This window comes from Telopea speciosissima, chromosome 5, assembly GCF_018873765.1.
Source record: "Telopea speciosissima isolate NSW1024214 ecotype Mountain lineage chromosome 5, Tspe_v1, whole genome shotgun sequence".
Taxonomy (NCBI): Eukaryota; Viridiplantae; Streptophyta; class Magnoliopsida; order Proteales; family Proteaceae; genus Telopea; species Telopea speciosissima.
This window is the reverse complement of record NC_057920.1, coordinates 61947508-62091686: the sequence shown is the minus strand read 5'-3', so window position 1 is coordinate 62091686 and position 144179 is coordinate 61947508. Positions and strand designations below refer to the sequence as shown.

Below are 144179 nucleotides of genomic sequence, written 5' to 3'. Positions count from 1 at the left end.
GGAGATGGACGAATGGACTGACGCTGCTTCTTTCTCGGCGGAGTAACGGCTCTTTCGAGTGATTTGGAAAAGAGTAAACAGACAGAATAACGTCTGTAACAAGGGAGTTTTGATGGTTATCCGTGCACAGACGGGATACCAAAGCTAAGGAGCCAAAGCGCTCTATACTCAGAGGGACAATCGAAGGATCTGTCCACCCCAAGGAAACCTCACATACTCACACACTCATGAGAGAAGGAGGAGAAATGAGGGTGAAAAGGGGGAAAAGATGCAAGGAATCACTTGGGGAGGGTCTCTCTACCCAAAATTCCTTGGGAAATGTGGGAGGGGACCCTCCTATTTATAGGGAGGGACCTTTTCTCTCTCCTGGCCGAAAAGTCCTCCACGGCATCTCCACGGCGCCGTGGGGGGCTTTTCCACTGCGCCGTGGGTGATGTCAGCAGGATGATGTCACACCCCCTCATGGCACCGTGGAAATCTGGTACACCTCCCCACAGTGCCGTGGGAAGGTACCCACGGTGCCGTGGGAAGGCGTCCACGACGCCGTGGGAATAGTCCACGGCACCGTGGGCACGTAGTGCCATTTTTCCTTTTTTTTTGGGCCTAAAATGGGTCATTTTGTGCTCAGCATGATTCTTGGTCCTATAGGCCAGGTATCTTTGGGTCTGAAAAGAGGGGGGGGGTGAGTCGTCCATCGTCCATGTCCCGTTGTCATCATCGCCAATTAGGGGGTGACAAAAATTAGTGTCTACAGTTTGCCCCTCTTTGGCCGAGGCCTGTGCCAACAGCCGAAGGGTAAAGACAAAAGACCAACTAATTTTGTCACCAAGAGCATGTACTGTTGACGCTTTGCTCAAAGGCGGCAGAGTTGCTAAAAATAGGCGGTTAATCGCGATGAAATCTTTCGATAATCCTCAAAAGAAAAACTCGGAAGGACCAAATCTTTATTGCTTAAACAATTTTTGAGGGTGATAAAGCACCGCTCGACCAAAGACCTAGGTAAGGCACCACTCGGCCTACCGGATCGAATATGAGGGACTCCACTGGGATAGAATTTTGAGGGTGATAAGGCACCACTCAACCGACGATCTAAATAAGGCACCACTCGACCCGAAGATCCAATTTGAGGGTGATAAGGCACCACTCGACTGAAGATCTAGATAAGGCACCACTCGACCAAAAGTCAAACTTGGATGGTTATAAGGTTCCACTCGACCGAAACCATCAAGTCTGGAGGGTGATAAGGCACCACTCGACCGAAAATCTAGATAAGGCACCACTCGGCCCGAAGATCCAATTTGAGGGTGATAAGGCACCACTCGACCAAAAGTCAAACTTGGATGGTTATAAGGTTCCACTCGACCGAAACCATCAAGTCTGGAGGGTGATAAGACACCACTCGACCGAAAATCTAGATAAGGCACCACTCGGCCCGAAGATCCGATTTGAGGGTGATAAGGCACCACTCGACCAAAAGTCAAACTTGGATGGTTATAAGGTTCCACTCGATCGAAACCATCAAGTCTGGAGGGTGATAAGGCACCACTCAACCGAAAATCTAGATAAGGCACCACTCGGCCCGAAGGTCCAATTTGAGGGTGATAAGGCACCACTCGACCGAAGATCTAGATAAGGCACCACTCGGCCCGAAGATCCAATTTGAGGGTGATAAGGCACCACTCGACCAAAAGTCAAACTTGGATGGTTATAAGGTTCCACTCGACCGAAACCATCAAGTCGGAGGGTGATAAGGCACCACTCGACCAAAAATCTAGATAAGGCACCACTCGGCCCGAAGATCCAATTTGAGGGTGATAAGGCACCACTCGACCAAAAGTCAAACTTGGATGGTTATAAGGTTCCACTCGACCGAAACCATCAAGTCTGGAGGGTGATAAGGCACCACTCGATCGAAAATCTAGATAAGGCACCACTCGGCCCGAAGATCCAATTTGAGGGTGATAAGGCACCACTCGACCAAAAGTCAAACTTGGATGGTTATAAGGTTCCACTCGACCGAAACCATCAAGTCTGGAGGGTGATAATGCACCACTCGACCGAAAATCTAGATAAGGCACCACTCGGCCCGAAGATCCAATTTGAGGGTAATAAGGCACCACTCGACCAAAAGTCAAACTTGGATGGTTATAAGGTTCCACTCGACCGAAACCATCAAGTCTGGAGGGTGATAAGACACCACTCGACCGAAAATCTAGATAAGGCACCACTCGGCCCGAAGATCCGATTTGAGGGTGATAAGGCACCACTCGACCAAAAGTCAAACTTGGATGGTTATAAGGTTCCACTCGATCGAAACCATCAAGTCTGGAGGGTGATAAGGCACCACTCAACCGAAAATCTAGATAAGGCACCACTCGGCCCGAAGGTCCAATTTGAGGGTGATAAGGCACCACTCGACCGAAGATCTAGATAAGGCACCACTCGGCCCGAAGATCCAATTTGAGGGTGATAAGGCACCACTCGACCAAAAGTCAAACTTGGATGGTTATAAGGTTCCACTCGACCGAAACCATCAAGTCCGGAGGGTGATAAGGCACCACTCGATCGAAAATCTAGATAAGGCACCACTCGGCCCGAAGATCCAATTTGAGGGTGATAAGGCACCACTCGACCAAAAGTCAAACTTGGATGGTTATAAGGTTCCACTCGCCGAAACCATCAAGTCCGGAGGGTGATAAGGCACCACTCGACGAAAATCTAGATAGCACCCTCGCCGAAGATCCAATTTGAGGGTGATAAGGCACCAAATCATTTGAGGGTGATAAGGCACCACTCGACCAAAAGTCAAACTTGGATGGTTATAAGGTTCCACTCGCCAGAAACCATCAAGTCCGGAGGGTGATAAGGCACCACTCGACCGAAAATCTAGATAAGGCACCACTCGGCCGAAGATCCAATTTGAGGGTGATAAGGCACCACTCGACCAAAGTCAAACTTGGATGGTTATAAGGTTCCACTCGCCAAAACCATCAAGTCCGGAGGGTGATAAGGCACCACTCGACCAAAAGTTAGTATTGAGGATTTCAGCTGGGGGATATTTTATATATATATATATATATGTGTATATATATATATATTTTTTTTCTTTTTTTATTATTTTATTTTATTATTTTATTATATATATATATATATTTTTTTATTTATTTATTTATTTATTTATTTGGTTTTTGTTTTTGTTTTTGTTTTTTTTTTTTTTTTTTGGGGTCCACGGCGTGTGTGGGTCGTCCGCACGGCCCCGTGTACGGGTGGCACCGTGCTTGCACGGCCTCGTGTGCACGGCACCGTGCAGACTTCACGGCTCCGTGGGCAATCATCCACGGCGCCGTGTGAGCTTGTTCACAGGGACCGTGGAGAATTCCACGGCGCCGTGGGCGCGATAGAGAATTTATAAATAGAGGGTTCCCTCCCTCATTCCTTCACTCCCATTTCTGCTGCGAAGCTCTGCTGTTTTTTATTTTCGACTTCAAACCCTGTTTATTTGCTCACACCATGTCTTTCTGCCGACGAGGACGCCAGTCTCACTGGGAGCCACTACTCGGTACCACTGATCGCGATGCACGGGCTGCATGGTATCTTTCAGGGGTCACCCTGGCCGACACGGCCCGCCATGGTTGTCGCTCCATATGGGGCCAGGTCAGTATTCTTACTCTTTCCCTTTCAATTTATGCATTTATTTATATTAGCTTCATACTTCATCGCATAGATTAGAGGTAATGCCCCTAGATTCTGCCCCAATGCTCCTAATGGCACGCGAATGTAAATAATGCCCCCAGATATCATCTTAGGCACCTAGCAGCACACAAATTTAAGCGAGGCCATCAGACAAATATTCTAAGTGTCTTTTGGCACGCAAATCTAGGTAATGCCTCTAGATACCCTCCTAGGCACCTAGTGGCACGCAAATCAAAGCGAGGTCATCAGACACTACCTTAAGTGTCCTTTGGCACGTAAATCAAGGTAATGCCTCTAGATACCCTCCTAGGCACCTAGTGGCACGTAAATCAAAGCGAGGCCATCAGGTACCACCTTAAGTGTCCTTTGGCATGCAAATCAAGATAACGCCTCTAGATACCCTCCCAGGCACCTAGTGGCACACAAATCAAAGCGAGGCCATCAAACACTACCCTAAGTGTCCTTTGGTACCCAAATCTGGGTGACGCCCCCTTTTACAGCCTCTCCCTCTTTCTCACTTTTTTTTTTATTTTTTTTATTTAATTGTTTAATTGTTGTCCTCACTATCTCGGCTAACCATTTGCCTTATTTTTCTTTGCAGGGCAGCTCCCTTCCTTCGCCCAAGAAATATTGCGGGCTGGAGGCTGTTTTAGAGTGGTACCGCACACTTTGCCCAGCGGTACAGTCGCGGGTTGTTCGGACCGGGCTGGGGCACATCGCCTCGTCCCTGGCTCGCGAGTTGGACAGTCCGACTGTGAGAGCTCTGATAGAGAGGTGGTGGCCGAGCACCCATACATTTCACCTTCCCTTTGGTGAGGCGACGGTCACCCCCTTAGATTTCTACATGATCACGGGACTCCCCTTTGGTGGATTACCCGTGACACTGACTCCGGAGGAGAGGATTATAGCCTCGGTAGAGCCATCGAGCGCGCTGGAGTACTACGGGCGGCTGGTTGGGGATTGCCGTTACGAGGAGAGAGATCCCCACGTCGGTCCTGAGGGTAGGCTGGGATGAGAGGGTTGTTAAGACGATCCGGTCACGTCCGTCCTTCGAGATCGCAGGCTCGATGCTTCCTCCTATTCTTCTTGGCGGAGGTGATCTTCGGCGATATGACGGGTGCGGTGACAGCCGACGCCGCATATGTTCGCTTCTTCGAGCATTTTGATGTGGCCGCGGGCTACGATTGGGGGGGCTCGGCGTATGCCTACTTCCTGGATATGTTAGATTATCTGGTTGTGGGGTCACCGAACCTGATCGGATGCGGCTATGTCTTATGGGTGAGTTCTCTCAACTTTGCCTTTTTCTCTTTTCCCTCTCTTTTTTTTTGTTTTCATTTTATTCTTACTTTTTTGAGCTCATTTATGATTGCCTATTCCAGACGTGGAGCTATGAGATCCTTCGGTTTCGGGTCCCTACTTTCAGACCTGGGGATGACCCCGGGACCACCTTTCCTCGGACTACGTGATGGCGTAAGTCCCACTTGCTCAGGAGCGGTCGCCATAAGGACCTTGGGTCCATTCGCGGCCTCCTGAACGAGCTGCAGCCGACCGAGGTAAATTTAAAGTGATTGTTTATCTTATTTTCTCTTTTCTCCTCTTCCTTTTTATTTTTGCATTGATCTGATGTCTCTCTTGACAGGCTTCTCTCCGTCCTTATTTGGGGGAGGTGATTTTAGAGCCGGACATGTTTGACAGGGCCTCAGCTCTCTCCACTCGCAGGGTCCTTTTTGAGGGCCCATGGGGGTTGGCTTTTTACTTGGGAGAGCGAGTGTCCCTGCAGTGGTCTGAGGCTCGCTTGGTGCCCTGCCCTCCTCCTGCTCGGGTCCATCAGCCAGCCTTGATGGATCGAGATGAGATCAGGCACTGGAGGGTTGGTGAGCCCGCGATTGGGTTGGTGCTAGCCGGGACGGACTACACCGACTTCCTTCTTCGAGAGATAGTCTGCGTCCCCCTCACCCGCGAGGGTCCTCGAGTAAGATCTTCTCCATTTTCCCCTCTTCTTCTCGGTTGTTAATCTATCTTTTATTCGATGTGTTTTCTCCTCTTGACGGTTTCCAGTCGCCCCATGATTCCAGGGGTCTGTGGTGGTGGGAGCTCTTCTCGTGCCTCCAGAGTAGGGGAGGTGGAGTCAGGTGTTGGGCCTTCTGGAGAGGTTCCAGCCCTACGGATTGCTGGTCCAGACGACCACATTCCAGGGTATCGTTCGTGGTTCATTCGCCACCACGAGCCTGGGATGGTTGAGGTCATCTTACCACCCCCTCGGGCTGCGGATACGGACCTAGGCCTCCCTCTTCCTTATGACGGGGTAAGCACATCCGACTTTCCTAACTTCATCCATTATTTTTCAAACTCTTGATATCTTGGGTGGTTATCATGTTTAGGTGGATGCGAGCCGATACGCCGATATGAGGCGCATGATGGCGAGCATGGATGAGATGATCATCTCGCGTGTGGACGCAGGCCATAGTATGGTAATACTTTGTCTCTCCCCCCCCTTTCTTCTTTTCTTTTTTTTTCTTTCTTTTTTTTTTATTTCAATTTTTATTATTGTTATTTCTTGCTTATCTTTTGATTTTCCTCTCTCTCTCTTTCTCTCTCCTTTTTTAGAGGTTGAGCTCGACCATTGTCGGAGAGAGATTGAGAGACTCGAGCTTGCAAATGATCGGCTACGAGTTCAACCTTACGCGGGCTGAGGTCGAGAGGGATGCCTTGATAGCGTCCCAAAGCGGAGAGGGGGGAGGCTTGGACGTTGACGATTATTCCCCTGAGTCATGACTGCTCTTCTCTTTTTTTTTTTTTTTTTCTTTTATATTTTTTTTATTTGGAGATATTGTTACACTTATGTACATTTATTTTCCTTCCCTTCTCTTTTTGTTTATACACTTTGGTATGGATTCTGGTGTAATTTTTATGTATACTTTTCTTCTCTTTTTTTTTTTGTACACAAACGAATTGTCTATGAATTCATTGGATATTTCTTTCTTTGAAATGCACATGAGACTCCATCCCTTTCCTTAGAAGCACAAATTCCATTGGTAAATGGTTCCATTACATGAGCAAGGACAGAGAAATTGAGAAAAGAAAGACAGACAAGTAAAGATAGGAACATCCAATTGAAATCACTTATTTGTAACATTTTTCGGATAATAGCATCACCACTTCTTGTGTCACATCTCGAGGTTCGAAATTTTCCATCTTAGGTTGTTCCTGCCTTGGAGATACTAAGGAAGTGATATAAAAACTGATGTGAGTTAAACCCATGAATCTCACATAATTGTTCCCTGATGTTTCTGATTTTTCTCTCTCGGCCTTCATCCAAGGGCAGTTCCACTGGATTTCTTGGACATCTCTCTCCTCCAGATATTTCTTCCAGTCTTGGACCTTGTGGAATTCTGACTTTTCCCTTTGTATTTGATAATGCATAGGCCGGAGATGAGGACACGGAATTGGTGCGACCAATTTTAGTTTTTCCATCAACCACATTTGGAATACCTGGGAGATCCATGAAGGAAATGCATGCGTATTTACGAGGCCGACTCATGGTATCAAACCCTTTGAATGTTTCGCTAAAGCGGTAGGAGCGATGTCGCATCCTTCTTCAATTTGCCTCACCACTTCGCAATTATTGATGGCATGCCTTTTCCTGGAGATGCTAACAAGTACCTCCCAATCATACAGAATAAGTATGCCCACTTTCTGCGTCGGATCTGTCTTTCTTCTTCAAACCCATTGTTGTTGAAGATCTTCACAACTTTCAACGCATCCACCTTGTCATAATTGAGAACTTGCTTTAACTCCTTCTTATTCATGGCAAAGAAATCTCCCAAATTTTTGAAGAGCTGCTCTTTCTTCATAGTTGGGAGGAACGACTTTTCTCGAGGGGGTGACATCATGCAAGCCCGAAATTCTTCAATGGTCGGAGCCAGCCAGACTTTTCCGAAGTAAAACGCGGGCAATTGGGGGTTCCAGCACTTCGACACTTCCCTTAGTAAATCATGATGGAGCTTGAAACAACCGATCCTTCCCAATACTATCAAATGGTGATCCTCTAGGAGTGTAGGCTCGTCCACATTCATCCGGAGAGTCCACTGACGCAACCGTTCATCGAGTCCTTCTTTCTTTGATCCTCTCATGCTACCTGTATCAAGGATGGGGTTAGCATTTTGCGACACAGAATGAATAAATTCTTTGTTAATAACCAGCTCTAGATGACTTTTACTTCTAAGCTAGGTCAAGGAATGGAAGGCCAAATGGCAAGATTTACCCATATGTGCAAGGGACGCCGGCTGGCGGAATTTATGGGAGGAAACCGATACAATGCCTTCTTTTTTTTTTTTTTTTTTTTTTTTTTTTTTTTTTGAGACCGTACCCGAATACATCGAGTTGCCTACGTATCCCTTCGGAGGAATCAGGTCTAACGTAGTTCAAATTGCTTCACATATCTCAGACAAAATACTTCTTTAGTTGGTCCATATTGACCGGACCAGAAGATCTTCTCCGTCAAGATCGAGAGAGTTGGACCTTGTCCTGGCAATATGGTCTTGGCTTTGTAGGGTCCACTCCAATTGGGTCGAATTTTCCTCTTGGGTCGTGGATCGGAGCTCGCTTTGCTCTCTAAGGACCAAATCTCCTTCCTCAATGCTCCGAGTGCGGACACCTTTATTGAATGCCCTAGCCATTCTTTGCTGATATTTCTTGAGATTATCCATGGCCTTCATCCTTTTCTCATCCAGGAGATTGAGCTCTTCGTACCTGGCCCTTATCCATTCTCCTTCTGGCAATTGACTATCGAGTAAGACTCGAAGAGAAGGGACCTGAATTTCCACCGGTAATACGACTTCCATCCCATATACCAGGGAATACGGGGTAGCTCCGATAGAGGTTCGGATAGATGTCCGATATGCCCATAAAGCTAGTGGAAGTTTCTCTGTCCAGTTATTGTGTGTATCTGCCATCTTTTGCAATATGACCTTTATATTCTTGTTGGCTGCTTCTACTGCTCCATTAGTCTGTGGTAGGTAAGTAGTAGACTTATGCCTCTTAATGCCAAATTGGTTGCAGAGTTCTTCCACTTTTCCCCTGAAATGCAGGCCTTGATCTGAAATGAACTGTTGCGGCACCCCGTATCTGCAGATGAGATTCTCTTTTATGAACTTTGCCACCTTGGCAGAAGTTAGGACTGCATAAGATTGAGCCTCTACCCATTTTTTGAAATAGTCGATGGCGACTAACACGAATTGATGTCCATTTGAAGCCTTTGGAGTTATTTTTCCAACCACATCAATTCCCCAAGTAGAAAATGGCCAAGGGGCATTTAATGAGTGCAACTCTGTCGGAGGAATATGAATGATGTTGGCAAATATCTGGCATTTATGACATCGCCTTACGAAGGTAGCACATTCAGCTTCCATAGTGGCCCAATAGTATCCCATCCTGAGAATTTTCTTGGCCAGCATCCTTGCATTCATGTGTGGTCCACATATTCCTTGATGGATTTCTTCCATGATGATTTGAGCCTGATCCTCATCCACACATAATAGATGGATACCATCATAAGACCTTTTATACAACAAGTTTCCTTAGAGGATGAACGAGTGGCATATTTTCGTAAATGCCTCTTCTCTCTTTAAAAACTCTTGGGATATCTCCTTTCCTTGATGTAGTCGACCACGGAGCATACCAAGGTCTTCCATCCTCGGTGAGCATGTTGTGGTTCTCCATATCTTTGGGCAAGTCCTTCTTCCTATTAGGAAGGGCTGGACCTTGTCTTGAGTATCACATTCTACCATAGACGCTAAAGTGGCTAGAGCATCGGCGAACCGATTGCTATCCACGGCGGATACTCAAAAGAAACTTCCTTGAAGCATTGCGTCGATTGTTCCAGATAGACTTGGTAGGGCTTCAACTTCTCATCCTTAGTCTTTCACTTTCCTTGTGTTTGACGGATCACTCTGAGAGGAATCCCGTAAACTTTAATTTTGTCAACTCCTACGACAGAGCCATTTCTAACCCAATAGCACAAGCTTCATACTCTGCTATGTTATTGGTACAACTAAATTCAATCGAAGGCCATCGGCAAGTAAAAGTCTTAAGGGTTATCAATAACACCCCTGCGCCAAATCCTTTTTGATTGGCGGCTCCATCAAACTACAGTTGCCACCCCTTAGTTGGTCCGGCTTCCACGGAGTACAAATCTTCATCTAGGAAGAGGTCCTCTGTTGCTCGGGAATCATGCTGCGAGGAAATGCTGCTAGATGGTCGAGAGATTGCTCGCCCTTTCACGGACTTTTGGTGACATAGGTTATGTCGAATTCGATAATAGCAACAACCACCTAGCCATCCTTCTGTCAATCTGGTTTCTCGAAGAGGTACTTAATGGGATCCATACGAGAGATCAACCTGACGGGATGTGACACCATATAGTGCCTCAGGCGCTTAGTTACCCAAACCGAGAGATGTACATGTCTTTTCTCTTGGGGCATATCGAGTTTCATACTCGATGAATTTCCTGCTCACATAGTAGATTGCATGCTCTTCTCCATCCGCCTTGCCAACTTGGTCCATCATTGATCCAACATTGTTTCTCCTCTTGACAAATATAGGAGCAAGGTTCACCGAACACTTTGGAGGGACAAGTATAGGAGGAGAAAGTAGATACTCTTTGATTTTCATAAAGGCATCTTGACAATTCTCGTTCCATTCTTTCGGCTCTTTCTTCCTTAGGAGTTTGAAGATAGGTTCACAAGTGGATGTCAACCGAGATATGAATCTGCTGATGTACTGGATGTGGCCCAAAAACCCTCGTACCTCTTTTTCTGTCCGGGTGGCAACATTTCCGTGATGGCTTTTATCTTGTCGGGTCCACTTCTATCCCTCTTTCGTGACAAGAAATCCCGATAATTTTCTGCTTTGGCCCCAAACACACACTCGAGGGTTCAGCCTCGGCTTGTATTCTTTGATTCTTTCAAAGAACTTTACGAGAAGCGCAACATGGCCTTGTCGGTCAATAGATTTGACTATCATATCATCGACATATACCTCTACTTCTTTGTGTATCATGTCGTGTAGGATAGCCGTGGCCGCTCTTTGATATGTTGCCCCAGCATTTTTCAACCCAAAAGGCATTACTTTGTAACAAAACGTGCCCCAGGGTGTGGTGAAGGCAGTTTTCTCCCTGTCCTCCGGGCACATACTAATTTGGTTATATCCTGAGAAACCATCCATGAAGGACAGTAGAGCATGGCCTGCAGTGTTGTCTACCAAAATGTCAATGTGGGGTAACGGAAAATCATCCTTCGGGCTGACCCTGTTTAGGTCACGAAAATCCACACACATTCTGACCTTCCCATCTTTCTTAGGGTAGGGACAATATTGGACAACCATTGAGGGTCTGAGTTACTTGAAGAAATCCTGCATTCCATTGTTTGATTACTTCTTCCCTGATCTTCTCACTCCATTCCGGCCGCATCCTTCTTAACTTCTGCTTGACTGGGCGAGCCTCCGGATATGTTGGTAATTCGTGTTGCACAATCTTTGGATCGATGCCAGGCATATCCTTGTAGGACCAGGTGAAGACTTCCTCAAATTCCTTGAGGAGAGAGATCATTTGGGATGTTTCGTTATTGTTGAGAGAAGCACCAATTTTGATTATTCGAGGGCATTGATCGGTCCCTATATTTACGGGGTGGGTATCCTCTCGGACGGGTTGAGCTCTTCTTTGCTCCAATTGTTTTACATTACGATGTTCTAAGACATTATCATCATCGAGAAGAATAGGAAGAAGAAGAAGAAACATACTCGAGAATCGATAATTTCATTCATGTTAAAGGGAAGAGTACGACAGGCCCAATGGATGGACATTTCCACCGGACTCGAATCTGAGACTGGATCTGAGACTTAGATAGGACTATACTAGAGCTGGTTACAACTTGATTCATTAATATGGAAATCTTCCATCATTCTGGCCCAATTCGCTATGGATCCTTGGAGAGGTTGTATGAGAAGATGCGGTGTCGGTCCTTCTTCTTCTTCTTCAATGATCACTGCTACTTCGAACAGTTTGTCGATCCCTTGATCCCCTGTGACTTCCTTCTTGCTGGCTTGATCCAATTCCATGGCTATCCAGTCTACTTCGTTCTTAAAGAATATTTCAAGTCCTGGTAGACGTTCGCCCTGTTCTTGATTGAACCATGGTTACGGATTTCCACATAAGGGAAGTCTTCTCCCTCTTTCACGAAGTACCCGTTCGAGTCTTGAAATATGGCTCACCATTTGCCGTACTATTCTTCTATCCTGTGGTTTTCTTCCTTGGGTTCTTTGGGTTAAACCCTAATCCACAACGGTTGGCATTGGCTGGTATCTCCGAGAACGCCGGTACCCCTTGTTGGTTTTTACCCAATCCCAATCCAGGGAAATATTTCATCTTTCTCATAATCTTTACAGAGGCCTCGCTCCACATTGTCAGGATTTTCCCTAGACTCTGGTCTTCTTCTCTTACAGAGGTAGTACAAATGTGGCCGATTTCAAACCCACCTAGCTGCACTTCTTGCGAGGATGAACCACCTACTTCAATGTTGGCCAAAGTGTGTACCATTTCTGGGTCTCCAAAAATGGTAATCACTTTCTGATCATATATGAACTTCAGCTTTTGATGAAGACTTGATGCTAGGGCTCCAGTTGAATGTAACCATGGTCTTCCAAGCAACATATTGAAGGATGCTTGAATGTCGATGACTTGGAAGTCTATGGTAAAGCAGGCTGGTCCAATCTTGGCACTGGTGGTAAGAATCCCAATCACCTCCCTTCTGGAATTGTCGTATGCCCTGATGGTTTGACTGGACGACTTTATTTTGTCTAGAGATAAACCCATGCATCTGGCTACTTTGAGGGGCATCACATTGAGGGCGGACCCATTGTCTATCAGAACCTGGGGGACCTGATTCTTGTTACATTCCACCGTAATGTAAAGTGCCCGGTTGTGATTCTTTCCTCCTGGGGGTAAATCTTCTTCTGAGAAAAAGAGTGACTAAATGGCATAAGTGGCTCCCACTATGTGAGATAACTCTTCAGGCCCCATTTCTATGGGCACTTGAACCTTGGTAAGAGCTTTCAGAACAGCTTCTCGGTGGGTTGGTGACGCCATTAATAAACCCCAAATTGAGATGTTGGCTTGGGCTTTCTTCAATTGGTCTAGTACTCGGTTTTCTGGCTCAACAACTGCCGTGGACTGGCTAGACCGATATTTTTCCACTGTCAACTCTTTATTCTTGAAGTTTCGGCCACTCCTGGTTTCCGCCACCTCTGACTCTCTTTCTTTAGTGACCAACCGGACTGGGCAAAAGTCCCCATCTTCTTTGTCACTATTAGTGATGATAAGAGGACCCTTGGAACAAATTCGGGTTTTACCTCCTTCGTCAGACAAGGCCACGATAGACTTCCGGGCTTGATTTAGGATTCCTGACAGGGTTTCTCGCTTTTCAGCAACCTGTTGGACTGTATGGGGTTCTTCTGGTATCAATTGGCCAATGGCATGAAAGGCTTCCGAAGCCACTTGGTACATCTTCCTTGCTTCCGCCAATGACTTATAGAAGCTGTGATCCTTCTTTTCTCCTTGAGAAACTAAAATTTCGGACCTCTTTGTTGAAATAACTGGGTGGATATTCCCTGTTGGGTCATTTACCGCTTCTCCCTCATTGACATGACACATATAGAAATCATCATGTGCTCTTGCCCATGCGCGGTATTCTCTGTTACCCTGATACGGAGACGAGGGAGGAGTCCCACACAGGTCTTGTGTCAAGGCCAAAGTTAACTTTACAGAGTTTTCCAAATGGCAAAATTGCTTGAGGGAGCGCCCACTGTTCTCTAACAGATTCCAGCTGTTGAAGCTCCTCCTGGTACTTATCATCCAAGACCATCGTCCTCATGAGTGTTTCCTGGATTTTATCTACATCCCGGTGGATCTTGTTCACCCTGAATGATAATTCCCATGGTGCGGGTCCATAAGTGTTCTCATACTTCTCCATACGTGTCCTTGGTTGCCAAGGTTCCTCATCCTCCGTTTCTTCTTCCCCTTCGGACACTTCATCATTGGATTCCTCTGATGCGGATTCTTGCTCACTTTCATCTTCTTCAGATGATTGTTCTTCTTCCAACGGTTCTTCCCCTTCATCATCGATGTCCATAGGAAAGATACCTCTGGTGGGGTCATTCTGAAATTCCCTGAGGCTGATATCATTGATCCATGCGTCCCAGGTTTCACTTCTTCGGGGTGGATCGGGATAGGAAAATGAATATGAATACAAGACCAGGTCTTCTGGAGGAGTTCCGAATAGATCATAGGCCAAAGCATTGACTAACCAAGTTATATTTTTCAACTCATAGAGGGTGCGAGCGAGTTCATCGCTCTCATTTGGCATCACCAAGCTCTCACAACGTGCTGCGAAGTTACTACACACCAGATCTGGAAATAGAGAAGTAGCCTTATACAGGATCTCTTGAGTATGGGTGGAAACGTCGAGTATATCTCGCGACTGATAGAAGGCGCTCATGTTCCAACGCTCGAAATCTTCTCTGGACACCATCCAATCGCCTCTGGGAACCTCTGGAGATGATATCTCCTCATCATCTCTACTTTCATACTCATCTGATGATACAGGTTGAATAAGGCCGGTAGGGTCATTATTATCATCGTTTCCGATGTTATTTACCCAATCCATCTCTTCTACTCCTTCGTCCTCCATCGTCGGACTTTGCTCGGCATACTCTATCCATCCCTCGTGGATATCTTGGTCGTCTTCCTCATCTGAGCTGTTGTCAATATCCCCCCTTATATGGGCAAGAGAGACTTCTTTGGTCAGAGCTTGTCCAATAGCTAATGCTGAGACTGCTTTAAGGAGCTGAGATGTGACTCTGGTGATTTTAGTCCCTTCTTCTTCTTCAGGAACCAGGTGAGATATTTCGGATGAGGAGAAACCATACTTGCACAATGGTGTCATCATCTCAAGACCCTCTAATCCATACTCCAAGAAATCCAACTTTCGAAGCCGGTTGATGGATGCTATACCTCTACCTTGGTCACATGGTTGCCCGCCTGTTCGGATGTTCCCATCACAGTTAGTTCGGGCGCAATAAACACAAATCTGCATCCTTTCTGCCCATGCTTGCCGTGACCGCTTGTCTCTTCCTGAATACCACGGGATGGGCTGGATCGATGTGGTAGGATCTTGGAATGGTGTCTCTTCCTGCAGCATGTTCACTGATCCCGTAGACGACTCTGGGGAATAGGTCCCTTTCACCAATGGTTGTGAGATTTTCCATGCAGGTATCTGGTATTCTACCCATGTGGCACCTTCTGACTTTGGATGATAGAAAGGGGAATCGGGCCGATCCACTTCCTGAGACACCTCTTGTCGAATCTGTGGTTCTTTTTCCTCCTTGAGTTTCTTGGTCAACATCGCTATATAGACGTGTGCTTTCATTAGCTTCCTCTTCCCAACTGGATGAATCAAGGTAGTAGGATCTGCTTGCTCGGCACCCTCTTGAAGCATATTTACTCCATGGTTAGGTAGAGGATTTGTGGTGACATTTAGCGGCTGCTTCTTCTGAAGTTCAATTTTACCCTCGTCAATCAAGTCCTGGATCGCATGCTTAAGAGCTAGGCATCTATCCATATGATGGCCTTGTTGGTCGTGGTAATGACAGTACAGATTGGGCTTATACCAGGTAGGTGGATTGTTCAAATCCACAGGCTTAGGAGGGACGGAATTGATCATTCCCTATTTCTTGAGCTTGGTGAATAACAACAAGGGCATCATTCCTTCAAAGTTGAAATTCCTCCTGGGTGCTTCATATTCAGTTTGGATCACGAGAGGGGTGGATCCTGTGGCTACCACTTGGACTTCTGCCGCCTGGCTGCTTGTCCCTACAACATTTCCTCCTTTGGCTCTTGGGCTTTTCCTTGCCGAATAGCTTCCTGATGCTTCACGGGTCATACCCTGATTCTATCTTTCTTTGAAGATCTTATCTTCAATCTTCTTCCCGATTGTCATAAGAGCATCAAATGTTTTGATGTGCTAGTAGTATATCTTCTCACGGTACTCCCCATACAGATTTTCTAACAATATCTCGACCTGCTCCTCCTCAGTAGGGCAGTTCCACATTTTCGCGGCCTTCTCCCTAAACCGCATGATGTAGTTTGAGAACTCTTCACTTGGTTCTTGCCTCAAGGTTTCCAATTCTCTTCGAGTAATGTCCATCTCAGTGTTGTATGAATATTGCTTAGTGAAGGCTTTAACCACAGAGGCCCATGACTGGGTTTGGGTGTGATCAAGCTAGGTTAACCATCTCAAAGCAGATCCGGCCAAAGAATATAAGAACGCCTGTCCCATTTGGTTTTCAGAAAGTCCCCATGATCTGGCAATGGTGGCAAAAATCTTGAGATGAGCCCTAGGATCTCCCGATCCATCGAACTTATCCAATTTCCATTTGAAATCTTCGGGGATTTTCCCTTCGGGAAAGAACACCAGGTCTTCTTCATCTTTTTCTTTGACTTTGCCCTTGACAACCACTTCCAACTCAGCTACTTTTTCTCTCATTTTGTTCTCCCTTTCAGTCTCAGGGGGGTCCATAGGGTGGCTATCTTCCCCTTCTTCCACTGGTATGATGATTGGAGTCTTGAGGGTTGCGGGGTTAGTTTTCCGAACTTCTTGCTCTGCAGGTCCAGCTATGGATCCGCCCCTAGATAGTTCATTGACCGACTGAACTAGTCGTGCCATGAGTTGCCGCATTTCGGCCATGTCTACTTGCAGCCTATCCACTCGATCTTCGACGTGACTTTCAGACAAATGATCCTCCGGAGGATTCATGTTACTCACAAGTGATATCTCAGAAGATGAACTAGAAGAATGAGAAGGAATCAGGGATCTTGAGGAGAATGGTGGGTTGGCTCGAGTCAACCTTCCGTCGCGTCGGACCCAGATGGATAAGGACGGAATCGTGCTTCTACGAAAGAGAGAAGAATACCTAGTTTAGACCCTAAGAAGGCTAAAGAAGAATTTTATTTTATTTATCTTTTTTTTTTTTGTTTGTGATTTTTTTCGTATTTTATAATATTTGTTTCATTTTATTATTTTATTCGACTCAAGTAATCGGAGTGGTCATCGAGTTTCATGAGACTCATTCGAGACCGGACTTGAATGCCGTCATTGCCCAAGCATTTTCGAACACAACAAAAACAAACAAAAGAAAGATTCTAGTTACTGGGTCATTGATGATTATGTCTGGAGTCAAGATGAGATGCCTTCTTTTTTTTTCTCGAGGGACATGTAAGGTTCCATTATACAGAAGTGGATTTCCATTTTTCTTTGAGGGACCATCGTGGGACTATGGAATTCCTTATCTTTGGCGGTATCTCATATCAAAACTAGGTTAATCTTCAAATGACCCTAAACTCGGTCTTTCTTATAGCTAACAAAGGTTAGTTTGTGTCGTACCCTAATCATATGTGGTCTATTTTCCTACATGATGCATGTAATGGGTAGGCTTTCATAGGACAGAACAAGGCCACCCTTGACAGAACCGATATACCTATCGCTCGTGGTCGCGAATTGTAGGCACGTGGTTCTTTTGATATACCTGGAGAATATATCACACAAACTCAGAGTAATCGAGCTAGTGCCTTTTTTGAGTGGCGAGCACTCCACGATACACTAGTGAATACCCTCGTGGCGATTCTAAACTCGTACATAAATATCAAGGGTTGTAGCTTCGAATTACCCATGACTACTCATGGGGTCCAACGACTAACTACGAGGGTAAGAGGAGTTCCCATGCGGTGTATGTGTGCAAGAGAGTGGTACAGAGCGGCTATCATCCGATCTCGAGTACTTAGTATGACGTGCCTCACCTCCCCGGGGTAAAGGCACGACAGGGAGTACCCTCGCCGTTTGATTTCACTTCGAGCACTATGCATGATGCGGTTAGTACACACAAAGGTTAGCCAGACAAATATATTATGGTATTTATTTATTCATTTATTTATTTTTTTGTATTTTGTTTTGCATATTTTTTTTTTTTTTTTTTTATCTTTTTTTTCTTTTTATAAAAGTTTAGAGAGAACATTCTGTCATTTATTGATAGCACCTATTTAGAGAGTTTGACCTAGGGTGGACATTTGCCCACCATTCCCCAGTGAAGTCGCCACTGTAAGTACCGCGGTCCTCCGGGACGAAGGTTTCCTCAGCCCTTCTTTCTGGTGTCTTGGTGACATAGGATTTTGGGAGATACATGTGTGTGTGTATGGATGTGGATAACATTGTCAATATATGATAAATAGGGGATTGGGATCATGCATTAAAATATGTTAACCTAATGAGAAGTCGCCACCTAGGGTTAGGGCCTAGGACCCATTAAGTGTAGCCCTACCCGTGGTGAGCGGAATCGGGCTACGTGACTCCATATGGTCCAACCAAAGGTTCGGGTAAGGGGTCAGGTTACGAGTGTGGGAAGGTGTTAGGCACCCACCTCGCCCGCAGCGGTCTCTCTGTGTTAGATGCTACGTAAGAATGAATGTTGTTTCTCTCTTATTACGGGGATGGGGGGATATTATGAACTACATTCAGGTGCTATGAATTAAACTAAAGTACAATAAACTACATTATATATGTAAAAAGTGCAGATTAAAGCGGTAAAACATGAAAGGACTACATTGGATCGACAAAATGCAATAATTATACCTGTATGGTTGTATGCCCCTGGCTCAGGGGAGATGGACGAATGGACTGACGCTGCTTCTTTCTCGACGGAGTAACGACTCTTTCGAGTGATTTGGAAAAGAGTAAACAGACAGAATAACGTCTGTAACAAGGGGGTTTTGATGGTTATCCGTGCACAGACGGGATACCAAAGCTAAGGAGCCAAAGCGCTCTATACTCAAAGGGACAATCGAAGGATCTGTCCACCCCAGGGAAACCTCACATACTCACACACTCATGAGAGAAGGAGGAGAAATGAGGGTGAAAAGGGGGAAAAGATGCAAGGAATCACTTGGGGAGGGTCTCTCTACCCAAAATTCCTTGGGAAATGTGGGAGGGGACCCTCCTATTTATAGGGAGGGACCTTTTCTCTCTCCTGGCCGAAAAGTCCTCCACGGCGCCGTGGAGATGTCCACGGCACCGTGGGGGGCTTTTCCACGACGCCGTGGGTGACCTCAGCAGGCTGATGTCACACCCCCTCATGGCGCCGTGGAAATCCGGTACACCTCCCCACAGTGCCGTGGGAAGGTACCCAAGGTGCCGTGGGAAGGCGTCCATGGCTCCATGGGAATAGTCCACGGCGCCGTGGGCGTGCAGTGCCATTTTTCCTTTTCTTTTGGGCCTAAAATGGGTCATTTTGTGCTCAGCATGATTCTTGGTCCTATGGGCCAGGTATCTTTGGGTCTGAAAAGAGGGGGGGTGCGTCGTCCATTGTCCATGTCCCGTTGTCATCATCGCCAATTAGGGGGTGACAAAAATCAGTGTCTACAACAAGCCATTGGTTGATGATGATGATACATTTGTTGAGATTAGGGAGAACATAGAAAATTTCTCTCTAAGAGAACCCGAAGACCAACCAAAGGATCTACCCAAAGAGGTTAGACCTTGGAAAGACCATCCCTTGGATCATGTCATTGGAGACTCAGACAAAGGAATCCAAACTAGATCTAAAACTCAAGACATTTGCAACAATATTGCCTTCATATCCAAAATTGAACCTAAAAAGATAAAAGAAGCATTGGAAGATAGTGATTGGATAGTAGCTATGTAAGAAGAGCTCCATCAATTTGAAAGAAACAATGTTTGGGAGCTTGTCCCTAAACCCAAAAATCATTCTATTATAGGAGCCAAATGGGTGTTTAGAAACAAACTTGATGAAGATGAATCAATCATTAGAAACAAAGCTAGATTAGTTGCCAAATGATATAATCAACAAGAAGGGATAGATTTTGATGAAACCTATGAACCGGTAGCAAGACTGGAATCTATTAGAATGCTACTTGCTTTTGCATGTCATAAAAATTTTAAGCTGTACCAAATGGATGTCAAAAGTGCTTTTTTAAATGGCTTTATCATGGAGAAAGTATATGTTGCACAACCTCCCGGATTTGAGGATACAAAATATCCGGATCATGTCTTCAAACTTAACAAAGCTCTCTATGGACTCAAACAAGCTCCTAGAGCTTGGTATGAGAGATTGAGTGAATTCCTAATCTACAGTGGCTTTCAAATGGGTAAGGTTGATACAACTTTGTTTGTGAAACATAAAGAAAAAGACTCTATTATTGTGCAAATATATGTTGATGATATTATATTTGGATCCACCAATGAAAATCTTTGTGTTGAATTTAGCAAATGCATGAGTGATGAATTTGAAATGAGTTTGATGGATGAACTAAATTTTTTTCTAGGACGTCAAATTAAGCAAACCAAAAATAGAATCCTTATATGTCAAACTAAATACACTAAAGAACTTCTCAAGAAATTTGATTTTGATGGACAAAAGTCATCTAGCACCCCCATGAGTACCTCTCTAAAGCTATCTAAAGATGATGAAGGTACTCCCATAGACCCTACACGCTATAGAGGCATGATTGGCAGCCTTCTATATCTCACCGCTAGTAGGTCAGACATCATGTTTAGCGTGTGTGCTTGTGCTAGATTCCAAGCCAACCCAATGCAATCCCACGTTAGTGTCGTTAAAAGGATCTTTAAATATCTTAAAGGTACTACAAATGTAGGATTATGGTATCCAATGAACCAAAATTTTGATTTAATAAGCTTTTCGGATGCCGACTTTATAGGGTGCCATCTTGATCGCAAGAGTACAAGTGACACATGTCACTTCTTAGGATCTTGCTTGGTTTCATGGTTTAGCAAGAAACAAAACTCTGTTGCTCTTTCCACTACTGAAGTCGAGTACATTGCGGCCGGTAGGTGTTGTGCCCAAGTCCTTTGGATGAGGCAAACTCTCATGGACTATGGGATACATTTTGATTCATCTCCAATTAATTGCGACAATACAACTGCAATCAATTTAAGCAAAAATCCCATTCTCCATTCAAGAGCCAAACATATTGATATTAAGCATCACTTTCTTAGAGACACAGTTCAAAAAGGAGAAATTGTTCTAAAATACATTGAAATTGAAAAATAACTCGCAGACATCCTCACCAAGCCATTAAGTGAAGAGAGATTCTGCTATTTGAGGAGAGAACTCGGGATCTGCAACCCTTTTGAGTAAAGTGAAATCCTCAAAAAGCCCAAAAATTAGGCTGCTAGAGAATTCTGGGCTAAAATCCCTATTTTTGACCTGTCGGTCGATCGACACGGGAAAAATTCATTTTTAAACAAGAACCGAGAGGATTCTTTTCATTTTCCTCTTCTTTTGTTCGAGACCTCTCCTCTCTAAAACCCTTTTTCTCTGAACTCCAAGGCAAAACCCTGCAAAATTCCTTGAGATTTCACCAAATCCAAGCCCCAAATCACTCTTCCTACACAATCTACCCACTTCCAACCCAAAAATCTCTATTTCTCTCAAATCTCTAAAGCCCTAGGTTTCAAATGGCTCCAAAGCAAAGCAAGGGCAAGCAACCAAAGAAGAAAGCCAAAGTTGGAGAGAGCTCTGCAGCATATGACAAGTCTCTCTTCATCTCGGAAGAAGCCTCCATTCTCCGGGAAGATTTGAGAAGAGAAAGGTTGACAAGGAAAGAACTGTAAGAGTTTCTCAATTCCTTGACTATGACATTGAAGAATATTTTAAATATTTGGGTTGGGAAAATACCTTAGTTTATGTTGATCCCTGCTATCCTGACCTTGCTAGACACTTTTACTGTAATCTTTGAACCCAAATAGTGAATGATAGGCTTGCCATCACATCCCTAGTAAAGGGTGTTCCCATCATGTTCACTTATGAAGATCTAGGAGAGATCATGGGAATTCCCACCTTAGGAGATATGAGATATCTTCCTCCCAAAGGGGATGCCAAGACCTTTATGAATGTAGATAAAATTTATAGTGCCATCATGAAAGACTATGTTGGGTTTGAACCAACTGTTAAAGCTATCCAACTTCATGCACTACCTAGGATGATCAGTTTCATTGTAAGCTACAACATCTTGCCCAAAGGAGGCCAGAGAGACCAAGTCAATCCCTTTCAAGCCTACATTACTTGGTGTCTTGTCACTGCCAATCCTATCAATCTTTCATACTTGATTATGAAGACCATGGAACACTGTGCAGTACTTCATTATAGGGGAAACTTTTCATATGGCAGACTCATAACTGCCATCCTTAAGTTCCATGAGGTAGATCTCTCTGGGGAATTCATTGACCCCAAGATGCTTGACATTGACTCATCCACCATCAAGAAGATGAAGCTGGGTTTTGTTGCGGCTCCTCCTTCACACCAAGCCCGAAGGAAGCGAGCTACCCAACATGTCACAGGTGAAGAAGCAGAGTCACAAGAAGAGGACGACAGTGAGGATGAAGACTATGTTGGTGAACCCTCAGGAGACTATGTCACCAGAGGAGAATTTTCAAGTTTTAGCCAACAACTTGACACCTGCCTAAAGGGCTTTGATGATCACTTCACCTCTCTCCACCAAGATCAAGAAGAGATTCTTCGCATCCAAAAGGAGAACCAAGTGATCTTGCAGCGTCTCAATCTGCATTTCTTTCCTCCTCCTCCATAGTAGAGATAGTTGACATCACTGACTTTATATTAGAACTCTTGATATATACTTTTGTGGCATACTTTTAAAACATGGAACTTCTATTTTGAAGCATGTGATGCTTTTAAAATTAATACTTTATTGGGCTTCATATTATTTGCTCTCTGTTCTTCTAACCATGCAGGAAGTCATTTTCTTTGGGGGAGCCACCCTAAGATTGTTTTTGCTTGTTCTTGGTTACTAGCACTGGCTCAGGGGGAGCTACTCATGCTCTACACCTCATTTTTGCGTTGACAAAAGGGGGAGAAGTTATTATGATTCAAAAATATTCATATTATGTGATAATGCATATATGATATGCATATTTATCTTTACCTTGAATTATGATTCAAATAATCATATGATGTATGATAATGCATATTCATCTTGAGTTACATGCCTACATGAGTAATGCATATATTTATCTTGAATTACATGCATACATGAGTAATGCATATTTTGAATCACATGTTTGTCATCATCAAAAAGGGGGAGATTGTTGAAAAACACATTCCTCCATAAACTGATTTTGATGATAACAAATATTAAGATTAATACTAATATTCCAATCTTTAAGCAAGCTTCATAGTCAGATGTTGGAAGCATCAAGCATCCAGGAAAGACTTGATCAACAGAGCTCACAACAGAAGATTTAAGGAAAAGAAGAAATTTGAAGATTGAAGAACATCTTTTAAAGGAAGCCAAGAATTAACAAGACAAAGACTCTCCAAGAAGATTCAAGTGCATTAGAACACATTTCTTTACATGTGAATATCACATTGCACACACATTGCATTCACATGTAAGAGACCCTAGGAGGAACTCATTCCCATGCCCTAGACTCAAGAAACATGACCATTAAAGTGTTGGACAAAAACCTATGAAGTCCTAAGCAAGCTGGACCAAAAATCCCCTTGACAGACAATCAAAAACAGGACAACTGTCTGTCGGTCGACCTACAGAATATAAAAAACACACACCTGTTTCCAGTAGCCTGTCGGTTGCAACCGACAGAATTATAGGTCGACCGACACTTATAGGTCGATCCATAGGTCGACCGACAATCGACCGACAGCCCCAAACTTGGCCTTAACGACTAGTTTTTTATGGTCGGACCGACAACCTTTATAGGTTGACCGACAGTCTAAAAATATGACTGTTTTATATCCATTGGAGAACAAATAAACTCCAACTTTTGGCTTTATAAAATACATCCAAACAAGAAACAAAATACATCTTTTTGATAGAAAAAGTGCATAGTACATTTGTGAAAGTACAAAAGTGAAAATTTGTCATTGAGCTAAATTATTCAATTCAAGCTCTTCAAAGAGATCTTACCAAGCTCTTAACTCTCCACTATCTTCAACTCATGCCATTAAGGAGAATCATCTAGGAGACTCAAGGTGTATCACTCTCATTCATATCATTGAGCACTATCACTCAAAGGGTAAAAGTGTCACTACTCTTTGATAGGTATTTATACCAAACTTTTATTGTATTTACTTGTTTATGCTTTTGATTTGATAAAGCATTGTTGTATTAATCTAGACCGTACTTAGATTAGTACAAGGACCCTCTCATCCTTAAGAGATTGAAAGGATACTCTTGTCCTGGAACTAAGATTGTAAGGATCCTCTTATCCTGTTAAAAAGAGTTGTAAATGTGTCATTTTCCCACCTATTGTATTGAAAGGGAAATACTAGTGGAATTCTCTCAAGGTTGAGAGGAGTGGATGTAGGCTAAGTTAGCCGAACCACTATAAATCTTGTGCCTCATTTATTTTTACTTTTTATATTTAATATAAGTGTGCAACCAATCGAAAAAGAGGCAAAATCCACTAGTGGTAACCTATTCACCCCCCTCTAGGTTACCCAACATAGTTATCTTTGGCTCGATTGAGAGTACAAAGACATCTTCTCCTTCACCCTTTATTGAGCGGCCCCAAGGCATACATCTATGAATCACAAACATTAATTTCAGAAAATTTGATCGAATGATTAAATTATTTTATTTGAAGGCTCTCTCGAAGCTCATCTGCCTCTTATTAGGCCACCCCCTTGTTAATGAGAAAGGCAAATCAATTACTAGCTGCTGTTTTGTTGTCTGGCAGATAGCCATTAACATCTTCCCCTGTTTTCTCCTTTTCATCTATAAAAAATCCTTACCCGGCCTGGTTAGAACATTTCACGACATTACCGTGAAATGTTTTGTGTTTCTTTGTTCGGTTTGGTTGTTCGATTTGGTTTCAGGAACTCCGAACTCGCGACGCTACCATCTATTGCAAATCAATCTGTCGCTTGGATTTGCATGAGAGAGATACAAATAAGTGGGGTGGGAGGGGATGCAGAGGCACAGAGTGGGCAGGGAGGGGGTTTTGCAGGGTTCGTGGCGAAGGTAAGAGAGGGAGATGTAGAGAGTTGGGGCTGGGAATGGGGAGAGACAAAGAGAGAAGGGCGGGAGGAAGATGTAAATAGGTCGGCGGGGAGGGGAAGGATTGCAGAAGCAGAGAGAGAGAGAGAGAGAGAGAGAGAGCCGGTCATTGAGTCAACTTCATGAACGGTTGAGATCAACTTCATACCCAATCTATGATTACAGTATAAGGACGTAAGAATTAGTTGGCGGAGCGTACGTCTTGCCATCACTCACCCTTATAAATAGTTTATATAATCACATGGGATAATAATTACAAAAGTTTTTTTTTTAGGTTTGAAAATTTTTCCTTCCCTTCCTTTTAATTTCCTTTGCAACCAAATGGAGCCTTCAAATCAAATTAAGAACTGAAGTTTAACACTTCAAAACGAAACTAAGCATATATGACCCAAGGAGATAAAATTTTCATACTAATTAATGCATCGAGCTTCTCTTTAGGGAGCCTAGCACCAGGGAGTGCCCAGGGGCATGCATCCAACCGGGCAACTTTTTTTTTTCTTTCAAGTTGACAACGAAAATGTTCATGTCTCCATTGAAATTTCAAAGGGTCCATCATCCTCAAAGAAGAAGAGACATGGATTTACATGGTTGGAGCTTGAAGCCATCAATATTGATATCAAAAGTTAACAGAACTGAAACCATAAAATCAAAGAAGATTTCCGATACAATATAACAATGGATGTGGCCAATCAATGCCCATAAATTCCAAATATTCGATAGAAGAGAAGACAACGAAGTGTTTTGACTCATGGAGGGGTCTTTGCCTAACATATTGACTTACAATTCTGAACAATTTTGAGAAGAGGATGGAGAAAGTCCAAATTTTAAACTCTTTAACAATTGACCAAATGGGATGAATTCAAATTTGATTCGTTTAAATATTGAATTCCGATGAGATATTTCAGCGGTCATTGGTTTGTCATGTTACTCTATTACTCGAAAAACTAATTTAAGTTAAGAAATTTTACCAAATGTATTAAAGTACTACAACTTGAAATTATTTTTTGAATATATTTATTGTTAATTGGGGATCCCTTGGAGAAACATTAATTATATATAATCATTAGGTTAGGGAGAGGGTTTTTTGGGAAGTGGGGTAGCCTATATTCCTTCATACTGAATTTTTAATCATTGTTTTTCTCTCTCTATAAGAATTAATATAATAATTCATGGGAAAAAAGTTCTTTGTCCGGGAGTGTGACCTACACCAGCAATTCCATGAGTCTATCTCTGTCCTCCCCATGTGAAAAGACACCTCTGCCCCCTTGTTGTAAGGAGGAGAGAGATAGACACATGGGACTGCTGGCATAGGCCACACTCCCTTGCAAAAAACTACTTCCCTAATTCATGTGAAAGAGGCGAAGTTGGTCAGAGATACTTGCCATATAACCTTTGGACGAAGATTTTCCACACCCACGTACGTATTGTGTGGGATGACATTGAGAGAGGGGATAGGGGGGCAAACATTACAACTATTGATGGTTGCCCTTTTTCTGTTTTTCTGTCACCACGTGGTGAAGAAAACTTTTCCTATAATTTTTAGAAATAATAGAATTATTTATTGGAAGCACGTTCTTTGTCTGAGAGCATGGCTTCTGTGTTGATTGGGGCTAATGGGAGCGCACATAGAAGCATCAATAGGGACGAAATTTTCGCCTTTCATGGGGGTGGAGCAGTTGTTTCACCCCATCTTGTGTCTAGTCACAAGAGCCACACTCTTAGACAGACTTCTTTTTTCCCTTATTTATTAATATCTATCTTGCTTTTATAGCCGTTATTTTAGCTACGATCATCTACAAGTGAGATTCTTGACTAGGAATAACTTTTCATAATGTGGTGCCACTATACACACTACATTTTGAAACCTTGAGAGATCATCCCGATGTCCCGACGATGATGATCCATGACTAGCTAGCTCCCATGGCGAGCGAATAACATAAATTATTACTGTGGACAGATTTAAAATTAGGGAAAGCTTGGATGATCTATTCATCCCAAGCACTCTTTATTTATAAGAGTAATAAAACAGTAAACATCTGTATGGTAGCAATGTGGGACTAAACCACATAATACAAAACTAATAAAAAAACAAAGAAAAGAGGTCCAGAATACCCCCACGGTATTCTGGCCATATATCTAACACTCCCCCTCAAGTTGGAGCATATATATCATGCATGCCCAACTTGACTAAGATAGGATGAAACAGCTTGCTACTCAGTCCCTTAGTGAACACATCAGCCGGTTGATCGAGAGACTTCACAAAAGGAACACAAATGAGGTCGGCCTCAAGCTTCTCCTTGATGAAATGTCGGTCAACCTCCACGTGCTTAGTACGATCATGCTGGACACGGTTATGAGCAATGCTAATGGCTGCTTTATTGTCACAATAAAGCATCATGGGAAGATGGACAGCAACACCGATATCCCGTAATAATCCTCTAAGCCACGAAGTTCACAAATTCCTTGGGCCATCGCACGAAACTCGGCTTCAAGACTGGACCTGGCCACAACATTCGCTTCTTGCTACGCCATGTGACAAGGTTCCCACCAACAAAGGAACAAGAACGAGAGATAGATTTCTGTCAAGAGAACCAGCCCAATCGGCATTAGTATAGGCTTCAATCTTAAGGTGACCCGTGGGAGATAGAAGGATTCCCTTTCTGGAGCGGACTTCAAATACCTCAAAATACGACTGATCGCATCCATATGAGAGGAATAGGGATCATGCATGAACTGGCTCACCAAACTCACAAGAATCGCAATGTCAGTCGTGTGTGAGAAAGGTAGATTAACTTGCCCACTAACCGATAAACACCCTTGTCAACAAAGCTCACCTTCTTTCTCCTAAGTTTTGTAGTAGCTTCCATAGGAGTATCTCGAAGGATGACACCTAGCAGCCCTGTTTCACAATAGATCAAGGACATATTTCCTTTGAGAAAGAAAGATGCCCTTTGAAGAGCGAGCAACTTCTATCCCTAGAAAATATTTCAGAGGACCAAGATCTTTGACCTCAAACTCACGGCCAAGGAGGAGCTTGGGATCCCGATAGCATCACCATCATTACCAGTGACCACAATATCATCCACATAGACTATGAGAAGAGTTACCTTGTCACCGACTCCGATAAACAAAGTGTGATCGGCATTACTCTGCCTATAACTCCGGAATCATAGCCTTGTGAAATCGCCAAACCATGCCCTAGGTGACTGTTTCAGCCCATAAAGTGCACGCTTGACTCTGACCTTGCCCTTGGTCCGTCATCGAGAAGCCTGGTGGAATGTCCATATATACCTCCTCCTCAAGCTCCCCATGGAGGAATTCTTTACATCTAACTGTTGAAGATCCCACCCAAGATTTACAAACACGGGATAATAGCACCGGGACAGTGTTGAGCTTCGCCATCGGTGCAAAGGTCTCCGATAGTCAACTCCATAAGTTTGAGTGAACCCCTTTGCAACCGGCGTGCCTTATATCGATCCACGTAACCATCACCTTTCGTTTGACCACGAAGACCCATCTACATCCAACCTGGTTTCTTTCCCGGAGGAAGAGTCACAAGCTCCCATGTATTATTTTTATGTAGTGCTCTCATTTCTTCCAACATTGCTGCCTTCCACTTTCCATCTGTAGATGTTTCCTGCCAAGTTTTAGGAATCGAAACAGAAGAAAGAGAAGATACAAAAGCACGAAAAGATGGAGAAAGAGAACTATAAGAAACAACACGAGATATGGGATGTAAAGTACAAGTCCTAGTACCTTTGCGGTGAGCAATAGGTAGGTCGAAAGAAGAGGGATTACCGGAGATGGAGGATCTGGATCTGGAGCCGGCAATTGGATGGGTATTGGTGCTAAAGTGGATTGCAACGCCTCTGTTGGTTCTACCCCTTGTGTAGGTGAGTATGTTGGAATTGTCAATTCTTTTCCAAATTCACCAATAGTTCTCTAGATGAGTCGGCTCCCCGAATAGGAACATTAACAATACTATTTTCTAAGGTCTCCCCCTGTAAAGGATTCCCATTAGGTGAGGGAGGAACAGCCGGAGGAGGTTGGACATCATCCAAAGGAGGTTGGGCATCAGTCAAAGGAGGCTGGGCAGCAGCCGTGGGTGCCGACAAAGGAGGCGGACAGGCGAGAGGAACCTCTAGTGGAGGAATCTCAAAGGGCACATCTTCACTAGAACTCTCCCTTGAAGAGGTGGTGAAGAATAATAAGAAAGGGTCTCATGGAAAACAACATCCATACTCACCAAGGTATGACGGGAAGGGGATGGTAACACTTATAACCTTTCCGGGTTGGAGAATAACCTAAGAAAATACAACGGAGCCCACGAGGCTCAAGCTTGCTGGAGATCTGGTATCCCTAGCATAACACACACACCCAAATACTTTGGGAGGGACAATAAAGAAGGAATGGCCCAAGAAAACATCGGGGGGTACGGAATGAAGAACCCGAGAAGGGAGCCTATTGATGAGATAGGCGGCGGTGAGAACCGCATCCCCCAATATTGAGAAGGAACATTCCTCGCAAACATCAAAGCCGGGCCATTTCCAACAAATGGCGGTTTTTCTTTCTGCCACACCATTCGGGTAGGGGTATCAACACAACTAGTTTGGTGAATAATGCCATGATCAGCCAAATATTTTTGAAATTGTGATTCAAGAAATTCGGTTCCATTATCACTTCTCAATATTTTGAGAGTAGCTTGGAACCGAGTTTGAATCATCTTATAAAATGCTGAAAACATGAGAAAACCTGATTTTTAGTGTGCAAAAGATATACCCAAGTGTTTCGAGAATGACAATCAATAAAAGAGACAAACCAACATGACCGAGAAATAGAGGGCTTGCGACTAGGGCCCCAAACATCGAAATGTACCAAATTAAAACAAGAAGAACTCCTTTTATTTGAAATAGGATAAGTTGAACGTGTCTGTTTGGCGAACACAAGCCTCACAAAAAAGTCATCCTTAGTATGTAGGGTGACCAAACTAGGAAATAAATGAGCTAAAATTCCTAAAGGGGGTAACCTAACCGAGAGTGCCACTGGTAAAGTTCGAAGAGACCAAGGAGTTCGATGCAGGAGAAGGCAATGGTGGTGGAGAGAAGCGACCGTCATCAAGCGGTACAAGCCACCATGCACTTTACCCAATCCAATCGTCTTCCCGAGTCCGATCCGAAACACACAATGAGATGGAAAAAAATGACTTTGCAGATTAAGATCACGAGTAATACTACTAATGGAAAGAAGGTTAGTAGTAAAATTAGGAATATGTAAAACAGAAGACAAGGGAAGAGAGGAAGTGCGATTGATGAGTCCTTTTCCGATATTGAAGAAAGGGACCCATCACCACTTTGACCTTATCTTTCCCGAAGTGGGAGAATATCTGAAATGCAGACTAGAGGAACCGGTCATATGATGCGTGGCTCCAATCTATAATCCAAGGATGGGAAGCCACGAAGCACAATGACCTACAAATGAAATACCCGACCGGGCAAAGTGTGAACCGAAGGAGCCGAGGAATTGGCGTGAGCGATGTAGTAGAGGCAGCAGCGCGAAGTCCCGAGCATACGTAGGAGGGCCTGTAGATCATCCCGGGATAGACCAGTCGTAGTAGGGGTTGTAGTAATCTCGATCCGATGGGCCTTGGTCTTTGTCTTTATCTTTGTCTTGGCGCCCGTTTAGCTTCAAAATCAGCCGGTTTCCCATGAAGTTTCCAGCCTTCTCTTTGGTGTGATAGGGTTTGTGACGGTGCTCACAAACAACGATCCCTGTAGTAGAATCACCAAGAGAAGCAAGTGCCACTAGGTGCGAGAAGGGGTCGGGCAGCGACCTTGAGAGCGATCTATCGAGTAATAGGCAGTGCAACATGGCAGCCCTACGGTTCTCCTCGATGAAACCAATGCATAAGATTGTTCGAGTGTGGGAAAAGGCTTATGGCCCAACACTTGAACACGAATTGGATCATACTCCACATTCAAGCCAGCCAAAAATCATAGACCCCGATCTTGTCCACATGCTTCTTATAGGAAGCAATATCAAGAATCGCTAGACGGGTGGAAGTCGAGAAGTGGTCTAATTGTCGCCACAGATACGTAGAGTAGCATAGTACTTGAAACTAAAAGTTCACCTTGAGTGGTATGGAGGACCTTCGCCTAAGTTCATATACCGGGCAAGTGCCGTAGGTTTCCTTGCAAGCAGCCCAAATCGGGCAATGTGTCTAGAAGAAGAAAGTTATCTTGCAAATCAGTAGTCATTGAACCAATTAAGTAGGACATGAGAACACCATTATTAGCAAGCCACCTGTCCCGAGCGGGGCCTGGGGTAGTAGGTTGAACACTAATGCCATTAATATGGTCAGTGAGACCACGCAAGAATGGCAAAAGAGGCGACTGACCATAAAAGGTAATCGAGCCATCAAGTTTAACAGATTTGGTGTGAAGTCGTGGTAGTCGGTCTTGTGGTGACCATCGGTGAGGTGGCTGATCTGAAGTAGTGAAGAATCGAGAGAGTCACCCATCTTGCCAAGAAAGAAGTCCAATAATGTCTTCAAGTGAAGGTGAACTAACTCCGAAATCGAGACAGCAGCAGTGAAGAGTCCTATATCGATAATGGCGGGGTTTTTGATAAAACCTGAATTCTTGAAAAATCGTGAGGATAATAAGGAGTCCAAAAATCTGTAGAAAAATGGCTTCAATGAGGTCAATTAACCCTCTATCTTTGGAAGAAACAGCCTGCGAAAAATCGGAACACAGGCTGCAACAACTCCAAGATCGATAGGTGTCGGGTTTTGCAAAAAAACCCGTGATAGTAGGATCGATCTCAAGGAGGTCTTCAAATCAGTAGATAAGAACTGAACCAATAAAAAAGAAATCCTGCTTGCAGTTTGTGGTCTTCAAAGGAAGGAGTTAATGCCTTGTAGTTGTTGTAGAAGCAAGCTCCAAAAAAAGATCCAATATCGCAGACGGGCTTGGCGAGTCCTTATCGAGCGAATTATAGTGCATAAAAGAGGTAATGGGGGCAAGCAATCGGATCGTATGATCACCTCATCGATCTGCCCTATATGGGAATGGAGAACAAGGAGAAGAAGGAGAGAACTAGAAGAGAAGAAGATCGAAAGAGAGAGGAGAAGAAAAGCTGAAATTCGAAGGAGGGGTTTTGTCCCTAACTCGAAATCGCTCCGATACCATGTGACAGATTTAAAATTAGGAAAGCTTGGATGATCTATTCATCCCAAGCACTCTTTATTTATAAGAGTAATAAAACGAGAAACATCCGTATGGTAGCAATGTGGGACTAAACCACATAATACAAAACTAATAAAATAACAAAGAAAAGAGGTCCAGAATACCCCCACGGTATTCTGGCCATATATCTAACAATTACCTTTACCCTTACCCCTTTTTGAACCTAGACTATCCCAAATATAGACATGACCCCTAGGCTTCTATTCAACCATTTTAAGTTCCTATGTAAAATTTCACCAGAATCCAACATCTTTTGTAAAAATGATCATTTTACCCATTGTATTTTTCTTGATATCCGAACTATTTCGGTTTGATCCATACATTTTTATTTAATTTCGTATGACTATTTTTAGCATGCACATAAAATTTGATCAAATCCGAAGTCATTTGGTACTTCTGTAAACCAATAATCGTATCATTCAGACCTCCAACTGTACAAAACATCATTTATGTGGATTCTTGATCTTCTGAGCCAGTGTAAATCTAATTAGACCCATAAATCTTCAACCAAGATAATTTAAATATTTTAATAATTAGTTTACTAGGTGCATAATATATATAACCAATAAGTGTATAGCAAATAGTGTGACCTAGGAAGACTAGCCGTTGATTGGGTGTATGTTGGGTGCCCCAGCCTATAACCTGACACTTACACCAGAGATTTGGGGCAGACCAGCCAGTCTTGAAGTTAATTTATCACATCCTTTATGAAGGGGGGACCGTTTTAGGAGTCCTACACCTAAAATTTAGGTAGTGATTCCCGTTTTCCATCTCTACCCCCAAGATGTTCAAATCAGAGGATTTTTTTTTCTATCCCAAGCGTCCACAACCACCCAAATGTGTATCGTCCTCACACTCTAATCAATACATTGGACTAATTGGGCAATATTCACTTATAATTAGCTCAAGAAGAATTTAGCATTCTTTGTAAAGTGAAATTATATTTTAACAATTTTAGTAGGGAAAATATAAAAACAAGATTAGCAAAAGTTTTTCTAGGCTGACTAGTCTAGAGAGGTTATCCAGGTCTCTTAGAATAAAAGCTATCTAATTGATCTTATACCGTAGCTCATATAAATAAAACATAAAATTAGGGAGTAGATGTAGTGTTTGACATGGCCGTGAAAGAAGTATATTCCTACCTCCACTTGGCCAAAAAATGGGTAAGCAATAAGGGTGAAACATGGTCGGGTTGGGTCAGGTTTTTTAAAACTCTTACCCAACCCTGAGTCCTCTTAGCTCAACCCAAGCCCAACGTGGCCTTAGGTTGGGCTGAGATATCTCAGCCCAGGACCAACCTTGTCGGGCTCAACCCAATCCAGTCCATCCCTGATTGGGCCGAACTGGGCCGGGTTGGACCTGATTGACCCTGATTTTGCATGTGATTGGATATTGGTTTGTTTTATACTCAATTGACTATTATGGGGTTAAAAAACTTAGCCTAATCATAAAATTGTAAATATTTTAGTTCAATAGATAATTAGTCTTTTTTTGGCGGACCAATAGATAATTAGATACTAAACACAATTGTAAAATGTAAACAATAAATTGTAAAGTATTACCTAACACAGGACCGGGCCGGGCTGGGCTTAGCCCAAGGCCTCAACCCTGGCCCAGCCCGACCCTGACCCAAGGCCTGAAATTTTAAACCCTAACCCGCTCTCAGGATTGAAAAATCCAGCCCAAGCCCTGTTTGGGCTCAGAGCAGTCTAGTAAGCAAAATTTAGAGGGGGGCTTAGCTGCCCACTTGGCATGGACCCTTCCCCAACATATACACATAAGTAGTTTGAAAACTTCCCTCCTTAGCCCCTTCTAGCCCAAGCCCTGTTTGGGCTCAGAGCGGCCCAGTAAGCAAAATTTAGAGGGGGGGCTTTGCTGCCCACTTGGCAAGGACCCTTCCCCAACATATACACATAAGTAGTTTGAAAACTTCCCTCCTTAGCCCCTTCCAACCTTGCACGGATGATATATCCCTGTACACGCTCTTTGTAGTTCTTAAGCGAAGTTTTCATAAAAAAATCTTCATAATATGAATTATTAGTTACAAATAGGAGCAAACATAAACTGGTAGGAGAGAGAGAGAGTACATATGAGTCAATCAATTGTTCTTAGTTGTTTGATATTATACACCAACACAAGTCTAGAATATGAATCTTAATCATAAAAGAAGCCATTTTTATTTTTCATAAATGATAATTAGATAAATAATCAACGACCATTCTGTGATGATAGCATGACACTATCCCCCAACCTTCCTTGACAACTTGCATTGGTAGTAGAACTATCCCCCGGAGTCTCTTGAGCAGTTGCAATGATTGTAGAACTTATTAATGGTTCTTCCAATAAGTGTTCGGTTTCGTCATATTCATGCAGTGACCATGTGTGTTCATAGAACATTTTCAAAGATTCAAGCTCTATTGCAACTTCTTTCATCGTTGGCCTATCTTCCCCTTTAACATTAAGGTATTTTCTTGCAAGCTCAGCAACTACCAAAAGTTGCTCTCTATTTCTCCCATTTATCATTCGGACATCAAGAATATGAAAAAGTTTCTTCTTTTCCATTGAAGAAACAAAATGCATCGCTAGGCTTTTATGTTCCCCAAATCCTTCAGGTGGAAGTGGTTTTTGCCCAGTTAAGAGCTCCGCAAGAACAACCCCAAAGCTATAAACATCACTTTTATCAGTCAATTGACCTTTATGGAAGCATTCTGGGTCTAAGTACCCTAATGTCCCTTGAATTAGTGTCGTCATTTGAGTTTGATCTAAAGGAACAAATCTTGAAGCCCCAAAATCAGATACTTTGGCCGTGTGATTATCATCTAATAGTATATTGGAAGACTTGACATCCCTATGAAGGATGGGTACCGAGTGAGCAGAATGCTAATATGCTAATGCTCCAGCTGTTTCAGCAGCAATTCTTAAACGGTTTCCCCATGAAATAAAAGCTGCATGATTCCTGTTATGGATATGTTGGAAGAGGGTTCCATTGGAGAAGAACTCGTAAACTAACATTGGAACCTCTGTCTCTAAACAACGTCCCAAGAGCTTTACCACATTTCTATGATTAATTTGAGAAAGGATAATCACCTCATTTATGAACTCTATAATTTGCCCTTTGTCCATTTTTTTGAATTTCTTAACTGCTACTACTTTGCCTCCAGGTGATTTTCCTCTGAAAACCATACCTTGCCCTCCTTCGCCAAGTATTTGATTCTCATGGAAGTTGTTTGTTGCCTTTTCTTGCTCTTCTATGGTAAAAATCTTGGCAATTTCTTCAACACCTTTATGCAAAGCTATTTGTTGCTGCAATAACAGGCCCCCGTTTTGTTGGAAAATTTTTTGTCTGAGTTTGATAAGTCTTCTTCTCTTGATTGTCCAATATGAAAAAAATATACAGACAAGTAGAAATATAGTACTTAGACCGGTACCTGCACAAAAAACCAGAAGGTATATCTTTAATTTTACTTTTTTTTCATCTCATATATAGAATGTTGTTTTTAATCTAAAAACAGTTTCTTAACACTGAGGATTTTGGCTAGATATTTACAAGCCCACATGGATTCTGTTTTTCAATATATATCTCAAATTTGAGATTTTGGTGTCAAATACATTGCATCCGAAGACTTTGATAACAAGACATGAGAGCTGCTTAAACTCAATTTGAGAGGGTGTAGAGTACCCTGCTTGCTCAAAGAACCTTCTCCCTTGATTTATTTTACTACATAATATTATCATGCTTTTTCCAAAAAAAGTAAAAATAAAAATAAGAAAAGGGTCTATCAGTTTATAAAATGTAGCGCATCTCATTTGTCATGTGGAAAAGTACAAGATACCCTATTTGGCTATGTTATGACATATGAAGGTTCAAAATCGGTCCATGGTTATTAAGACCATGGAACTGTGGTACAAAGAGGAGCCATAATCCAAAAAAAGTCAATGCTGACTCATGGCCTATCCTCTGCCAATGCTCAGCTTGCACACAAAACACATGCCAATTTCCTAAATGAAAATAGTTCAAAATATCAGGGAAAGAGAGCAGTTATGTCTCCTATGTCTCCCCCTAATTATTAGCCCCTAAATCAAGGATTTTATTCTTATCTTTTCCTTAAGATAGATCCATCAATTATGGCAATGATGGATTTAAATATTGTAAGAATGAATGAAGAAAGGTAAATGAATACATTAATCTCTCTCAAAGAAGAGCACCCTTGGACGTAGGTGATTGACCACCGAACCAAGTAAAACATTGTGTCTTCCTTCTCTTGTCTCCTTACCTTTCTTCATGTCTTCTCTCAATCTTAATAGGCTGGGCGGAAAAACACCAAAATATAATAACTCTTTAGTTGGCTCTTTTCTCCCCAACCCCACTCCTCACAAAATGGGATAAAAATCTACCTACCCTACCCAACTGAAACTAGATTACTTCACCTATCAAATGGACCACACCCATGAACAAGACCAGATCATGTCTTGTACATGTACCGTCCAAGGCCCTCCAGGGCCACACACATAGAATCGACTCCTCTAGTGGGTCCTATAGTAGATTCCATGTGACTGGTCCTAGAGGGCCTTAGACGGTACTTGTACAGGGACATGATCCACACACAGGTTTTCTACCATATAGACAGTTGATCATTTGGCTGTTAGGATTTAAAATTGGCATGTTGGAAAGGTTTAGGATTCTAGCTCATGGACTGAAGAAATGGAAAAATAAATAATTTTTACCTGGAAAGTGAAAAAACATTCAACCCAAAAAAAAAAGGATTAAGAAAGAAAATTACCTAAAATAATGCCTATCAATGGAGGAGATTTCTCATCACGGGTACAACGGGTTCCATTTACCCAGCCATTGCCAAAGTAGCCTTGTGGACAAGAGCAGTTGTAACTCCCATAGGTGTTGGTGCAAATAACAATCGAGTAGCAAGAATTATTGTATCCCTTCTCACATTCATCAATGTCTTTGTCAATCCAGCACCGATGCACATGCAAGAACAATGAAATTTTTTAGCAATGACAAAGCTAAAATGTATTTTTTTGCTGAAGGTCAACAAATATAATTAATAAAAAAGAAAAATTTACAGCGTTATGGTTTCTTGGGGTCCAGCCCTTGCAGCTATGCTTTCTTGGCTGATCAAGACTGGTTCACCTTCAAATTATCAGATTTCTCGACTAATCGTTTAGCCAATTCGATTATTCCGGTGGTGATGGATTGGGCGATTGGGAATCAAACATGCGAAGAAGCAGTTCTAGATACACAATCGTATGCTTGTGGTCCAAATAGCTATTGCTCTAATTCCACTAATGGCCCTGGCTATCGATGTTACTGCAAAGATGGTTTCGAAGGGAACCCTTATCTCCCACAAGGATGCCAAGGTAAATTTTCTTAGCTTTTGCTGAATTCTGACTTCATGTTCATTATGATTTGTCTCAGTTACCTCCATGGTCAATTAGTAAAATGAATGGACTTACAGGTAGAATAGTAGAAACATTTGATCCAAACCACTTAATAGGATCTCCCCGTCTAGCGGAAAATTACCCATTGTTTTCGTGAGGCTAATCCGGTGGCTGATTTTCTTGCTAAATCAGCCGTCCAGTTTGAAACTTCAGCTCCTATTGATTCTTGGCCATCGCCAGGGAAGACCAAGATTCCGGTGGCATTAGCTTGGCTTTTGTGTTCTGTTATTTATCTTTAGTCTGCTTTTGATCCCATGCTAATGGCAATGCGTAGGGGGGGGGTTCTCATTTGGTAGTTCTTGTTTGGTGTTTCTGGTTTTTTTTTAGTTTTGATTGTACTCTATTTTTTCTCTTTTTAATATACATGATATTTTAACAAAAAAAAAAAAAAAAAAAACAAGGATCACCCCGCCTATTAAAAAATTAGTCCCACAACGGCTACTAACAAGCCTATAGCCCCCTTGTACACTTGGGAGTCCCTCCACCTAACAGTTTGAACTTTTCAGATGAAAACTTTACATGATATCAAAGTGAATTTCATCGTAGCTGTAGTACAAACTGCCACACGTGTGGGGGATTGTTGAGAGATTAGCTCCACATCAGCTACTAGCAAGCCTATACCACCCCTTATACATCTGGGAGTCCCTCCACCTAAACATTGTCTTAAATTATAGCTAATATATTAATGAGAAGTTATTGCATTGTGGGCTCATGGATTTATGAAATTAGTGTTTTCAAAACTATAAGGCATATGAAGTGTGAACTGTTGTCTTTGGTAAAGCTAATTAACAAATTTTTATTGTTCATGTATTGATGCTGGATTGACAAAGATATAAATGAATGTGAGAAAGGACGCAATAATTCTTGCTACCAAAGTGCTATTTGCACCAACACTTATGGGAGTTACAATTGCTCTTGTCCACAAGGCTACCATGGCGATGGCTGGGTAAATAAGACTCGTTGCACCCGCAATAAGAAATCTCTTTCATTGATAAGGATTATTGTAGGTAATTTTCTTCTTTAATCCTTAAGGCTCCATGTTTTTCCATTTTCCTGGTAAAATCTCTCTCTTTTTCCATTTTTTTTGAGAACATGATACCTACATACCCACGATGCAGAAACTTTTCCAATATTTCAATTCTAAATGCTAATAATTGCCAAATCGTGTGAATGAGATAAACAATTTTTGTGAATAAATTCCAAATAGATTTGTTATTTACTTATTTATTTTGGGTAAGTAATCCTTTATTAAAAAATGAAAGGAAAATAGAAAAAGAAGGGGAAGGGGAAGGGGAAGGGGAATGGGAAGGGGAAGGGGGTGGGGGAGGAAGGAAGAATATCCAAAAACAAAATTACACTATAAAGGGGAACACCAATTAGAGGAAGCTTCCACACACACATTCAATTCAGGGTCAATCCGGTCCAACAGGACCGTACCAAACTAGGAAATACTTTGGCAGGGTTGGGCTCGGGTCGAGTGGTTTTTAGGTCCTGGCAGGGTCGGGTTGGGCTTGGGCAGACTTTAAAAGCCTTAGAATTGGGCTGGTTTTAATATGCATGGCCTAGCCCGGCCCGTTAACAGCCCTACCATCTAGAAATCTAGAAATGAAGTCATCCCTTCCATCCTCAGTCTCAAACTCATAAGTCTGGACAGTTAGGCCTAAACCACTCTTTCAACTCTGTCAATGTTACCAAAGGAGTCTCCATTTCATCCCTTCTCAGTTAAAGTTTGTGTTTATGCAGGTATTGGTCTAGGCATTATATTTCTACTGGTCTGCATTTATTTTTCATGTTGGGCAATCAAGAGAAGAAGACTTATCAAACTCAGAGAAAAATACTTCCAACAAAATGGGGGTTTGCTATTGCAACAACAAATAGCTTTACATGAAGGTGTTGAAAAATTGCCAAGATTTTCACTGAAGAAGAGCTAAAAAAGGCTACCAACAACTTCCATGAGAGTCGAATACTTGGAGAAGGAGGGCATGGTACAGTTTTCAAAGGAATATTATTGAGTGGCAAAGAAGTGGCAATTAAGAAATCCAAAATAATGGATCAAGGTCAGATTATAGAGTTTATAAATGAGATAGATATACTTTCCCAAATCAATCATAGAAATGTGGTAAAGATCTTGGGATGTTGTTTAGAGACAGAGGTTCCATTGTTAGTTTATGAGTTCATCTCCCATGGAACCCTCTCTCAACATATCCATAACAGGAATATTGCAGCTTCTATTTCATGGGGAAACCGTCTAAGAATTGCTACTGAAACAGCTCGAGCACTAGCGTATTTGCATTCTGCTCATTCAATACCCATCCTTCATAGGGATGTCAAGTCTTGCAATGTACTACTAGATGATACTTACACAGCGAAAGTCTTTGATTTCGGGGCTTCAAGATTGGTTCCTTTGGATCAAACTCAAATGACGACATTAGTTCAAGGGACCTTAGGGTACTTAGACCCGGAATGCTTTCAAACAGGTCAACTGACTGACAAAAGTGATGTTTATAGCTTTGGTGTTGTTCTTGCAGAGCTCTTGACAGGGCAAAAGGCACTTCTACCTGAAGAATTTGGAGAACATAGAAGCCTAGCAATGTATTTTGTTACTTCAATGAAAGATAACAAACTTCTTCAGTTTCTTGATGCCCGAATGGTAAATGAGAGAAACAGAGAACAAATTTTGGAAGTTGCTGAGCTTGTAAGACGATGCTTAAATGTTAAAGGGGAAGATAGACCACCAATGAAAGAAGTTGCAACAGAGCTTGAATCTTTGAGAATGTTCTTTGAACATACCTCACCAAAACATTATTATGAGGAAACCGAACGCTTCACAGATGAACCATCAACAAGTTCTACCGTCAATGCAACTACTCAAGAAAATTTGGAGGACAATTCTCCTATTAATGCAAGTTGTCAAGGGAGGCTGGGAGATAGTGTTATGCTATCATTACATATCGGTCGTTGATTATTTAGTTGATTATCCTTGCAAAAATAATCAGTTAATTGAATCTTATTGTAGCTGGCATGAATATATATATCTACTCCTTTGTCCCACCACACACATAGAGTCTCTCTCTCTCTCTCTCATTTTTCCAGTTTATGTTTCTTACTATTTGGTAACTGTAAGGGTATTGTTGTAATGTCTCTTCATATATTCTTACATAATCCTATTTATATTAAAGCTCAGGCTGTGAGGGGCAATCTAATAATTAGTCCATCTGACCTAAACTCTAGTTTTCCTATAAATACTAGTTGGAGGCAACAGCCTAGGTATTCCAAACTCGATACTCAGGGTGTATTGCTTTAAGCAACCTTGTGCTTAAACCCTAAACCCTAACAGTAACAACATTAACTGTAGAACTATTTTTTATGGGAGGAATTCCCACATTAGTTATTTTTCACTCCATGGTAGACTGAGATTGAGTTGAGACTTTTAAGGTTAGATACCAAAAATATTATATCTTTATATCTCTAATAGGATTTGATATACTACATTGAATGAAGATATCAAAAACTTTAACCAATAAAGATGAGTCCATGTATGATCCTTCTAGTCCAACTAAAATATTGATTTTAGTTTAGAGTAGATACATTAAGCTGAATTTGATTTTGAGAGTCAAAATAACAGTTGGGACTCAGCACACAAATTAACAATTGAAGTTTAACGTTTCATGCACAATGGAAGTTCTAAATGCATTATAGAGATTCTCCACTAACAAGACTTTAATTGATCTTGGACAGGATTTTTTTGGAGTTGGTAGGGATCGACCATGTATGGGTTGGTTCTGGTCTTGACTAGGCCCTGTGCCTTGTGAACTTGATGGGCTTGGGCCTACATCACCTCCATAGTATGAAACATCGTTTATATGGATTCTTGATTTTTCAAGCTATTAAAACCTAATTAGACCCATAAATTAAACATTTCAATAATTAGTTTAACTAGGTTCATAATATATATAACCAACAAGTGTATAGCAAATAGTGTGGTCTAGGAAGACTGGCCATCGGTCGGGTGTATGTTGAGTACTTAACATCTTCCCATCTTATAAATTGACACTAACCCAGAGATTTGGGGCAGACCAATCATTGAATCTTGAAGTTGATTTAGTGTACCTTCTATGAAGGAGGGGCACTATTTATGAGTCCTACACCCAAAATTTAGGTAGCGATTTCCGTTTTTCCTCTCTCTTCTCCAAGGTGTGGAAACCAGAGGATTTTTTTCACTCCCAGACATCCACACCAACCACCCAAATGTGTATGGTCCTCACGCTATAAATATTACATTTGGATTAATTGTGCAATATTCACTTATAATTAGGTCATGAATAATTTAGCATCCTTTGTCAAGTGATGTTATATTTTAACAATTTTAATAGGGGAAAATAATAAAATAAGATTGGCAAAAGTTTTTCTACGCTGACTAGTCTAGAGAGGTTTCGTGTACACCCTTTTTGTTGCCCTTAATAGAATTTTTTTTTCATAAAAAAATCTGCATAACATACATTATTAGTTACAAATAGTAGCAAACATAAATTGGTAGGAGAGAGAGAGAGAGAACACATGATTCTATCAGTTGTTCACAAAAGATAACTAATCAACGACCATTCTGTAATGATAGCATGACACTATCCTCCAACCTTCCTTGACAACTTGCATAGATAGTAGAACTATCCCCTGGAGTCTCTTGAGCAGTCGCAATGCTTGTAGAACTTATTAATGGTTCATCCAATAAGTGTTCAGTTTCCTCATATTCATGCTGTGACCATGTGTGTTCATAGAACATTTTCAAAGATTCAAGCTCTATTGCAACTTCTTTCATCGTTGGCCTATCTTCTCCTTTAACATTTAAGCATTTTCTTGCAAGCTCAGCAACTACCAAAATTTGCTCTCTATTTCTCTCATTTAGCACTCTGGCATCAACAATATGAAGAAATTTCTTCTTTTCCATTGAAGAAACAAAATGCATCGCTAAGCTTTTATGTTCCCCAAATCCTTCAGGTGAAAGTGGTTTTTGCCCAGTTAAGAGCTCCGCAAGAACAACACCAAAGCTATAAACATCACTTTTATCAGTCAATTGACCTTTATGGAAGCATTCTGGGTCTAAGTAGCCTAAGGTCCCTTGAATTAGTGTTGTCATTTGAGTTTGATCTAAAGGAACAAATCTTGAAGCCCCAAAATCAGATACTTTGGCCGTGTGATTATCATCTAATAGTATATTAGAAGACTTGACATCCCTATGAAGGATTGGTACTGAATGAGCAGAGTGCAAATATGCTAATGCACCAGCTGTTTCAGCAGCAATTCTTAAACGGTTTCCCCATGAAATAAAAGCTGCATGATTCCTGTTATGGATATGTTGGAAGAGGGTTCCATTGGAGATGAACTCGTAAACTAACAATGGAACCTCTGTCTCTAAACAACATCCCAAGAGCTTTACCACATTTCTATGATAAATTTGAGAAAGGATATTCACCTCATTTATGAACTCTATAATTTGCCCTTTGTCCATTTTTTTGGATTTCTTAACTGCCACGACTTTGCCTCCAAATAAGTTTCCTCTGAAAACCGTACCTTGCCCTCCTTGGCCAAGTATTTGAATCTCATGGAAGTTGTTTGTTGCCTTTTCTAGCTCTTCTATGGTAAAAATCTTGGCAATTTCTTCAACACCTTTATGCAAAGCTATTTGTTGCTGCAATAACAAGCCTCCATTTTGTTGGAAAAATTTTTGTCTGAGTTTGATAAGCCTTCTTCTCTTGAATGTCCAATATGAAAAAAATATGCAGACAAGTAGAAATATAGTACCTAGACCGGTACCTGCACAAAAAACCAGAAGTTAGATTTTAATTTTACTTTTTGTCATTTCATATATAGAATGTTGTTTTTAATCTAAAAACAGTTTCTTAACAATGAGGATTTTGGCTAGATATTTACAAGCCCACAAGGATTCTATTTTCAATATATATCTCAAATTTGAGATTTTGGTGTCAAATACATTGCATCCGAAGACTTTGATAACAAGACATGAGAGCTGCTTAAACTCAATTTGAGAGGGTGTAAAGTACCCTGCTTGCTCAAAGAACTTTCTCCCTTGATTTATTTTACTGGATAATATTATCATGCTTTTTCCCAAAAAAATAAAAATAAAAATAAGAAAATAGTCTATCAGTTTATAAAATTTAGCGCATCTCATTTGTCATGTGGAAAAGTACAAGATATCCTATATGGCTGTGTTATGCCATATGAAGATTCAAAATCGGTCCATGGTCATTAAGACCATAGAACCGTGGTACAACGAGGAACCATAATCCCAAAAAAGTCAATGCCGACTCATGGCCTATCCTCTTCCAATGCTCAGCTTGCACACAAAACACATGCCAATTTCTTAAATGGAAATAAGCCAAAATATCAAGGAAAGAGAGCAGATATGTCTCCTATGTCTCCCCCTAATTATCAACGCTTAAATCAATGATTTTATTCATATCTTTTCCCTAAGATAGATCCATCGGTTATGGCAATGATAGATTTAAATATTGTAAGAATGAATGAAGAAAGGTAAATGAATACATTAATCTTTTTCAAAGAAAGGCACCCTTGGACGTAGGTGATTGACCACCGAACCAAGTAAAACAGTGTGTCTTCATTCTCTTGTCTCTTTACCTTTCTTCATGTCTTCTCTCAATCTTAACAGGCTGGGTGGAAAAACACCAAAATAGAATAACTCTTTAGTTGGCTCTTTTCTCCCCTACCCCACTCCTCACAACATGGGACAAAAATCTACCTACCCTACCCAACTGAAACTAGATTACTTTACCTATCAAATGGACCGCACCCATTAACAAGAGCAGATCATGTCTTGTACATGTACAGTACAGGGCCCCCAAGGCCACTCACATAGAATCGACTCCTCTAGTGGGTTCTACAGTGGATTCCATGTGATTGGCCTTGGAAGGCCTTGGATGATACTTGTACAAGGACATGATCCACACATGGATTTTCTACCATGTAGACAGTTGATCATTTGGCTGTTAAAATTTAAAATTGGCATGTAGGAAAGGTTTAGGGTTCTAGCTCATGGAATGACGATATGGAAAAATAAATAAATTTTACCTGGAAAGTGGAAAAACATTCAACCCAAAAAAAAAAAAAAAAAAAAAAAAAAAAAATAAGAAAGAAAATTACCTAAAATAATGCCTATCAATGGAGGAGATTTCTCATCACGGGTACAACGGGTCCCATTTACCCAGCCATTGCCAAAGTAGCCTTGTGGACAAGAGCAATTGTAACTCCCATAGGTGTTGGTGCAACTAGCAATCGAGTAGCAAGAATTATTGTATCCTTTGTCACATTCGTCAATGTCTTTGTCAATCCAGCACCGACGCACATGCAAGAACAATGAAATTTTTTAGCAATGACAAAGCCAAAATGTATTTTTTTTTGCTAAAGGTCACCAGATATAATTAATAAAAAAGAAAAATTACAGAGTTAATGTGTAGGCATATCCAAACGATTACTAGATATGAACACCTTAGAACTTTCACCTTCGGCATAATCCTCAATATAACCAAAGTCATCTAAACAAAAAAATAATAATATTACGAAAATCTATATCTTGGTCTACAGAGAGTGTTCCACTCAAGTTCGAACTAAACATGAAAACGATACACAATCTGAGTAAACAATACACCCTTTTTTGCCATATCCTTAGCCGGATAATATGCCATTGGGTTTGGTTCTCTAAAGTAACGAGTAATTTTTCATTAAATGGAGTCCAAATAATTTTTCACATATATCCGAAATTGCCTGACAAAGCCAAAATGTATAGGTCATACTAGACATGCATTTTTGTTTCGAAAATACTAGCCTCATATATTTATAAGGAAAATTTTGTAATCATGATCTATAATTTACCTAAATCAATTACCACAGTTGGTAATTTTACTTTTGAAATGTAATATTTATTTTATTTTCAAATCAAAGAAATTTATTAAAAAGTAAACTAAATTTAATAATGAAATAAATTACACTAATGATTAAAAAAAATTATACTAATAATTACAAAAATTTTCACTTTATGATTGATTTAATTTCATTTTACTTCAAACCAAACAAATCCTATTTAGTAGTCATGATGCTTGGTGATGTCAACATGAGTGCAAGGACAATTTTGTATTCTCTTAGCAGTTGTGCATCTTTAAAGAACATCGGACGGTGCACCTCACTTGTGCAACTTCAAAAATCTAATGCACAAATGAGGTGCACCGAGTGCACCACACTTGACAGAATGAAAATCCGTACAAGAATAACCTATAAGATTAAAAAGAACAATGGACCAGATAATAAAACTGCAAATAAATGATCATGAAATCAGAAATTATTCAGAAATAAAAAACAAAAAAAGCAAGTACGGTAATTAATTACCTTGGCATCCTCGAGGAAGATAAGGGTTGCCTTTGAAACCATTTTTGCAGAAACATTGATAGCCAGGGCCATTTGTGGCATTAGAGCAATAGCTATTTTGACCACAAGCATACGAATGTGAATCTCGAACTGCTACTTCACATGTTTGATTCCCAATAGCCCAATCCAACACCACCGGAATAGTCGAATTGGCAAAGTTATCAGCCGAGAGATCTGAGAATTTGAAGTCGAACCAGTCTTGATCAGCCAAGAAAGCATAGCTGCAAGGATTGGACCGCCAAATCCTTGTATGGTTATATAAACTCCCAAGAATCACACTGAAACGTTTGAGATTTAAAGGAATTGAAGTCTGGCAACAACCGATACCAGTGCAAGAACCATTCTTCACACTCTTCATGTCTCTGCACACGGACATGCACCCAAGTGTGAAGTAATTATCCACATAATCAGCTATGTTTGCAAGTGTGTCGCATCCGATACTTATAAACTTGTTTCGGGTGGCTGAGAAGGTGAAAGGCGTACCTCTCAAAGTCATCCAGTAGGTTTGCCCAATTGCTTTTCCAGTAGAATTGTAACACTGAAAAGCATAATAGCTGCTAACGCTTATCTCTGGGACTTCTAATGATATCTGGAGGACTTCAGTGTCCCCCCCTATGTAAGCTCTAAGGCTGCTGCTGCCGTTCCTGGCCTCGCATGTTATACGATAAAAACTATCATTAGAACCCCCCATGAAGCAACCTTCTCCAATTCCAAATGGGTAGGGAACGCTTACATTTCCACATTTTTCTTGGCAGCCAGGGAAGGTTAGAGGTGGAACTGTAATGGCTGCTGCACCTAAAGCTGGTGATAGAAGACTGATAAGAAGCAAAATCAGAATCATGGTTTGGATCAGTTATCTTTTTCAGTTGTTTCCCTTGAGTGCCTTTCGTGGGCTATAAATAACTTCCAAGTCTTTTAGGCAAAGAGGGCTGGCCTTGCTTATCTTGTTGATCATGGAAACAATTAATTAAGGAATTGATCATGGAGTTACTAACCTCCCTATGGTATGAAACTTCTTTCTTTGACTTGGGCAAAGACTACACAATGAACTGTTGGAGGACGAAATTTTCATACTCCGCATAATAAATGATTACAAGAATAAATATATCAAGGGCTAGGATTATCCTGAAAGTCTGAGGAAACTCCCCTCCAAGGCAGCAGTATGAGGCATGGTTATTTTAGTGCATAGTATCGGAATAGGTAATCGGCAACACGTAAAATTAATAAGATATCGATACGGTATCGGCTTGGATTGGCTGTATCAGATAAAATTATCCTTAAATTTCCTTTAAAAATGAGTTTTTTTGATTATTTTACCCCTTATACGTACTGTGCTATTGATATAGTATTGACACAATATCGATGACTAGCAAAATCAATACGTATCATCTGTATATACATATCTTCCGATACAGACGATACGATACTGATACTTAAAACCATGGTATGAGGTCATGAGTCGACCGCATGTCTTATTTAATGGGTAATTTTCAAGTTGCTCCACATGTGTTTTTATATCCCAAAGATGATTGATATTCCCTTTACCTAAAATAGGAAGATTTGATTGATATCCATAATGAAGTAAACAAGCAATCCACAACGTACAATGAATTGACTTTTTTTTTTTAAAAAAAAAAAAGGAATTATTGACCTACGCTTCATCCTTCTAGATTGAGCCTCCGCACTTACCGGATATCATTTTTCAAACTCCTCATTGATTGTGTAGCATGTAAATTTTTTCTTACATTGTTATTGTAAGAAAATGAGCAACGGTAAACATGGTTTGTAGTATGGTTCTAGAATTGGTAAATTTGCCTGGATGGGATCAGTATCGACCCAGACCGGGAGCTACACTGATCTCAATCCTTGAAAGATCTGATACCGATCCAGTGATACAACCCGAGGGTAAAAAATAATGAAAACCTAATTTTTATTAAGATGTAGGCGCAATTCCATCTAATCCGGCCAGTTTGATTCAGGACGATCTGAATCAATATCGACTAAGACCAATCCAGATCTGATTCCCAATTAAATAAACTATGATGGTGAAAGGGGATGAAAGGGACTAAATTGAAGGAAACAACAAAACTTGATGCATTGTGAAATATGCCTAAAGAATACCCTTGGGTACAAAAACAAAACCGGAGAATAAGATTGACAGTATCAATTATCAAAGCTAATCCATTTGGACATTGGCGGCATAGATAGAGGTTATTGATTGAACACCGTCCACTTGTATGACTTTGACTTCAATCAAGCATAGGACAAAGCTTTGCTCGTTTTCTACCCAAAAAATAACAAAAAAAGAAAAAACCAATGCTTGCTCATGGAATTTGACTTCAATCAAACTAGGGACAAAACTTGCTCGTCGTGGTGCTCAATCGAAAGGAGGAATCTAGCTGGGTTTACAGTCAAACCATTCTGAAGTAATTGTCGCCACCCTCGCTGTTGCTTGCGGATTAATCCTTCTTTCGGCTTTTCTCGTGCATTGTTAGAATTTTTTTCAGGGTTTTAAGTCAATTTGTTCGGCCAAAGAGCCTTCCATGAGTGCATCTAATGCAATTGCTGTCAAGTCAAGGTTAGTTGATAAGAAGGTGCCTTTGGATACTCAAATGTCAGCAATGGTCGATGTCTAGCTAAAGTCTGCTTTGATTAAATGTTTCTGGTCTACTAACGTTGTTAACAATGTTGATCGATGGCTTCAAGTTTCAACCATTAATGTAAATCCATTTCTCTTTCCTTGAGGATGATGGACCCTTTGTAGTTTTAATAGAAATATGAATATTTTCATTGTCAACCCAAAGAAAAGAATAAATTTCTGTGTAGACTTAGTATAAAAGTTTGGGTTTTTTACAATTACCACCCCAAAAACTTTACTATCTACCATTACCCCCCCAAAATCTTTGAAACAACTGTTACCCCCCCATGCTGCAGACTAATAACCAACTGAACCCCGCCGTTACAGACCTGTAACGGTGGGGGTTAGTCGTGATGGTTTGCCGTTTTCATGATTTTATTAGGACCAAAATACCCTTAGTAGTAAAATAAACCATTGTCACAGATTTGTTAGGACTAAAATGCCCTTACTAGTGGAATAAACCCTATTCTTCACTTTCTCTTCACCTCATCCTCTTCACTTCATCCTCTTCGTTTCAACTGTTGCAGCAAATTGGAGGAAGAAGGAGAAGCTCAGCTCAGCCCTCTTCTCAGGCCACGATTTCTTCCACCGTATAGAGAGGTGTCACCGTTAAAGGAAAAAATGTAGTTGATTGCTCTCTGAGAAGGGAAGAGAGAAGTGAAACCGGAGGAAGAAGAAGAACTTATCTCAGCCCTCTTCTCAGGCCACGATTTTAGCCCTCTCTGGTTTAACTATCTCCATCGTCTCAGGTGACATTGCAATTTCCGGCGAAGTTAAGGTTGTCTTCTTCTCCTTATTTTCTCTCTTCGATTAGGGCATAATTTCACAATGTGTTGTTGTACCCTTTTGATATTTGTTGTAGATGATCTCTTGCATTAGATATTGTTTATTTTCTTCTCCTCCACCAGTTACATTTTTAATCCCATTTGTGTTCTATACACTCCAATGGAAAATTTCATTTGTGGTCTTCTATTTCGTCTCGTTCACCATGAATATTGTCTGAATATTGTCTTTTTCTCTAGATCTAACCATTGTTCCTTGAAATATTTTAGGGTTCATATCTATTGATCAAACATAACCATTGATTTAGATTTGGTCCTGATCAGACCATTGAATTGGTATATCTTGATAGTTGCCAAATTTTGAAATTTTCAAGTTACTATTTCTGGGTAAGCATTATAATAGCCTATCCAACCATTGGATCATTATCAAAATTTGAAGGTTTTAAGCCCCAACCTAGCCCTATACTCGACCAGAGTTTGGGCCTAATCCGGACTGTTGATTTCAAGTTATTACTTTTCTCCTATCCTGCTGATTCCAAACACCCTACGATTCTGCTTGTTGGGGATATTTGCTATTGTTTTATTAGTTTGTGCTCTGTGTTCTGCTGTTGTGACTGATTTGGTGCTGCTGTTATATATTCTTTAATTCAATGGGTGATTCAAAATCCCCTGTGGACTTGATGAATGTCCAAATTACTACTACTAAACACAATGGAACATTCAACTATCTTCTGTGGCCACAGGTTGTGAATGTATAAATCAATGCAAAAGGGAAATTGAAATACTTGATTTCAAAACCTCCCTTTGCCAACTCTAAAGATTATGAGTGGATGTGTGAAGATGATACTATACTTGTGTGGATGTGGAATAGTATGAATACGTCTCTTGCTTGGTTGTAGGACTTGGGGAACAAGTGGATAGCGATCTTTTTTGTCAACTCATTTAGATCCCCATATACAAACACCCAGCTGCAAATGGGTTTCTAGAGAATGAAAAGCCAAGTAATTTCTAAAGAAATTATGGAAGTGGGTATTTGTTTGACAATTCATGAAAACATCAAATACTTCTTTGTTTAAAAAGGAAACAAAGGCTAATTAATCTATGGCTTGTTCTCCTGGAATGTTTGCAAGTAAGATATCATCTGAGAGTGTGAATACCGGCTGTGCAAGGTGGGTGAGGTTCCAAAACATGGAATGTTATTACCGGAGGAGATCTGCTGTGAGGATTTCAGAGTCAATGGACAACCTAGATAGGCTGTATTATATTTGTTTTAACAGAGACAATGGTGGTTGCAGATTCTTCAAATGGGCAGTACCCATTGGTGAAACAAGCCAATCTGTGCATGCTAGTGATGCACCAAACAATGAGGGTGAAATAGAGCAGCAGAGAAGTGAAGAGATCGGTAGTCTGAATATTAGATTGAATACTGTAGAGAAGACTGTAGCAATAATGAAGATCACAAATCAAGTAGTAATAGCTTTGATTGTATTGTACTGTATTTGGAATGTAGTGATTTAAGTCTGAGAATTTCAAAGTCATTTTGTTGAAGTCTATTTTTGTTACTCTTGGGTTGTAATCATGAATGTTTATTAGTTTTGGGTTGTAATGATGCATGTTAATTATGGTTGAATATTGTAGTAAAGTAGCATCTCATCTGTCAACACTCAACAAGGTGGTTTACAAGTTGGATATTTTAGAGACCCGTCACTATAGGTGCCAACAAAGTTCTTTTTGTTTTTTTACTTTATGGTGTGGAATAGGAAAGGAGAAAAATAAACAAATAGAGAGAGAGAGAGGTACATGATTAACAGAGTCCTGAGATTTTTTACTGCTGTGCTGAGAGACTCATTGTCATTATTTCCCCAATGGTAAAAAAAACTGCTCCTAATCAATGAATGAGAATGGCCCAGAATATCACATTTAGTTTTAAATCTAGAGGTGCTCAAAATTCTTTAAAAAAATTTCTGAAAGAATGACAAATCCTGCGCAGCCCACAATTCTAAAAAAGTCATAATGAAATTACAAAGACCCATTGTACTTAATATTGTTACAAAAAACCTATGACCCAACACCTTAATACCAACCCAACCCCAAGACATATTTGTAACTTCTAAAGACATAGTTGCAGCATCTCATTGAAGTTGGCTCCTCAGCTCAAGATCACCTCACCATACCTACAAGTCATGAAACAAATTCCAAGTGACCAACTATACTTAAGTAAATGTTAAATGTTTGTTTTAAACAAATCAAGTTAATTACGTTTTACACCCCATTGATAATTAGTAGGACTCATACCCATTATTGTTGTGGGTTTGTTCTTCTGAGTGTCATAATCCTCTTCCTCACCATTTGATCCCTCTTTACTGTTCTCTTCCTCTTCTGCATTACTTCCAAATTCTTCATAGTCTTCATTACAACTCTCTGAACTATCACTTAAATCATCAGATTCTCTAGCTACATAATCAGAATCTGATGTGTCATTGTTCACTTCTTGTTCCTCACCCTCAAGTACCCTGCTAGTTGATGGATTGGTTGGATCAGGTGATGGAATGATTGCATCATTACTTCCCAAATCTACAGTGGTAGTAATAGTTGTAGTAGATCTCACAATACTAGCACTCCTACACCTACTAGACATACCAACTTCAGTAAAAGCAACCCCACTATCATGCATAACTGCAAAACTCCTATTGTCAAATGTGACTCGATTATGAGATGCATTACTTGATCTAAGAACAGCAGTCTGACTGCTATTATGCATCACAATAGCACCACCCTTCTGAACATTCATGTCACCATCCCTTTGAATATTTCTACCACCATCCCTTTGAGGATTACTGAAGCCACCCCTTCTTATATTAGCTTTTGGCCTAGTACTTGTAGACATATCAGTAAGGGGAACAACTGGATATGGTGCTCCAATCTCTGGTCTATTTCTTGCAGTATCATCCACAAACTTGACATGGTGTCCATTGATGGTAACATTATCAGTGTTATTACCAACTTGGACATTGTAGACATACATGTGGATACAATCAACTTGAGTACCAAGCATGTTTACCATTTCCATCACATCTTTATCTGTCTTCACTACCATATCTTTCATCTTGTCAACTGTCAAATATTTGACATTGAAGTCCACAGATCTCCCTTTGGGAATAGTATTCAAAAGTGAGTTATATATGTCAGATATCATATCTAGGTAACCATATCGTTCAACATCAATAATCTTTGTAAATGTGCCTTGAAGATAGTGGTACTGTACTTCAGTTGTTGTCATCTTAAAAATTAGAGACTGTTTGGCTACATGGTATATGGATTTTATAGAAAAGTGGGAGAAGCATCACATTAGTCAAGAACAATCATTAAAATTCAAGTTTGACAAATTACATCCAAGTATCAATATTATTAGATAAACTTCTCAACTAAAGAAACAAATACAAGATTATCCATTAGATAAACTTCTCAATTACAATGAGGATTTCAGTTTCAAGAAGGGAAGAAGTTAGGGCTTTTAAATGGAAAAAAATTCATGCAAAAGCCTGAACCTTTGCCTATTTTTAGAACCAAATTTGCAGCACCCCATTGAATTTGGGTCACATACAAGAAAAATGCAATTTACACAGTCAAACTACAACAAAGTTGGGTCACATTAAAACAAAATGCAAGTGACAATGAGTGTTGACTTGGATGAAATATGATCCATATTTCTGGTGGGATCTATGAGAACAGTCTGTTTGCTATGGTCCATGCATTTTGTATTGGTCTTTCATTTGCAAAATAACCATGACTGCTGGTTTACTATGATTATGTTTAAAGGGAGGGCAGCTGCCTCCTTAGTTAATGAACTAAAATAGAATGAACATCATTTCTATCAACATAGAAGAGAATCAACAAATTTGACTACTTAACTAGCTAAATCCCATGTAACCAGGCAAGAGATTGATCAAGGAATGCATTCTTTATGTAGCATCTTGAAGAGAAAAATAGAAAATCTCTCTATTTTCAAGCAAAAATAGAACACCAGACACAGACGCCAAACATGTTTATGAAGATGGTATGAACAGTTTTTGCCATGAAGAAACTTACATTTAATTTTGTAATTTAGAAAGATCAGCCTCGGATTCTCTATTCACCATGAGCACCTTCCCTAAAAATCAATTCACCTAGCATGTCTAAAATGGCAGCCCCCATTAGGACCATACAGAAATGCACAGGGGGTTTACCAGGCCAGCTGGCCACCCCTCTCACCCCACTTCACTCTCTCTTTGTCTCTCTCAAAAACTCTTTCCTCCTTCTTCTCTGCCATCATTACACTTTCTGGCTTATATCATGAATTCACTCTCATTTGTTTATCAGCTATGTACTAAATAGTTCAATTTTACTGCAAAGAAGTCCCCGCCAATAAATCAAACAACACCATTACAGAACCTCAGTGAGCTTTTATACCATCTTGTGCTTGATTTCAAGGGTGTACAGTTTAAGGCTAGTAATATACATGCTCTTCTACAGAGCTTAAAGACAAAACTACAAAAGAAATGAGCAAGTAAAAGAAAGGAAAATACTAGAATTTCTTACAATAGAATGTTAAGACAAATAAGACAAATGTGAATATGAGGGAAATACGCCAGATCAAAAGACAGGTTATCTGCTCAAGCACAATTATCTGTGACAAGGTTTCTGTACTGATCCTTACAGGAAATAGAGAAGGGAATCCTAAGCAAATGGGAGGAAATAAGGAAAATGGGTTGATGTGTGCCAATGCCATGAACGCCATTTACCATTGGATAAGGGGTCTATAATCTTCCCAAACGTCACCACCACCCCCACTTCAATGCAACATTAAAAAAGAGAAATTGGACAGATCTCACACAAAACAGAGACAGATCCAATAATACCATTATCATAATCACAAAAGGAACAATCCCACTCTAAAATGGACTGATCTCACACAAAATAGAGACAGATGAGTTCAATAAACGACAGATCTACGGTAGCAACAAATTGACAGAAAATCTTTTCAAAACATTCACAGCGAATACAAATTTGAGCCGAAAACCTTAGTTCTTAGCGAGTTTGAACCGAAAAATATACCTTTGTGCCCTTGCTCGCTTCTCTCTTCCCTTCTCAGAGAGCAATCTGCGTTTTTTCCTTCTGTCTTGCTCCGAGAGCTTTAACGGTGGCACCGGCACCTCTCTATCCTTTTATAGGGTGGAAGAAATCATGGCCTGAGAAGAGGGCTGAGCTGAGCTTCTCCTTCTTCCTCCGGTTTGCCGCAACAGTTGAAACGAAGAGGATGAAGTGAAGAGGATGAGGTGAAGAGAAACTGAAGAATAGGGTTTATCCCACTAGTAAGGGCATTTTAGTCATAACAAATCTGTGACAATGGTTTATTTCACTACTAAGGGTATTTTGGTCCTAATAAAATCGTGAAAACGGCAAACCATCACGACTAACCCCCACCGTTACAGGTCTGTAACGGCGGGGTTCAGTTGGTTATTAGTCTGCAGCACGGGGGGGTAATAGTTGTTTCAAAGATTTTGGAGGGGTAATGGTAGATAGTAAAATTTTTGGGGTGGTAATTGTAAAAAACCCTAAAAGTTTTATCTCTTGGTTTCATACTTAGTTTCGGTTTGCAGCATCAAACTTCATTGATTGCTTTGATTTTATTTACAATGAGTTTGTTACCATGATTGGAATTTAATCTCTCAAACTTAGCCAACCATAGTCAATGGTTCTAATGTAAAACTATGCTGACTCCCAGCTGTTATTTTGACTCTCAAAATCCAAATTTAGCTTAATGGAAATGTGTTTACTCCAAACCTGTAGTCAAATTAAGTTCTACATGAGGTGAAAAAAGAGAGTCAAAAATAACTAATGGCAATCCGGCATACTTGCTTGTTTTGTTTTGTTTGTTTTTTTTATTTTTTTATTTTTTTTATTTTTTTTTAAGGTAGTATTAATTTATTGAAAAAAATAAAAATAACAAAGTCTTATCTTAATTAAATGGGGTCGGTTACAGGGATCTTTGTCCACCAATCAACTATATTTGAAATCATATTTGATACAAGGCCTAAGCTATGCATAACTTTCCTCATCACTTCTCCTAAGGTCATTTTATGTATGCCCCTGGTGCATTTAGTTCCCTTCAATTTGAATCAAAGCACTCTTCCATACAAGGGCACCTAAAGGCCTCCGTTGAATATGGCTATACCACCTCAAACAACTGTCTTATAGCTTATCATATATTGGAGTTACTCCCAAACCAGTTCTAATATATTCATGCCTTACTTTATCCATTGTAGTTTTGTCACTCATCTATCTCAATATCCTCATATCCATTACATTGAATATAACAATATGATGCTTCTCAACTGCTTAACATTCTACACCATACATAATAATTGGTCGTATAACTATCTTATAAAATTTTCCTTTAAGTTTTAAAGGAATACGTCTATTACACAACACTCTGGATACACCTTTCCACTTCATCTACCATATTTTAATTCTCTGTGAAATATCATTTTCTATATCTTCTTTTTTTATGATTAAACCAAAATATTTAAAATAATCTCTTTGCAAAATCTCCCTCTCTTTGAAAAGGCAAACTAACAATACACCTCCTGAACAGACCCCGTTAGACCCAAAGGAACCCACCAAAATTAAAGAAAATTACAAATTACAATTTTCAAAAGGAATTTTCCATCCGGACAACAACCACACAAAAGGTCACTCAATAATATACAATAATATACATGTAACTACACTAATAGACATTTTGTAAGCCTATGTGATTTCATTAAGATCGGTTAATGATTAGATTGGATCAATGACTCATTATTGAGACATAATACAAAAATAAGGATTAGACCGGTGACGAGTGGATTTAATCCTCTACAGTCAATCTTTTTCTTTCTTTCTTCTCGAGCTCGACACCATTGAATGAAGCATTTTCCACGTGTTGAGCTCTTAAAACCGAACTGCAAGGTACCACAAAATCATGGCACTACAGAGGATTTTTTCCCGTGATGAATCCAGTCCATTGACTATTAGGAAGGCATTCGACAATTGATGCGTAATGGTGATCATCAGGCTCTACCAAAAAATAAATGGTGACTATCAGGCTAGCAAAATCCCAATAGGGACAGACCCTCGAAAGGGAAGGTATTCAGGGAGTGTCATAATGTATGCAGCTAGGGGTGTCAACCAATCGGTTCGGTCCCCTTTTTTTCAATTTCGGTGTGGCTTTTAGAGAAATAGAAACCGAACCAATAAGGACTTTTTGGTTTCAGCTCGATTTCGGTTTCGTGTCGATTTCCATTTATGATAATAGATTGATAGCGGTTTGGATTCAATTCAATACCGGGTTTTTTTAAACAAGTTGAGTTCGGTTTGTGCCTATTTTCTTCTCTTTCTCGTTTCAACTACATTCATTAGCCCCACACTTAAAAAGGAGATCAATGGAACAAACATTGTTACTAATCAATTTCCTTATATATTTTCATAACTTCATAGTCATTGATTTGTAACAATTTCCCTTACAACCATAAATTTGCTCACTAATATTGAAATCAATTCAATTATTCATAACCTTATACTCATTATTTTTTTTATTGGTTTCATTCTGTTTGATTTTTGATTTGTTATTGGTCGGTCTGATGTAGTTCGGTTTTCAATTCGTCCCGTCATTCTCCGATCCAAAACCAATCCAATAAGGATGGTTTCGATTAGATCTCAAATTTTTTCGGTTGGCTTCGATCGATCTTAAAAGTTCAGGTTAAGATTTGACACCCTTATATGCAACTTTACCCCTACTTTCATAGAAAAACCATTTACAATCTCAAACCCATGACTATTTAATTACAATACAGCATCTTTTACCATTTCATCAAGACCCGCCTTTTATCAATAAAACAAAAAAAAAAAAAAGTTATTTGCACATTGGGAGTAGAGATTGAATAATTAGAAGAACCAACATCATTATCAAAAGGGTTGAAAAGATTTAAACGGGAAGGATTGGATGTCATTCCTTGGTGGAAAAGTACAGGAATGTGCTAATCTATTTGCACATTGGGGTTAAAGGTTATTTGATTGAAGACCATCCACTTGCATGACTTTCACTTCAATCAAGCAAAGGACAAAACTTGCTAAGCTAGTTTGCTCGTCATATTTGACTTCAAATCAAAGCGAAGGACAAAGCTTGATCGTCGTAGTATCGTACGGTGAATCTAGCTGGGTCTACATTCAAACCATTCTGAGGTAATTGTCGCCCTCACCGTCGCTTGCGGGTTGGTGGCTCTTTCCTTCGGCTTTCTCGTGCTTGTCGTGTGGAAATGTGATGTAATCTGATTGTTATGCGGCTTCATCATCCTTATTATCAACATTCATTTTTTAAGGGGTTGTAAGTCAATTTATTCGGCGAAAACCCCTTCATGAGTCAAACACTTAATTTGGAGACGTTAGGCCTAATTGATAAGAAGTTGGGCTTGGATACTCAATGTCAGTCATTGATGTCTTGTTTGATAATATTTCTATTGTCTTTTTGTTATATTGCATTGGACATCTTCTTTTATTAATGGTTTCAGGTCTGCTAACTTTGATACCATGCATGGTTTCAAACTCTCCAACTCTATAAATTCATTTTTTTTTTTCTTTAGTTCTTGAGTTTGTAATTTTAATGAAAAGATGAACAGTTTAAATAAATATCTGCAATCAATGTAATATATCGATTCTTATTAAATGTATAATATTTTTGGTCTCTAATCTTAAAATCTTAACTCAATCTAAGTTTTACACAGTGAAAAATAACTAAAATATAAAAAGTAAGAGTTAGTTAGAATATATTAATTGTTGATAATACAAAGATAAAATAAATACAAAAGACAAGTCTTATATTTAAGTTGAACCATCAAATTTGACAAAGTGACTAATCCAAATAGATGGTCATTTTACCAATGCCAACAAATTAATTGTTTCGTAGGCCATGAGTTGACAATTGATGAGTTTGTATTTTGCCTCAGTAAGTCATAATTTGAAAGAGTTTTTTTTTTTCCTGATCATATAGTTAAACTATCACAATCACAAAATACTACAACATTAAAATTAAAATCCAACTTAGAGTGTAGGTAGTAAAACATATTATTGAAAAATCATATCCATTATTGATTGAAGGAGTCCAACATTTAAAATAAGAACCACTTGTGAATAGGTCCATTTTTTTTTCTCTCACTTTGGAACGGGAGTGACGTTTATGGGGTGAGGTGTGAAATCTAAGCAAAAAAGGGAAAGCGGTATTATCTTAAGAATTTTTTTTATTATATAACAAAATAACCTGTACAAGAAAAGCGAGATAATATAGATAGCTGTTGCACAGACGGAGAAGCTCATCTTATTCAATGTAGCTGACTAGAGAGTCTCTTGCTACTTCAATTTGGATCGTCTACAGCGCAACTGCCTGTCCTACCTATGCTATGCAGGCACAGGGCCACGTGCAAAGATCGTCTTATCTCTGCCCTAGCACCTTACCCGAGTGGGGATAAGACGATCTTTGCACACAGCCCTATGTCTACGCAGCACAGGCAGGACGGGCAGCTGCACCGTAGACAAACTGAATCGTTGCTACTTTGGGGCCCTAGGGTCCTTTTCCATTTATGGAAATCAGATCAAAGGCACAATCGGTCCAAGTCAATCAGAATCTAATTATAATGGACGGACTAAACCTACAGCCTTAGATATGAAAACTTTTGATTGTGTGTGAGAGCCATTTTCTTGCAATTAAGCATATATACGGCTGTTGACATTTTTTTATTTAGACTTTTTATTTAGGGTCTTTTTATACATCACGATCAAGAGTGATACGGCTCACTCCACTATTTTTTTATATTTTGATGAGTTGAAGTAGAGGGATAAAATTTTGTAAATTCACCTTTCATATACAAAATTGTAGGGGATGGTGTCCATCTTTGAACATCGATCCTCTCCCTCTCTCTGAGAGATATTTTAGAATCACCCGTGGAGCAACGCGACAAATCAATAATTGCACTAATTTTCCTTTTTTTTTGTTAGATGATGTTTTAGTTAAGGATTTTTTCTAGCCTCATGGTCCTCGTATATCATGCACCAAATGCCCTTGAATTAACTATATGCCAAATTTAAATTTTAATTCAATTAAATACCCTTTATTTATTGGCCTCGTGGTCCTCATGTATCATGCACCAAAGTTATTTTGAGACAGAGACACAAAAGTGTTTTGAAAATATTTAAAATATAATTTATCAAATACCCATATAAAATGATAAGATTTACCCACATTGAAAAAGGAAAAGTATTATTGTATTAAAACTTGAAAAAGAAAAAAATATATATTGTTACAATTTTTTCACCAATTTTACTAATAACATGATATTCCCCTAAGAAAGTCTAACTAATAACACGATAATACATAATCAGATCAAATCAAATTAGAATCCCAATAAGGATTCAAAGTTAGATCACTATATCAGGGATCCAATGGATCAGATTGGGCAATTTCCTGACTGACATTGGGTCGGATTGATCAAATTTTAATCGAACCTTGTTATGTTTATAGCCCCCCTACTTCCCTGGGAAACCTGTATAAAGGGATTAAGGAGTAAGGGGCTAACATAAGGATTGCATTCCAGCACAGGCTTCTCCATTTTCTAGGCAACCTACGGGTTGTTGTGTTTTTTGATAAAAACAAAACGGTATCTAACAAAGAACTAGTCAATCTGCTTCTAGATATACACCGCCAAACAGTACCTAATGAACGGAATATTTTTTTAAATGATCCACTTGTAAATGACAATGACAATATAAGTTGTAGACTTCCATATTCCTTTTTTGTTTTTTTTCGTGAATTTTCAAATAAATCCATGATGAAAGAAAGCTATGCAGTTTCTGTGGGTAGAAGTGGTCAACAATGGGATGTTGAAAGTAAAGAAATCCTAGACATTTAATAAATTTAAAAAAAAAAAAAAAAAATGGAAAGAAAGAGCTTCTATTGATTTAATATAAGGGAGGATGGAAATTTCATCCTCCCACAGTTCATAGTAAATCTTTTGCCCTTGTCAATGAAAGAAAGAAGATTCAGACCATAAGAGGTTATTTATACCCCACGAAAGACATACAAGGGGCCGGGGAACAAGTGCATGGAAAAGATAACTGAAGCAGCCATGATTCTGATTTTGCTTCTTATTGGTCTTCTTCTATCAGTAGGTGCAGCTGCCATTATTACAGTTCCACCTTCTTTAGCCTTGCCAGGTTGCCAGGAAAAATGTGGAAATCTAACCATACCCTACCCATTTGGCATTGGGGAAGGATGCTTCATGGGTACTGATGAAAGCTATCGTATAACATGCGAAGCCAGGAACGACAGCAGCATCAGAGCTTACCAAGGAATTGGTGTCATTGAGGTCCTTAATATGTCACTAGATGGGCCAGCTATATTCAATAGTAGCTTTCATGCTTATCAATGTTTCAAGTCAAATGGAGAAGAATCAAATTGGGGAAACTACTGGATTGATATGCAAGCTTCACCTTTCAGATTCTCGGCGACTCGAAACAAATTTACGGTGATCGGTTGTGATACCATTGCCAGTATAAGTGAATATGAAGCTGAAGACTTCATGAGTGGTTGTGTTTCTGTTTGCAATGACGTGAAGAGTGTGAGGAATAAGTCTTGTTCTGGTATCGGTTGTTGCCAGACTTCAATTCCTATTAACCTCAAGCGTTTTAATGTGACTCTTGGGAGTGTATATAATCACACCAAGATCTGGAGCTCTAATCCTTGTAGCTATGCTTTCTTGGCTGATCAAGATTGGTTCACCTTCAAAATATCAGATTTTTCTGATGATCGATTTGTCAGTTCGACTATTCCGGTGGTGATGGATTGGGCGATTGGGAATCAAACATGCGAAGAAGCAGTTCGAGATACAAACTCGTATGCTTGTGGCCCAAATAGCTATTGCTCTAATTCGAGTAATGGTCCTGGCTATCGATGTTTCTGCAAAGATGGTTTTGAAGGGAACCCTTATCTTTCTCAAGGATGTCAAGGTAATAATCACTTTTAACTTTAGCTCAATTATTAGTATTTTCCACCTATTCTGCTTGGTCTCTGCGTATTGGTCGATCACTTCATGTTCAATTCAATGGTTGAATGGTTGAACCATTCGAGTCAAACCCCTAGACTCCTAGAGGCTAGAGTGGTGGTCCTATCTTTGTGAGATCGATGCTTCAAAACAACAAGGGGTTTTTTTGTTTTTTTTTTTTCTGGGATCCAGATCCTCTATAGCGTGCTCTCTATAGCAGTTTGTGCGATGCAAACTGAATCACATGTGTAAAGACCATCTTATCCCTGCCCAAATGCCTTACGCGAGAACATCAGACAAGAAATAGGAAGGCTGAAATGATAGAACCGTGAATGTCATTGGCCCATGCTAATGTAGGGGCCACACAACCATTGAAAAAAATTGCATGTTCCCTTGTGTAAATTCCTTTATACCTCATTCATATAATAAATAGTGGAGTTCACATTGACACCATCTGCTATTCTGACTATATGGGTCTCATATAGGAATAATTATCACTTCCAATTCCTCTAATAGGGGGGAGTGAACCCCACCTTGGGCAGTGTTTTCGGGCAGGGGGTAGGGTGATTATTTCTACCCTCATGTGAGGAATTGAAAGAATTGGAGGGGACAGCAAATTGGAGGGGACAATGATTCCTCACATAGACCACATATGGATGATATCATTTCCCAACCCCTTCATCAGTGTAGCGTGCAGATTCCTTTTTACACTGCCCTTATAGAAAACTCTCGTCAAAAAATTATTTTTTGTATTAAAATGAAAATGATTTTTTATAAATAAAAAATTAATGAGAAGTAATTGTGAGGATCATGGATGTATGAGGTTAGTGTTTTCCCATTCAATAAGTTCTTTGCTAACAACCAAAGATGCTAGAGAGAGGGTTTGCAATTTTCAAGTGAGTGCATCTGCTACAACATTAGCTTTATCCGGATGGTATTGAATCGTACAATCATAATCTTTCATCAATTCTAACCATCTTTTTGGTCTCATAATCAGTTTTTTTTGAGTGAATAAGTACTTTTGAGACTTTTTTTTTTTTTTAAACTACATGTCAAAGTTTGAACCGTGGGATTTGTCGTTAGTAAAGTTTTAACACTTTTTTTTTTTAATTTTTGGGTGGTGAGCTAACAAATTTTCATTGTTCATGTATGGGGTGCTGGATTGACAAAGACATAAATGAGTGTGAGAATGGACACAATAATTCTTGCTACCAGAGTGCTATTTGCACCAACACTTACGGGAGTTACAACTGCTCATGTCCACGAGGCTACTATGGTGATGGCTGGGTAAATGGGAGTCTTTGTGCCCGTGATCTGAAATCTCTTTCTTTGATAAGCATTATTATAGGTAATTTTCTTCTTTAATCCTTAAGGTTCCATGTTTTTCCATTTTCCTGGTAAAACCTCTTTCTTTTCCCACTTTTTTTTAGAGCATGATACCTACAAAACGGCAGTAAAAATAGGGGGTGGGCTGGTCATTTCATAGGTGGGGTCCCAAATGACCAAAACCTGTTTTTGGGGTGGTTTTCGACCGCTGGACGCTCCAGCTCCCGCCACAGCTAGAGGAGAGCCAGATCCATACCTACATACCCATACCCATGGTGTAAAAACTTTTCTAACATACCAATAATTGCCACATTGTACGGATGAGATAAAGACATTACTGCTAGTGTTGTAATGACCGTACAAAGATCTGATCCGATTAAAGTGGCTAGTTATATATATAGGATCTTTATCCATGATTTGGGGAAACACTGAAACTACTCCAGGTTTCCATACATCTGTGAAGTTTCTCCCTAATGCAAGCAGACCCTTTCTATTTGTTAAACTAGTTTAAGAAACCGCTAATGAGTTTCCAGTCATTTAGATTAAAAGCACCAATTAGAGATTGAAGTGAAATATTACAGCACAGTTCCAAGCCAGGTTTGGTATTCTTCTACCTATTTTCTAAATCTCTCCTACATAGGAGTCAAGTTTCATCTTTAGTATAGTCTGCCATCAGAAAGTGCACAATAGCTGTAGAGTATTGTATGTATGCATAGACATATATGGGATACACGTTAATACATGTGAAGGTATTTTATTGAAGTAGCTCCGCTACTACATTTGACATCTGACTAGTCTAAATCTTTTTGGTAGAATCTGACAGGTCTGAATCATGACCTCTCTATTCAATAATTAGTACAATTACATTAGTTGCTCCTTTGTGATCAAGTGGTCATGGGTTCGAGTATCTGGAAACAGTCTCTTTATGAAGTAGGGGTAAGGTTGCGTATATTATGATCCTCCCCAGACCCTATAGTGGCAGGAGCCTCATGCACAGGTGTGTAGAAACCATTTTCCCGTTCTTTCTTTTTATCTTTGGAAAATATGTAAGACAATTATCGGTAGATTGTAAGAGAGAGGTGAAGAAGTAATTTGATCCGCATTGACTTACCATTTGTATGTATTTTGGGATTACCCCTACTGTGTTTTTGCTGTATGCCCTTTCTCTTACGACCCTACTTTCCTGTTTAGTTTTTATGTTCTTAATAAATTGATATGGATTATCAAAAAAAATAAAAAAAGAAGAGACACAATTTGATCCATGTGATAGGGTTTTACCCCAAAAGACAGGGTTATGCAAACATTAGACTTCAACATTTGTCCCCGGCCCAAGGGAGGCCAGGCACAAATATGAGATATTGAAACAACCGAATCCTTGTGACCATATTTACATTAAAAATAAATATTAGGAGACAAAAATGTAAAGGTAATTAAATATCTCAGTTATAGTTTGTTTTTTGTGCAGGAATTGGTCTAAGCATTATATTTCTACTGGTCTGCATTTATTTTTCATATTGGGCAATCAAGAGAAGAAGACTCATCAAACTCAGAGAAAAATATTTCCAACAAAATGGGGGTTTGCTATTGCAACAACAAATAGCTTTACATGAAGGTGTTGCAGAAATTGCCAAGATTTTCACTGAAGAAGAGCTAAAAAAGGCTACCAACAACTTCCATGAGAGTCGAATACTTGGCGAAGGAGGGCATGGTACAGTTTTCAAAGGAATATTATTGAACGGCAAAGAAGTGGCAATTAAGAAATCCAAAATAATGGATCAAGGTCAGATTATAGAATTCATAAATGAGATAGATATCCTTTCCCAAATCAATCATAGAAACGTGGTAAAGATCTTGGGATGTTGTTTAGAGACAGAGGTTCCATTGTTACTTTATGAGTTCATCTCCCATGGAACCCTCTCTCAACATATCCATAACAGGAATATTGCAGCTTCTATTTCATGGGGAAACCGTCTAAGAATTGCCACTGAAACAGCTGGAGCACTAGCATATTTGCACTCTTCTCATTCAATACCCATCCTTCATAGGGATGTCAAGTCTTGCAATGTACTACTAGATGATACTTACACAGCGAAAGTATCTGATTTTGGGGCTTCAAGATTGGTTCCTTTGGATCAAACTCAAATGACGACATTAGTTCAAGGGACCTTAGGGTACTTAGACCCGGAATGCTTTCAAACAGGTCAACTAACTGACAAAAGTGATGTTTATAGCTTTGGTGTTGTTCTTGCAGAGCTCTTGACCGGTCAAAAGGCACTTCTACCTGAAGAATTTGGAGAACATAGAAGCCTAGCAATGTATTTTGTTACTTCAATGAAAGATAAGAAACTTCTTCAGTTTCTTGATGTCCGAGTGGTAAATGAGAGAAATAGAGAACAAATTTTGGAAGTTGCTGAGCTTGTAAGAAGATGCCTAAATGTTAAAGGGGAAGATAGGCCAACAATGAAAGAAGTTGCAACAGAGCTTGAATCTTTGAGAATGTTCTTTGAACATACCTCGCCAAAACACATGTATGAGGAAACTGAACACTTCACAGATGAACCATCAACAAGTTCTACCATCAATGCAACTGCTCAAGAAAATTTGGGGGATAGTTCTACTATTAATGCAAGTGGTCAAGGGAGCCTGGGGGATAGTGTTATGCTATCATTACAAATTGGTCGTTGATTATTTAGTTGATTATCCTTGCAAAAATAACAAGCTAGTCATTGTGACCAAGTGGTCATGGGTTCGAGTCTGGAAACAGCCTCTCTGCGAAAACAGTGATAAGGCTGAGTACATTATGATCCTTCCCAGACCCCGCAGTGGCAGGAGCTTTGTGCACTGGGTACGCCCTTTTTTGTTTTTGTAGATGACATGAATATATATCTACTCCTTTGTACCCCCACAGACAGTCTCTATCTCTCTTTCTCTCTCATATTTCCAGTTTATGTTTCTTACTATTTGGTAACAACATTAACTTTAGAACTATTTTTTATGGGAGTGGAATTCCTACATTAGTTATTTTTCACCCATGTTAGACTGAGATTGAATTGAAACTTGTAAGGTTAGATACCACAAAGATTAGGATTCGATACACTAAATTGATTGAAGATATCAAAAACTTTAACCAATAAAAGATGACTCCATGTCTGATCCGTCTAGTCCAGCTTATATATTTATTATAGTTCGGAGTAGACACATTAAGTTGATCGAATTTGATTTTGAGAGTCAAAATAACAGTTGGGACTCAGCATAGTTTTACATTGGAGCCATTGACTATGGTTGGTAAAGTTTTAGAGATTATATTCCATTCATGCTAACTCACTGTAAATCAGATTAACAACTGAAATTTAACGTTTAATGCACTAAAGAAGCTCTAAATGCATTATAGAGATTCTCCACTAATGTGACTTTAATTGATCTTGGGCTGGATTTTTTTGGAGTTGGTTGGGATCGGTCATGTATGGGTTGGTTCTGATCTTGACTAGGCCTTGTGCCTTGTGGACTTGATGGGCTTGGGCATGCATCACCTTCATAGTATGAAACATCATTTATGTGAATTCTTGATTTTTTGAGCTATTAAAACCTAATTAGACTCATAAACATTCAACCAAGATAATTTAAAGATCGATTTCAATAATTAGTTTAACTAGGTTCATAATATATATAACCAACAAGTGTATAGCAAATAGTGTGATCTAGGAAGACTGGCCATCGGTCGGACGTATGTTGAGTACTTAACATCTTCCCAACCGATAAATTGCCACTAACCTAGAGATTTGGGACAGACTAGTCATTACATCTTGGAGTGGATTTAATGCACCTTCTATGAAGGAGGGACACTATTTATGAGTCAGACACCTAAAATTTAGGTAGCGACTTCCGTTTTTCATCTCTCTTCCCCAAGGCGTGGAAACCAGAGGACTTTTTTCAATCCCAAACGTCCACAACCACCCAAATGTGTATGGTCCTCACGCTATATTTGGATTAATTGTGCAATATTCACTTATAATTAGGTCATGAAGAATTTAGCATCCTTTGTCAAGTGATGTAATATTTTAACAATTTTAATAGGGGAAAATAATAAAATAAGATTGGCAAAAGTTTTTCTACGCTGACTAGTACTCTAGAGAGGTTATCCAGTTGTTTTACAATAAAATCTATCTAATTGATCCTATACCGTAGCTCATGTAAATAAATTATAAAGTTAGGGAGTAGATCATGTTTTCGTGTACACCCTCTTTGTAGTCCTCAATAGAATTTTTTTTTTCATAAAAAACTTCATAACATGAATTATTAGTTACAAATAGCAGCAAACATAAACTGGTAGGAGAGAAAGAGAGAGAGAGAGAGAGAGAGAGAGAGAGAGAGAGAGTACATATGATTCATCAACGACCATTCTGTAATGATAGCATGGCACTATCCCCCAGCCTTCCTTGACAACTTACATTGGTAGTCGAACTATCCCCCAGAGTCTCTTGAGCAGTTGCAATGATTGTAGAACTTATTAATGGTTCTTCCAATAAGTGTTCGGTTTCCTCATATTCATGTTGTGTCCATGTGTGTTCATAGAACATTTTCAAAGATTCAAGTTCTATTGCGACTTCTTTCATCGTTGGCCTAGCTTCCCCTTTAACATTTAGGCATTTTCTTGCAAGCTCAGCAACTACCAAAAGTTGTTCTCTATTTCTCTCATTTACCCCTTGGACATCAAGAATACGAAAAAGTTTCTTCTTTTCCATTGAAGAAACAAAATGCATCGCTAGGCTTTTATGTTCCCCAAATCCTTCAAGTGGAAGTGGCTTTTGCCCAGTTAAGAGCTCCGCAAGAACAACATCAAAGCTATAAACATCACTTTTATCAGTCAATTGACCTTTATGGAAGCATTCTGGGTCTAAGTACCCTAATGTCCCTTGAATTAGGTCGTCATTTGAGTTTGATCTAGAGGAACAAATCTTGAAGCCCCAAATTCAGATACTTTTGCCATGTGATTATCATCTAATAGTATATTAGACGACTTGACATCCCTATGAAGGATTGGTACTGAATGAGCAGAATGCAAATACGCTAATGCTCCAGCTGTTTCAGCAGCAATTCTTAAATGGTTTCCCCATGAAATAAAAGCTGCATGATTCCTGTTATGGATATGTTGGAAGAGGGTTCCATTAGAGATGAACTCGTAAACTAACAATGGAACCTCTGTCTCTAAACAACATCCCAAGAGCTTTACCACATTTCTATGATATATTTGAGAAAGGATATTCACCTCATTTATGAACTCTATAATTTGCCCTTTGTCCATTTTTTTGGATTTCTTAACTGCCACGACTTTGCCTCCAAATAAGTTTCCTCTGAAAACCGTACCTTGCCCTCCTTGGCCAAGTATTTGATTCTCATGGAACTTGTTTGTTGCCTTTTCTAGCTCTTCTATGGTAAAAATCTTGGCAATTTCTTCAACACCTTTATGCAAAGCTATTTGTTGCTGCAATAACAAGCCCCCATTTTGTTGGAAAATTTTTTGTCTGAGTTTGATAAGCCTTCTTCTCTTGAATGTCCAATATGAAAAAAATATGCAGACAAGTAGAAATATAGTACTTAGACCAGTACCTGCACAAAACCAAAAAAATAAAAAAAACAAAGTTAGAATGTTCCAAAAATGGACTCTAACACTCAGGATTTTGGCTAGATGTTTACAAGTCCAAAAAGATTCTATTTTTTTTTTTTATAGGTAAATCAATTTATTAGAAAAAGGAAAAAACAATTACAACTCAAAAGCAGCCAATCTCAGACTCAGGAAGAAAGATCCTAAGATTAAGAAGGCCCCAACAACCACTAGGACAAGCCTACAAAGAAGAACAAACCTAAAGCACCAAAAAGATTTTGTTGTTTCAATAGATCGATATCATAAATTTGGGATTTCGGTGTCAGGTACTCAAATCTGTTGCATGCAGAGGAACTCTTTTGGCACAAAAACATATTGAAAAGAGGATTCAAGATGGAGATGTAAAAAAATAAAATCAGCACCTGTTGTTTCCATGAAATAACCAGAGCCAGAAATAGGAAAAATCATATATCAGTTACTAGCACCACTATACTAAAACCCTAGGAGGGGTTTGTGAACCCTAGGATGGTGGGTGAACCATCCCCTATAGGTCGAGGAAAAGTTTGTCCTACCTGAAAAATGGAAAATATAGAACCTTAAGGATTAAGAAAGTAAATTACCTAAAATAATGCTTATCAATGGAGGAGATTTCGGATCACGGGTACAACTACTCCCATTTACCCAGCCATTGCCATAGTAGCCCTGTGGACAAGAGCAATTGTAACTCCCATAGGTGTTGGTGCAAATAGCGATGGAGTCGCAAGAATTATTGTATCCCTTCTCACATTCGTCAATGTCTTTATCAATCCAGCACCCATGCACAGAAATTAAATTTGTAAGCAATGAGAAAGCCAAAATGCATAGTTCACACTATACAACTATTTTTGTTTCGCAAAATACTGACCTCATAGGCAATAAAATCTCATCAAATTATTAATTATGATTAATAATTTTTTTTTGTAAAAACTAAATTTAATATTTTATTCTCCTTAGTTAATGGGATTTTTTATATGAAGATCCCATATGAGGTGTTCAGATAGAAATTTGACTTATAGTAAAGGGTTAGGGAAAAAAGATTATTGTTTTGAAACATTTCACAAAAATAGGATTGAGAGAGACATCTCATCAACTGCTCTAGTGGTTTGACTGAAATGGTTCAAACATTATTTCTCCAGGCCCATCCATCTAGCACATGATGGTGGTATTTGATACAAGTCAGACAAAAACTGATATGCCAAATTGATTTACACCCTATTCATTATCTTCATCGGATTGCAAGTAATTTTTAGAAATATACAAAAAGAAATTTATTATTAAAAGAATTTGGTTAAAAAGTAAATTACTTAACTCTATTACCAAAGTTGGTAATTATATTCTTGAGCATAGTTGGAAAATCAAGTTTTCTGACTCGACTTGTCTTTCAGAAAAACCTGATGACTCGGCCTTGTCAAATCCGGTCAAGGTGAGTTATGTTTTTTTAATTTTTTTAATGCAATAAATATGTATAAATTAGTAAGAAACCAGAAATATATTTGACAAGCAGAAAAAAAAAATCAAGTAATCACATATCAATGCATTTTGAATTTATACCATTGAACAAGAGAATAGAGTTGAGTTGAGGGTTTCTTACTATTTTAGAAAATAGATTTACTATTTTACTCAACTTAGTTTCTAAGTAAACCGTTTTTATGATTTTTTAAAAAACAACTAAACTCATCGAGTTTGTCATTACTCGGGTAAAAATACCGAGTTTTCTTTGACTCGGATGGTTTATGACCCAGTCTCATTTTTCTTTACCATAACCTAGTCTACACGATTCTTGACCAGGTTTTTCGAAAAATTTTGCTTAAACTGAACTCAAGCGACACACCCCAATCAAAACCCAGTTTTCCAACCATGCTAATGATTACAATAATTCACTTGATCAGTATTTACTTAAAGCATATATATATATATATATATATATATATATATATTATTCACAAAAATAAGCTAATAAGGTAATTAATAATTACCTTGGCAACCTCGAGGGAGATAAGGGTTCCCTTTGAAACCATTTTTGCAGAAACATTGATATCCAGGGCCGTTGGTTGAATTAGAGCAATAGCTATTTTGACCACAAGCATACGAATTATGTGTGTCTCGAACTGCTACTTCGCATGTTTGATTCCCAATCACCCAATCCATCACCACCGGAATAGTCGAATCGGCAAAGTTATTATCAGTCGAGAGATCTGATAATTTGAAGTTGAACCAGTCTTGATCAGCCAAGAAAGCGTAGCTACAAGGATTGGAACCCCAGATATTTGTGTGGTTATATATACTCCAAGATTAACGATGAAACGTTTGAGGTTGGAAGGGATTGAAGTCTGGCAACAACCGATTCCAGTACAAGAATCATTTCTCACACTCCCCATCTCACTGCACAACGAAATGCAGCCAAGGGTGAAGTTATTATCCACAGGGTCACTTATGTCTGCATTGTGTCGCATCCAATAGCTATAAACTTGTTTCGGGTCGCTGAGAAGGTGAAAGGTGTACTTCCCATAGTCATCAAGTAGGTTTGCTCTTGTGTTTGTCCTCCACTGGAATTGAAACACTGAAAAGCATAAAAGCTGCTAATGCTTATCTCTGGCACATCAACTGATATATTAAGGACCTCAAGGTCCTTATCAACTCCTATGTAAGCTCTCACGCTGCTGCTGCCGTTCCTGGCCTCGCATGTTACACGATAAGAACTACCATTAGAACCCATGAAGCATCCTTCTCCAACCCCAAATGGGTAGGATATGCTTACATTTCCACATTCCTCCGGGCAGCCAGGCAAGGCTAAAGAAGGTGGAACTGCAACTTTAATGGCAGCTACTGCCCCTAATGATGATGATGATAGAAGCCCAATAATAAGAAGCAAAATCAGGAACATGGTTTCAATTATCTTTTCCCCTTGAATGTCTTTGGTGGGCTATAAATAACCTCAAGTATGTTTTTAGGCAAAGCGAGCCGAGTCAAGTGACTCTCCCCGGACGTGAGCGTACATGAATAACTTACAATCGTTCAAATGAAATATTCTTATAGATTAGATTCCATCTGAATGACTATGAATCGTTCACATACAGTGAAGATTCCTCACTCACAAGAGGACCGGCCTTGCTTATCTTGTCATGGAAGCAATTAGTTAATTGATCATGGAGTTACTGTGTACCTCCTAAGGTATGAAACTTCTTTCATTGACTTGGGGGAAGACTACACAATGAACTGTGGGAGGACGAAATTTCCATCCTCCATATAATAAATGATTACATAAGAATAAATATATCAAGGGCTAGGATTATCCTGAAATTAAGTCTGAAACTTCCCTCCAAGGCAGCAGCATCAGCTCATGGCCGCATGTCTCTGATGACTAATAAATAATATACATGTAACCATTGCTAATAGAGACATTTTCTAAGCCTATATGATGTCATTTGGATTGGATTGGATCGGATCATGAGTAAATTGGATAAAAAGATGAAGACTTGTATTGGTGACGAGTTCAGTCTATTGACTATTATTACAAAAGTCATCCGCATTTGATAGGTGAAGGTGACTTTATAGTCCTTCTTTCACTATCATCGACATAATCTCATTATTATGGTTTATTATCCTAAGTATACATGCATATGCCTATGAGAAAAATAGAGACATGACCAATATTTGCATTTATGGTGACTGACTTGGGAGCCAAGTCACACCGTTAGTGTCTCATACATGTCCCGTCTCTTTGAAATTAAGGTCAAATCATCCACTTGTATGACTTTGACTTCAATCAAGCAAAGGACAAATAAAACTTGCTCGTTTTTGTGGTCAAGTGCTTAACGCACTTGGTAGCTAGTGATGCGTAAAGATCCATTCCTATCAGGAGGTCTTGAGCTCAAGTCTCCTCGTTCACATCCTACATCCCCCTACCTATCAATAAAAATAAAATAAAAAAACTTGTTTGTTTTCTACCCAAGAAACACAAAGCTTGCAGATCGTATTTGATTTCAATTTCAGTAATGATCGATGTCTAGCTTGTTTGGAAAGACTCCTATTGTCTCATAATCATCTCTTCTTTGATTAATTGTTTTTGCTTTGTTAGGGGTTTTTTTTTTTTGCCTTTTTATTGTTAAAGGTCATTAAAGATAGATTAAGAATTAAAGTAAAATTACAAGTGTATAACGAGTAGGCATACTCTTAGCATGACACTTCATGCCATCCGTGTATCTCTCCCATTTTGGTTACCCAATCCCCCTTTATTGTACATACCATTTAGGAAGATTCTCTTGATTGTATATTGATCATACATGTTGGTGGGATTTTGTTCGGATGGAAATGTTGAAGTAAAGTTACTTTTTCCAAGAATAGTAACCAAAGTTCCACAAATTTGATAGGACTTTGGATAGACTAGGGGTGGGAATTTGAAATGCCACATTAGGAGACAAAGCATTTAATGATATTCTCTAAGTTTTTGTAAGTTCATCACCCGAGGACAATCAAACAAGGTTGGATTGGTATTTTGAAGTGTCACATCAATATTTTCCCACCCCAATTCTTCCACGTCACGTAAGCCTCCTCTAAACAATCAGAGTCTTATTGGTTCAGTGTCCGTGTAGATTTTTTCTTATATTGTCCTCATAAGAAATCCTCCCTAAAAAATAAAATGTAAAGCAAACAGCTCGTGGCACTTAAGAGGCTTACAATGAAATGAGTAATGGTGATTGGTGAAGGGAAAAGAGGTTATTTCCACATTGGGGGTAGAGGTAAAATAATTAGAGCCAATATCATTATCCAAAGGGCAGAAAAGGTTTAAACCAGAAGGATTGGATGTCATTCCTTGTTGGAGAAGTTATAGCATTTGATTGAAGACCATCCACTTGCATGACTTTGACTTCAATCAAATAATGGACAAAGCTTGCTCGTTTTCTACCAAACAAAACAAGACTAGCTTACGTGCTCGTCGTAGTTTTCTTTTGTAGAGTGAATCTAGCTGGTCTATCTTTAAACCATTCTAAAGTAATTGTCGCCCTCAGCTCGTCATCATCGCGAATTTTTATCCTCTCAATTACACTACCCGTATTTGACGTTAAGTTACATCTAATAGAGGGAGGTAGACCCCACCTCGAGCAGTGTGTTTGAGCAAGAGATAGGATAGTCATTTCTATCAAAGATGTACTTGATGTCATGTACGGGCAGTGTAATTGAGAGGATAAAGATCCCACCATGGCTTACGGGTTGGTTGCTCTTTCCTTCGGCTTTCTCGTGCTTAGTTGTATTGTCTCAATCTGATTGTTATGTGGCTTCCTCATCCTTATTGTCAAAATTCTTTTTAGGATTGTAAGTCAATTTATTCGGCAAAAACCCCACCATGAGTCGAACACTTTATTTGGAGATGTTGGGCCGAGTTCTTGAGTTTGTAATTTTAATGAAAAGATGAACATTTTGTTGTCAACCAATCTTTTATTTGTTCAAGTTTTTAATCTCTACAATTAAGGTAGTATGTCGATTCTTTTTAAATATTTAATATTTTTGGTTTCTAACGATTTTAAAATCTCAGTTCAATCTAAGTTTAACAGGAGGTGAAAAAAGATTAAGATATCAAAAGTAAAAGCTAGTTAGAACATGTGGATATATAATCTTACTATGATACTATTTTTCATACTTGGAGTGACAGCACTACAGCAGTAACTAATTAAGAACCATATAATATCCATTTCTACATCAGTCATAGAAAGCCCAAGTTCTATAATATCCTCAAACACTAAGGAAATTAACATTTTATGCAGCAGCATGCAGTGTGATCTTCTGCTGCAGCTCCTCTTTCTTTGCGTCCACAATCTTGTCCACTGGCTTGCCTTCTTTCAGGAAAATGAAGGTTAGCATAGCCTCCACTGCCCACTCTGTTGCAACAGTCTTCAGTTCATCCACATCCACCTTGAGAAAAATGACATTATTAGGCAGCTTCTTGGCCAGCCCTGCCAAGATAGGGGAAATAATACGGCATGGTCCACACCATGAAGCAGTAAAAACAGCCACCACCAGTTTCTTGGATTCGTTTCCCTTTTGAAGCTGCTCGTTCCAAGCCTCAACGGTGTGACAACCGATCACTTCTCCCTCTTCTGCCATTTCCTCTTCAGCACTTTTTGTCCTGAAAATTATAAAAAAATTAAGAACAAATCTCACCAAACAACAAGATAACAGAGATTATAGTCCCAGAGCTTCTTGGTGTCATGAAACTATCCACTCCCCACATATATATAGAGGATGTGTAGTGCGCAGTGACAACAGTAGACCTTACATAGAATCAGTGATCAAGAACTCGATCGAAACCTGTCGAAACTGTTGAGTTGTCTCGGTTTCCACGATGAGTTGTGCACTTTACCTCATTATAAGTCACAAGTGAATCAGAACCTAATTATAATGGATGGATTAAACTTACAGCCTTAAATGTCATTACTTTTGAAATGTTCATAGGAGCGGTATTATTTTTGAGAACTGGTGGCTTCCCTCTCACAGCCCCCCTGCCTTCAATGTTGTAGGAGATGCTTACGTTACTCTAGCCACTACGTGTTTGTAGGATGTAAATGGATCAGATTTGGCTCAGATAGTGCTATATCCGTATCCACATTCGATTAATGTTTGGACGGATTCGGATAGTGCTAAATGGATACGAAATGGATATTTTCTCCATTTACATGTAAATATAGCTTTTCGAATAATTATGGTCTATCTGTATCCGCATCCGTTTAGCTTTCGGACGGATTCGGATAATGCTAAACAGATACTAATACGGATACAAAAACGGATTTCAACTATTCATTTACACCCCTACATGTTTGTCAATATATGCTTACATTACTCTTAACCATTATCGCATAATCGCGTATTCTCTCATGGTCCTTAATTTTAAAGATTCTATTTTTCAACTTGCAAGTTTAATTGAGTTGAAATTTTATGTAAAAATAAACTTGAAATTATACGTATAAATGATTCTAGCCATCCATTTAATTTGGGCCAATCCAATTTGCAATGTGCCATATGCTTGAGCCTTTTTGACAAGCTTATTAAAAAGACTCGAAAAATTATTTTATCATATGTAATTTTTTCTTAAAAAAAAAAAAAAATTTGAGTGCATCTTGTCACCAAAGCAGTGGAGTGAGAGTTGCAACCTTTTAATTTTCTAGTCTTAATTCCAAAAGTGATTTGATATAGAGACAAAAAAGGGTTTCAAAAATATTTAAAAATATAATCTATCAAATACATATGTGAAACGATAGAATTTATCCCATTGAAGAAAAAAAAATTATTATTTAAAAAAAAATAAAGATTACAACTTTTTCATTTAATTTTTCTAATAACAAGATGGGTAAGAGAACGCTACCTGGTCATGTAGCACCTGCACCGGTGTATGAGCCAATCCGAACACATGCAGAGGAACAAATATGATTAGAATTTTTTATTTTCAAGACAGTATTTTCGCACCACGCAACCAGATAACGTTTTTTTTCCCTAACAAGATTTTCCCTTTAGAAAGTATTACTAATAATACGATAGTACATAATCTGATCAAATCAAATTCGAATCCCAATATAAGGATTCAAAGTCAGATCACTATATCAGTGATCCATTGGATCAGATTGAGCAATTTCTGATTGGTATTGGGTCGGATCAAAGATGATCAAACTTTGATCGAACCTGTTTATAGGAGTAGGTCGTAGGGTGCTATCATAAGTAATATTGCATTCCAGCATAGGCTTCTCCATTTTCTTGGTCAGTCTGCTTCTGGATACACACACACACTATTTACTAGGATGATCTTGAGATGATCTTCCAGAGTAAAGTGTCTATGTATTTCCTCCTTCCTCTCTCTCTCTCTCTCTCAACTAGAGTCGGTAATGTGGAATGCTAGGAGCTTGACTTGACTTGCTTTGCCAAGTCTAATGGCTAGAAGACTTTGCTGAAGACCATAAAAAGATAGGAAATATCTTCAATTATTGAGAAAATTCACTCCAACCTAAGCAAAACTACCTACCAAATAGAAATCTCATTAATTTCCTCTTGGTCTATGAAATCCAGTCGAAGGAAAATTTCCAATTTTACAAGTTATATTAATAGGGGGTGGGTCAGCTTGGTGTGAGATGGATTGAATTGAACTAATAAGTGAGTCATTAGCTCAAAAAGAAAGAACACCTGGTTTATTCTCAGGAGTGTGATGATTCGACCCCGCCATCAAAATGTGAACTTTTATTATTCTTATAGAAAATAAGAATAATATAAGGGAGGATGGAAATTCCATCCTCTCCCAGTTCATTGTGAAGTCTTTACCCAAGTCAATGAAAGAAGATTTGGAGTTCAAACCATAAGAGGTAACTCCATGATCAATTAATTAAGGGTAAATTATACGTCACCCCTTGGTTTTCAAACGAAACTAAGATCACCCCTTGATTTTTAAAAAAATTCAAATCATCCCCTAGTTTAGACCCCAATGTGATAAATTAGTCCATAATGTTAGTTTTATGCAGTTAAGTGATGATGTCACCCAGTTAAATAAATTTAAATCCTAAACTACCTTTTTGCAATATATAATAAATTTAATTCTAATGTTTTAGTACAAGGGTAAAATAATCCTTTCACACCAATCACTAACAACAGAATAACACTGTTAGTGTAGAGGGGATGATTTGAATTTTTCAAAAAATCTAAGGGATGATCTGATTTTCTTTTGAAAACCAGAGGGTGACATGTAATTTATCCATTAATTAATTGCTGCCATTACCGACAGGGTAATGCCTTCTTGCTTAAAGCCTTAAGGTTATTTATACCCCCACGAAAGACATTCAAGGGGAATAAGTGAATGGAAAAGATAAGTGAAGTAGCCATGATTCTGATTTTGCTTCTTATTGGTCTTCTTCTATCATTAGGTGCAGCTGCCATTATTACAGTTCCACCTTCTTTAGCCTTGCCTGGTTGCCAGGAGGAATGTGGAAATATAACCATACCCTACCCATTTGGGGTTAGAGAAGGATGTTTCAAAAATGATAATTATCTTATAACTTGCGAGGCCAGGAAAAGCAGCAGCGTCAGGGCTTACCAAGGAACTGGAGGCATTGAGGTCCTAGAGATGTCACTTGATGGATCAGTTAAATTCCATAGTCCATTTCATGCTACTCAGTGTTTCACTTCAACTGGAAATCAAACAATTGGGCTAAGCTACTCGATGGATGTGCGAGCTTCACCTTTCAGGTTCTCAGCAACTCGAAACAAGTTTACAGTGATCGGATGCGACACTATTGCTGACATAATTGAGTCTCAGGATCAAAACTTCATGAGTGGTTGCGTTTCGGTGTGCAATGACATGAAGAGTGTGAGGAATGGGTCTTGCACTGGAATCGGTTGTTGTCAGACTTCAATCCCTTTCAACCTCAAACGTTTTAAGGTGACTCTTGGGAGTATATATAATCACACCAGGATCTTTAGGTCCAACCCTTGCAGCTACGCTTTCTTGGCTGATCAAGACTGGTTCACCTTCAAATTATCAGATGTCTCTTCGGCTAATAGCTTTGCCAATTCGATTATTCCGGTGGTGATGGATTGGGCAATTGGGAATCAAACATGCGAACAAGCAGTTCGAGATACACACTCGTATGCTTGTGGCCCAAACAGCCATTGTTCTAATTCCATTAACGGCCCTGGCTATCGATGTTACTGCAAAGATGGTTTCGAAGGGAATCCTTACCTCCCTCAAGGATGCCAAGGTAAAATTTCTTAGCTTTTACTGAATTCTTACTTCTTGTTCATTATGATTTGTCTCGATCAGTTACCTCCTTGATCAATCTGTAAAATGGATGGACTCACAGGTTGAATAGTAGAAACATTTGAGTCAAACCGCTAGAATGGCTAATAGGAACTCCCCCCGTCTAGTGGAAAATTACCCATTGTTTTTGTGAGTCTAACCCAGTGGCTGATTTTCGTCAAGTTTGAAACTTCAGCTCCTATTGATTCTTGATCGTCGCTTAAATCTGATGCTCAAGGAAGACCAAGATTGCGGTGGTGTTAGTTTGGCTTTTCTGTTCTATTATTTATCTCTAGTCTGCTTTTGATCTCCTACTGATGGCAATGCCGTAGTTGGGGTTCTTATTTGGCGGTTCTTGTTTGGTGTTTCTGATTTTTTCTAGTTTTGATTATAATTTATTGTTTCTCTTTTTAATATACGTACATGACTTTTTAGCGAAAAGAAAATAGGATCTCCCCGTCTGTTATAGTCCCCTTCTTCACTTGGGAGTCCCTCCATCTAGGGCTGTAAACGGATCGGATTCGGCTCAGATAGTGCTATATCCGTATCCATATCCGTATCCGCATCTGATTAGCTATCGGACGGATTCTGATAGTGCTAAACGGATACGGATAGGATATTTTATCCATTTACATGTAAATATAGCTTTTCGGATAGCTATAGCCTATCCGTATCCGCATCCGTTTAGCTTTCGGACGGATTCGGATAGTGCTAAACGGATATGGACACGGATAAGGTAACGGATTTCGGCTATTCATTTACACCCCTACCTCCACCTAATAGTTTGAACTTTTGGAATGGAAACTTTACATGATATTAGAGTGGGTTAATTTTCACCGTAGCTGTAGTACAAACTACCACACATGGGGGGGGGGGGGGCGGATTGTTGAGAGATTAGCCCTACATCGGCTACTAGCAAACCTATACCACCCCTTATACATCTGGGAGTCCCTCCACCTAAACGCTGTCTTAAATTATAGCTAACATATTAATGATATGTTATTACATTGTGGGCTTATGGATTTATGAGGTAAGTGTTTTCAAAACTATAATGAATGTGAAGTGTGAAGTCTTTGGTAAAGCTAATTATCAAATTTTTATTGTTCATGTGTATCGGTGCTGGATTGACAAAGATATTAATGAATATGAGAAGGGACGCAATAATTCTTGCTATAAGAATGCTATTTGCACCAACACGTACGGGAGTTACAACTGCTTCTGTCCTCAAAGCTACCATGGCGATGGATGGATGAATAAGTCTCGTTGCACCCGCAATCAGAAATCTCTTCCATTGATAAGCATTATTGTAGGTAATTTTCTTCTCTAATCCTTAAGGCTCCATGTTTTTCCGTTTTCTAGGTAAAATCTCTCTCTTTCCCCATTTTTTTGAGAATATGATACCTACATACCCATGGTGTAGAAACTTTTCTAACATGTCAATTTTAAATGCCAATATTTGCTAAACACTTTTTGAGAATGAATTCCAAATAGATTTGGTATTTCCTAATTTATTTTGGATAAGTAATTCTTTATTAAAACAGACCACGAAAAATAAAACAAAAAAAGGAAGGGGTGAGGAAGGAAGAATATCCAAAAACAAAATCACACTAAAAAGGGGAATATATAACACCAAGGAGGGGAAGCTTCCTCCAACACCCCAAAGGGGCCAATAGACCAACAGCCCTACAAACAAGAAATTCCAGCTAAGATATATCTGCACCAAGAGAATTTAAAACCCCTAGAGTACACACACACGTCTAACAGTCAATCCAGTACCATGCCCTGATGTCTAACTTGCAATTTAGGGTCCAATTCAATGTCAATCCGGTCCGGCCTTGCCCAATCAAGGCCGGGCCGGACTAGGATAAACTCTAGCAAGGTTGGGTCTAGGTCGAGTGTTTCTTAGGCCCTGGCAGGGCCGGGTTGAGTTTGGGTAGACTTTAAAACCCCTAGAGTGCACACACACACATGCATGTCTAACATGGAATTCAGGGTCAATCCGGTCACGCCAGGCCGGACTAGGATAAACTTTGGCAGGGTTGGGCCTGGGTCGAGTGTTTCTTAGGCCCTGGCAAGGCCGGGCTGGGCTTAGACCTGGGCCGACTTTAAAACTTCTAGGGTACACGCACACACATCTAACATGCAATTCAGAGTCCAATTCAGGGTCGATCCGGTCCAGCTCTGCCCAATCAGGGCCGGGTCGGACTAGACTAGGATAATCTCTGGTAGGATTGGGTCTGGGTCAAGTGTTTCTTAGGCCCTAGCAAGATCGGACTGGGCTTGGGCAGACTTTATGACCGCTAAGATTGGGCTGGAGTTTTAACATGCCGGCCTAGCCCGCCGTAAACAGGTCCATACCATCTAGAATCCATATTCTTTTAGAATTTTTTTTTTTGTGCCAAAAATAGTTTCTCCGCAATCAACATATTTGAAAACTTGACCACCAAATCCGAAATGAAGTCATCCCTTCCATCCTCTGTCCCAAACTCATAGGCTTGAACAGTTCGGTGTAAACCACTCTTTTTAAGTCTGTCAATGTAACCAAAAGAGTCTCTATTCGATCTCTTCAAAATGGAAGTGATCAGGTGAGAGAGCTTCAGGTCTATGAATTGGCTTCCTCGAATCCAACATTGTCAAATAACTTCGTTAAATTCAGGGTGGGAAGTCCAGGATTCAATGTAATTGAAAACTTAGGGCTAAGCTTTTACTTGTAATGTTTGACCAAAAGATGACTATGATCTGGAGACCATTTTTTGCATTAAAAATAATATTTAAGGAGACAAAAAGGTAAAAGTAAAGATCTCAGTTAAAGTTCGTGTTTGTGCAGGAATTGGTCTAAGCATTATATTTCTACTGGTCTGCATTTATTTTTCATATTGGGCAATCAAGAGAAGAAGACTTGTCAAACTCAAAGAAAAATACTTCCAACAAAATGGGGGTTTGCTATTGCAACAACAAATAGCTTTACAGGAAGGTGTTGCAGAAACTGCCAAGATTTTCACTGAAGAAGAGCTAAAAAAGGCTACCAACAACTTCCATGAGAGTCGAATACTTGGCGAAGGAGGGCATGGAACAGTTTTCAAAGGAATATTATTGAGTGGCAATTAAGAAATCCAAAATAATGAATCAAGGTCAGATTATAGAGTTCATAAATGAGATAGATATACTTTCCCAAATCAATCATAGAAATGTGGTAAAGATCTTGGGATGTTGTTTAGAGACAGAGGTTCCGTTGTTAGTTTATGAGTTCATCTCCCATGGAACCCTCTCTCAACATATCCATAACAGGAATATTGCAGCTTCTATTTCATGGGGAAACCGTCTAAGAATTGCCACTGAAACAGCTGGAGCACTAGCGTATTTGCACTCTTCTCATTCAATACCCATCCTTCATAGGGATGTCAAGTCTATTAATATACTACTAGATGATAATTATACAGCGAAAGTATCTGATTTCGGGGCTTCAAGATTGGTTCCTTTGGATCAAACTCAAATGACAACATTAGTTCAAGGGACCTTAGGGTACTTAGACCCGGAATGCTTTCAAACAGGTCAATTGACTGACAAAAGTGATGTTTATAGCTTTGGTGTTGTTCTTGCAGAGCTCTTGACAGGGCAAAAGCCACTTCTACCTGAAGAATTTGGAGAACATAAAAGCCTAGCAATGTATTTTGTTACTTCAATCGAAGACAAGAAACTTCTTCATTTTCTTGACGTCCGAGTGGTAAATGAGAGAAATAGAGAACAAATTTTGGAAGTTGCTAAGCTTGTACGACGATGCCTAAATGTTAAAGGGGAAGATAGACCAACAATGAAAGAAGTTGCAACAGAGCTTGAATCTTTGAGAATGTTTTTCGAACATACCTCGTCAAAACATAAATATGAGGAAACCAAACGCTTCACAGATGAGGCATCAACAAGTTCTACAGTCAATGCAACTGCTCAAGAAAATTTGGGGGATAGTTCTACTATTAATGCAAGTTGTCAAGGGAGCTTGGGGGATAGTGTTATGCTATCATTACAAATCGGTCGTTGATTATTTAGCTGGTTATCCTTATCCTTATGGCCTTAAGAGATGTATATATAGTTTATTATATGATATATTTAAGCTTATGAGGAATTTTGAATCTGTATGCTTTGTTAACAAAACAAGGGGTCAGGTGACTATATCCCATAAATGTTGAAACCATTTTATTTTTATTATTTATATTTTGGTACAACATTTTATTTTTTTAATGAATTTTCTTTTTACATAAAATAAAAACACATCATTTTTTTTTTTGGGCAAGTAAAATAATAACACACCATTGACCGGCAAACACACACACAACTGAATCAACTGATTGTTGGGTCGACTGGCCATTTCAAATTGACCAAAATGTTCTGACATATCAACCATGCAATCAACATCAATGTTTAAGAATCTGAATTGGGATTGGACCGGTCATAGACAATTCTGATCCACATCAGATTAAAATCTCCTAAATCAGTTCAAATCCCCTTAAGAACACCATAACCCTGAATAGAATCTATCCTATTCTATGAGGAGAGGGAGATGTGAATCAAGAGACTTTTAACTCAAGACCTCCCGGTAGCAATGGGCTTCCACACAACACTTACTACCAAGTGCCTAGCTCACTATCTGCAAGCTAATGCCCTTAACCAATCAATGAATTGAACAACAATGATTTAACCAAAAAAAAAAAAAAAAAGAATCCAATAATAAAGTCCATACCGGCCCACTAAGAGTTTCTTGATTATATGCTAGATCCAATCAGAGAGTTAGCAATTTTTTAACGATAACATCTTAATATTGTCCTGATCACCCCGTGCTTAGTCCATATAAGCATGTAGGGTCTTTTTTTTTTTTGGTGAAGGGGTGTTTTACAGTTTTACTGCCCTTTTCCTCACATAAACTACTAGATTTATCTTCCAAATCCAATCAAATTCCAAGCTTCACCAGTACTAATGGATTTCTGGGCCAAATTAGCAAATCAACCCCTAAATATGCAAGTTCGTCACAGAACTTCAGATTTACCTGCCCATTCTAACATGATTGAGGCTTCACCTTACTCTGGTCTTTGTATTCAATTGGTCCTGACCTTTACTAATCATGGTTAACCTCCAAATCAAATCTAAGTTAAAAACCATTCTAAATCATTAATCATCTTAACCTCTTGCAATTTTTAACTCCAAGATCATAACACGGTATTGATAATTTTAAAAACACCAGTCAAATCAATTAGGGATGGGGTCTATGGGGAGAAAGAAAGTGCAGGAACCTGTAGGACAAAAACCCATCCATTTGATGTTTCTGACAAAAAAATATATATTAAAAGACTGCATAGACTATTCCATTGAAACCACTTTAACTGTAAAAGGGAGCATAACTAATGATTTTATCATTTTATGGAAACTGTTTGCTATATTCATGATAGGGCAAAGTTTTGGTTCACCAACCATTCCAGGGTTCACAAACCCCTCCTAGGTTTTAGCATGTTCCAAAATACCGTCTTGATACTCATTCCTATGCCCTTCGGTGAATGGGATCTCATTCACCATGGGTGGAGAGAAACTCGATCCTTCATGATAATAGCAATCAGGTTATATAGGAGGTTAATGCAAGATTCTACATATAATTCCTGAGTCCTCCATTGAATTAATTGAATTAACAGTTCTGCTCAAGATTCGTTTACAAAAGTGATGGGGGTATCATCGCATCAAAATTGACAGCGAGTAACCGAAAAATTTCTAGAAAGACATTTAGAGATTTTGTCCAAGTACTTTCTACCTGGTCCTCAAGATAAGTGTTAAGGCCATCTGTCCTTGGCTGTATCTGTTGTAAGGAAAGTTCTTCTATATAGATTCCCTATCAAATGCATGTCCGTCATGACGGCACTAGAACATAAAACTCCCCAAAAATAGCACCGCCAAAGAATATAATCAGGAAATGAAGTAAAAACTTCTCAGACCATGCATCCACTTAACCTAGAAGAAACAACTCAGTTTCCTAATCCAACAGGTGTCAGTCCTTCCACTTGTTGACATACCGGAAAAATGCCAAAGCTGGGTTGTCCCTTGGAGGAACACGTGTTGACCGTCGCAGTACAGCCTCTTCCAATGCAATCTTTTGAGCAATATCCCTTGATCTCTTATGCAACGCCGGGCTGTGAAAATGCAAATGGCATGAATTAGTAGTTAACCATGATCGTGGAAGTCGTAAAGAACACAGAGTACTTGACAAATACGGATATCAGTATGTCTGTCCTAGCAAAATGCGGCAATAACTGTTGAACACACACACAAGAAATTTGTCCAGTGTGAAGGAATGGGATCGTACTCTCATAATCATGATATTTAAACAGAACTTCAAGAACCAAAATTGATCTGATCTATCTAAGAATAGAACTTCATTACTTCACAGCAGGTTCTGTGATGAACACCCTGTATCCATGTTAGACACCAAGCCATGTTCCAGAAACATTTCCCATACCATCTATAACTGAAAACGTGGCAACTAGGTTAGTGCCCAAATTTGGTGGAAATGCATGTGTTAAATTCAAGACCAAGCTGACTTTTCAAGGTCCCATATGATGCTTTGAAAGTTATTTGAAAAGTGGGACTGTTTGATAAGTAGGGAACATTAAAAATTTTAAAATAAAATAATTATAAAGCAAAAGGGACCCCATGATGAATGAAATGGGCAACATAGTTTGACATGTTGCCTACCCAGTGAGATTCCCTGTCTATACAATGGGCAGAATGCCAAATCCTCTTGTCCACGACAGGAATAGGTGTCTTGGAAGGGTCCCTACAACTAGCGTGTGGGAACTTTATTCGCACAATGAAAACATGCATTACTTTGATCTTCTATTAGAACTGTGCAATATAATGTAAGAAGAAGGGGGGGGGGGTGAGAGAACCTACAGAAGACTAACTTGTATCTATCTAAAAGTAAGTCAATGAACAGAATATAAAAGGATATTTGTAATGGCAGTTAAAATAAGAGACATTTCCAGCCAAAGTGTGAGAACAGAAGCTGCACCTGAAACTATTGCCTTCAAAAGATGGGATACTCCCACCAACACTTCCAGACAATTTAAACCAAAGAAACATTTATAAAGACGAGGATCAATGGATACCAGCAATCTCTAACATATTGAATCAAGAGCAGGAAACTCACCTTATTCTGTTATAACACTTGTCAAGCTGCTTTTTAAGAGCCCTCTCCCTCTCCCCTTTACAATTTAGTGAACCCATCAATGCATCAAGCTGCTCAATAAAGCCAAGTTGTAATCATTAAGCATTTGAAAAATATGCATATATTGGCAATGTCATATTTGTCTGTGTGAATGATATAATTACCTCTTCCTTCGCACTGTAGTATCCCCACAGCTTGGAGTCAGAACTCTCAACAAAGACTCTCCCATCACGCCGGAAAAACCAATACCTATTATAATTTCTGTCTTTCCCCAAAGGGTTGGTGCGAATAAAGCGTTTCTCCATTTCTCGCTCAAGATGTTCTTTCTGTAAAAACGAACAGTGTCAAGAGAGAGAGAGAGAGAGAGAGGGGATGAAAAGGACTTGAAAATGTAATGAGAAAGAGAAGATTAATCATACCCTTAGCTCTTTACTTTTCTTCTCCTGAGCTTCCGTTTCTTTCTCCTTCCATGGAAGTTCTTTTTTTTGTTTCTCCATGCTAAATGGAACTTGCACATTCTCTATAGTGACCTTCAAATTCTTTTTTTTCTTGTTAACTTTCCTTGATGCCATGTTCACACGATGACTTTCACTGCATAAAAGCAAAGCCATGATATAACTGCCTTCTTTTATACAGTGTGTCAACTGTCAAATCAATCGCAACTCATTGTAGTCTAGCAAACGAAGAGGAACTTATACCTGTTTTCAGATGCATGATTCCCCTCCTTCCTGTCTTCTTTTTCTGGAAAGTCTCCAATTGTTCCATTGCTATCACCATTCTCGGATATGTTCAAGCCATGCCCCCCATTCTCCAGGATATTACCATGTAGTACTTCTTTGCTGTCAGGGTCTGCTTTCAAGAGTCCCTTCTCTTCTCTCCGCTTTCTAGCTTCCTCCAATGCTTCTCCCCTCTTTGCGGCTGCAAGTGCCTGATGTTGTTCAATATAATTATCCAACTGCTCCCTGATAGCATTTGTTGCAAGGGCCCGATCAACTAGCTCCCGCAAGATAAACAATTTAGCTTGAGGATCTAAAAGGCCATAATGACCCCGTTTTATTGTTCCTATATGAGTGGATAATTCTGGTATATCTTCCATCTCTAAGAAGTCACACAAATAGTCCATCCAATTCGTTAGAGTAATCTGAAACAAGGAGCATAAGACAAGCACAAAAAGTAATCAATATCAGAGAAGATTTACTATGAATCAAAGTATTATCTAACAAGATTATGCATGAATATTTAAAATATTTGAATAACCAGCAATTTCATAACTAATTGGATTCTTCTACCTTCAGTTTCCGCCTTTTTTTCTGTATAACCATGAAGTAGCCACCCTCGTCTTTCATTAGCAAACGAAGAAGTACCAAATGTGATTCCACTATGAGAATAAGATTGTTATCCTTGTGACAAATTGCATTTTCAAAATCTTCAAGGGAGAATGGCCACAAATTCAACAACCTGGCAAATGAAGAGCAGAAGTCCCAAACCATTAGAAGATGCCCAACACAGTCCATTGGAACACCAAAATCCCTTGATGGAGAAGGGCGATCAGTGAAAACTGGATCATCAGCTCCAGGTTGAACCAAAAGATCATCGATTGGGTATCTAATTGGTTCCTTGTTCGGTTTTTCGATTTCTGCACATTGAAATGTCAATATGAAAGCAGTCAATGAAAACTCAGTCAGACAACTTTTGAGTCCAGAAAACTCTTCAATATTTTAAAAAATAAAAGAAATTCCGCAACCAAACAAATGTGAGGATGTTTTGAAGGTAGAAATGAATATATCGCTACTCTCAAGAAAAGAAAATAAAGCATCATCTCGTTTATTTAAGAAGATGATTTATCATATTTACTTCACTAACAGAAATTGATAAATAAATAGATCAAAAAGCTGTGTTACCATCTTTATCATGTTAGCGGGCAAGTGCACAACAAGCATTACCTAAATGTTACGAAAGTTTAACACTGAGTACACAAGGACAAATTGACTGTATAGCGCACCTTTGCTTGCCTTTTTTCCATTGGTTAAGCCTTCAGAGTTTTCGGTTTCCAGTTTTTTCCTTTTGCTGGTCCCTTGGTTTTTTGTATCCTGAGTATGATAAACATGATAAATTCAGAACAATAAAGAAATTATAAATTCCATTAAGAGAATTTATTATAGAAAAAGAGAAGTTTGTCTAAGAAATTACTGAGGCAGTTTTCCTGCGTTTATTGCTTTTGGGACATCCATCCTGAATGGAGAGTTTGTCTCTCAGCTCTTCTGGAGGTTCAGTGGAAACTCCATGCTTCTTTGCCAGTTTATCATGAACCACCCATGGAAAACTTCTTGAAGTGGATTCTCTAATAAATGACTTAAGAACGTCTCTAGTGAAAGGCAGCTTCTTCCTTATCAGATCATCTGCATTTGCTATTGAAGTACCAGTTACATTCTTATCTTTGTCAAGCCATCCTACTTCATAATGAACTTTTTCGAGATCCTCATCCAGAACCTTCAGTATTTGGCATGGTTGAACAGAGTTATCTTTTCTTCCATATAGCTCCAAGCCCTCTATAAAGTGATCTTGCAACTTGGTGCAGATTGATTTTACAAGATCTTGTAACTTGAGCATGCCTGCAAACATTGCTCAGTATGATCAAACATGATCAAATATTAAAACCTAAGTCTATATAACAAAGATCTAGCAATTTGTAACCAAATTTTACCTGGATTCCCAAAATTAAATAGTAAAGTTTCAGTTTTCTGACATCTACAGGCTTGTCAATTTTAAGTATGACAAATGCAGACCAGAATAAAGAAATTTCTTATAATTTGAGAATGTGTTCCTCAGACTTGACAATGGAAGGTAGCTAATTAGAATTACCTCACTCCCAAAATTAAATTAAAGCATTTATGAAATATGACTGCCAAAATGGAGAACAGAGGATTTAAATTTCTTAGGCTGAACTACAAGGAAAGATGGTGGGGAAACGGTTAAAACTGAATAGAGCTTTCAGAAATATAATTTTATACTGTTATGAAGCTGTGAACAGTACATATGCACAGTAGCCTAGAAAAAAGAAGATGATGATAGATGGAAAATTTGTTTACCACAAACAGATCAGAGGTTTGCCCATCAAACCATGAGATAGAAGATTCATTCCCTTTTCAGATCTATAAAACCATCCCATTAATCCATAAACGCTATAACGATTATAATGCGGTTCTGGCAACCTAATGGATAGGTTTTAGAAACAAGTAGAAAACAAGGATCACAGTCGCACCCCAAAAAAACAAAAAGGATCACAGACTCGGAGAATTTTCCAGATTCAAGAAAATATCTAATATCACAAGATCAATAGGTCAGATAGGTTCCAAATTCTGGTCGAATGCTTATTTAATTGGGGAGAACAAAACATTAAAATTTCAGTTCAATATGTGATTAGATTCTGAGAGCTGACAAACTCTTACTGAGGATCGGACACTCAAGAACGGGATTACAGAACCAGAATTCAATCTTAGAAAAATAGGCACTTAGAATATATGTATTAGAGAAATAAAATATGCAGGAATATCAATAATGGAAGCCTCAACAATAAATGAAATATCAGATTAGAAATTAAGATCAGAATCTAAGAAATTAAGAAAGCATTGTAGCACTAGGTCTATGTAATCGAAGGAAAAATCAGATGTTGAAACTGGGGAAAAGAAACAGAACTCAGGAAAGTGAAATATCCCACTTTGAGCTGGCATTTATATTATTTTAATTTTTATTACTGTTGAGAACTGTGGAATTGGAATATTGTCTCTTTGTCTTTAGGGTTTTATTATTTTCCCTCTTTACTATTTTGCCCTTAGGTTGTAATTCTCATTATAAATAAAGTGGACCTCTGTCATTAATGACAAGTCACATCATTTGCTCAACTCTGATTCCCAATTTGGTATCTGAGCCCAAAACCCCAGGTAATTCTTTTTGGTTTTTCGCATTCACCTTCTTCACCACCTCCGCCGCCACCCGTTGGAGACCGTAGCCTTCTTGTCTAGCATGGTAGACGACCACCATACCATTGCACCCTTGAATTTTTCCTTACCTTGCACCTCCTCACCCGCTTTTCCTAACGTCGTTGCTGCTGCCATTATGCCGTTGTCGCTGCCTCTTTGAACGCGACCCTCATCGCGTTGCCGCGATCACCACCTGGCTGCCTCTCTCTGCTGTTGCAACCTACCACCTGGTCGCCTTCTGTCATGCGTCCTTAGCCGCCACTGCTGCAACCGTCGTGACCTTCCGGTCGCCGCACCTCTACCACAAGCCCACCTAGCCATTGGTGCTACCACCGCAACCCGCCAGGTCTCTGTGCCTCTTCCACTGGCCTCCTCTCGCTACCGGTGCTGCCACTACTTGCCAATGCTGCGACCTCCAGGTCGTCGTGCCTCCCCGCCGGTCCTTTTCCACCGGCGCTGTCGTCGTCGTGACCCTCCAGGTCTCCTTGCCTACTCCGTCAATCGCTCTTGCCAGTGCCACCATGACTCACTAGGTCGTTGTGTCTTCTCCCGCCGGTGAGCTCATTTGTCAAATCTACTCATAGGCAAGGAATTATGCCTAGATTTTTGAGATACGACGTCAGATTTGTAATACTACTCAAAAGGAGCTCTCTCCTTGCCTACTACTCTACCTTGACTACTCTTTGGCAGCAATTGAACTTCTGCCATCCCATTCCTATGGCCCACCCTGATGATGTTGGCACCTTCCAGAAGGAAAGAGAAATGGTATGATTTCTTGACTGGCCTGAACCCTAAGTATGACCAAGTTTGGGTGCAGATATTGGGGTGTGATAAATTCCCTACACTTCTTGATGTAGGATAAACATGAAGAAAAAGATGCCAAAACACTGTTCACGTGAACAGTGCAACAACCCCTTATTTTGCCTGGGTGGAATATTATTAGAAGATCTTGTGGGGCCCAAGACCAGATCATGTGAAGACTTTTTAGAAGGGTCAATTTTGTCTATGTGTGGGGATTTAATAGGTCAGTTTAGTTTCTAATTTTAGATTTACCAAGTAGGCTTAAGTTTCTATTTTTAATTAGACGTAGTTTCTATTTTATAGTTTCTAATATTGTTCCTTGCATGTTGGCTGAACTATAAAGCCTAGTTTCTATTTTTAGTAGTTTCTATTTTCTTTTAACTTGAGTTGTAAGCATAGCCCTCTATTAATTGTAAAGCTTCTGTAGCCATTCCCCACAATTTTAAAAAGATGAATGAATATGAGTTTTCCTTGAGTGCCACGGAGTTTTTTATCCTTTTGTGGATGAAGGGTTGAGAAACCTGGCTGAGAAAGCCGAAGCATCTTTATCCCTCCTTTCTCTTACCTTATTCCTTCCTCCTGCCCTACTCGAGCTCTGTTGGTGACTGTTGTTGTGAGCCTTCAATTGCTCTGCTGCTACACTTGTGTCAATATTATTCCATTGCTGCTGCATCTGTGAAGGACCAGAGATCAACCCAAATCACTGCTGGAGTTGTTGCTGCTGATCAGAGACAAGAAACCTTCTTCTCCATACCTGCCAGCTACACCCTTTGCATTCCCCTGTTGCTGCAATCTAAGGACCTGAGTCCAGCATCCTCTGCTCCATCGAGGGTGGTATTTGAAGGGTTGATTCAGACCTGCAAGAGGTCCACTCGAACCCAGTTGCAGAACCCCCTGTTGGCTGGATTGTTCTACAGCACAGACCTTCTAATTTGAGTCCTACCTTCTATTTTCGTTCTTCCTCCTCTATCTCCACTTCTGGCCATCAAGATTGACCCAAACTTGCAAACAGAGCTTCTACCATTAAGGTCTACGCTCGGTTGCAATTGGAGCCCAAGATCAGCGCTGTTTGAAGGATTTCCCTTGACTTTCAAATTTGGTGTTTCCCTGATAATTCAGCATCCAGCCATCGGAACTGAACCAAATTTTGAGCCAAGGATCCTTTTAGCAACCCCTACACTCAACCCAAGTTTGATCACCATCACATGGCTGGTTTGGCTATGAACCCTAACTTTCTAATTCTGAGTTTATTCTCTTTTCAATATTCAGTGGGTTTTTTGGGACTAGTCTTGTAGTCTTAAATTATTTGGAACGATCCTACGGTAGAGTGGTTCTTAGCTGAACCTTTTCAACATTATTTGGTATCAGAGCCATGGAAGAGGGGAGTTCTAACATCCCTAACCATGCTCCGTTGAACGCAAATGAAGCTCTTGCCTTAGTTGTTCGACAGTTGACTGAAGAAGTTGCTTCTATGAAGAGAGAGAGAGAGAAATGCAAGAATTGAAGGGATCCACTAGACAAACTAATGAACAGCAAACTGTTGAGAGTTTTCCTTGTTATCCACCTTGTACACCACAAAGAATCATCCATCAACCAACTTTGTATGATGAAGAAGCTGCTGACTTTGGTGCCCGCTGTCTAGATAATAAGCTCAAAATCAAACTTGAACTAAAAGACTACAATGGGAGATTTGATCCACTTCTGTTCTATGAATAGATGCGTGCTTTAGATGATTACTTCGATTAGTTCGCCTTGTCTGAAGAGAGAAAGATGAATCTGGCTTGTGCCAGGTTGATTGGGGCAGCAAGAGAGTGGTGGTGTAAACATGAAGGAAGGTTGTACCGTCATCGTGAAGAACCTACCACATGGGAGGAGATGAAAGAAATATTGATGGACAAATATTTATCCTCTACCTTCCTGCGAAGGTTACATGATCAGCTCAACACTATTTGCCAAGGCTCCATGACCATTGACATATTGAAGATGGAAGAGCAACAAGAGAATAAACCTCCAATCAGTGAGCCCACACCTAAAGTTGGGGGTTAATGTTGAAGCAGTTCCAGCAATTTTTATCGTCAACAAGGAGCTAGCACTTGAAGTTTCAAATGTTGAGGCTTGCCTTGAAGAAATTGACTCAAGCAAAGTTGAGGCAGTGGACAATGTGGAATGTGGCACTACAGTTGACAAAGTGATCGAAGAGACATTCGTGGACAACCCCATGGACACAACTGATGATGTGAAAGTTGAACAAGTGGAATTTGTTATTCGACCAAAGTACTTTGAAGAACGAACTCCACATATTTTGGATTACATCCATGTCTTCAAGGAGCTGCAAAAATACCGTCAGGTAGGCACTCGACACTTTACTTATTCAGCCAATCAACTTTTTGCATGGATCCTCTTGTTTTCTAATCTCTGTTTTTTTTCCTATTATCATGTCTTTTTGTCCTTATTTGGCTAGGGCGTCCCCCATTTGCGACGTGCCGCGTCGACGCCCTGATGCAGTGATAAGTATGCAAGGGCAAATGAGAGGAAATTTGCCAGCCCAGAAACATAAGATAAGACTAGCTTCCTAGAACATTGGATCCTTAACGAGTAAGAGCCTGGAGTTGGCAGATATTATGAGGAGACGAAGGATTAATATCGCTTGTATCCAAGAGAATAGATGGAAGGGTAACAAAGCTAAGATGTTGGACAACTTCAAACTTTGGTATTCAGGAGATCAAAGTAATAGAAACGGAGTGGGCATAATAGTGGACAAAGATCAAAAGAAGGATGTAGTGGAGGTCAAAAGACTGAGAGATAGGAGTATATCCATCAAACTAGTGTTGGAGAAAGAGGTTCTCAATGTTGTTTGCATTTATGCTCCCCAAATAAGGATTGGATTAAAGTAGTAAACGTCAATTTTGGGAACACATGGATTATTTAATGTAGGGTTTTGGCCAGGATGAATCGATTATTATTGGAGATGACTTGAACGGACACATTGGGAGCGACAGAAGAGGATATGAAGGTATCCATGACAGTTACAGGGTTTGGGAGAGGAACAATGAGGGGACCTCAATCCTAGACTTTGTGATAGCTTATGATTTTCCCATTATGAACACTTTCTTTGAAAAAAGAAAGGAACACTTAGTTACCTATAAAAGTGGGAATCATTGCAGCCAAATAAATTTCTTCCTAACAAGAAGGGAAGACAAAATGGTGTGTAAGGATTCTAAGGTTATCCCTGGGGAGAGCCTTACCACCCAACCACACAGACAGGTGGTCTTGGATATGTGCTTCGGTGCACAGAAGTATAGGAGGAGGGAACCTATGCATCCTAAGATAAGGTGGTGGAGATTAAAAGGGGAGTCCCTAAGGACAATTACTGATAATGTGGTCAAACACGAAAAGTGGGACTTCGAGAGAGACACCAATGCACTTTAGTAGTTTCTATATTTATTAGTTTGTAATTTGTTTTAGTTTCTATTTTGTGGCTGAATTATAAAGCCAAGTAGATTTAGTTAACTTCTCTTTAGTTAGGATTTAGAAGTTTTCTATTTTAGATTAGCTATTATTTTTGGGAAGTTTCTATTCTATTGTAAGCTTGCCTAAGCTATTAAAAGGCATGACATCTTAATGAAAGACAGAATTTTAGAGAAAAGAATCTCCAGGCCAATTAACCATCGAGTATGGGAGCTTTCCCTATGCCGCAACAGCTGAGATAGCTATGGGTGAGAGGCCCAGGTTGAGATAGCCATTCCCCTACCCCCTTCTTCTATCTTCTCTTTATCTTCCTATTCTCCCCACCTTGTTCGATTCCCCCCTTATTGTTGCTGCCATTTGAAGGTTATTACAAGTGCCGTGAGGACCTCTTGAAGATCAGAATCAAGTGACAAACAAGGCCCAGATCTGTTGCTGTTGTGACCTATCGATTGAAGACCCCTGTGCTGCTCCTGCGAGTTGAAGGTTGCTGCAACATCTGAATCTCATAATTCCACATCCATCCACCAGAACCTGTTGAGACTTTGAGTGCCAAATCACATCACCAATCATCCCAGTCGATCCTTGTTGCAGCCTGCAGGCCATTCTTTTGGCTGGATTGCCCCATAACGCCAAACCTTCTAATTTCATTCCCATTCCACAAGTCCACTTCCATCCATTAGAACATCACCAAAATTGCAGCAAAGCCTCCCTTCAATAAGCCCTACACTCGATCCAACTTGGAGTCCAAGTGCAGTGCTGATTTTGCAAGTTTTCTCCAAACTTTCTAATTTGGGATTATCTTCATATCTCAACTTCTAGCCATCAGAGTTGGCTCGAATTTGGAGTGCAGCTCTTCTTCAACATCATCTCCACTCGACCTGAGTTTGGAGACTTTCTACAGGCTGGTTTGGTTTACAACTAATTCCTTTACTTTATAATTTGGTGACCTACTACTGTTCCTACTGTTTCAGGTCATCCAAATCAGTCCCTGCTCTCAGAGTTTGCTGAGCATTCTCAGCCTTACAATCGGCCCTAGTTACAGTTCCTTTAAGTGGCTGAAAGTTGTGTTTGATCTGAACCCTAAGTCCTATTTTCGGACCTGGTTTGTACCCTGCTGTAGGGTTATTGCTGGTGGACTGATGTGACTTATTGTGGGTTAATTGGCACCTAGATTTAGTCTTACATTACCCATTCCCAGAAAAGTATTTAATATTGAGTTTTGATAACTAACAGGTGCTTGACAAGTTCGTTTTGATGGAATCCAGTTCGAGTCAGCTCAAGAAACAAAATTGGCAGTACAAGTAAATCTGAATTTTCATTATTTACAAGCATTGAGTGGGATAGAATGACCCTAAGTATAGTGTGGACCTTACTAGCGTTCCCTAGTAAAGAGAAGAGATTGTCAGTTGTATGGTTAAGGTCAAGTGTCTCCACTTCACATGAGCTTTTGTCAGAATTTGGGAAAGCCCAAAACAAGGGAAACAAAGGTAATCGAGTCAGCTTTCAAGAGGAAAAAGAATCAGAGCAATTGGATTTGAATCGAGCGAGATACGGCTGATTTAGTAAGCAGAGGTCGATCAGAGGTTTCTGAGTAAGCAGGAACCGGTAGAACCGATTGGTTCCAGTAGTTCAACCACCTTAAGCCGGTTGGGAACCGGTCAGACCGGTACTAACAGTCGGAGAATCTCCGACCGATCATCGACCAGTTGACCATAGGAGTAGGTCGGCTGTCCAACCGGTTGCTCGGACCGGTCGATCATTTGCACCAAAAAGTCTATATTAGAGCTGAATCAGCTCATTTTCAAGTGTTCGAACACTTAGAAATTAGAGAGGAAAGAGAGGGAAAGAAAGAGAAGGATTGAGGCCAAAAACGTGAAGATTCAAGTCTTAATTGTTAGTAGAGGCTCTTAGATCGAAGGGGGATAAGCAAAAACTAAGCACAAAGCTCTTTAGTTAGGGTTTTGAGCTTCAAAAGGTAAACCCTAAGCCCCTTTTCGATTCTTTGAGTGATTGTTGCAGTGTAATCCATTAGAAAGTTCCCTAATAGCATTCTTTAGATATTAAATGACCTATTTTAAAAGGGGATGAAATCCCATAAAGTATTGGGAAAGAAAGTAGTAAAAACCTTATTTTAGGGTTTAGGTTTCCCATTCTGGACTACTGTTTCAACCTATGGATTGACCGGTGGTGCACACATGCCCAAGAAGAGTTGTAGAGACTAGTTTAGTTAAGTATGGATGGAGGGAGACCTTACCCACTATTCCAAGAGTATAAAAGAGATGTTTAATGATTATGAAATGCCGTGTAGGGGTCCAGTTTAATCCAGAGACGACAAAGAGATAGTAGATACACTGTTTGAGGACAGTAAATAGACTACAGTAAAGAGAGACAGACAGGTGAGGGGAATTCTATCATATCTTACCATGTTTTCCCAATAACAGTATGTTTATTATTCCTCTGAGATGGTAGTATTTTTTACTAACAGAAATGCTATTTTATGGATTGTATACAGTAAGATGAAGAATGATAAGCTAAGTAACAGTACAGAACAATAGAGAACAGTAAAGACCAGTAGAGCATAGTAAAGAACTGAGACTGAAGGTTTCATCAACGGCTAGTTCAACAAAGGTATGAGAGGGGTAATGGGGTTGTCCCCTTCACTAGCTGGGAGTGGGCAATAGGTATTATATCAATATCAAGTTCATCCTAGAGATGAGTTAGGCGGTGTGGACTAGAAGTGGAGGTTAGCAAAGAAAAGTAAAGTATAGCAAAGCATAGCACAAACCTGTGACTACCAAACCTTTCCAGAAGGGGTTTAGGTATTGGATGGGGTACCTAGAAATTAAGGCATGATCCTCCTCGGAGTTACGACATCCGAAAGTAGGGGCAGATCATGTACCTCCTGATATAGGTGTATGTTCTCAGATCTGTCCTTCCCGGGGCTACAATGCCCGGAATGAGGAGCAGTATTGACTCTTATATATACATAGAGTTGGATCCTTACAAACCCCCAGAGTTACAGAGTAATATATCCTCACCTTTATAGAGCTCAGTGGTAGTTCACATGGATAAACAGATAAAATAAGTCACAGAAAGAGAATAACAGATAAAGTAAGCCACAGAAAGAGAATACCAGATGAACGATGTTTTCATAGTGTACAGTATCATGCATGCCAGCTAATGTATGATTAGTTATAGTATACTAGATTGATAGTTGTGATAGCAGCATGTTCATAGCATGATTTTTATATTAATGAGCATGGTATCAACTGCATTCTTTCTTACTGACCTAGTTAGCTCACTCCATAGCTTATGATTATTTTACAGAGCATCCACACATCGAGTGCCAGTGCACCGATTGTGTCAGGAGAGTTAGAGGGAAGGGCGTAGGCTCCACCAAGTAGATGATCAGAGAGAGAGATCAGACATTTTGATGTTTATACACATTTTGAGATGTATGTAGTAGAGATGACAATAGATGTTACAGTATGAGATGGTTGATGCCAGCATTTACAGTTGTATATAGAAATGTTTACAATTTTTCCATTGTGATATTCTGATGTCACTAATATTATCTGATATATATTATAGTTTCCGTACTAAGAAAGTAATAGAAATGAAAGACTAGTCGTTACTTAACAAGCGGCCTGTGAGGGCTAACACCCATATCTTTAACCCGGATTTGGGGGTATTACAATAAGGGACATCCAGTAACGAGTACCGAATATATCCTCCAATATGGCTTTTTGTTTCGTGGTAGCAAATTATGCCTTATCCATTAGAGAGTTTATTATATGGGAGTTGCATTCCAGTGGTGCACCAAGGCATTTGGTATGGACAAGACAATTGCCATGGTGGAAGACGGGTTCTTTTGGCCTAGTCTAAAGTGACATGTGGAAAAGATCATTGAACAGTGTCACACTTGCCAGATGGCAAAACAAAAGAAGTAAAATACTGGTTTCTATACACCACAACCTTTGCTACATGCACCTTGGCAAGACTTGATTATGGACTTCATTTTGGGACTCTCTATAATAGTTAGAGGTCATGATTCCAACATCATTGTTGTGGACCGTTTCTCTAAGATGGCTCACTTCATACCATGTTCTAAAACATCAGATGCTTTACATGTAGCCAAACTTTTCCTTGAAAAGTTCTTACATTGCATGGCTTCCCAAGACCATAATGTCCGATTGGGATGTTCGGTTCGTGAGTTATCTTTGGAAAACACTCAGAAAAATGTTGGGAACAAAGCTATAGTTTTCATCTGTGTGTCACCCCCCAAATAGATGGCCAAACTGAGGTGGTCAACCGCAGTCTTGGGGATTTGTTGCATTGTCTAGTGGGTGAGCATATGTCAAGTTGGGATTCAGTCTTACCACTGGCAAAATCTGCTAACAATAGTTCAGTCAATAGGTCTACTGGTAGCAGCTCATTTGAGATAGTCTTAGGCTACCAACCTAGGAAACTTATCGACCTCATTTGGTTGCCATTAGAAGCTAGACCCTCAGAATCAATAGAGTCATTTGCCGCCATATCCATGTGCTACATGCAGAAATAAGGAAAAAGATTGCCATAAGTACTGAATATTACAAGTCTTGTGCAGATGTTAATCGCAAGTAACAAGAATTTAATGGAGACATGGTCATGGTGAGAATCCGACCTGAGCAGTTTCCAAAGGGTACATGGAAGAAGCTCCATGCAAGAAGTGTTGATTCCTCCAAAATCCTAAAGAAACTTAGTGCCAATGCCTATCTTTTGGAGTTACTACCAGATATGGACATCCGCCCCATTTTTAATGTTGAAGACCTTTTGCCTTACAAAGGATCAGCCATCATTCCAACCCTTTGAGCCTTCCACTTCAGCTACGCAAACCACACCCAAAACCTACCACATCCTTCTCTCATGGATCAGTCCCTAATCCTATACCACCATTACCAGCTATGCCAAGAAGAAGAGAAGAGGTAGAAGACATTTTAGATGAGCAGATTGTGTCTACTTATGCCGGGGGATATCGCAAGTTACTTGTCAAATAGAGAGACAAACCTAGTAGGATTGCACATGGATCACCGAGGACAAGCTTCAACGCTTTAATCTAGATTTGCTAGAGAAATATCAGAGTCTATTTTCACCAGAGGTAAGTTCTTCCCGCCCAAAGAGAATTGATGACAACATCATCAAGGAATTTTGGACATATCAAAGGAGATGCCAACGTACAGAGCAACATAGCACTTCATTGAGGCTATATGTCCCTTATTAACTTGTGTGGATGCATGTTTCTGTTTACTTGTGTGTAGCTTGTTTTATTTTGTTGTATATTATTTTATTGGTGTCAAAATTATAATGTACTAATGTTGTAAGGGAGTTATTAGGGAGTTGTTTCTGGAGAAGTAGTTATTACGGAGTAGTTATTGCTGGAAAAGTCGTTATTAGGGAGCTATTTCCTTCTTGTTCTTCATTTTGGGTTCAAAAAGACTGTCTTTTGACATGGAAGACAATGAATGATGTTGGAACTTGTAAGATTTCATCCCTTTCTCTGCAGCATGAGTGATTCCTTGCAAACCTTGGAGTGAATCCAAGTTGGTGTGAAGCCAAACCCCCTTTCTCTTCCCTAACTCTTCTCTTAGGCTACCACCCTCTTCCTCTCCCCTATTCCTTTTCCACCATTCCCAATTTTTCCACTTTTGCTTTAAATTATAGCCTCAAACACAATGGCGATTCATCAATTAACAGCAAGGAGGCACTAAGGATACATTCTTGGAATTTAGTAGTGACTTAGCACTTGATCATAATATTCCAACTCGCAGGACAGCAATGGAACGTACTGCCTAATATGTATCGTTTATTAAATTTCCATGAATCCTAGAATGAATTTTCTGCACTTATATTTTGAAAACTTTATCATTTATGGCTGCTATTAAATCTTTTCTGCATGTATGTTGTGAGTTTTGTGATAGTAGACCTTCCTAAACCCAAAGTCATTAATCCTTAGACTTGTATTAGAATTCCCAAACCTGTCCTGCACCACTCCCCCCATGTAACCTTTAATTGACGATAGTTAATGACAATCACGTTCTTCTATTGACTTTTATCTGGCTTATTTGAAGTAGGCTTTGATCCTCTTCAGTGCGCCTGGAGTAAATTCTAAAATTAGAAGAATTTATGCAAAAGACAAGGATGTGGTGGTTTAAATATTAAAAATCAAATCTCATGGAATCGAAACTTGTAAGTAATCAGCCAAATTCGAATGAAATGGTTGTTACAAGTTAATTATTAAGAAAGATCTATTAATAAGTGAAAAAGAATATGACATTTTAGGCTTGTCATATCAAAAAGAGTTTAAATGAGCATCACCACCCGAGATGAATCCCTCACTGAAGTTGATGCTTCAATTGCCAAAACAAATGGTCGTTGTTGAGTCCCAATCATCAAAAATAGCTTTCCCTCGAAAATGGTTTCCGTCATTGAAAGAAAGGAGAGATAAAGGAGGGTCCAAACAGAAATCAGCAAAGAAATTAGGATTGAGAAGAAGGAGAAGAAGGGAAGTTGAATATGCGGTTCAGTGGTTAAGGATTTCTAGAGTTTTATTTAAAAATGTGAACTACTGGTCTTATAAGCAGACAAAGTTGCCGTAGTCCAGGTGTCCAATGTTTGGCAGTGTAGAAATATTACCCACTCTTAAGGTAGGCATGGCTAGCATTCCTATAAAACTTTTTCACATATCAGCTTTTGGCAAAAGGATTCAAGGATGCTGTTTGAAGATCTCGTTGACATCAATAAACAAACATCAAAAAATAAAATATGAAGTAAAAGCAATGATTACCTACGAAGTGTTAACCCCTACATTCAAGCACTTTAACCCCCTGCCCCAAATGAGTAGAAAAAAAGGGGTGTACCCAGTGCATGAGGCTCCCGCCACTACGGGGTCTGGGGAGTGTCATAAATACACAACCTTACCCCCGCTTCACAGAGAGGCTGTTTCCCGACTTGAACCCACGACCACTAGGTCACAATGGAGCAACCTTATCATTGAGCAAAGATCTGCCCTCTATGAGAAAAAATAGAAGAAAAGTACTAACAATGAAACAGGAAAATCAATGATGGATATTAAGTATTGGAGGGTGGGGAGCAGCAAATAGGATAATATTATTATACGCTAAAAGCTCAAATTTTATTAAAAAGAAACATGTAAAAAATAGGAAAAACATGTATTCTTCAAGTGAGGGGTTCTTACTGAATTGGATCATGTGTAAGACAGGTATCATTAGTTCCTTTGGGAACTGTTGAGCCTTCTCTGTTCCACGTTGCTCTGAGACCAAAGCCTCTTCATAAGTTAAGTTTGTTTTCCCAGTAACTTTACATGTCCAGACTCTCTGACGATATAGATTAATCCGTTGCAGATAAGCTCTGTTCAAGGTCAAGGAAGTCTAGAGAAAAATAAAATAAAATATACAGAAAATGCACTTCAAAATTAAGAACTTTTGATTATCTTACAACTAAAGTATGTTAGAAAAAGTTGATCCCAGCAAAGCCAGCAAATGTAATAACTTTCTTGAGAACATAATGCATTATAACAGAAGTGAGGATACTGATAATCACGAAATATCTCCTTTGTGAAACGAACTTGGAAAACATGTTCATTACACTCCAAATCATTGGGTGGTACCACCAGGGCAAAAGGCTTTCTTTTGAAAAGAGGCATTTGAATTCAGTCCAACACAATCCACAAGGACCAGAGCAAAGAACAACCTTGTTTTGGAGTTTACCTCCTGTGAACCCATGAAGAATCAATGTCAAGTCATGCACCCACTCTGCAGCCGATACACTGTAGTTCCAACTTCCAACCCACAGAACCCATTACTACAATAACCTACACATTTTTTTCAAGCTCAACGCAACAGGAAAATGCTACCATTTGTTATTTAATTGTGTTTCTATGTGCCTAAAAGGTAAACAGTAAATAACCACATGAAGAATCCAACATTGGCAGCAGAAGAACCTCTCAACAAATGGTAATATCAACCCCAGCTTTCCTACTTCGTAATTTTTACTGTTATTTGAGTGTGGAAGTACCAAGAAATTGAGAATAAAAACCAATATTACAGCACAGAGAGTCTCAATCCACACTCTACAACTCATTACAAAGAAGTACCAGAATCCAGAAACGACAACAAAGACATATAAAAATATAAATAGAAAAATAAACAGCATTTTGAATCAGATGTTGTACAGAAAGGTAATCAAAAAAGGAAAAAAAAAATATAAAAAAAAGCATAACACAATCTCGATTACAAAAAACGAAACCCTAAATGAAATAGTACGGATAAAATACGAAAATTGTTCCCGCTTCAAGTCCAATTTCATGGTGAAGACATCCAATTCCCGCCAAAACAAACCAAGAACCAAGTTAAAAGACATGAACAACCCAAAACCATAGACAATGATTAAATTTTGATATAAATTGCAGAAACCTGACCATTTTCGGTACTAGAAGCTTCAAATGAGAGCTCTACCGATAGCTCTGCTACAAACAAGGCTTCAAACACAATTAAGAATGCAGAAAGCAATCAAATATGGCAGGAAAAAACCGAAAGCAACGAAACGAAGCATCAATGCTGAATAATTTGAAAGCTCTCTGACCTAGAACTCGTTGAAACACTCACCGTTTCTGTCCTAAGACATTCAAACGAAAGCTCGTCAACCGGTGATCCATTCACAAACACGAAGAAAACGAGACAACTATTGGAAACAAGCCCGAGAGTCTGTGAATCAGTAACAGAAGAAACGGAGGCGAGAGAGCAAAGAAGCCGTCTTCTTTTGAGTTTCTCTCCTTCAGTATTTCTTTCGGGGAGAAGAGAATACCTCTCTGCGGGCTTTGCTCGTCCCCTCTTCTCGGAAGCGAAAATTATAAAATGATATATGTAACCGAATAAAATTAAAAACAAATATATAATATATCACCCAATGGCTAAACAGCACCGTTAGCCTAGGCTTGATTTCCTGCACCTTCATCATGTGGGACCCACAATATTAATCTCTATCGTGAAAGTCCCACCACCATCGTTCATATTCTTTTACGTGTGGGAAGCCCATGGATGTTTATCGAATCGCATCGAATCACTAAAGAGATTCCAATCTTATGCTAATTATGGCGTAAAGGAATTGAGAATTCCGAAGCCTGGACGAACCAGATTGACAAGAGAATGTCTGTGAAGCGCAAGGAGGAGCAGGAGGAGGTCTCAGAGCAACTCGGATGAAGAAAGAAGGCGTCCAAGAGGTTCTCGAGAAGGAAAAGGGAGAGCAAGGAGAAGCAGGAGCTCGTCTCCTCGGGAACCAAGGTCGGAAAAGAGTAAAAGCGATAGGTATGAAGACAGAGGTGAGGGTAAAAACAACGAAAAGAATGGTGGGATCGACTATTCTCGACTCATTGATGGATACGCGGAAATGGTTAGTGTCTCAACTAAATTGACCTTCGTTCTCTATCACCAGTTTACTTCTCGGATAAGTTTTGGTTGTAGAAAGGAAATAAAGGGGCTTCTTTTATATCATAGAGTGTCTTCTGCATTTAAATATTTCTAGTATACCTTACCATATAAGACTATTCTCATTTATGTTGTTGGTTTTGGAAGTGGACCTTAGCCAAATAGGCAATATGAATCATCATTTCTGTTACACAGGCTAAAAGACTGCTAGAGCAGTAAATGTGTGTTCATTCTCACCAGTTGAGCGCTTGATATATTTTTTGAAATACATACCATACCGTCATTCAACTTTTCCTGTTGAAGAGCTATAAAATGATACATATTTATAGGTTTTGCTATTCTCCTGCTGTCTTAGTCAGGGAAATAAAATGCTGTTCTTGAATCCCACTGAGATGGGTCTGAGGGATTGTTTCCCACTTGGTGTAACAACTCTACTAATGACTAAATTTTACTTAAGTAATCACTATTTCATGGGTGAAATCACCCGCGGTTGTATTAGGAAGTTCTGTCATTATCCATGGTATGCTCAGCTTGAGAACTATAACTAAGGAGGATATTTATAAACATTGAACCATGGCTTAAACTTATTTATGTAAGTAATCTGATGTATGGTTGGAAATATCAAAGGACAGCCAAATGTTACAATTCTGTGTGTGTGTGTGGGGGGGGGGGGTGTTTGGTATTGAGCATTTCTGTTGAATGCTGGAATGTGACTTCAGTGTCTTGAAGTTCTGCTGTTAGAATAAATGGAAACAACATATTTGATGTTAAGAGGATTTAATGCTGGATCTTTCAGGTGTTTTTATCCTGTATGGAAACGTAATCCCAAAGAGGATACAAGTGTGGTTTTGGACATTGTTTTTTGGGTTGATATTGTTTTTCCCAGTCTTTGGATATTTATTTCGAGTGTTTCTTAGGCAACTGCCTACTTTGAATCAGAATGTTGGTAGGACACAGCCTATTCCATGCTTAAAAAGAGTTATTTTTATGTACTTCCTTCAAAAGAGAGTGTATGAGTTTGAGTTGAAGCCCCTCCTCCAATATGAACCAACAATTTCGTCATGAGGATATTGATCCACACCCCTGAAATTGATGCTTTGGTTAAACCATTAAAGATTTTGTGAGGACAGAATTGCTATTCTCCATCTTATGTATTTTAATTGGTAAAATTTGTGTGATGGATGAAAAGTTCAATCTACAGTAATTTTGTTTTCTTTTATTGTCAATTAAAAATTTTAATTGAGGAAATTTAGGTGCCTTAATTTGCATAATACCAGTTTTTAATTTGAAAATCAAAATACGAGGCATTACTATAGAAGAACTGTGCTGGTCTCTTGGGATTGGTGTTCTGAAATTCATTGGGAATCCAAATATGATGTATTAATAAAGAACTGTGTAGCTCTCTTGGATTCATTTTTCTTTAAAATTTTTAAATTTTGGGTCTAAGAGCCTCTTGTTAATGACATTCCCACGTCAACTCTCCTCTTTCTGCACAAATAGTAACATTCTTTGTTTTTCCATTCTTTCTTTCTTTATGAATTTTTGTTGTACTGTTTCTCAATGTTCTCTGCTATTTCGGTTACCTGCTATATGTTCACAGCTCTCCCCACAATTTCTTCTTTCTGAAGTGAGTTGGTGTTGATTTGATGAACATAAGAACCTGCAACAGAATGTCCACAGTAAAAGGTGGTGGAGGCCTCTGCCTTTCTTCCTAAAAGTAGTAAACATCAGTTCTTTAAAGATTTCATATATAGACTATGGCTAAATTACCAGCTTATAGGCCAGATTTCCCGTAAACAATATTGTATATGTCCTGCTGTTGCCCTTAATTGTGAAATATGACCCCATAAAATTGTCTTTTTGATGATAAGCAGACTGCAGCTGAGAGAGTTAAAGCCAAGATGAAGCTTCAGCTTACAAATGCTGGTATACTATTCCATTCTCCTTCTGAGATTATGTTCCTTCCCCCACCCCTGCCCCTTCCTCTTCCTTGGGTAGACATGCGCAGACATCTTATATTTTCGTTGCTTCACCATCTGGTGACTGTTTGCTACCTTTATTTTTCCTTTAAGAACCCTATTACCTAGAACCAGAAGGACGTATTTGGTTGGAGGTGTCGTAGGAGCCGGATTCTTAAATTGGATTGGATTCTTAAGAATCTGGTTCATGTGGATTTGGATCCTGATAAAAAACCTGTTTGGTTACCCAAAATCTGTCAGGTGGAATCCAGTTGAAAAACTGTTTGGTTGCCCTGGTTCTGTCAAGTGGAATCCAGCTGAATCCATATATAAGACTGTTTGGTTACCCTGAGTCTGACAGTTGGATTCTTTCTGAATCCATATTCAAAATTGTTTGGTTACCCATGAATCCATTAGTTGGATTCTACTTGAAATAACTTTTAATTTTAAATCTTTTTTTTTATATACAACACATGCATAAATTTAATGATAATTTATTAAAAAAAAAGATAAAAAAATTGTAAGTGGTGACATGACACTTCAATATGTGATCTTTCCCAATTTTTTTTGTATCCATACTAATATAAAAATCTGTAGTAAGTGGTGATATGGTAATTCAAGTCCACAAAACGCATGGTAATATGGTATTTCAAGTCCACAAAACGCATGGATAATAAGTCACAGCCAAATATAGAATACATTGTATTGAATTGAAGTACATACATATGAGAGTTCATCTTCTCAAAATACATCACTTCGTCGTAGTTGATGTAAATACGTTACATCTACTTTGACAAATTTCGCATCTACCAATAATGTCTATCTGGGTACATTGGAAATTGAAGAACATAAGTAAATAACAAACGATCCAATGGCTGATTATAGGGTGAGAACCATAAAAATCAGAATCTGAGATCACATCTAAAATTTGAGGAGATTTTTCAAAGCCCCAGATAATAAAGGTCCTTGGACCTTCTTTGGGAGGGCAATAATGCATCAATATATTAGGAAAATAATAAAAATTATCACCTCCATGTCAAGCATAAAACAATGACAGAAATAGAAATGAAATCAACACATTGAGCTGTTCTTAAAATGAAACAAACAGTACCATTTGATAAAATTGTTCCAAGATACCATTCTAAAGACAACCACCACAGAAATATAAACTCTAAGTCATAAGTTCATAAACACAAAATCACAAAACATCCATGTCAACTACTTAATATCTTAGAAACAAAAAGTCATAAGTTCATAACCAAGTCTTCCACCCAAAGCATCAAATAAAATTGCCCTTCTACTCCATCATTTGAAGATAATAGTCAATCATTTTAGGCCTCTCTTCAGAAGGAGTAGTCAAGAATAGAGTAGCCTTATCCTTCTTCTCCATCAAATACTCTTTGATAACCATTTTCTTGTGAAAGTCAATCCCTGGAATGGCACCAATTGCTTCATGTAACTTAGTTGCAAAATCAGTCTCCTTGGTTGATATGGCAGACATTGCCTTGGCTATCATTTTTAATGGACTGGCAACCTTATAAACACTTGCTTTCTTTTTCTTTGATTGGGCTTGATTTTTGCTAGATGTAGAAGCCCTTTTCTTTGAACGGTTTGTACTCTGATTGAGAGTGGTACCTTCTCCTTCAAGATCTATGTCTTCACTCTCAAGGTTGATATTATCAAATGCCCTTTCATTGGCAGACAAATCAATGTCTTCATCATGGGCTCCATCAGCAGGGTGTGAGGTTGCTGCCCCCGTGGCTATTTCATTGCCTAGCCAAATAGCAACTTCAACATGAATTGGTAGAACGCTATGATCTTTCCAATATCGTTGCTCCTTCTTCTGCCAAACATTCAAATACATTATTATTCTAGCTTACCATATACATAAATTTATAAACATTGAAATGATCACCAATATTACCTTGAATTCATTCCAAACATGTTGGCCTGCATCAAACCTATTTTCTTGAGCATTCCAACCCATGCCGCTATTTTTCTGCATATCACTAAGCGCTTTGAATCTTGCCTTCCAAATCTTGAAATGGTTTCGACATTGTTCCCAATCGTATGTCATCCCATACTTCTCATTCAACCTTTTAGATATGTCAAGCCATAACTCCTTCCTTAACCCATTGTCTCCACTCTTTCCAGTTTTATGTTGTGTGACACATAATTCCAACATATGATGAGATACTTCAAGTGGCCAACTTGCTTGTGATCTAGACTGGGTTCTCTCTTGTGTGGCCATTGTTTATGCCCAGTGTGACTAGTAATAAAAATAATATACAAAAATTATTGAACTATCTTCATACACAAAATCAATAATTGCATGACAATTTGTATTAATACAATCATTTATCATTAAAATCTAATCATCCATTCGACATTGAGATCATGAAACATAATAAACCTAAAACTTAACACAACATGACATAAGTCCATGAACCAAATATAAAGGAAACATGTCAAAAGTTTAAACACCAATTCAACATAAAAATCAAGATTTAAGTTTATAATCCAATACATTAAACTATCAATTACAGTAACCATCAGTAGAAGTAGAAGTTTCTTCATCATCCATATCGCCTGTCATCCAGTCAGCCCACATGTTGTCAGCTATTTCTTCTCTGAGTTGATCAGCATTAAGGGCTTCACCACTGTAATCATCCTCAACTTCATCATCATCATCAATTTGTTGGTTTGGTTGAACACTAGAACTAGGCCCTACAGCTCTCTCATCTGCATCTAACCACTCATCTTCTTCTTCAATACTGTGCTGTGTACGGATATGGTTATGAAGCAGAACACATGCTTGAACAATTTTTACTTTAGTCCTAAATGGGTATTCCGCTTGAGCCTTCAATATCTTGAACCTTAACTTCAAATTAGAGAATGCCCGTTCAATAACGCTTCGTAGCTTAGAATGTTGCAGATTAAACAATTCCTGTTTATTTGTTGGTGACAAGTTTGAATTCTTCCACTCCTTTAAATGGTACCTAACATTACGATACGGTCTCAAGAATCCAGTTCTGTTGGCAAACCCAGCATCAGCTAGATAAAATTTACCTATAGGTACCACTAACTTGCTGTCACCCTGTCTATGAATGGCATCCTCTAATATTCTAGAATCTGATGCAGATCCTTCCCAACCAGATAGTATGTATGTAAACCTTCTACCATGATCGCATGCAGCTAAAATATTTTGAGATATAAGTCCTTTCCTATCACGAAACTTGCAATGATCAGCAACTGGAATCCAAGCTGGTACATGTGACCCATCTATGGCTCCAATGCAATCCTTGAAGTAGGGGTAGTAGCTTCTTGGGTTATTCAATATTTTTTCATGGGTTGTGGTACTTGGAGGGGTCAGTAACACTGGGTACAGTTTAAGAATTGCATGTAATACTTTGTTTAAATACCGACTTACTGTCTCACCAGAGTGTCCAAAATGCAGCTTCATAACTTGATTCTTAACATTGTGGGCAGTTGTAAATAAAAACATGACAACTTGTTCTTCCACTCGAATTGAGTTCGTGTGATACAGAAGGCCACCATCTTGTAGCCTTTGACATAAGGTAAAAAAAGACCTTCTACTCATTCTTATTATATCTCTGTAAGTCCTGTCGGAAGCACCAATTATTCTCTCTGTCTCAATCCATCCACGATTACCCCCAAGTCGATAAGGTTGTTTTTTGAGGAACAGTTTGTGATACTTTTCTACTGCTATAACAACAGCGGTAAGTACCCAAAACAATATCATCTCTTCATCATCGGGGTCAATATCCATCTAGTACAAAAACAAAAATTTCAAAATACGATGACATCAATTACGACATATGTTAACCATATGAAGTATTAAAGTAAAATTTTCATATACAATCTTTACGCAACAACTTTATATACACAGTTCAAGCCATGATTCAAACATTCAATAAAACAACAGGCTTTTCACCCAAGCAATTCCCCTGAAGCTCTAGCTTTCTAATCCCTGTTTTGTCCCCTTATTTTTATAATCCCCTCTTTGTCAACTTCGGTCCTTCTCTCTCAGATTTCTCTTTGATCTCCTGCAGTCAATAATTTACCTATCTCCTTATACACCACTCACTAAATATAGATTGGCAAGATATTTCTTTCACAATCTCATTGGATTCCTTCTTCACCTCCTTCGAGATGTGTGCAAGGGCAGCTGCCCCTTCTTTACCTCCTTCGAGATGTGTGCAAGGGCCGCTGCCTAAGTATACAAACTGGTGTTTTAAAAACACCATAGTTGGACTTGCTCAACCAATGAATGACTCAACCAAGGTAACAGTAATTGGTTACAATCTTCTTATCATTTGTGGAATTATTAATCGCAAGAACCCAAAGTGCAACATTTCAGATGAGTGAATACCAAAATTGTGAAGAGTTCTGGCAATGATATTGCTTCCTTTATAACTTAGTCCAAAATAGCTAAAGATCACCAAATGTGAGCAACACTGTTCAAGATTATAATCTCAAACTGAACTACATAGTTGCCATGGCTACTAGGTGAGGCCAAGGAGCCCTAGGGGAGCACCATATTCCAGGAAGATTTGCCTAATTACAGGGTATGCTTCCATATTCAACCTGCCTTGTTTCCATGGCATTGCCTACATGATGCCTTGACAAGTGACAACTTCAACCGAAAGAAACAAGTTACGTAGTTGGATCACTAGCTGAATACAAGAAGAAGCTTGAAGGAGGCCAAATTGCAACTTATGCTTGTTTACTCATAATCAACAGTAAATGAAACATTCAACCATCATATTGTTCATATACTCATTTTAGTTAGAAAGAAACGAGGATATTTGCTACAGATGGAAATAAAGAGAAAAATAACTGGTCATTATTAAGGGTAGAAAACAGAGATGCACGTTATGGAAAAAAAATTAAGAAGAAAACCCTTTTAAGGAACAGAGGATAAGGACAGTGCATTTAATTCATCCCACTTCTTGAATATGACCCTACTGTCTACCCGTAATCAATTCCAAAGTTCCAAAATTCTTTCCTTGTTTCACTAAAGCTAGAAGTAACAACCCCTTAATTAACTTACCATAACCCTAGAACCCCACAGAGGAGACTAGAGAGAGAAGATAAATGATTTCAATGTTAAATGATCCCCCATGCAAAGCATACGAAGATTCCAAATGCTTCAAAAAGATATTTAAGATTAGATACTGAACAACAGAACCCACCTTCAAGGTCAAATCCAACAGGATTTTAGATTTAGAATTTGTCCAATTTAAAATTCAGTTTAACTCGAGCATTTTCTTAACACTGGTTTTCTCAGAGTGGGTTCTCAAACAACTGATTTCAAGGATCGAGTGGAACAGCCTGCAACCATAGCTTAAGAAAATATGATGATACTGTGTTATAGTGGTGATTCATGGTAAGTTATTTGATGGGAAGACATGTGAACCAGCTGAAACTTAGATTTTGTGCTGGAATCAGAAGAATTAGAAGTGAAAATTGAGGTGGTCCCCATTTATTTTTTCCCTCGTTAGAGTAAGGTGGTCTTGGATGATGGATCAAAGAATGTAAAATAATCCGTCCTTGTGTGTAAAGCTGGATTTTGCTAGTTTGAACTGCTATCAATGAGTAAAAATTTTGATCTTTGTTAACTCTTGAGATTTTGAAGCCAGCCAAGCTTATGTTATCAGAAATCTGAGTGATAAATGATGACCATTGGTCCACATTGGTTGTGCAATATTTTATTGAACAAGGATACTTGTGTTATGGTCCTGTAAAGTGATGGGTGCACCTTATTCAGCATAGCTTAATATAGTGGGTCCTATTGTTTTACGTGGAAGCAATACACTGTCTGGGATGGATTTAGAATCCTCGTAACTCCTTCATGGCATGAAGCCTACCCTTCTCATTTGCATAATCATATTCAGAGAATTTTGATATTTAGGGAATATAAGTGATACAAGTATTCAGCTTGAGTTATAGTATGTTCTTGCTGTGCGTTTTTTATGGCATTGTGACCATTGATGCTAAAATCCCAGAATTGTTTGACAATCAGCTCGGTGTGGTATAGGATTGGGAACAAAAGTGGTATCCCTACTGAGTAGAGGGTGTCTAATGATATTTTCTGTTCTTGTTTACCGATTTATTAGTTATTACCTAAATACGACTCTCCTAGATCTACTAGGACTGTCCCATATGGCCTGAATTATTCTTTGATTTAAAGATCTTGTCTATTGGCTACTGTTTCGAGTCTTTCAAATACAATACTACATTAGAAGGGGTAGAACAGGATAACAGTAAAGAGAGCAGGTAAGGAAGAAGAGGAACAAAGAAAGATGAAGGGAAATCATACCAAGGGGAAAAAGGAAGAAGAAAAAAAGAATGGAGGAGAGAGAGAAGTTTCTCACGCCACAGCCATAACACAGTAGCAACTCAAAAACTCTTTCACTTCATTTTAATCTTCCATTGTATTACATCAATATAAAGAAAAACACTTTTACATGATAATAGAAACTCAAATAAAATGGAAACTAAACAATCTAGGCAATATATCAAATATGCTCTCAAGTCGCCCCCAAATCATCTACTTAACCTATGTATTTTTAAAAAATCCATAACTATAATGCAGCTGTCTCAGAGAAGGGAGAGAGTGAAGAAATGTGGCATACCTGTGTTAATCCAAGATGTTCCTTCCACCACAGATTTTCAAAACAACCCTAACTACAATCGAACCTGAAATGGAGAGGAAAATCGGTTAGCAATCAAATAATTCCAAATTTTTTTTTTAAACTACAATCGGAGAATGATAAAGGGAGAGACAGGGAGATACATAGACACAGAGAGAGAGACAGAGATAATGTGAGAGAGACAGAGACAACGATAGAGATAGAGAGCGATAGACAGAGAAACAAAGAGAGAGAGAGAGAGAGAGAGAGAGAGAGAGAGAGAGAGAGAGAGAGAGAGAGAAATGGAGTAGTAAAGAACCTTTGTAGACCTTTGTAGACGAAAAGGAGAAGGCTGAGAGAAACCCTAGTATTGACTTCTTTTGTCTTCGGTTTGGAGAAAAAACGAGATGGCAAGACCAGAGTTGCTGAGATGACTTCGGCTTTGGTTTGGAGAAGCAATGAGAAGGATGCGAGAAACCCTAGTCTCGATTTCCTTCATCTTCGGTTTGGAGAAGAAACGAGATGTCAAGACGAGAGTTGCAGAGACGACTTCGTCTTCGTTTTGGAGAAGAAACGAGAAGGCTGAGAGAAACCCTATCGACTTCCTTCGTTTCGATCTCGATAAAATTGGAGTCCACAAGATTCCACTGTATTTATTTGAGGGCTTGGAATCCTGGATTCTATTTGGAATTCACCCCCTTGGACGAATTCTGGTGGATTCCAAAATTTAGCCTAAAAAGTAGATTTTTATGGATTCTTGGAATCCAATACGGATCTGGGTTCCGAGAAACCAAACACCCAAAAAATGACGGAATCCGGATTCCGTCGAATCCGACTCCGAAGAAACCTCCAACCAAAACGCGTCCGAAAGGAAATGATCTTTGTGGGAGAAAAATTGTTTCTCCAAGAGCTGAGGCTGAAATTTCATTGGAAAGATATAGTTCGTGGAAGTTTTAAGTTCCATAAACAGGTGCTTTCATCTTTATTCATTTTGACAGTATTTTGAAAGCACTTGTGACTAGGTGTAGCAGTCTATGTTAATGCTGTTTTATTCTGAAGTCTGATGATGAAAATTCCAAAGGACCATATTCATGTATGATCCTCCAACCTGTATATATTTGGATTCTCTTTAGGAAAAGTATGCTTAGGGGAAAAAAAGGATGAAAAGCAAAAGTGAGAAAAAAAAAAAAACCCAGAGTTCTTGTGTAACAAAAGATCCCTTATTTTGTTTTTTAAATCCTTGGGTTGCTTAAACATATGGAGATGAATCGTTCTTAGCTTTGATGGTAATTATTTTCTTGATGAATGTCTTTCAGGTATCTTGGCATTTTCTTCCATAACCTAAGAGCTTTTCATCTCCATTAAAAGTTTTTTTGCAGACCGGTATCTACTTCCAATAGACACAATTAATCTGTTAAACCAGACTCCAAATTAAGGTTGCAGCATTATTATATTAGTCCGAAACCCTTCTGTTTTGCAGCTAAGAAGGATTCAGCAATGGGTATAGGTGCTGGATGGGAACGTTTCGAGTTCAACAAAGATGCTCCACTTGATGATGAAGAAATAGAAGGTTCATTCTATAACATGCTTTGCTTTTATCTTTCTGAATGCCAGAGAAAGATCTTGGTTCTGCAAAATTGTTGGCTTAACCATGTGTATAACTTTGCCATTAGCTTACCCTTCTAACTGTACCAAATAGATTTGTTGGAGCTAAATTTTTGCTGCTTGGATCTCAATCTAGTTATGCTTCTGTTCAATCTTTGGTGTTTTACTGCATTTTGCCAAAAATGACCCCAATTTAGATCTTCTGTGGCATTATTATATTTTATTTTTGGTTAGTAACAACTTCACTAGAAGTAGCATTACAGTCCTATGAAGAGGGGAAAGGTCCAAAGACTTCCAAAAGTTTAGCTCAAGCTAAAATATATAGAACAATTACATCCAAAGGGAATCTTGTCCTCAAAACAAACAAGTTCAAACGACTCCTTGTTTTGCTGAATCACATGAGAGACTATTTTCAGTCCTTGGCTTCCATAAGTAACAGTTTGACCGCAAAGCAAGATAACGGCTTATCTAATAAGAAGTGAAAATCTTCAAGGCTCCAGTGATTGATCTCTTATTCACATTATTTGTTATATTTTGATTTTCATATTTTATCATATCCAATTTTTTTACTAATTAAAGATTTTATTAAATGGAGGAGCTGTGGAGGAACGCCTCAGAGAAGATTAAGGCTGCGCTTGGTATGCATTCTTGGACTACATTCTAGGTCGATTTTGCATTCTCGGATGATAAATTAATTCTTTTTACTGTCCAAGAATGTGAAATCGACCTAGAATGCATACCAAACACAACATAAGTGTCGTACGAGCTACCATATCAGCCAAAGCCCCTACACTTCACCATACCAACAAAAAAAGAGGGGGGGGGGTTTGGATGGATTGTGCTATGATGAACATCTTTAGCATCAGTAACACAGAATGGCATGCATTTAGGGATACCGAACAGTTTAAGAAGGCTGCCCATGTGAGAAATTCCAATTTAGATGGAACCACTTGACCCAAATAGGACCGGACAAGCTTCTTCTAAACCGGGCCCCTTATTCTGAAGGAAAAGAGGCCTAAGTTGCTGAAAGCCCAGATCCATCTATCATCTTGGTTTGTATCATTTATAGCTTCTACAAGTAGAATTTTTTTTGATCTCCCAATCGTAGATTCTGCCTTGACATAGGATACTAATTACCAATTGATGTTCTGATTTGTGATAAGTAGGTAATGAGTCACCAGCACATCTTTAGCTTCTGCTGCCCTGAACAATATAGGGAAGTAATGCATCACTCCTGTCAATGCCAAGTGATGCAATGGCATTTTCATGGCTGGACCGAATAAACCCGATCTAGAAACCCAGAGTCCCAGACCGGGGCGAACCTGGCCCAAACTGGGATTTTGGTCTAATGAGGGTTGGTAGGGGATAGCCTTATAATCTTTTATTTTGGGTTAGCTATGTAAGAATTATATTGGGTTGTTAGTTTCCTAGCTGAGTAGGTTTGTATTTTGAGTTAGATTTTCTTCGTATTTATACATATGTACCCAATGATGGGGGAGTGGAATATTGGAATGAATTGAATTTAGTTGGAGTCCTATTGCTGTAGCTTGAAGCCAAGAGCTGGCTGTGTGTGTTTCTTCCTTTTACCCCATTGATCTGTTCTTCTTCCTTTGTAAGATAAATCCTTCTTACCATTCCTTCTTTCCTTCCGCTACTATTCTCCTTTGTTATTGGTTTATCTCTCCTGTCCGGTGGTGTGATCCCGGGTTTGAAAAACCCTGTTTTGGTTCTCTATGGGCCCCGAAGTGCATAATAGGCAATAGTAGGAAGGCAATGGTAGAACCGTAAATTTTCCAAAGTTACAAGGGGGAGTGGAAAGGCCTTAATTAACCATAATATGAAAGGGCTGTTTGGTAGCTAATGAGGAAGAGGATACAATGGGTAGACTTGGCACAAAAATAACATAAAGGACAAACAGAAATAAGGAAGAAAAAAGGGGGGGGGTTGGAATTTTGAAAATAAGAAGTAATGATGCTAATTGTCATTCTTGAATTGCATTTCCCGGTGAAAGTGGAGGATTTTTCTCGTAGGATCTTCAAATGGCTTGAAATTTCAGGAGAGGCATTGCCAAGGCTCTATCGACTCCAAATGGTATCTACCAGAAGCTACAGGTTAGGAAGCCAGTCGGGAGCTGCAACAGAGCTTGGCAATGGTCTGTAGAACCAGTAACAATCCATGTTTCAACTCACAGCAGGTTATGGTTGGGACTGAAGTTCTCGGGTTTGAGTCGCCCTAGGGAGAGGGACCTTCAATCCAAATCTTGGGGTGAGAGGGCTATGGAGGAGGGAGGATCCAAACCAATCTTTGTTGCTGCCAGTACTGCAGGACTGAACAAGGAATAGAAGATTAGAGAAAGGATAAACAGGAAGGAGAAGAGAAACTAAGCAAGAAGAAGAGAAAGAAGTAATCTCATACCTTTAGGGAAGGGAGAAAGAAAAGGAAAAGCACACAAACGGCCAGCAAGCAACACAACAGTCCACTGCAACTCTGAATTTCGATTAATTCTATTCTGTGTTCTCCATTGTAGTACATGAATGTAAAAAAAACTCCCCTAACATATTAATAGAAACTCAACTCACAATAGAAACTAAACAAACTAGGAAGTAATTCAAATAAAGAAACTACCAAATAACTCCTACGTAATCTATCCACCCAAATAAGATAAAATAAAATAAAAGATTACATCCTATGTAAACTATGAGTCCCCTTTTGACTAGAAAACCGGGTTGAACCGGTTGCATCTGGGCTTGGGTCTCCAAAGTGGGTTGTTCTAGTCAACCATGCTAAAGCAACTGGATCTCCCTGCCCTTCCCAGCCCAGCATTACTTACTGCCAATCGCATCCAACCATCAACCCCCTAATCCCTTTTCCTCTCTGTCTACAACTTGGGGAAAATAATCCTTACCTCTAGGCAATTCTACTTGCACACCCTTAGACCGAAATCTTGCTGGACCTGTGACAACCAGATTAAAATTCATAACTGGTTTTCCTATTACTGCCGGATATAGTTTCAGCTCTCTTGTTTCTGTGATATTCGGTTTGTTGACCCGATTAACACTTGCATTCTATAGATTTCGGGGTTGACAACCTTCAGCCAAAATTGTGTCAATTGAATCAGTACGAGGTTGATTTGTTGATGGAATCCAACCTGGGTTACCACTGGGCGCTGGTTCATTCCTTCAATTGTGAGGAAGAAATTACATAAACACCCTTCCCTTCATACTTTGCTTCTACTTTACCCCCCCTTAGCTAACCTTCCAAAATTTTGCTCTTTCTTTAGAAATAATTCCTGGTTGGTCACAAGTTCTGTTACCTTACTCTCAAGGGCTTGATTTGTTTCGAAAATTACTGAATTAGCATTACCTTTAATTGTTGAGCCGTTTAACACTGGGATGGGCCCATAGCGACCTATAATAAGTTTTTTTTTTTTTTTTTTTTTAAATCATGGTTGAATCAGAGCCAAAATTCCTCTTCCAGACCTTAATCCACTAGCTCGGTTGGTTGGAGGCATGCTGGTTGAGTGCATGCCCCCCAGGAGGTCAAGGATTCGACTCTCCTGGATTGCATTTATGCCATAAAGGCACCCCCTCCCCCCCTTGGTAGTTGTAGGATTCTGTTGGCTTGTCTTAGCCTTCCCTTCTAGCTTATAGTAGATTAGGACTGACCAAAAAAAAAAAAATAATAGTGAGGTTATCAATGATTAACTCTCATAATGAAGAAAATGAAACAGCCATTGCCTATCTTACAGAGCGGGTTACTTCCTTGGAGTATTCTAACAACTCCTGAAGGTTTAGTGTTGATAATCTCAATGCCATTGTTAATTCTCTTTAGACCATAATGACATCCCTGCAAGTCTTCCATAGACAGATTGGTACCTTCGGCTAAAGGAAATAGTCCCATGTAATGTAGGGATTTTTCCAATTCCATCCCACAAGGCCCGTCTCCCATTGCACCATCACTACCACCCCATATTTTAAAGTATCACCTCATTTTACACAACCATCACAATATGGAGTTAACAGACCTTTTGATGATGCTCTCTATGGAGCTGAAAGAGGAGCCAAGCTGGATGTCATTGATTCCTAGAATCCTAGGGGGATAATAATCTGAAGCAATATCTTGACTAGCTTCATAGCTTGGGGACATTCTTCCAATGGTTCAAGTTGACTGAGGCCAGAAAGCTTTTATTTATTGAAGCCAAACTGAAGGGTCCGGTGTTTGGTAGATTAAGTACCGACAGTAGAATTGATCTCGAGTCATCGAGGTGGTCAACACTTGGGCTGAAATGAGAGACCATGAACCGGCGAATTTTGCCTACTGACTACTAGTACATGCACCTCAAGTTCATACAGTTGAGGCATGGCAATATGATTGCTGAGGAATATGTGGCAAAATTTTATTACTTAGCCGCACGATCAAATTTTGAGTGGGACGAAGAGTTGTTAGTGGCACATTTTCAAAATGGTTTGCACCCTCAGATCAATGCTGCATTGACTTCCTGTCAACTGCTTGGGATGGAGGACGCCTTACAGTTAGCATATCAGGTTGAAGACGGTTTGAAGAAGTACAATCAGAGGAGCTTCTTGGACACCATCTCTAAAGGTGATAGTGCGAGCAAACTTCCTTCGTAGCTGAAAAGTCATTCAGCAAGCCACAAGTCAATGGTTCTTCTACGACATCTTCATGACCAAACCGTTCTTATTCTCCCCTTCATGGTCGTGGTCTGAGTCTTCTGACAGGCCTCCCTTGAAGCTAGGGGCTGAGATACAATGCTTTACATCAAGGTTCTAAATCTCGGTTTTGGTCGGCCTGAAACCAAGACATGCCAGATCTTGTTTCGAGGTTTGACACTGGGTTTTGACCCTAGGCCTCTCTGGGTTGAAAACCAGGGTCGAAACTTGGGTTTCAACCAAGCCCAAAATTGAGACAACTCGGAGATTTCAGTCAGTTTCGACTAAGATTTAGTTCCATGCTTTATGTGAAAGGGGTACGTGGGCACTTTTTTGCACAATGTCCTAATTGCCTGTTTGCTTTTTCTTATAAGGAAGATCTTATGGCTACTGCTTTGGAAGAGCAACAAAAGAACGAGATAGTCTACCTAGAAGCAGAGCATGAACCTAGTGAGGTTAACGACCGTGAACAACAACAGCCTTGCTACGTTCTTGTTCTTCATCCTCTTTTGGCCGCACATAAGGTTTTAGATGAGGATGATTAACGTTGCAACATTATTCTCCTGACTAGACTGCAATGCAATGAAAGTTTGTGCACCATGGTAATTAAGAATGGTATTTGTACCAACGTCGCTTTTGAAGACGCCGTTTGCAAGATCAGGTTGAGGACGGCTCTGCATACCAATCCCTAGAAGGTTGCTTGGGTGAACAAATACTAATCTCAACATGAATGATAGGTGTTAACTCACATACTTTATCGGTGGGTTGATTGATACGGTACAATGTGATGTTCTGCTTCCGAAGGTTTGTCACATTCTGATTGGGCGACCATGATTATTTGACAAGAAGTTACAACATTGTGGTTATGAGAATACTTGTTCCTTCAAGCACGGCGCACTTGAAATGATGCTTCTTCCCAGGAAGGACTTTCCGGCCATTAGGCTCACCGGACAGCGGGATCACTTCTTCACCAACACTAAATAGATGGTTTATTTTGTAATGAAGAACAACTGATTGGCTTCAGAGTTCAGACCAATCAGGGAGGATTTTGGCACCATCTCTATCGCATTAGAAAGGTTAGAGATCTTGCAAGCAGAGAGTACTACTCTTTCTCCTAGAGGATGGCTGCAATTCCCATTGCAGATGAGTTGGCCATAGGTGGTATTTCTAGGCAGTCCTTGTACTTGGATCCATATCCCGCTGAGCAGTCATTTGTACTTTTTGTCTTCACCCTCTTGATCCATTCTGTCCCTTGTTATTGTACTTTATGTCTGTTTTGTACTCTCTTTGTTTCTTAATCCACTTCTTTTTTTCTCAAGAAAATATTTGGTTACTTATTTCTGATTACTCCTTTCATCCCTTCTACAGCGGCAGATGATGACAAGGTCTTGGTCAAGCATATTGGTCAGAGTTTTCGGTTTTCTGCTGTGGAGGTACTATTTATCAATTATTATCTTTTTCTCTTTATAGTTTGATGATCTGAGGGAGGCTTGAGGTATAATCTTGTGCATCGAGATTCAGACATTTTGATTGAAATGTGACACGTGGAACAAGAACTTTCCTTGTGCGTTGAAATTCAATGGTTGCTGATACTTATTTTCATGTCACTCAAGGCAAGAAGGGAAGAAGAAATCAAGGCTGCTCATGACAAGGCCATGTTTGGAGCGCCAACAGCCCCACCACTTGTCATTCCAGATGAAGTACCAACCAAGGAAACTGAGATAAAACAGAGCAATGAAAACAGTGCTGTTAAAGACCTTGTAAATGACAAGGTGAGAGCTTTCTGATGATTTTTCATGATTTCCTGTTAAGAGGCTGCAAATTATGAGGGAGAGAACAAATGCTCAAAGCTGTTGTCTTGGTTGTAGGTACTAGCTAAGCAACAAGGTTCTTGGCGAGATCGAACCCGTAAACTTTGTAATGAACCAACAAGCTGATGGAATGGACATGTACAAAAAGGTAGTCACATCAAAATGTCCATGTAATGATAAATATTAACTATGTTGACATTCTTATAAAAGAATTTGCTCCCCACACCTAATGCAGGGATGTGCCAACGGCAAGGATATCATAGTTGATATAGATGACCCTTCTACTATCAACATACTAAACACATATTACCATTGTCAACAACATTGTACATTTGAAAGACAAGAAAGCAGCAACTCAGATTCGAGTGTTTAGCAATGAGAATGAATCAAAGAAAAGATTTTGTAAATTTTTTGTTGAAATAGAAAAACCAGGAATGAGAATAAGAGGAATTTTGAATATAAAAAACTCTTTGTACCAAGCCTGTTTGATAGTTCTAGTAGTCGTAGTTTGGAGATCAAAATTGGGAAAACTTACAAGGTTGGTACATTGCAGGAATGCATACTTGGAGGATTTTGAACTCTGGAATGAGCAATGATGGATTCATTATGCTTTTCTGGAGGAGTGATTTTGATGGAATCAGTATCTAATCAAGATAAGCTTGTAAGATTTGAGTTTTTTTTTTGTTTCAAATTTTCTGTAGGTTATTGCCATTTTGGCAAAACTACCTTTTGAATTGTATTAGTTGGTGAAGGATCAGTATATTGTGGTTCAATAATGACAAATGGGATATATTTTGGTTCAAGTAGGTATTGGGTTTGAGAATAATTTATAAGATTGAGCAGGAGATGATGGGTAATGCATTATGAATTTTTTTTGGTTGTATAGTTGATTGACTTTTGATGAGGTTAATAGAGGAAACATGTTTAGATGAACAAGGGTTTTTTTGATTGGTATTTTATTGCTTAGGGAATTTTACCTAATTTGGATATTGGTTATTTCTTGGTGTAGAATGCCTTAATTGTTTTTTTATTGAATTTGATTGTTTTTTGGCGTAAGATGCCTTAGAATTTGTTTTTTGAGCCATTTTTGCCATGTACAAAATCTCTACTAAGAAAATCATGGATGAAAACTGTTCACTTTTTGTTTGTTTTTTTTTTTTGGGGAAAAAAGTTATTTTTATCCGTGTTTGATTTTGATACAATATGAACAGAATTTCAGCTTTTATTTTCTTATTAGACAATTTTTATATGGCACAAATGGCTGAAAAGCCAACTGAAAAGGCGACACGAAGAGGTTCAACCACCATACCCCAATTAGCTAAAATTCTCCAAACAACAAAATACCCATAAAAAACTCTTGTTCATCAAAACAAGTTTTCGCTTCAATCTTATAAAACCAAACACTAACCAAGCTCATTAATAAGCCATATAATAGGAAAATAGGAAATCGTTCTCCAGTCTCTTCAATCTTATAAAAATATTCTCAAATCACGAAAACTAAGTCAATTTCAATCAAGTCAGTCTGTTTAGGCTAAACTCAATGCCTACTTGAACCAAAAAATTTCAAAATTTTCATTGTTGAACTAGAACATATTAGTCTTCCATCAATTCAAAAAGTATTTTTTTCCAGAATTCCTGTAGATAATCACTCAAAAAAAGTTTAATTGATTTTACGAGGTCCCTCGTGAATATTGATTCCATCAAAATCACTTTCATTCCATCCTAAGGTTCAAATCCTTCAAGTCTACACTTCAGCAATTTAGAATCATAATAAAAGGGAAAATGTTCTTTGCATCGGGGGAGCAAAGTTCTCGGTTTCAAGCCTCTATTCCTCATCTAGTTCCCCATCCATCTTTGTAACATTAAAAAAGGGGCAGCAAATTGTTGCTTGGTCATGTAGCTCCAATGAGAGTGCGTGTAGGGGCATCTACATGGATAATATTTTTATTTTAGGAGAGTTTGGGTGTAATTTTATGCGTTCTTGTGTTTGGGTGCAGGAGACACGTGATCAATCGGTGTTTTTTTCATCTTAATAAGAAATTTCCTTTAGATTTGGAATGATTTCTGGTCCACATTGTCCTGGATCCGAACTAGTCTGAGATCACTTTGCGTGCTTTACAAGGGCATGAAATAGGCGATGAGTGTTGTGCTCTGTTATGGGCCTCAAGTATCAATGGGGACATAGAAGTTTTATATAAACTCTAGAAATAGTGAAGTGAGATGATATGTAGAGAGTCCAGTAGGGGTTACAAGAGGGCAGCAGCTTCTAAAACACTTCGGCTCTCATATCCCACTATCTTTCTGCTTCTACAGAATGATAAGAGGACAAAAAAATAGTAAGAAAGTTGAAAATGGAAATTATTCTCTCTTCTTAGCACTTAGTTGTGATAAATGTCATGATAAATTGTCCAATAGAGAGGCCTCTATACAAAATTCTCCAGCTTCCAAAATGATCTCTTTGCTACTCTCCTCCATGATCTAGAGGTAGTACCTTCAAAAACCCTAGAGAATGACAATGAGGAAGACTTCAACACAGTTTCTATAACAACCGCTGCGTCACGTAATGTAGCTTTATGTTATATACTACTCATCATTCGAAAAATTATCGTCTCCAATTATCTGCCCCTCCATTTCTTCCAATTCCTCTAATAGGGGGGGAGTGGACTCTACCCGGGCAGTGTGTTCTGCCCCTCAGTTTCCTCCAATTCCTATGTTATGGTTTGAAATGCAATCGTGGGTTTACATGAAATCACTACTATTTTTGCCCATGACAAGATCAACAATTCCATGAGCTTGGGCTTCCTGTTGTTGACATAAAAACATCCATTTCCATGTCTTCGGATACAACCCATAAGGGCTTTCCCATTCTTTGTACATAAACCCTTGTGAGGGTTTCACAGAGTTTAAGTAGCTCTTCCGCTTCCAAGACAAATTCTCCTGTTTGTGCTTCATAAAAAGAACTAGCATGTTGGTGTATCATTACCGGCCCTGATGATATAATGTTGTTCATCATCTTTTTAATGTGTAAGTAGCCGTCTCAGGCTAGGTCATCTTCCACTCCCTCAATGAAAATAGCAGTGGAGTAACTGTTTTATAGCAAAATGAAAATGCTCTACAGAGGTTGTTAGCCTTCATGTTAGAGAAACACTTCTGCTGGATCGGACTGGTGGGGCGACATAGCCTGTTCACTTTGGCTTAGATATCCTCACACGTGAAATTGCCACCACAAGTACATCAACAAATCCTTGGATGTTTCTTGTAACCCTAAAATATGAATTTTCTAATTAAAATTTGGTATAATTTTTTTAGTAGAAAAATTTGATATAATGGTATCTTATGTAATTATTTTAAATAATTTTGCATGTAACAACAAACATTGAAAAATTTTATAATGACATTTTACATCATGTTTTACCTTCCAAAAACAAACATTGGAAGATGTTTCAACATAGAAAATTTTAAATATGACAATTTTGCACGTAAAATTTTACACGGAAACCAATGGAGCCTAACCTGAAAAAGAAAATGAAAACCAAATTTCATCGTTTAAATCAAATGGCAAACTTTGGCTTAGTTATCGATGAAATGGTTATCATCCTGTTCTGATTGGTTAGAGACTTTGGATTTGGCCAAAAGTGAAAAGTAATAAACAAGACATGAAAAGTCATAGCTTCCTCTGGTTCTACCACGTTCCACATTGTTTCGCTTGGTGGAGAAGAGGTTGTAATAATGAAATTCCCCCCCTTTCTTTTTTTCTACTTTATATTTTTTAACCTTCTGTTTTTTAACTTTACACTTTTAATGCACCAATACGGGACCAATGAGAGCATGTGCAGGGGTATCAATTTGGATGAGATTTTTTATTTCATGAGAGTGAGGTGATAATTTAGCGTGCTCCTATATTTGGGTGTGGAGGCCATGTGACCAGCCAACATTCTTTTTCCCAAAATGCTTTAGTGATTAAACCAATATGGTATCTAACTTCCTGAGAGAGGGGAAGATAGATTAGTACAAGATGATTTTTTTTTATAGAGAGAGAGAGAGAGAGAGAGAGACCAAAAATGAGATGAAAAACAACTACTAGGTTAGTAACAAGAGATCTACAAAGAAACATAAAAGAATAGAAAAAGGAACGTTACCTGGTTGTATGGCCCACATGACTCATGTGCATAGACACAAAAACATACGAAAGTACCATGTTGCCCCATAGAAAGGTGAAAATTCTGCCCAAGGAGATACTTGCATGCGTGCTTCCATTAGCTAGCACACGCAAATAGGCTCTAGAGGTCCAAACAACTATCTCTTTCCCTAAAAAAATATAAGAAAATGATTTCTATGAGGGAGTATGGCTCCTGCGCCTAGACACAGAGGGAGGGAAATGATCGCCAGCTCCCATGTATGGCAGAAATGTCCCATCTTGTTAATACTTCTACCCATTGACCCGAGGCCATGCTCCCCACAAAGAATTCTTCCCCAAGAATGTAGAAGTTCTTTTAATACAATGAATGCCTTGGAAGAGACTAGACTCTATGGAGAGTATTAATGGAGGTTATTAGTCCAAGGCTCTCTAAGCAACATTTTTATAGATTTCATGGAGGCTCGGACCGAAAAAAAAAAATTGTAACGTTGAGGTATTAAAGTTACCTTATTGCCCTTGTTGGTGTAACGAACTGACCTCTCCTATAGTTTGCTCACACTTCCCCATTCACACACTGAAAGTGATACTCGATAAAGGCGAGAGAGAGAAAGAGTGCGATTATTGATGGTTGGAAATGCGAAGAAAATCCTGAGCTTCTGCTGCTGATTTCTACTTGAATGAAAGGTACGGCCATTCGTTTTATCTGATTTGAAGAACTTTAATTATCTTTGGATCTCTCTTCGAAGATTTCTGGCCTTCAGAATCCGATATTTGGAGATTTTCTGTTCTAAACGATGTTTAATCGTTCTTTCAGATCTGGTAGTTTCCGACCAGAAAACTTAGGTCAAAATGCTCTTGCCCTGATAGGAAACCTTTGTTTCGCTTTTTTTGTACTTGGGGTCTTAATCTTTACCATTATTGCTGCGACCTACCAACCTGAAGATCCTTTGTTCCATCCATCAACCAAAATCACAAACTTTCTCACCTCAACTTCAAATGCTACCTTCAAATCCGATGACACCGTCGTTAAGACTGGTGAGGACTTTATGGCTTCTAATCAAACTGCATTTGATACTTTCATTAACATCACCGACGTTCCTGCTGTCGCCGCCGTGGAAAACCCACTTGATTGTGAGGGAGACATTGATAAACCCATCGACTGTACAGACAGGGAGATCTTTAATCTGTTGATGAAAGTAGCTATAGAACATTTTAAGGATATCCATTTTTACCGGTTTGGGAAAGCTGTGAGGGGATCAAATGAAAGCACTTGTGATATGGCATGGAGGTTTAGACCCAATGAAGGAAAAACTGCGTCTTTGTATAAGGACTACCGTAGGTTCGTGATTACTAGGTCTGGGAACTGTAATTACACTGTGGCTAGTATTGGGGATTACCATTCTGGTGTGAATGCAAGGAAAAAGAAGAAGAACCAGAAACCTGGGTTTGAGAAGCTGCCGAAGCATGTGGAGAATCCGGCTACTTTGCCTGTGGTTGGAGAAATTGTGAATGATACTCTTCCTGTGGTAGAGTCTGAGAGTTCTTTTGGTCGTGGCAAGTACTTGATTTATACCGGTGGCGGAGACAGGTGCAAGAGCATGAACCATTTCCTCTGGAGCTTCTTGTGCTCTTTGGGTGAAGCTCAGTACTTGAATCGTACATTGGTTATGGATTTAACTATCTGCTTAAATTCGATGTACACTTCATCCCATCAGGATGAGGAGGGGAAGGATTTCAGGTTTTACTTTGATTTTGAGCATTTGAAGGAGTCGGCATCTGTGCTGGACCAGAAACAGTTCTGGTTAGATTGGGGAAAATGGCAGAGCAAAGATGGTTTGCGTCTTTTCCTTGTGGAGGATTTTAGGATCACGCCGATGAAGATTGCTGAGGTAAAGGATACTGTGATTATGAGGAAGTTTGGATCCGTGGAGCCAGATAATTACTGGTATAGAGTTTGTGAAGGAGAGACTGAATCTGTCATCCAACGACCATGGCACCTCATCTGGAAATCTAGAAGGTTAATGGACATTGTATCTGGTATTGCCTCGAGGTTAAATTGGGATTTTGATTCTGTCCATGTGGTGAGAGGTGAGAAGGCAAAGAATAAGGAACTCTGGCCTAATCTAGCAGCTGATACTTCACCAGAAGCGCTTATTCCTTCTCTACAGAACAAGCTTGAAGATGGGAGGAATGTTTACATTGCCACCGATGAACCTGATACATCTTTTTTCAATCCTCTAAAAGACAAGTATGCAATTCATTTCCTTGACGAATATAAGGATCTCTGGGATGAGAACAGTGAGTGGTATACGGAGACCACGAAACTTAACAATGGAGTGCCAGTTGAGTTTGATGGTTACATGAGGGCATCAGTTGATACTGAGGTGTTTTTGAGGGGCAAAAAGCAGATCGAAACTTTCAATGATCTGACAAGTGACTGCAAAGATGGGATCAATACCTGCCGTTCATCCACTTGATTAATATGCATGAATGTATAAAGCTTCATCCAAGCTTTTGAATTTTTCCACTTGATATATTTGGGTTCTCTGTGGGTATCGTCCGGCAACAAGTGGTGTTGCTGTTCAGTAAAAGGTTAGGTCCTTGTAGGTACTGGTTTTGAGTGAAATTCTTGTCAATCATGTATTCTGTAGGAAGCAATTATCTATGTTTCATGACTTATAATTCTGTGTAGTTTTAATTCAATGGTGGAATTTTTCTTCCTGTGTTCTGTCATTGTTGTTGTTGTGTTCTAGTTAATGCTACAAATTAAATTGTTTTAGTCATATTATCCATCTTGAGTTTGCGAGCCATATCAACCAGTTTCATTTTGAGCAATGATTTGGTGGAATGTGGAGAGACATTGCTTACGGAAAGACCATCGGATCCGTCAAAGTTAGAAGAATTTTGGAAGGGACAACTAGAAATGGAAAAGAGTAAAAGAACTATTGATGATGATTGCTTCTTTTTCAATGTACTAAGCTCATTAAAAAAAGGGCAACCCCCTATATTTGTGTTACAATCATGACTACCTCCTTTCCAGTGACATAATTTTGCTCATCTGTGTCCTTACATCTTGAGCGCTTTGGGACCAATCTGAAAATGCTTGTTTCGAGGTCTTGGGCGTCGTTTGTAATCTTCCTGTGAATAGAATTGCAGGTCAAATTGTTTTAATCAGGACTTATTTTCTTGTGTATTTTTGCATTACTCAAAAAGCTTGTCTTCTAATAAAGAATATACTTATCCTCAAATTGTGAAGGAAGTGCTTAGCTGTCAATACTTTTCAGAAGATTGGCCAACAAACAGTTCAAAGTTGGCATTTGACAAATCTGTCTTTACTAAAACTTCAAAGACAAATGCCAAAACAGATGGTGACCTATACAATGCCTTCACACTCATATCACATATTCCCTTTTTCTAAAACCAGCACCTCTCATTCCTTCTGCTAGATTTAGCATTATAAGATTCACCTTTGATTATCGCATTGTGGAATCCAAGATCCTTGGCATTCTTATGTCTGTTTAAAGCCAGATTAGTGTGGAGGGGGGGGGGAGGGGAACAATAAGGACATTTGTTTTAATCAAAGATAGTAAGAGCTTTAAGAAGAGATATTCTCTACTTTTTGAGTTTTGCAGTAGTTATTTCATCATTGCACTCTAAAAATTATATCGCATCAATTGCTGTCTTGATGAGACTGTTGATCCCCACCCACCACCCACAAAAAATGTCATTGTTGTTGTCATGGATGCTGTTATTCAAGACTAACCATCTTTAGTAAGGTTCTGTTTGTTTCCAGCCAAAATCCATGTAAGATGAAAAATTGCAAGTAAAGTCCCACTTTTTTGTACTCATTTTACCTAAAGTTTTTTTTTGTTTAGCGATGATTTTACCTAAGAAAAAAACAGAGCCTAAATATTGCCACTAGGATAAACAAGTGACTTTATGTGTTTTCTTTTGAATTTAATACATGGGTTTAGGCATCTACCATCAAAGTTGGAGAAAAGTAGAAATTTTTTTTTTTTTTTTGGGGGTAAAGTAGAAAGATATATATATATTGGTAAGAAGGTAGAAAGATAATTTATAGCCTAGTCTCTGTAGAAGTGTATTAATTAGTTTTGGATAGAGTTCTATACAATGGATAATCTAGATCAGTTCATCACAGAATCTGTATCTGCCATGTTAGCCTTGTTTGCTTGCTTGCATGTGCATGCAGGATCATATGCTCCCTTTTTTTGGAGGCTTAATGATACAGTAGAAATGGCTGATAAATGCTGACGGAAGTCATCTTTGAACATATGAGACTGATTTTCTTTTCAATTAGTTGGCTCTTGTTCAAGTCTGCGGCATAGTCGAATTAGAACTCGAAGTACTTTTCCCACTCTAATACAGTTTCTAATGCAAGTAACAGCAGGATAAGTACTTTAAAAAGTATTACAGAAGGAGAAAGGCAAAATCATCTCACTGATTTACCAATTCAGTGAGTTAACAACTGAGCCACTAACTCAGTGAGTAGACTCAGTTGAGGTGTTCTTGTTCGCCACAACAACCAGGTTGTGGGGTATCATATTGGCCTATTGGGTTTATATTTATTTTTAATTAGTTATAAGGCTGAAATACTATTTATTAATTCCAAGTTAGTTTTATTAATGGGCAAGAGATCGTTGTTTGGACGTGTAGTGTGGGGGCCAATGACCAATGAGAGTGCGCACGCATGGGCATCAACATAGATATGATTTTTGGATTTCATGGGGAGAGGGAGTAGGGTGGTACTTTTGCACGTTCTTGTGTGAGCCACATGACCAGGCATTGTGAGATGACACCTCTGCCTTCTGGGTAGATACCCAGGCCTGCTCACCCATTGGTCCAGATGCTTGTTTAGGCATCATGCGACCAAGTAGAGATCTCTTGCCCCTAGTCCTAGTTGCTTTAGGACTACTCCCCCAGCCTTGCGTGGGTTAGTTCTTTCAAGCTGTTTTGTTTGTTTTTGACACCTATTTTGCTATTAGACTTGTTTCATATTGGCTGATGACCATTATGATTGAAGTAGTTGGTTTTTGAATTGTTTGCGAATGTACTTGGATTTTCATTTTTGTCCATTTTCCCCTCTTAGTATTTAAAATAATAAAAGATTAATGAAATTTACGTCTACAAATGTTTTGACTATTCTTAAAAATCACAAATTTGAGAAAATCTTTGCTTCTTCCCAATTCTAAGGTTTAAATCGATTCTGATAAATTTCACGCTGATTTTGACTAATTGAAATCGATGAATGCCAATCCTATGTCCCATTCAGGTTTTTAAACCTTGACCGCTAGTTAGGTAATTGGCATGGATTGTTCTACACTAGTTTTACATGAATGGTTGATGGACTAACCATGGTTTGATGGCTTGGTCCAATGGTCTTTAGAAACATTATTATAATTTACTACATGGTTTATTCAAAAATATTTTATTTCACAACCCTCAGAACTAACCTTTACGGTGATATAATGGTGCATTTCATTTGTAGTGCTAGAATTCCTCTATTAGAGGTTGGATAGGTTGTGGTGTCAATTTAATTTACCAAATTTCCTAAGTTTTTTTGGGGAACTTTTTTTTCCCCACAACATCAAAGATCCGACCCCTCTCTAGTGAGCTCACCACCCAGGGAATGCTCAGTGAAGTATCCAATAGCTGGGGGATCAAGCTCCTCTCTAAGGAGCCCAACGTCCAGGGGGCATCCAACCGTTGGGCTGTGCTGCAACATCCCAATTGTTGACTAGGCATGCACCGAGATGTGTGCTGCACAGCGCAGCTGTTGGATGCCCTAACTTGCTTGGACATTAATACTAATCTTATGCTTGAATCCAAAAAAAAAAAAGCTTACCCTTGAAGAAAATTCAGGGATTTCTCCTTTTCCTTGAGGAATCTCTTCTTTATTTCTCCCAGGAGTTTAGGTTTACTAACAGAGTGGTCACAACTTTGCTATTAATTTGAATAGTAATATTGTGACTTGTGAGGTATCAGATCATGTTGAAGGCAAGGAACCTTGTGAATTTTTCTGCTGATTTTACTTCATATCTTTCTCTTTCTAAACTGGAAAAACAAAATTCATGACTTCTTACCCATAGCAATAATCCATCATGTCTAGCCTTAATCTACTAAATATATACATTTCTCCCCATAATGTCTCATTGATTTGCAAAACTTGTTTTGATTTCTTTGATTTTTCTTAGGCATTCTTCAGCCCTTTCAATGGCAGCATCTAGCATTTCCATCGAGTGATTCGACCTTCGAATTTTTCGTTTTGTTGACTGTGGATTAGCCTCAGGTTTTCGAATCTCAGAAAACTTTCTCCTCTTTCCATTTGATGAAGCTGAAAAAAAAAAAAAGACATTAATTTTGTAACACAACTTTGGCATTGTGAACAGGTCATGATGGTTTTCTACTTGGTTTTTTGAAAACCTCAGTTCTTAAAATAATCCATGGCTAAATGACAATGTAAACTGTGTTTACTAAATTTGAGCTCTAAATCAAAATGCCACAATTGTGCTAATCTTACTGAATTACTCCTACTATAGGAGTCAATATGAACCCATTTACCTTCCTTAACCTGACCCAAGTTTGGAGTGTAAGGTTTCCTAATCAAGAAAAGGAGAAAACACAACATAATAGTGAGGATACAGCAGATATGGCAAGTACCCAACACAGCTGACCACCCCTATCTTCCCTTGCTTAGTTTTGATGTCATGTTCAGGGTTTTAAGAATCGGTGAATTGCCAATGCGGATCAACTGTGACCAATCCTGATTTTCACCGATTCGACATGGCCGTTCGACACTCAAAAACTCTAGAAATTCCTTGTTTTTAGATCTGAGGATCGATTCTAGGGTTTTTGGACACCAATTCAAGTCAATTCCAATCCAACCCAGATCAGAATTGCCAATGACCGATTCCGTCTTTAAACTCATGTCATGTTGTCATTACAATATTAAGAAAATTGAATAATAAAATCATTATCACCCTCCCTAGACCCTGTAGTGCGGGAGCCTCGTGCAGTGGGTACGTCCTTTTTTTTAACAGGCATCAACTAACTCAGAAGAGAAACCCACACACATTGGTTGGTAATACAAACATCCATCATATTTGACTTTTTGACTAACTGCCACCGTTAGATTGGAATAACTTTGAATCCATCATTCCTTATCATGGGCTTGGCCCTAATATCAGTTGGAACTACAACCACACACACTCGTTCCATTGACGCATTCCACTGATATAGAGGCAGTCTCTCTTAAAAAAGAACTGAAAATTTTGTAGCAGCCGGACCATTGTTAACCGTCTGATAAGAATATATCAGACCAATACATGTGCTATTTTCTCTCAAACCAAGCCATCAAACGATTGGAAGGTCTAGATTCATCCAAAGACTGAAAGAAAACCCTACACAACTGAACACCGAAACATGAACTTATTATACCTTGTGTGGTTGCAGAGGAGTTAGGCGAGGAGGTGATGGAGTCCTTCCGATACGAAACGAAACTGTTGTGGTAATATCGGGTGGGAGACGATGTATCAGTTTCTCCATAGATTAAGTTTCTAAGCTCCATCTTTAGAAACCCAAATCGATTCGGGTGTTGGGCTTCCAGAATCTGCAATTCTTCCTTTGCTTGTTCAATCATCCATTTAGAGAACTCCTTCGTTGACGCCATTATAGAACCTCTCTCTCCCTCTCCCTCTAGTTGCAGACCTTTTGTTTACTACTTAAAGTTCTTTCTTTGTCATCTGGAAGGAAGCTGGAAAGAGGAAAGTGGATTGTGGAAAGTGGACTTGTGGACTTCGGAACCCATATGGCCATATTATGACCTGTGATGTGAAGTGTGAACCCTACTTGTGGCGTATTCTTTTCTGTGTATCCAGATCAAATATGTAAAGGATATGATAGGATGAACAGAAACCGTTTGATACCAGTCCCTAAATGAGTGTCGAGGTGTGAAGGGACCAGATTCGTTACAGAAATGAAATGGTAGGCTGACAGTGACACTTCGAATTTTTATCTCTTCCTGTTACTGCACGGTGCAGTAATGCATCGTGCGACGCTACAGCGGTTGTGTGGCACAGCAGGCCCCACATGGTGCACATGGCCTCTACTGTTGTTGCACGATGTATTACTGCACCGTCCAGTAACAGAGAGGATAACGATTCGGGACACTTCACCCAAAGACTAAAGTGGACTTCAAAAAAAGTTAGTTTTCCAAAAAAGTAGTGATAAACTGTTGAAAAGGGAAAAATTATCTCCTCCAGTTCTTGTCCGGCCCAGTTTCCACCACCTCTAAATTCTAATAAAGGGTGGACTGCACCCCAGCAGAGTGTCGGGGAGGGGTTGGGTGGTCATTGCACCCCTTGTTAGAGGCATTGAAGAACTTGGCCGGATAGGGAACCCGGGGGGGATAAAGATCCACTAAAAAGCTACAAGGAAAGGCATTAAGGCGTAAATGCTGATCTTTTTCCGAGGATTTAATAATTTGACACCTAAAGCGAGGAGATCCAAGGGTCGTAATAAACAATCTATTTTATTCAAATCCCTAATTACTCAAAATTGTAACATTCACGCAGTAAAACAACAACTTCAAATAAGATAGAGAAAAAAGCAAAGAGCTCTTCTTTCGTTGGTGGATTAAAGCAACAATCTATTATCCCATCCACCAAGGGGTGTCAACGGGCCAGGCTGGACCGGGATTGCCCTAAACCCTAACCCAACCCTAGGGCTCTTAAGGTAAGCCCAAGCCCAGCTTGTCCCTACCAGTGTTTAGCCAAGCTCGGCCCGACCTTGATTCACCCTAAATAATAGATGCGTTGGGCATTGTAATCTAATATTATAATTGTATAATAGATGATCCTTGTAATATAATATTATAATTGGGTAAATAGAATATCTTAAGAGGGCCCATAAAAGTTTGTAATATATAATATATGTAGGGCTAGGCTGAGCCCGAGCCCTCAACCCAGGCCTGACCCTATCCAAGTTCAAGCTAGATTAGGGCGAACTCGGGTTGGCCAGGTTTTATTGACACCCTAACTCTTCCAACCTCTTTGGTTCTTTTTTGTGAACCCTAGGATATTGATTGAATCGTCCCTTATGGGTAGAGAAAAACTTTGTCCTATATTATTTGTGAAAACCGATAAGATGTTTTCAGTATGCTTTTGTAGTAGCCCATATAGTCCACCCATTACCAAATTTTCGAAAACTTTAATGGACTAGTGTTTTCCATGTGGCAAAATGCTATTAGCTATATTTATTTCACCCAATCAGTAATTGACACATGGGAGGCATTAAGGATACGAGTTCTTAGAGTCGGAACGGAGCAATGGCCGAGTTGTGGAGTTCTATATCCGCTCCATGAACCATGACACAAGAATTGGATATTCCGCTCTCTAAAGAAACGGCGTTTCCCTTCCTTTCTTGAGAGTCAAATCATTGTCCAATCCTTATCCTCCGCATCATATAAATAAATAAATAAATAAATAAATCAAGCAAATTGCTAAAAAAATAATATAAATGTAACATTAGCGTTCATAGTTGGGTAGGTTCGTTCTGTCTTCTTCGAGTTTGGGTTTTCCTTCCAGTCTTCCAGCAGCGGTTCTCTATGGCTTCCTCCAATGTTAATCGTTGGTTACGACCTGAGGTAACTAGATTACTTGCAGATCATCTCTCGATTTCTATGTTTCCTCGTTCTATTATTATATCTAGATTTTGGGTTTGGTTTTTATGCTCAAACAGATTTCGATTAGGAACTTCTTTCATTAACCCTTTGAAGGGATTTTCCTTTTAGGGGTTTTCCCAGTAGTAGATCTAATAATCTCTGTGGTTTGTACTGGTGCACTGAGGTTGAATTTGGTGTGTTAATTTGTTAAGGTTTACCCTCTCTTCGCGGCCATTGGGGTTGCTGTGGGAATCTGTGGGTTTTCGTTGGTCCGTAACATCTGCATCAATCCTGAAGTCAGGTATTCTTTGATCTTCAGTTCATTCCATCTTCTGTTTTAGTTGGATATGTGCATGATGGGTACATGAGGTGTGAGTATTTTGTAGAATTTATTCTTGGGAACTGATGGATTTAGACATGAGCAGATTGATTTACCTCCGACGAGGCTTAGGAGAAGTAAAAATAGATGCCCTTTGGTCTAGATGCTCTTACTTTTAGATCAATTTTCCGATGACTTGTGGATATGTTCTACTGAACTATATTATTTGCAGAAGTTGGTTGGGCCTGTAGCATCATCTGGGATGAAATCTTTGATGATACTTGGGTGAACCTTACCTTCTGTCGTTGATATTTGATAAGCTTGCGCTTATCCTTTTCACAATCAAATTGCAGCTCTGTTTGACCCCAATTCTCTGAACTCTGAAGAGATTGGGCTGGGTAAAGGGTTTGACTCGAGATGACTTATTATGTTTAGGAACCAGTTTTTATACATGACCGGTTTTTATGCATGACTGTGTAGGTACATGGATGTGCCTTTCAAACCGTTGGATGAGAGTGGGAGGGGACAGAAGTGTAATTACACATCCCCTCTCCCCATCCAATGGTCGAAGGCACAACTGTGTAATGTACACGCTATCTATAAAACCTTTTGCCTTATGTTACAGAAGTCTGCTTGGTTGTGTGGGTAGTGTATATCCCACGCAGCCAACCTCTTAATCCTTGGATTGGAATCATGTAATAATTACCATTGATTTCGCCTAGGTAATAAAAATTACTTCCTAGAATTGAATAAGAATTTTATTATTTAAATCTTACTGATGTTGCAGGTTACGATTTGCCCATCTAAGATTTTCTAAAAAAGTTCTTAAAAGCATTTAAGTTAAGATTCTCTCTCGTACGTTTCTTGTTTCTTTTGAAGATTTTTTTGCAAGATTCATACCTATCTGCTTGGTCCTTTTGATTGAAGTTTTGTATATCTCCTGTCTAGTCCTCACATATGCTTTTGAGGGATAGATTTGGTCTCTCACTCATGCCTTTTTGCGGGATAGATTTGTAATAGTATCGGTAGAGATCAACGCTGATTTTGGTTGATCCGTATTGGTGGATCGGTACGAACAACGGTAAACATGTTTGAAAAAAAAAAGGGGGTAAACCTAACCGATCTGGATTGGTATCTGATCGAGGACAAATACTGATTCTTGGCCGATCCCATATTGGTGGATCGGTACAAACAAGGGTAAAAATGTAAAAAAAGAGAGCTAATTTTGGAAGAATTCAAGTGTAAACCTAACCAAATAGACCAATATGGATCGGTACCTACTGAGACCGATATTGATTCGTATCGATATCTGTATCGGTCGAAACCGATATCGATTGGCCGGCTCATGTTGGTGGATCGGTACGAACTGGGGTAAAACATGGGTAAACCTAACCGATCTAGATTGATACAGACCGATTCAGATCGATATCGAATGCGATTGATACCGATTCCTAGCAGATCTCATATTGATGGATTGGTACAGACAAGGGTAAAAATGTAAAAAAAAAAAAATCTAGTTTTTTCTATATATGATATCTGTTGAGACATATCGATTACTTAGCAGATATTGATTTCTGGTCTATCCCGTATCGGTGGATTGGTATGGACAAGGGTAAAAATGTAACAAAAAAAATCAAAATTTTGAACCAAAAAAAAATGGTAAACCTAACCGATACAGATCGATTTGGATCGGTATCGGCTGAGACCAATACTGATTCCTGGCCGATCCCGTATCGGTGGGTTAGTACGGACAAGGGTAAAAATGTAAAAATAAACTAATTTTTTTTTGAAGAAAATAGGGTAATTTAATCGATGCAGACCGATACGTACCGTTCCGGATCGGTATCGGTGGAGATGGAGATCCGATACCAATTCTTGGCCGTTCCCGTATCGTTGGATTTGTACATGCAAGGGGTATAAATGTTAAAATAATCTAGTTTTTTTGAAGAAAATAGGGGTGAACCTAACTGATCGGGTTCGATATGGATCGGTATTGGTTGAGACCGATGCCGATTCCTGGATCGGTATGGACAAGGGTAAAAATGTAAAAAAAAATCTACTTTTTATGAAGAAAATAGGGGTACCTAACTGATCCAGATCGGTCTGTATTTTCCATGTTTTCTTCAAAAATTAGATTTTTTTTTTAAACATTTATACCACTGTCTATACCGATCCACCAACACGGGATAGGCTAGGAATTGGTATCGGTTTCGATCGGTTGAAACCGATACCTGAAATGCATCAATATTGGTCTCAGTCATAGTTGTCACAGCTTCACGGCGATGCAAGCCGGTGGAGGGGTGTCTGATCGATATATCAACACGTTGTCCGCCATGGTGATTATGTCGACCATGGCTGAATTGTAATTAAATTCAAAGTTGAATGGCAAAGTTGAATGTCAAACTAGTAGATAAATCAAGATTTATAAGAGCAATGGCAGAATTGTAATTAAATCCAAAGTTGAATGGCAAAGTTGAATGGCAAAATAGTAGATAAATCAAGATTTATAAGAGCAATGGCAGAATTGTAATTAATCTGAAGTTGTAAAGGAGTGGTAGAACTGTAATTTAATGGAGTTAAAGAGAACTTAATGGGCTAAACAAAATAGCAATAGAGAATATAGGGGGGTTTTATATAAATAATATTAGTTGTCCTTACTTGTAATTTTAAAGACTTAATGTCTTCTTTAACCTTGCAATAACACGATAGAAAGAGAGGCAGAGAGGTGGTGAACTGGAGTAGTTCCAGCAGAGGAAACTCCTTATGAAGACGATTCTCCTTGCAATTTCAGGAACAATATCGCAGCACCAAGGTCTGCCGATCCCAAAGAGAATAGCCCCAAAAGTCTGTTGGCAACCGAATGGTGAGATCTGAAATCAGATCTGGCGGATGTCTTAGTTGCAGGTTACTTCGAAAAATTGAATCTCACAAAAAGAGAGACTTCTGGATATGAAACTTCCAGGTATGGATCGCCCAAGAGAAAAGAACTTATGGAGCAAATCTCAGAACTAGTCGATGTTTGTGTAAGGATCCTATGATGGCTTTCCAGAATCTGGTAGTACTGCCCAAAAAGAAGAAACTCAGAAACCAAGGCTAAAATAGGGGATTTAGGGAAGCAGGGAGTGGGTCTAAGGTTGGGGAAGAAACAAAAAATTAAAGAAGAAGAAATCGAAGAGGGAAAGAGAGACAGGACGCCATGGCGTAGGTTGATATGCACATTTCTCTAGCGCTAGCACGCCATGGCGACACCATGAGGCGATACCATGACAACTATGGTCGCAGTAGATACAGATCCATATTGGTCTGTTCGGTTAGGTTTACCCTTGTTTTCTTCCAAAAAATAAAGTTTTTTTATTTGTACCGATCCACCAATACGGGATCGGCTAGGAATGATCAGATACCAATTCGGATCAGTTAGGTTTACCCTTTTTTTTTTCTTTCAAAAAATTAGATTTTTTAAAACATTTTTATCGTTATCCATACTGATCCACCAATACAGATCAACCGGAATTGGTGTTGCTCCACCGATACCGTTACGAATCTATCCCGCATATAGGTTTGAGAGAGAGACCAAATCTATCCCGTAAAAGCATGTGCTGGAGTAGATAAATGATATATAAAACTTCAATCAAAAGAACTAGGCGGATAGGTATGTGAGAGAGAAACATGGGAGAGAATCTTGCAAAAAATCCTCAAAAGAAGCAAGAAACGTAAGACAGAGAATCTTGACTTAATGTTTAAGAATTTGTTTTGGAAAACCTTAAATGGGCAAGCTGATAACCTGCAACATCAGTTAGAATTAAATAATAAAAATCTTACTTAATTATAGGAAGTAATTTTTATTACTCAAGTGAAATCAATGGTCATTATTACATGATTCCAATCCAAGGATTAAGAGATTTGCTGCGTGGAATAAACACCATCCACTCAACCAAACAGACTTATTTTTCCTTTATATATAATTTGTAGCCTTATTTTTTTTTATGGGAAGCAGTTCTCTGTCCGGGAGTGTGGCCTACGCCAGCACTCCCATGTGTCCATCTCTCTCCTCAAAACAAAGGGGGTAGAGGTGTCTTTTCATTTGGGGAGGAGAGAGCTCCCAGGCGGTTCTTTTTCCTTTTTTTTTTATATACAAAAAATGGTTCTTTGAGCGTATGGTGTATCCTATGCCATCACACATTGTAATATTTTATTCATTTCTTTAAGAAAGAAAAAAAAATCTTAGTTGCGATAAGGCTATGTTGTTGTTTTTATAAGAAAGAGAAAAAGATAATAAACAATATCCATGTCAAATGGCATAAGAAATGTCTTACGCTCAGAGAATCCTTCCCCTATAAACAATATTCATGAGTGTTATTTCTTTCTCTTTTGTTTGGTCATGATGGTTTTATTATGAACTTTAATTCAATCTGTGATCATTTCAAGCATCTGTTGAATGGGACAGCAAATGTGAAGTTATTGTTATTCCTTTTAACTTGAATGATCGTATGCAATTGAAGGTAGCGGCTAGCTCAGTTGATAATGTCCTCTGCTAGTCGTAGCCAAGATCTGGGACTGGATCCGCTTCATCCTCTGTGCAGTCTGCACTTCCCTCCCTTCTCCCCTCTCTTTTAATCACCCCGCATCTCAGGTGGGTGGATCGCCCATGATGTTTCTGTAAAACCAATTACCTTCCTGAGAAGAGAGAAAAAGAAAGAGGGGGGGGGGGTTTAGCATCCTGTAACCAATTAGTTCATTTTCCTGTATTTTTAGTTGTTGGGATGGAGTGGCTATAGTACCAGTACATGCCATTTTATCTGACCCATCTGTATTTCATCACTACCATATGTTTTAGGGATAATGATCTCCGTCCAGGATCAAAGGCAACGGTAGCATTCCCCCCTTCTCTATCTCTTTCCTCCCCTCCCCTTCCCTGAAATGACTTTTCTGCCCCTTGAAATGATTTCTTGCCGGGTGCACTCATAGGGTTTTTCCTGCCGGCATAGGTTATGCTCCCGGACATAAAACACTGCCCTTATGTTTTATTAGAGTCATCATAACCGTCTTGAGGGCACAAGGATTGTAAGTAATTGTTATCATTCATTTGCAAACCAGTCTGTGATCTTATAAATCGATCAGCCGGTTAATCATCCTTGCAAGTTCGATGTGAGGCCCTTTAACTACCAAAAAAATGTGATTATAAAGGGCATGACTATGTCTCTGCTGCAATGCTGGCTTCATATGGTCCAATTTACAACCTCAATCAGTCTGCTGGGTAGAGCTGAGCTAAAATTTTGTCAAGACTGTAGTTACAGTTTTGATTCACATTTTCTGCCCAAATTTGTGCCTTTTGGCTGTTAAGTATAGACTACAGTTTTAGATAGTGCAATGGTTTTTTGTTTCTAGAAGAATAATGTCTCTGTATTTTCTGCTCCTCTATTTCACACAGAAGTTTAGTGATAGATCAGGATGAATCTGTCATATGGAACTTTCCTGGTTCTATTCTCTCTCTCTCCCCCACCAGAATTTAGCTCGTCCCCACGGAGCCCAGCACACCCAGGGTGCTGCCAGCCATTGGGCTGTGCCGCACACATCCTTAGGCATGCGCTGAGATGTGTGCGGCACAGCTCAACAGCTGGATGCCCCCTAGGTGCTAGGCTCTGGAGACGATCCTGATCCCTCTCCTTGTGGTTTCTATTTTCTCTCTTTTTACTCATTTGTTTTTCTGTTGGAAACAGGGTAAACAAACAGAATAGAGCTGCTGGAGTGTTAGAGAACCATGCAGAAGGGCAAATGTATGCGGAACATGGTTTGAGGAAGTTTGTTCGCAACAAATCCCCTCAGATAATGCCTGCAATTAATGACTTCTTTACCAGCCCAAAATAAGTCCAACCAACTTTGTTATGTAATTCTTAAAGTCTTTCACTATTCTCGTGGTATTACTATTGTTGTTGTTTCCATTGTTTTGTGACACAATGAGTGGAGCTTGTTTTGAGGTTCAACCTCGTCAATGTGAATGAATGTGAATGAACAGTATAATGATTTGGTTTGACCATCATCTTTGTTTTTCTTCTGAACTAAAACCGCCAGACGGAATAAATAAATAAAAACAAGAAGTTGCACCCTTGCTATTATTCTTAGGGAAACAGTTGGGTATGCCGTCAGTTTTCGATAAGTTAGCCGTGTACACCAATCATAACGATGGACACAGGATGTGGATGACACATGTTGGGCACACCTTGGCGCCGTGTACAGCCTTTTACCTTATTCTTATTTTTGCAATTTGAGCATCATCAGGTAGATATCAAAATCAATCGATGAGCACCTTCTAAATGATAAATTTAAAACCGATAGAGTTCATAATAGTAGAAATAACAAGCAAAAGGGAAACATCTCCCAAGGCCAGCCTGCTTTTCTTCTGCATAAGCCCTGTTATTAGTTCAAGATTATCAGTCCAAATTTCTCGTTCTTCATATCCATCTCCCCTTTCATTGTCCTCATATTCTGATGATGAATTATGTGACGACCCATCACGCAAATTCCTCCAATCAATACAAGGCTCAAAAGAAAAGAAAGCTTAATCAGTTCCTGAGAATTTTGAGATTGTTTACTTGAAAATAAAAGAAGCCCTTGAGATGTTATCAGACAAGGAATTTGAAGAGAGCTAAAATGGTTCATGGATCTGGGTTTTGTTTTGTTCGAAAAAAGATAAGGATTAAAATTTGGTTTCTATCATTCATGGGTTACAGAGATTGGGGAAGAAATTGGGTGAAAAAGAGATTACCATTGATGAATCTGCAATTCCAAGACCTTATCTTTCTGAAGCTTAGGAGAGTCTATTTCACCAATCCGTCTTCGAGGCTTCAACTAGAATATGAATCAGGGGGCGAAAAGACTTTCTTCTTGGTTTAGAGTTGGGCTACGTAATACCTTTACGTTTAAGGATGCTTGATTCACCAATCAATCAATGTCCACTAACACGACAAGAGGGATGCGGTGCGATAAGAAAGAAGGCTTCATATGCTCCAAGGTAGAACAACTACCCCTAAAATCTTGCGGATTCGAAGGTTTGGACCAATCACAATTCATCACCATCTTGCTTGTTTCAATTGATGAATGGCTATTATGTAAGTGTTGACCTAACCCCTTGAGTTAGGGCTCGGCTCTCAAGCTGTACCTGAGCTGCTTCATACGCTCTTCCCATGAAGTTGAAGCCCCCTCTCTCTAAATATATATTTTACAAGGGAAAAAGTTCTCTGTCCGGGAGTGTGGCCTATGCCAGCACTCCCATGAGTCTATCTCTCTCCTCCCCATGTAAAAAGACATCTCTGCCCCCTTGTTTTGAAGAGGAGAGAGATAGAAACATGGGAATGCTGGCATAGGCCACACTCCCGAACAGAGAACTACTTCCCATTTTATAAATTGATTTACATGACGAAAACGACTTTTTTCAAAAAGCCTTCGCACTCCCATTCAATGGGGCTAATAGAGAAGCAACTTTGTTTCTTAACTTCCTTAATCAAGCAAGCTTCCTTGTTTCTCAGTGTAGTCTTGGTCCATAGTTGTTGACTTCGTTCCTCATTCTCTGAACACACTCATTTGATCGCTTTTTCTTATTAAACAAAACAGGGAGTGTAGCCTTACGTCAGGATTCTCATGTGTCTTTCTGTTTTCTCCTCAAAACAAGGGGACATAGGTCTCTTTTCATATGGGGAGAGGAGAGAGACTCGTGGGAGTGCTGGCGTAGGCCACACTTCCAGACATAAAACTTTCTCCCTAAGGATCATGATCTTCAACGGCAAGTTGCCCGTAACGGCCTGTGCGGCCTAGACAAAGTGCCACGCACAATGTTCGCCATACCCCTGCCCAAGCAGGGGTAAGGCGGACATTGCGTGCGGCGCTCTCTCTGAGCCACATAGACCGCTACTGGCAGTGCGCCGTAGAAGATCTGTATTGTTCTCCTTAATTTCCTGTGACAGCAACATACTTTTGTCTTGGTTTCTATTTTCTGTTGCTTTCTACTTTCTACACCTTTTGTTTACTTTCTTTCTTAGTTGCTATTTTTTTTTTTTTAATTGAAATTAGTTGCTATTTTCATTCTCATACTTGCTATATTATTTACATTTCACTTTAGTGGCTGTTTACTGTTGTTTCTAACCTTAAGTTTCTACATTTTAGTCACTTTCTATTTTCATAACTCCTTGATATCTTCTAACTTAATCATCGGATTCACTTCTAATTTTGGCAACCCATTCTTCACACCTAATAGGTCCTGTGATGAGTGATCAGAGTTGCAATGATAATACAAGCCATGAACAGTTCTATTAGATTCTCCACCAGATGCCCGCACTGTAGAGGATTTTAATCCCCACGTTGAGTCTTCAGTTTTACCTACATTGGAACTTATTGGCTCTGTTGTCTGTAACTTCAAGTGCAAGTCATAATTACAGATAGGCGAAACAACGGATCGATTATCTGTACTTATCAGATGATAGACATGCAGATTTAAGCCTCAGATTTAGGAACAGTAGTCAGTAGTCACCAAGGGCATGAAAGATTAATGTCTTTTGAGAAGCATTGTCTGGGCATTGGTTACTGTTAAATGGTTCGTTTTATGGGTTGGCTTTTCTGTTTATCTAAGTTCAGTCTGATCTGCTGTAGGAGGAATGGTCCAATGTCCACTTTCAAGATAACAGTAAGTAACAGTATACTGATGACTACATGGTTTATACCCCTCTAGTCAATCAAGCCGACTTCTAAGGCTGTGTTTGGTATGTGATCTTGGAATGCATTCTAGGTCGATTTTGCATTCTTGAACGATAAAATCAACTATTTATATCATCCGAGATTGCGAAATCGACCTAGAATGTATTCCAAGAATGAAGTTTTGAAATAAAAATTGGGGTAATTTAATGCTGCCAGGCTGCGTGTCTAGCGTAGTTTCCACACAACCGTTTATAAAGTCGTTGAATTATTTAGTTTTGATAATGATCATTGGATGATTTTTTTTGGGGAAGAGTTCTCTATGGGGGCAGTATGGCCCATGCGCCCTTGTGGGGGCCAATGGGAGTGTATGTGACGGCATCATGTGGGCAATCATTACATGGGGGCGATCGGGTCATGTAGTAACAAGGTTCAAGTCTATAGTCGGTCTGTTAGGATGACTTACAATAATAAAATAAATACAACGCCATTGGCGGGGTGATCATTTCGCCCCCTCTGTGTTTGGGCGTAGACTATACACTCTCCCACAAAAAACCTTTTTTTTTTTGGGTTAAATATGCATGCACCCCACTATGTGGTCCAAAAATTCCACATGCACCCCTCTCTATTCTAGCAATTCCACACGCACCCCTTGATAATTCCATGCACGCCCCCTGTTTTTCAAATTAATCCATATTTAAGTCCTGCCGTTAATATCAAGCGTTAAATGCTAACGAATCTGAAATTGAAGAATATAATGTACAATTATTCCCTTGCTAGGGCATAATTACCACAATGCCCTGCTACTCTGGCGAGACGCCCACCTGTTGCTCCTGCGAGACGCTCACCTACTGCTCCGGCGAGACGCCCACCTGTTGCTCCATGACCAGTTGCTGCTCTAGCGACCACCACCTATTGCAGGTAAAATCTTCTCAAATATATGTTGAAGCAACATAACCAGTTGTTTATCAACACAGATTTGCAGAGACTATGTGAGAGAGTCTTCCTTTTCTTTTTGGTTTTAGATTTCCTTTTTGTTTTTATAATCTGGGTTAGGGAGAAAGGGATCAAAAAGACATCCTTTCTGAATCTTCCTTCTCCACTTCCTCTTGGAGCAATCAAAACCTTGAAATTAAATTTAGGGAAAAAGTTCTCTGTCTGGGAGTGTGGCCTATGCCAGCACTCCCATGAGTCTATCTCTCTCCTCCCCATGTGAAAAGACATCTCTGCCCTCTTGTTTTGAGGAGGAGAGAGATAGACACAAGGGAGTGCTGGCATAGGCCACACTCCCGTACAGAAAACTGCTTCCCTTAAATTTAATAGGCTAACTATGAGAACAGTTGCCTAGCGCAGTTGGTAGATTGTGGTGTGTAAAAACCCACCCTACTGGGTTTCACAATCTCACCTTCCATGTCCCTCCTTAGAATAGAATACCTATAAAAA

The 144179-nt window shown here is 39.4% G+C and overlaps 7 protein-coding genes and 3 pseudogenes across 9 annotated transcripts; 5 read left to right on the top strand and 5 right to left on the bottom strand.

Moving 5' to 3' along the window:
- Nucleotides 1–34320: 34320 nt before the first annotated feature.
- On the bottom strand, nt 34321–35295 carry LOC122663209 (annotated as a pseudogene).
- Nucleotides 35296–37413: 2118 nt separating this feature from the next.
- LOC122663208 lies at nt 37414–40528 on the top strand (annotated as a pseudogene).
- A 1629-nt stretch (nt 40529–42157) lies between these two features.
- On the bottom strand, nt 42158–46861 carry LOC122663207 (wall-associated receptor kinase 3-like). Its single transcript, XM_043858907.1, has 2 exons — nt 45982–46861; nt 42158–43377 (listed from the first exon to the last, which is right to left on the bottom strand). The coding sequence occupies exons 1-2, from the start codon at nt 46859–46861 to the stop codon at nt 42158–42160; spliced, it is 2100 nt and encodes a 699-aa protein (XP_043714842.1).
- A 13896-nt stretch (nt 46862–60757) lies between these two features.
- On the top strand, nt 60758–82322 carry LOC122663206 (annotated as a pseudogene).
- On the bottom strand, nt 74219–88361 carry LOC122661700 (thioredoxin H-type-like). The gene is made up of 2 exons (XM_043857194.1): nt 88355–88361; nt 74219–74641 (listed from the first exon to the last, which is right to left on the bottom strand). Exon 2 carries the CDS (start codon nt 74617–74619, stop codon nt 74272–74274), a length of 348 nt encoding a protein of 115 aa, XP_043713129.1. The 5' UTR covers nt 74620–74641; nt 88355–88361; the 3' UTR covers nt 74219–74271.
- LOC122661699 (DDT domain-containing protein DDB_G0282237-like) lies at nt 83923–102634 on the bottom strand. 3 transcript variants are annotated; one of them, XM_043857192.1, is made up of 11 exons: nt 102377–102634; nt 101326–101505; nt 100971–101143; nt 87678–88099; nt 87490–87577; nt 86777–87123; nt 86186–86628; nt 85907–86078; nt 85652–85813; nt 85470–85558; nt 83923–84453 (listed from the first exon to the last, which is right to left on the bottom strand). In XM_043857192.1, the coding sequence occupies exons 2-11, from the start codon at nt 101436–101438 to the stop codon at nt 84312–84314; spliced, it is 2151 nt and encodes a 716-aa protein (XP_043713127.1). In that variant the 5' UTR covers nt 101439–101505; nt 102377–102634; the 3' UTR covers nt 83923–84311. The 3 variants fall into 3 exon arrangements, with proteins under 3 accessions (XP_043713127.1, XP_043713125.1, XP_043713128.1); XM_043857190.1 differs by having other exon boundaries at nt 102400–102634; XM_043857193.1 differs by lacking the exon at nt 102377–102634 and adding an exon at nt 102213–102277.
- Nucleotides 102635–102939: 305 nt separating this feature from the next.
- LOC122661263 lies at nt 102940–120306 on the top strand. Its single transcript, XM_043856609.1, has 7 exons — nt 102940–103183; nt 105093–105144; nt 113313–113402; nt 119476–119540; nt 119721–119879; nt 119976–120066; nt 120154–120306. Exons 1-6 carry the CDS (start codon nt 103181–103183, stop codon nt 120042–120044), a joined length of 438 nt encoding a protein of 145 aa, XP_043712544.1. The 5' UTR covers nt 102940–103180; the 3' UTR covers nt 120045–120066; nt 120154–120306.
- A 4342-nt stretch (nt 120307–124648) lies between these two features.
- On the top strand, nt 124649–126839 carry LOC122661262. The gene has a single exon (XM_043856608.1). It carries the CDS (start codon nt 124851–124853, stop codon nt 126531–126533), a length of 1683 nt encoding a protein of 560 aa, XP_043712543.1. The 5' UTR covers nt 124649–124850; the 3' UTR covers nt 126534–126839.
- A 3365-nt stretch (nt 126840–130204) lies between these two features.
- LOC122661264 lies at nt 130205–131726 on the bottom strand. The gene is made up of 2 exons (XM_043856610.1): nt 131512–131726; nt 130205–130408 (listed from the first exon to the last, which is right to left on the bottom strand). Exons 1-2 carry the CDS (start codon nt 131711–131713, stop codon nt 130224–130226), a joined length of 387 nt encoding a protein of 128 aa, XP_043712545.1. The 5' UTR covers nt 131714–131726; the 3' UTR covers nt 130205–130223.
- A 1918-nt stretch (nt 131727–133644) lies between these two features.
- Nucleotides 133645–140085, top strand: LOC122661265. Its single transcript, XM_043856611.1, has 3 exons — nt 133645–133717; nt 133948–134036; nt 139772–140085. Exons 1-3 carry the CDS (start codon nt 133679–133681, stop codon nt 139917–139919), a joined length of 276 nt encoding a protein of 91 aa, XP_043712546.1. The 5' UTR covers nt 133645–133678; the 3' UTR covers nt 139920–140085.
- The last annotated feature ends 4094 nt before the right edge of the window (nt 140086–144179 follow it).

Bases quoted from the DNA above. Each gene is read 5' to 3' on its own strand.
- LOC122661264 (XM_043856610.1), bottom strand. From the start codon at position 131,713: ATGATTGAACAAGCAAAGGAAGAATTGCAGATTCTGGAAGCCCAACAC. The intron at 130,409-131,511 runs GTATAATAAGTT...TTTTTTTTTCAG, and splicing joins CTCCTCTGCAACCACACAAG to CTTCATCAAATGGAAAGAGG.
- LOC122661265 (XM_043856611.1), top strand. From the start codon at position 133,679: ATGGCTTCCTCCAATGTTAATCGTTGGTTACGACCTGAG. The intron at 133,718-133,947 runs GTAACTAGATTA...TAATTTGTTAAG, and splicing joins ATCGTTGGTTACGACCTGAG to GTTTACCCTCTCTTCGCGGC. The intron at 134,037-139,771 runs GTATTCTTTGAT...TGTTGGAAACAG, and splicing joins TGCATCAATCCTGAAGTCAG to GGTAAACAAACAGAATAGAG.
- LOC122661262 (XM_043856608.1), top strand. From the start codon at position 124,851: ATGTTTAATCGTTCTTTCAGATCTGGTAGTTTCCGACCAGAAAACTTA.
- LOC122661699 (XM_043857192.1), bottom strand. From the start codon at position 101,438: ATGCCTCTTTTCAAAAGAAAGCCTTTTGCCCTGGTGGTACCACCCAAT. The intron at 87,578-87,677 runs GTAATTTCTTAG...TATCATACTCAG, and splicing joins AACGCAGGAAAACTGCCTCA to GATACAAAAAACCAAGGGAC. The intron at 86,079-86,185 runs GTATAAGTTCCT...GCTTTTATGCAG, and splicing joins AATCATGCATCTGAAAACAG to TGAAAGTCATCGTGTGAACA.
- LOC122661700 (XM_043857194.1), bottom strand. From the start codon at position 74,619: ATGGCAGAAGAGGGAGAAGTGATCGGTTGTCACACCGTTGAGGCTTGG.
- LOC122661263 (XM_043856609.1), top strand. The intron at 105,145-113,312 runs GTATACTATTCC...TCTGTTTTGCAG, and splicing joins GCTTCAGCTTACAAATGCTG to CTAAGAAGGATTCAGCAATG. The intron at 113,403-119,475 runs GTTCATTCTATA...TCCCTTCTACAG, and splicing joins TGATGATGAAGAAATAGAAG to CGGCAGATGATGACAAGGTC.
- LOC122663207 (XM_043858907.1), bottom strand. From the start codon at position 46,861: ATGATTCTGATTTTGCTTCTTATCAGTCTTCTATCACCAGCTTTAGGT. The intron at 43,378-45,981 runs GTAATTAATTAC...TTTTTTGTGCAG, and splicing joins TCTTCCTCGAGGATGCCAAG to GTACCGGTCTAGGTACTATA.